This window comes from Phocoena phocoena, chromosome 21 (assembly GCF_963924675.1).
Source record: "Phocoena phocoena chromosome 21, mPhoPho1.1, whole genome shotgun sequence".
NCBI lineage: Eukaryota > Metazoa > Chordata > Mammalia > Artiodactyla > Phocoenidae > Phocoena > Phocoena phocoena.
Genome location: NC_089239.1, coordinates 3716362 through 3842925, shown reverse-complemented (window position 1 = coordinate 3842925; position 126564 = coordinate 3716362). Strand labels below are relative to the sequence as shown.

Below are 126564 nucleotides of genomic sequence, written 5' to 3'. Positions count from 1 at the left end.
CACAATGGCCGTTCATTTTTCAGAATTTCTTTTTGAATAGCTGTATTTCAATTAAGCCATACATTTCTCTCTAAATAGTTCTTTGGTTGCATCTCATGATTTTTAAAACCATTTTTATCAGGAAAAAATTTTAATGTATTCAAAATTGGAGAAAATAGTATAATGAACTCTCCTGTTCTCATTAGGCACTTTCATCAATTATCAGCTCATTGCTAATATTATGTCATTTACACCAGTGCTGGGTTATTTTGAAGCAAGTCCCATTCACACATATCCTCTCATCTATATATGTATTTTAGCATTTAACTCTAAAAGAAAGTGATCTTTTAAAAAAGAAACACAATATCATTATATTACACTTAAGGTGTAATATAACACACTTTATAACAAACCTCCGATAAGATCAAATATACAGTGTTCAAATTTCCCTGTATCATAAACATTTCTAAGTTAATTTCCTAGATTCAGGATTCAGACAAGGTCTCCATGCTGCATTTCATTCGTGTCTCTTAAATCCCTTAATTTGTGAGTTCCCACCACACTGCTGCTCTTCCCCCACCTCCTATCTTTTATTATTCTCTGCAATTTACCTGTTGAGGAAATTGAGTCATTTATCCCATAAAGTTTCTCATATTCTAGATTTTGTTGACTGCGTCCCTGTGGTGGTGTTTAGCGTGTTCCACTGTCTCTTGTATCTCCTGTAAATGGATAGATTGAGGCTGATTCCAAATCAGGTTGATTTTCTGGCAAGAATATTTTCATAGGTGGTGTGCAAAGCACATGTGTCCTGGATGTCTCTCTTATTGTGATGCTAGCAGCATTTGATGATCTTCGTTTAGATCCACTATTTCATATGGGTTGCAAATAATTTCAGCTCAAAATATTTTCTACTTTTTATTTTTCTTTGGACTATGAATTATCTCAAAGTGTATTTCTTAATTTCTACACATATGGAGATTTTCTAGTTATCTTTTTGTTACAGATTCTAGCATTATCACAAAGTAGTCAGAAGACTTACTCTGTGTGATTTCAGTCCTTTAGTATTTGTTGAAGCATGCTTTGTTGCTTGGTATACAGTCAATTTTTAAAGACAATGCGTATTCTGCTATTTTTGCATGCTGTATTTTATTTAATTAATTAACTAATTAATTTTGGCTGCGCTGTGTCTTTGTTGCTGTACACGAGCTTTCTCTAGTGGCAAGCAGGGGCTTTTTTTTTTGGGGGGGTGGGTACGTGGGCCTCTCACTGTTGTGGCCTCTCCCGTTGCGGAGCACAGGCTCCAGACGCACAGGCTCAGTGGCCATGGCCCACGGGCCCAGCTGCTCCACGGCATGTGGGATCTTCCCGGACCGGGGCACGAACCCGCGTCCCCCGCTTCGGCAGGCGGACTCTCAACCGCTGCGCCACCAGGGAAGCCCAGGGGCTACTCTTTGTTGCGGTGCACGGGCTTCTCATTGTGGTGGCTTCTCTTGTTGCGGAGCACGGGCTCTAGGCACGCAGGCTTCAGTAGCTGTGGCACGTGGGCTCAGTAGTTGTGGCTCGTGGGCTCTAGAGTACAGGCTCAGTAGTTGTGGCGCATGGGCTTAGTTGCTCCACAGCGTGTGGGATCTTCCCGGACCAGGGCTTGAACCCATGTCCCCTGCATTGGCAGGAGGATTCTTAACCACTGTGCCACCAGGGAAGCCCTGAATGCTGTATTTTATATGTGTTCATTAGGACAGTTTTGTTCCTCTTGTGCAATTATCTTATATCATGACTGATAGAACCAGCCTGCTTAGTCATTTTTTTTTTTTACTTAGAAAAGTCATTAAAATCTCCCACCCTGTGCTTTCCTATACACCAGCAATGAACAAGTGGAATTTGAAATTAAAAACACATTACCATTTACACTGGCATCCTTCCATATTAAATACTGAGGTACAAATCCAACAAGATTATGTATAAGATCTATATGAGGAAAACTACAGAACTCTGATGAAAGAAATCAAAGAAGAACTAAATAAATGAAGAGATATTCTAGTTTATGGATAGGAAGACTCAACACTGTCAACATGGCAGTTCTTCCCAACTCGATGTATAGATTCAATCCAATCAAAATGAAAATCTCAACGAGCTATTTTGGGGATATCAACAAATTGATCCTAAAGTGTATATGGAGAGGCAAAAAACCCCACAATAGCCAACTCAATATTAATGAACAAAGTCAGGGGACTGACACTCCCTGACTTCAAGATTTACTATAAAACTACAATAATCAAGACAGCATGGCATTGCCCCCTCCCACAAAGAAAGACAAAGGGAGAGAAATAGATCAATGGAACAGAATAGGGAGCCCAGAAATAGTCTCACATATACAGTCAACTGATCTTCGACAAAGAAGCAAAAGCAATATAATGAAGAAAAGATAATCCTTTCAACAGACGATGCTGGAACAACTGGACATCCACACGCAAGAAAAAAAAAATCTAGACACAGATTTTACACTCTTCGCAAAACTCAAAACTTAACTCAAAATGGATTATAAACCTAAATGTAAGACACAAAACAATAAAACTCCCAAAAGATAACTAAGGAGACAACCTAGATGATCTTGGGTATAGCTATGATTTTTCAGAGACAGCACCAAAGGCATGATCCTTGAAAGACATAATTAATGAACAGGACCTCATTAAAATTTAAAACTTCTGCTCTGTGAAAGACAATGCCAAGAGGAAAAGAAAACAAGTCAGACTGGAAGAAAATAGTTGGAAAAGATATATTCACAAAGGACTGTTATCCAAAATATACAAAGAACTCTTAAAACTCAACAATAAGAAAATGAAAAACACAATTAAATAATGAGCAAAAGATCTGAACAGATACCTCACCAAAGAAGACATACAGATGGCAAGTAAGCATAAGAACAGATGTTCAATGTGGCATTAGGGAACTGCAAAGTAATACAACAGTGAGACACTATCAGAATGGCCAAAATCTAAGACACTGATAACACCAAAAGCTGGTGCAGATGTAGAGCAACAGGAACGCTCATTCACTGCTGGTGGGAATGCAAAATGGTACAACCCCACTTTGGAAGACAGTTTGGCGGTTTCTTAGAAAACTAAACATTCTCCTAATACACGATGCAGCAATCACACTCCTTGGGATTTACCCAGATGAGTTTAAAATTTATGTCCACACAAAAATACCTGCACGTGGATGTTTATAGCAGACTTATTCATAACTGCCAAAACTTGGAAACAACATAGATAAACTGTGGCATGTCTAGACAATAGGATATTATTCAATGATAAAAAGAAATGAATTTTCAAGACATGAAAAGACATTGAAGAAACTTGAATGCATATTACTAGGTGAAAGGAGCCCATATGAAAAGGCTCCACAGGTATCATTCCAACTACATGACATTCTGGAAAAGGCAAAACTAGGGAGACAGTAAAAAAACAGTGATTGGCAGGGTTTAGGGGAGAGAGAAGGATGAATACATGGAACACAGAGGGTTTTCAAGGCAGTGAAGCTATTCTGTATGATACTACAATGGTGGATACATGATATAAATTTGTCAAAACCCATAGAAGGTACAATGCCAGGAGTGAACCCTAATGTAAACTATGAACTGCCAGTGATTATGATGTGTCTATGTAGGTTCATCAGTTGTAACAAATGTACCACTGTGGTAGAGGATTCTTTAGTGGGGGAGGTGTGCGTGCGTGGGCACAGGGTGTATATGGGAACCTTCTGTACATTCGGCTCAATTTGCTGTGAATCTAAAACTGCTCTAATAAATAAAGTTTATTAATTCAGAAAGAAATCCCTATGACTGTAGATTTTTAAAATTTCTTTTCATAGTTTTGACATTTTTGCTTTATATATTTTAGAATCATATCAATAAGTGTATATGTATATAGAATTCTTAAAAACTTTACTATTATTAATTCTCTCTTAGTAATCCCTTTTGCTTTAAATCCTATTTTATCTCATATTAATATAGCTTTAGGAGCTTTCTTACTACTATAGTAATTTCCTGACATATCTTTTTCTACTTTTTTATTTAAAAATTTTTGGTATCTTTATGTTTTTGCTGTTTCTCTTATAAAGAGCACATAATAGGATTTTTAGGTTTTTCTCCTAAAAATCTTTGTCTTTTAGATGGAATATTTAGTCCATTTAGAAAATAATTAAGTAATGAACATATTGGGGTTTAAGTCTTTTTATTTTGGGTTTTCCGCTATTAAGCAAGTTACCACCTGTCTGTGTTTTTTCTCTCCCTTGCTCCCTTCTATGGGATTTATTATTATATTTTATCATCCCATTTCCCCTTATACTATTTTGGAAGTTACACACTCTGTTTCTATTCTCTTAGTGGTTCCCCTGGAAATTAAAATATGCACTTTTAATTTACCAATAGCTAAAATTAATCAAGACAATGTAAGAACATTAAAACACTTTCACTCCATTTATCATCTAACTCATGTGAAATCGTCATTTTGTATTTTAATTATATACATATATGTGTGTATAATCATTTAGATTTACCCACGTATTTTCCCAAATATTGGTTTAACATTAGAAAAGCAATCAACATTTTGGCCACATTGACAGATTATAGGAGAAAAAATTGAACCATTTCTCGATAGATGCAGAAAAAGCATTTGATAATATTCAACATACATTTATGATAAAAACTCTTAAGAAACTAGGGACTGAATGAATCTTCTTTCATCTGATTAAGGGTATGCCTGCTCTTACCACTTCTATTCAACATTGTGCTGAAGGTCGAACACAGTGCTGTAAGGCCTGAAAAAGGGAAAAGGTATAAAAATTGTAAATAAGAAATAAAACTCTCATTTTTAGAGATGATATGACATATAGGTAAATAGTCCAAGAATCTGTAGATTAATTATTAGAGTTACTAAGTGACTTTTGAAAGGTTATTGGATACAAGGGCAAAATACAAAAATCACTGAAATTTCTGTATACCAAAAATAAACAGAAAATAAAAAATTTTTAAGATATTTTAATAGTTTCAAAAATATTAAATATCCAAGAATAAAATAACAAAGCACAGAATCTCTATGCAAAAAAATCAATAAAATTTTCAGTAGAAATTAAAGAAGTCAAACAAATGCATCATGTTAAATGAATGGGAGAGTCAATACTGTTGTCAATTTTTGTCAAATTGATTTTAAGGATCAATGCAATCACAATAAAATGTCATTAGGACTTTTAAAGGAATCTGATAAGTTAATTCTAAAAATATACGGGCAGGAATTCCCTAGCAGTCCAGTGGCTAGGACTCCATGCTTCCACTGCACGGGTCACAGGTTTGATCCCTGGCTGGGGAACTAAAGTCCTACAAGTTATGCTGCATGGCCAAAAAAAAAAATTAAAAATTAAAAAAAATATATGGGGGCAGACAAAAGGCCTAGATGGGTCAATCATTACTGAAGAAGAAAAACAACTCAGGAAGACTTGCTTTACTTAATATCAAGACTTATCATAAGGCTACAATAATTAGGCCAGGAAGGATATACAGATCAGTGGAACAGAATAAATAGTCCATACATAGATCTATGTATATGTGGACACTTGATTTAGAGAAGTGGTGAAAGATAGAGTGATGTTAAAACTGTATATCGACATGGGAAGAAAATGAAACTGGTCCCCTACCTTATGCTTTGAACAATAATCAATTCCAGATATATTAAAAAATTAACTATGTAAGCAAAACAATGAAGCTTTTGGAAATTACAGAGAATACTGTTATAACTTCAGGGTAGGAAAAGATTTCTTAACACAAGCAGAAAAAGCACTACCCATAAAGGAAGAACTCTGTTCATCAAAAGACACAGTTAAGAAAGTGGAAGGGCAATGAGACTAGAAATCAACTACAAGAAAAAACTGCAAAAAACACAAACATGTGGAGGCAAAACAAAATGCTACTAAACAGCCAAATGGATCACTGAAGAAATCACAGAGGGAATTTAAAAAATACCCGGAGACAAATGAAAACGAAAACACGAAAATCCAAAATCTATGGCAAGCAGCAAAAGCAATTTTAAGAGGGAAGTTTACAGCAATACAAGCTTATCTCAGGAAACAAGAAAAATCTCAAATAAACAACCTAACCCTACACCTAAAGCAACTAGAGAAAGAAGGACAAACAAAACCCAAAGTTAGTAGAAGGAAAGAAATCATAAAGGTAAGGGCAGAAATAAATGAAACAGAGACAAAAAAAGGAAAGAAAGAAAGAAAAGATCAGTGAAACTAAAAGCTCATTCTTTGAAAAGATAAAGCAAATTGATAAACATTTAGCCAGACTCATCAAGAAAAAATGGGAGAGGATCCAAATCAATAAAATCAGAAACGGAAAAAAAAGTTACAACCAACACCACAGAAATACAAAGGATCATAGGAGACTACTATGAGCAATTATACGCCAATAAAATGGACAACCTAGGAGAAATGGACAACTTCTTAGAAATGTACAATATCCCAAGACTGAACCAGGAAGGAAAAGAAAATACAAAAAGACTAATTACCAGTAACGAAATTGAATCAATAATTTTAAAATTCCGAATAAACAAAAACCAGGACCAGATGGTGAATTCTATCAAACATTTAGAGAAGAGTTAAAGCCTATCCTTCTCAAACTAGTCCAAAAAATTGCAGAGAAAGGAACACTTCAGAACTCATTCTATGAGGCCAGCATCACCCTGATACCAAAACTAGACAAAGATATGATTAAAAAAAAGAAAAGTACAGGCCAATATCACTGATGAACACAGATGCAAAAATCCTCAAGATAATACTAGCAAACCAAATCCAACCATACCGTTAAAAGGATCATACATCATGATTAAGATTTATCCCAGGGATGCAAGGATTTTTCAATATCCACAATTCAATCAATTTGATACACTACATTAACAAATTGAAGAATAAAAACCATATATGATCATCTCAATAACTGCAGTAAAAGTTTTTGATAAAATTCATGATAAAAACTCTCCAGAAAGTGGGCAGAGAGGGAACATACCTCAACATAATAAAGGCCATATATATGACAAATCCACAGCTAACATCACACTCAACAGTGAAAAGCTGAAAGCATTCCCTCTAAGATCAGGAAAAAGACAAGGATACCCACTCACCTCTTTTATTCAACACAGTGCTGGAAGTCCTAGCCAAAACAGTCAGACAAGAAAAAGAAATAAAAGAATCCAAATTGGAAAAGTAGTAAAATTGTCACTGTTTGCAGATGACATGATACTATCTATACACAGAAAATCCTAAAGACACCACCAGACAACTACTAGAGCTCATCAATGAATTCGGTAAAGTTGCAGGATACAAAATCAATATACAGAAATCTGTTGCATTTCTATACACTAACAACAAACTATCAGAAAGATAAATTAAGGGAAAAAATCCCATTTACAATTGCATCAAAAAGAATAAAATACCAGGACTTCCTTGGTGGTCCAGTGATTAAGAATCCGCCTTCCAATGCAGGGGATGTGGGTTCGATCCCTGGTCAGGGAGCTAAGATCCCACGTGCCACGGGGCAAATAAGCCCATGCACAACTAGAGAGCCCACGCACTGCAATGAAAGAGCTCACATGCTGTAACTAAGACCCAAAGCAGCCAAAAATTAAATAAATATTTTTTTTAAAAAAAGAAATACCTGGGAGCCCCCAAAGAAATAATTAAGATGGGCTGTAGTGGCTGGTTGGGACATGTTTTGTTTTCCTTTGTAATTTTAATAGAATTTCTTCCTCAGCCTCTACAGTTGGTCTCACTATATTCCATATTATTCAGTTTTCAGATTCATGACTTTCTTTCCATCAAGAACCCTTTGGGGACGTCAAGTTAGGGGTCCTAGTCAATTCTAGTTCTTTTCCCTGAACAGGAGCTAGACAAACTTTTAAAAAATTGTGTAATTATTCCATTTTGCAAGAGGTCCTTGCCTCCAGCAAAGCCTTTGCCACTGTCTCCTATTCAACATATAACTGTCCTCACTTTCTCTTGAAAACTATGATCAAATTCAGTCATTTTGAATGATTTTCTAACACTCTTTTAAAAAGAAAATGAAATCAACCGATTTTACTCAATGTAATACATCAATTAAACAATTAGAGCTGTTTGTACATGGGGCAGAGCCTCAGTCCTAGCAAAGAGGTTTTGTGTATGAATATTTTTCTTTACTTTGTTCACAAGAGACTTTGAACTTAGGATAAGAGTTGAAGGGTTTTAAATGACATTTTCAAAAACAGAAGATTCTGAGGCTCAAAAAGCTCTTTAAGGCCAATGTAAATAACTTGAAAGGTGATCTGAATGGCTGGTCTCCCAGCATTAACCGGATGTCAGCTTCTCAATGCATATTCATAGACATCCCGGTGAGTCCAGGCACTGTAGCTCTCTAATGCAGGCAAAGGTGATTAGTTTACCTCAGTTCACCTGCTTGCCTTTGCTTTCTCCTCTTTGTGTGTGCATAAACTAAAAACGGTTAAAAATGAACACATCACCCCAGAGAACGCTTAACTTTTTTTTGAATGTTGCTTAAATGTGGCTTTCAGAAATGTCTGTTAGTATAGAGTTAAATGTTAGAATATTTTTTCTTGCTAACAAGAATGTATCTCTCACCTTCAAAAAGAGTATTCACAATAGTCACAGGAAAACAATTCCTTATGACTATGTCTGTCTACTGTTTCAAAAGAACTCAAAAAACCAAAGTCCATCAGACTCCATGGCTGTCCTTATTTCAGGCAAAAATTACACCTGCCACCTTTTTGAGGTTTATGTAATCTGTATACCAATATTTAGGCTCCTTATTAATACAGCAAGGAATTGCAGTTAAGCCCAATTTGTAAAGCTGTCATTCTGGAGAGAAAATCCATGGGTCTGTGCTGCATTATATAACCACACCAACTTAGATTAACAAACCCAACCTGCCCCTTAACAGAAATATATAAACAAACGAGTTGGGTTTTGTTGTGGGGATTTTCAGCTTTTAATTGGATGGACCATGCTCAAGAATTCCAGACATTTGACAACACAAATAAATGTCACTCTTCATGGTTTTGAGTTCATTTATAGAATATGTCACTTGAGTTTTTAGATTTAAGTTACATTAGGAATATGGAGCTCCCTCCTGCCCACCATTTGTCATAACTCTGCTTAATTTGTTCAGTCAACAAGGTCATTTTTTCTCTTTTCACTATGCTTTTCCATCATCATCACTGACCCTTTATCTTGTACATTACGAAAAGACGAGAGGAAGGGCGAAAACCATACACCGCTGAGGGTGTCCCAGGGAGAACCTAACGCAGTAATTCTCACCTAAAGAGCTAGAACTGTCAACCTGACACTCGGTGTTCAGGGAATACACACGGTTCTCACCACACTACAGAAGAAGTTGGCACCACCTGAGATGCTCAGAGAGGCCGTATAGGAAACTGATCCCTGGAACCCTAGTAACTGAAGGCATGGCAGTCGATTCGAAAACCGGTAGACCAAGGCTCTCAGCAGTACACACGTTAGTCAAATGTGTTGCCGTTTCCCCCAACACGTACCTTCTGAGAGTGAAAAGGCCGGATGGTAGACGGTAAAGGAGAGCATTGGCTACACATGAGATTCCTCAAGTTCCAGTTTACATGTAATACATAGTGGGGGTCGTTAGCACTTCAATGTAAAGGAGAGCATTGGCTACACATGAGATTCCTCAAGTTCCAGTTTACATGTAATACATAGTGGGGGTCGTTAGCACTTCAATGTAAAGGAGAGCATTGGCTACACATGAGATTCCTCAAGTTCCAGTTTACATGTAATACATAGTGAGGGTCGTTAGCACTTCAATGAAATCTATAGTATATTCTTTGGTCACATCACCTCCTTGTAGAAAAATCACAATTGTTGTTATGCTGAACTCACTTAAAGCAGGTAGTTTGCAGTAGCAAAGGCAGTATGCCTTTGGGACAATTCACTAGTAACTGCGTAGAGCAGTGGCCGTCTTGGGCTCAAACTGTGACTATGAAGCAAGAAATCAAGGGAGACAAGCCATTTATTTTCCGGAGATGACATGACTCTATGGCCTAAAACTTCAATGGCACGAAGTTTAGAACAAACGCCTGCTACGGACAGTGTTCACATCACTTCCTAAATTCCTAACTCAGCGGCAAGGAACAGCAGATCAAGTCAGGAGGGCATGAAAACCTGTGTCTGCCTCACCCCTGTACCCCAGAAAGCTGTTAGCTTCCCAAAGCTAAATCTAATTCTGGAATCTGCCTTATATGCAAAGTTGTTAATGATGAGAGGCGAGCACATTAACTCAGAACACATCAGAAAAGATCATCAGTATTTAGGGCCCAGATTTCTGGCAAATCTTCCTAGATTACATAATCAAGTCAACTGAAATGAGAAAAAACACTTTGTTCCAAGTGGGAGCTACTTGTTACTGCAACTGTATTTCCTTTTTTGGTTGGAGGAATTACAATCTCTTTAGAAGGTTTTCAAATGGGTTTCCCTAAAAAATCCAAAGTGAGGTTATACCATTTTCTTTGGAAAAGGGAAAACCATCTATATTCTTGGCACTGAAACACATTATGAGTGAAAACTGAAATTTCAAAGATCATAAACTTATACTTGCTACATAAAGAAGAACATGAAAAGGCTTATATTTCTAAGTCTCTGTGTGTAGAAAAAGAATCAGAGAATCTGAAACACTTGGAAGGGAGAAAAATTCCACATGCAAGACAGACATCCAAAATGGCTCAACATAATTTATTTTTTTTTATGTTAAAATGTACAGAGTTCTTTTGAAAGTACTTGCTAGAAAGGGGAAAAAAAAGTGATATTACATACAGGAGAGGAAGGAGACCAGCTGGCCCAGGAGCGCGTGACATGGAGAAGTACAAAGGCATCTAGGCACCCCTTCCCCTTAGCTTACGAGTCACCATGAACAAAGTACAAAGAGGTTACAAAACAGGAAAAGCAAATATAAACAGACAGGAATAGACTTAGCTTCATTTGTACATGCGGCTTTTAGAGGCATCTGGAGCTCTATTCACACACTCTAGAGATCTCTTTAAAGAGAATTTTTATCTTTCTTAAAATAGTTTTTAATATTCTACAACAAAGATAAAAAATTTTAAAGATGGAATGAAATGAAAAAGCTCTTATTTTAAAAGGCATCAAAGTCACTAACAGTGAGTTTTTAAATTTCTTTTTTTAGAAGATTACCCAAGTTATCTTGCTAAAAATACATTTTTTTAAACAGAAGTGAAAAAATGACAGGTACCAATATTACTGTGTTGGATAATTTCTTTTATAATATAGAAAAGAACATTTTCTCTACAATAGTTCTAAAGTCACAAAAAGGCTTGTGGAAAAGGGAGCTGCCTGATTGAAATTTTTTTTTTTTTTTAAAGAAACAAACCCAAACACAACCGCAAACCAACAGAAACTGAATTCACGGCCCTCATTTCAACAGCTTCTCCTTCTGCCTTGACCCACCCTCCTCCCAATACACCTCCCTCCCTCCCGACCCACCCCGTCCCCACCCCAACCAGGAAGCAATGACAGCGCCGAAGAGTAGGCAGAGGGCAGCACAGTGCACGTTCTACACAGAGGACTGGGAACTGGAACAGTATATACAGAGAAACTGGGTCCTACACAGCCTTGCACATGCTCAGAATCGATAGCGGTAAGATGTGGAATTCTGCCTTTTTCTACCTAACACGTTTAATTGAGAAAGTCAATTAAAGTGTATAAAAAAACCCAACAAACCTGTGCATTTGAAAAAATTTAATGCCTAATTTGTACTTCAAAAATTTATCTATATAAAATGTACAAATAAAGGAGAGAATTTAATGCTTACAGATATTTCTTTAAGCGGTACTTCCCCCTTTTGGATATTTGCCTGCACATACCAAGTGGTATAATAGTCTCCATCTTCTAATGATGGAGTGTATATATGTATATGTACATATACATATACATATATATATATATTTTTTTTTTTTACCTATCCCTGGAGCAAGTAACAAGAAGAGAATGGGCGAACTGGCTGCACAAGAGAAAAGAGAATGAAGCTGGGAGCAACACAGGAGCCTGCTGAAACCCTGCTGTCCAGATTTGCCCTACTATGCTGGTGGTTGGTTTAATCCCTCTTCTCTTCAGCCACTCACAGGAGAGGGGCTGGCGCACTCTGATTCACAGGGGAGGAACTCAGGATCTCAAAAGACAAAGGAAAACTAGAGGTATGTATCACTGAAGTAGCTATAAAACTCACACCACGATCTCCCTCACGACACACATTCTGCGTCATCTCTTCCAACACAAAGTAAACAGTGTCAAAGGTTAGTCAGGTATTTCTCAAATCATTGACATGTACAGCCATCCACCAACCCTTTACGTGAGAATGTAAGAGGCTAATCACTGGGGACTGCTGTTTGAGTTTAATCAGAGTCAAAGGCTCAAGAATCAAGACCCTTGGCATCTCAAAGTACATACTAAAAACAAGAGGCTGCGTGGAATATGTGCGTATGGCTGATTCACCAGGTGGTAAAAAACAAGAGGTTATGCCTCTTTTTGATTGTTAATTGACCATCTATTCCTCCAAGGCTGGATTAGGACTGCAAACAGCTTTCCTCTGAGATTCCGCTGTTAACTGAGACTTACAGTATTTTTGTGTCTCTGAGTGCTGAGTGGGAGTAGTTTAAAAAAAAATTATATTACACTTGATTTAAGAAAAACAAACATCTCAATGAAGTTCACTTATAGAAACATTCTTGGGGAAAGGTTTCAAGAGGTGTGTGTGTGTATGTGTGTGTGTCTGTAGGGAGTGGAGGGGATTTTAAGAGGAGAAGCATTTTCCTGCCTCACTTTATTAATAATAATAATAATATTAACAATAATAATAAGTTTAAGGAGCTTGGGTTGTTCTCCATGTCCCCGTCCGAGTCTCCCATAAGTGCCTCCTGCTGGAATGAAGTAGGGAATGAAAGGCTGGGTGTGGAGGAAAGGGTCTGGCTAACCCTCGAGATGTATATATAACATTTAAAAATGACAACATTGGGAGCTGCAAACACTGAGGGGAAACATACATCTTAAAATAAAATAGATAATTCACTCTTACACAAAGTCTGTCCATGTGGTGTGTAAAGAAAGTAAGGCTCTTTTTAATTATGAAAAGATTTTTGTGCATGTTTCCCCATCCCCAAATCCATTTTTAGATGAGTTCTGTTGTAAAATGTTCAAGATTGTGAAGAAAACCAAAACCCAGAACAAAATGAACCCCCCAAAAAAGACCAGGTTTTCTAAAAAATAAAATAAACCAAAGAAAAATTCCTCTAAATCTACAGCAATATTTTAACTGGAAAAAAGGTCCATTTTTCTCTGGTTTGTCAGTATAAAAGGTTCCTTTATTTATATAGATTTAAGTTTGTAACTGCAAGTCCGTCTTGCTCATCTTCTCATGTAAGGTCCGTTGAGTGACTGCTTGGGCACGCCAGCAGCGTTCATGTAGCTGTGATGGGAGGGGCCCGTGTACATCATGTTTCCATGAGGGTTTGGCTGCATAGGCTGCTGGGTATAGGCCTGGCTCCCCATCATCCCCATCTGCATCTGCATAGGATACTGTGCTGTCTGGTTCATGTAGGCAGGGTTACTATGGTAACTGCTGTTCATCATGGGCTGCGTCATCCGATAGCTGTTCATGGCGTTCAAGGTGTTCATATTCATGGAATTGACATTATAGGCGGGGGTTGGCATCAAATTAACCCCCATGTTCATGCCACGCTGAACAGCCAACGCACGAGGGCCAGCCTGCATGGCGACCGCAGGTGGGCTGCGGCCATACAGCTGCTGCTGGTGAGCTGCCGCGGAGGGCAGGGGCGCGGACTTGGAGCGGATGGAGATGTGCCCCTTGACTGGCATCTGCCCTTGCAGCCTCTGAGTGTGGGGAATGCCAATGTTGGTGGCAGACATGTTGCACTGCAGCAGAGGGGACGTGAGGTTCATGGTAGTAGAGGCCAAGTTCGGGGGCGGCGTCATGGTGGCTTGTGCTTGAGGGGTCCCAGCCAAGGGGTGCGACGGAGCCAGCTGAGGCAGTCCCGTGTTGGACAGAGAAACACTGGCTGCATAGGAAGTCACAGCAGGAGAATGGCTATAAGGCATGGCGTGAGGGTCCATAATGGTGTTGGTCAGCTGCTGCAACTTGGCTAGACTGAAGGTGGCTGACGGCTGGGAGTAGCTGCCGGCCCCGAAGTCCCCAGGGATCCTCTCGTAGATGCTGATGTTCCCCGTGCTTCCAGATTCTGGGATCTCCATGATCATGGGCGCTGGGGTGAAACTGCTGTTCATGCTGCACTGGGACAGCGAGGGCTGCTGCTGCTGCGGGGGCGGGGCCGGGGGCTGGGGCTGCGGGGGCGGTGGCGGTGGCTGCGGGGCCGGCGGCGGCGGGGGCGGCGGGGCCGGCGGCGGGGCGGGCGGCGCTTGCGGGGGCGGCTGAGGCGGCGGTGGCTGCTGGGTGCTGGGTGGCCGCTCCACTGCGCAGCTCTGAGGGGACTTGATGCTGCAGGTGGCGGCGGCGGGCGGGACGCTGCTCTGTGGCATCAGGCTGCAGCTGCCGCCCACGCCGGCCATCTGCTGGGTGACCACGCAGCTGTTCTGGGTGAGGCTGCTGGAGGACGACAGGCCGCCGTAGGAGCAGCTGCTCTGGGAGGAGCTGTTCCCGCAGATGCTGCCGCCCATAGTGGAGTCGTAACTGCTGGGGTTCTCATAATTCTCCGTGGTGCTCTCGATGCTGCCCAGGTCGCTGAAGCCGCTGTCCACCACCTGCTGGGAGTGGTCCGACACGGAAGGCACATCCATCATGGGGCTGGTCTCCATGTTCTGCATAGACGGCGCGGACAGGGATCCTTGCTCCGGGCTGATCTGGGTGTAGCCCCCTTCGAGGGCAGGCACGCTGGGACTGCCGACCGAGCGCACCGACTGGCTGGGGTGGGACTGGACAGAAGACAGCGGGCTGTTGTGCTCCGAGGCGTGGCAGTCCTCCACCAGGGGCAGCTGCGGGTCCTCGTCGGCCTGGGTGTAGCTCTGCAGGGTCTGACAGGCCGCCAGGGTTTCCTCGCAGTCCTGGTAGGCGCCCTCATGCTCGCTGCTCTCCTCCTGAGTCAAAGACTGCACGGCCTGCACGGTTTCCAGATCCAGGTCACTGTGAGGGATCTCCGCCTCCTCTTTCAGCTGCAGCAGCTCTTCTTTAGAGTGGGAGTCCTCCTCGTGGTCGTCCTCAGAGCCTGGCATGTGCTCCGAGACCACGGATGCTTCGTGGGAAGTCTGCTCCTCTTCGGAATCCGGCTCTGTCTCCTCCTTGTCTTTTGCGTGCTCCCGACTGCTGTGCACATCAGGATCTAAAAAAGACTCCTGGCCACCATGCTCCTCCTTGACGTTGCCCCCAGCTGGCTGCTCCTCCGGCCCCTTCTTCTCTGTGGACTCCAGGTGGCCGTCGTCCTCATCATCCGCGTCGCGGTCTTCGCTCTGCTGGGTCTCCGCAGCGGCGTCCTCCTCCTCCTCCTCCTCCTCCTCCTCACGTGCACGCTGAGCCAGGTCCTGCGGCCCCTCCTCCGACGGCTGCTGCCCCACAGGGGCGCGGGGCTCCTCCTCCTCCTCGCCCACCTCGGGCCCCTTGGTTCCGGTCTCGGGGCTGCAACTGTCCGCCGGAGAGGCTGCCCTGACGTCACTGCTGGTGGTGTCCTCCTCCTCCTCTCCTTCCTCCCCCTCCTCCGCTTCCAGGGGCAGCTCCTCCCCTTCCTTCCTTTCCTCCCTTAAAGGCAAGTCTTCTCGTGGTCCAACAGCTTCCTGGTTCTCTTGAACTTGGGGTTCACGTCCAGGCTCAGGAAGAGGGACAACAGGCTCAACAACGCATTCTCGAGTAGAAACGGCTGCCAGCTCCCGATTCAGCTTAAGTCCCGGCTTGCGACCAGGTCTTTTCTTCCAGTGGACTGGTTTGCGGCTCTTGCCCTTGGGCCATCCCTTCTTCTTTTTCATGGGCGTGGACGTATCTGGCTCAAGTGGAGAATCCTTCACATCACATTTTCTCAAGAGAGATACTGGCTTTAGGATAGGAGTGTCTGCACAGGAGGGATAAAAAATAAAAACAGATTATAGGGTCTTGTATTTTTTAGTGCCTCTTTCTGAGACCACACGTACAACAGAAATGATTTTAATAATCATCCTGAACTCCTATCTTCACTTTCAGGTTAAGGATCTAAAGGAGACACCCATTCCATGATATCCTCTAAAGTCACACAGTGAACCGGCAGAACAACGAGAGAGGATCCTGGCCCACCCACTAGGTTCAAGTTTATCATCACCAACTGCATGGCTTTGGAGAGGGACTCTTAATATTCAGTTTCACCATCTTTAAAATGGAAATAAGCTTTATAAGGATGCAAATACTAAATAGTTCCTACAGCTACTTTAGACAAGCTGTCTTTATTGTGTAAATTACACATCCGCTCATTTCTCCTTCTTTCCCCCCACCCCTGTTTGCAATTTATATTATTGCTCTGGTTTTCTTAGTTTCTACAAAATCACTACTTCAGGTAATATCAAGCCAATTACTCCAGGCCATGTTTGAGCAACCCTACACCAACAGTTCCCAGCCAATGTTGTGTTTGTATAGGAAGAGCTGCAAGGCATGTAGTCCTGGACAAATACTGACCTGAAGCAAAAGTTAATGTACCAATGACAATGGTTTATTAGAAATAAATTTGATTATTAGCATTATTTTCTCCCCATTGATTTCTTCTATTTCTAAAAACTATAAATATGCACAGCATAAAATTTACCATTTTAACATTTTTAGGTGTACAGTTTGGTGTGGTATTAAGTACATCCACATTTCCCATTAATTTTTAAAGAGAAGACCAGCAAATCCTATTTTTTAATAGGATTGAGGGGGAGGGGCACTGGTGGGACTGAAAAGGTAGTTAGCAGTAACAACCTGAAAATAAACAAAGGAAATGTCTACATTAGAGAAAAATTTGTCCAACAGGAACTTATAGGATACTATTTTAATCTATGATGATCCAAGATAGAATTTTACTAAAGTGCCACAATGTTTTACAAAATAAATTTTTAGCTTCCTAGTTATACATCTCAAAATATAACATAATAAAATTCTGGAAAATCATGCACGATAAAGCAAAAAACTTAGTCATTACTATATTAAAAGTATTTATTATACAAAACTATGAGACTGAAGAAAATGCAAGTTGTCTACTAGATTTGAAATTGAGTGAATTTATTTTTAAAAGGAGAATAAAAGCCCAACTGGTTAGTACATAAAAGCTATAGGTATATGTACCAAGCATGGACAACAAGATTCCTACAAATTCACCCAGCAAAGCAAAGCAGCGCAATCTGACCCCAGCAAGGCAAGCCCTCCAGACGGAAGCAGCACGACACATGGGCAGAAACTTTAGGCTAGACGTGAACAGCTAGTTTGGGACCCAAGTCATATATAGCCCATTTTTTTTCATCTCTAAAAAGGAAATGACAACAAGTCTAATCAGTGGATTTTTAGCTATGCCATAAAATTTAACTTATTTTGAGGTACTGTTACCATTTTTATCAGAAATTTAACTACTTGTTGAGTAAGACATATTAGAGATATGATTCAGGAACAGATTTGAATCAAGTCCAATTTACATGAACCTGACCTTATTTGAGAACCACTTCTAAGCACTTAGTCATTTAACAATATTTACTAAGTGCCTATTTTAAGCACTCAGCATACACAATTAGCAAAACAGGCCAGGTCTATAGACTGCACATTCCATTAAAGGGTTATTAATTAAATATCTTCCTGATGCTAAGTCTAATATACCCATTGACTAAAGATTCAGATAATGGCCGAGAAAGGAGCAGGCAAAAGAACAATTTCCTAACAGCAAGATACTTTCTGCAGAAGCAAAAATAGGTCTTGAGTTGAAGGGGGAACTACGAAAAAGCACTTTTATAAGAGGACAGAAAACTAAGTGAGAAAATGAGGATGAGTACACTTGATACAACTCTTCAGAGGCTGCCAGTCATTCTGCACGTGCCCAGTGGGTCGTGTCTGCCTTTCAGCCCTCTCTGTTGGAGGTTTGCCACTATCACTGCTGTATCTTTCACAACAAGAAAACCACAGTAAGCAACAGCTCTGCGAAGCATACCATCAGCATCATCTGAATCTTCGTATTCGTCTCTGTCTTTAGACTTCCTCTTAGAAGCGGGTCGACACCTGAGAACGTCCTGTGAGGACAAGTGACGGAAGTACCCTTGAGAGAAGAGCTCGTTCTCATCCTCTTCCTCTTCCTCCTGGTCAATCTCAAACGTGGGTTCTAATCTTGGCATCGGCCTCTCGGAGTCAGAGTCTTCAAAAGGCTCGTCTAAGACCTCCGTGGTCTCAGAAATGGTTTCTGTGACCACACTGCTATTGTGGTGTTTGCGCTTTCGGACTCGCCTTCTTCGGTGAAGAATTGGTTTCTATTTAAAAGAGAAAGGAGCATTTTATTTACAGTAATGAATGCTATCATTTCCATTAGTAACATGATTAATAGTTTTTAAACCTGCTAGAATTAGCACATACAAAATGAACAGGCCGTTTGCCAAAAGACATTTTGAATATTATTTCAAAATACTATAGTAAAAGATAAAAAATACTATAGTAAGATACTATACATACATAAAGTGTCACAGATACAAAGTATCACTGAATACAACTTTGTAAAAGAATCGACAGGCATGCCTAGAGAGTAGATATTAACATTCCCTTACTAACAGTTCAGTTAAATTTAGCACCCTAGGGAAGCTGACTATTTCAGAAATGACACAGTGACTAGTCCCTTAACTTCTCTTTTCCTCAAAAGAAAAAAAGAAATAAAACACTCTTCGTCTCACAACTCCACTGTGCAGGTCAGCAGAACCATCAGGAAGGCTGTACACCATTTTCATAGGCTATCCACAAAGAGTTACAGTGGAGCCTGGGAATGGGTTCAGGTCTCCTTGGCGTCCATGAGCATTCAGAAGTAAAATAACTCTGTTACTGGGACCTGGTACATTAGGCACAATTTTGTACTAGGGTTGATCTAACACCTTGAATCACATGAAAGATATCACAAAATAATACTGTATCACCAAAACTGATCTAATTCAATCCCCTCATTCTAGAGAGGCCAGAGAATTTACAGAATTTGCTTTAAGGTCATATCCAGTCAGCAGAGAAATGGCTGTAAAACAGTTTCTGACTCCTAGTCAAGTGAATCTCTTCAAAAACTTCAAAAGTATCCTGTACACGATCTCACTGCCTGTTATAATATTCTCTTTTTACACAGGCAAATAGCACAATTTTATTTTATAAAAAGGCAATATAAGCCTAGGATGGCAAAGATATATTCTTCATGGTCACGTAATGAACAGCAGGTTAATCATTTTTTCTTCACTTCAAATTTACTAGTTTTCTAGTTGAGAACACAATTTTCAAACTAGGTTAAACATGGACTTGCTCTGCGGAGAAATAGCTGATCCTAGGACTGGGGCATGAAATACACAAGATGAACCTGGAACATTTTGTAGAACCAGAATGTAACGAAGTGCTGAAAACAAAACAAACCAAAAACACTTCACAATGTTGAGGGTATGTATGTTGAAGAGACACAGGAGCAAAACTGAAAGAGCTCCTCATGGCCAAGGCTGGAACAATTTGAGCAACAAATTAGTAAGATGGTAGAACTGGATTATAACTTGACGTATAAAGTAAATATCTATGAGTCCATACTGATATAAATAAATGCTTGAATCAAGAAATAGATGGGGAAAAATGGATAAATCCCCCAAACAGAATTCCAAATAATTAACACGATATTCTGCTCTTAGAGAGTAGAGCATAACTCCCTGTATCTTAAGTGTGGGCTGTAGGCAGTAACTTCCTTCCAAAGAATACAGTATGGAAAAGAGTTTGAAAAAAGGAGTAACTTTACAGTAGAGAAACCTGACAAACCTGATACCTGGAGCCAGGCGACCGGGGTTCATGTGAACGTGAACAGTGAGAAGTCACACTGACAGCAAATACCCTTGTATTTGGTAATCGGTACGGACTGACGGCAGATACCCTTATATGATGTGATGAGAATGGCACTTTACCTCTGGGGCCTTCTTCCCCAAAACCCATCACCCCATTTTACTATCATAAGGGGCATTCTACAAAATCTAGCCAGTACTCCTCAAACCTGGCAAGGCCTTCAAAAACAAGTAGTCTGAGAAACTGCCAACAACAAGAAGGGGGCCTAAAGAGACATGACGACTAAACGTAAGGTGGTGTGCTGGGGCAGGAGAGGACATTAGGGAAAACAGAGGAAAGCTGAATGAAGTATGGACTCTAGCTAAAAATGCATCAGTACTGGTTCACTGTGACAAATGTACCATACCAAGGTAAAAGGTTAATAATAGGGGAAACTGGGGAATATAGGAACTCTTTGTACTTTCTTTGCAATAAATCTGTAAATCTAAAACTCTTCTAAAATGGAAAGCTCATTCTTTAATAAATAGCCCTATCTTCTTTTTTTTTTTTAAGGTTCTGCTAAGGAAAAGAATGATTTTATTGTTCTGGATGAAAGCTGTCACCTCACTAGCACAGAATGGCTCATCCAGAGCTGACACACTTCAGTCTGGCTGGTCTGCAGCAATGTTTAAAGTTCACCCCATAGCCTGGGAGATTTCTGGTATACAGATTAACAGAAGTCATTGTCATCATCACACAGCGTTTACTAACGATCTGGCTATCATTCAACCTTTGCAAGATGATGAAATATAGTTTAGAAAATACTTTTAAAACAAAGTTAAGTCAAACCACTGGAGGGTTGGAGAGGAGAGTGAGAAGGGAGGACAGAGGACAGGAGAGACAGTACCACCAGGGGTGAGAAGAATGGCTTCACTCCGAGCATCGCAATGCAGGGCACCGTTACGCCCACTTTCCATCGAATTGTGTAGTGGTTTCCTCTCCTTTTCTAATAGAAACATTTCTAATCTGTACGTTTTGTCTGTTTGTGTTTGGCCACACTACGTGGCATGCGGGATCTTAGTTCCCCAACCACGGATCAAACCCGTGCCCCCTGCAGTGGAAGCGCAGTGTCTTAACCACTGGACCACCAGGGAAGTCCCTGTATGTTTTTTTTAAATCCCTGAAAAGTCCTACTTTGAAATCAAACTAGCAAGCTGAAAACAGTCTGTCAGCCCTTAAATAAGTTTATTTATGACTTCTAAGTGAACTCCCACGAACCAAAGAAGTCATGTGCACATTTCAAATGCTCACTGGGAACATCACATGCTGCAACATACTGAGGCTTGAAGCTGAAAGGCTAACACACTATGGGTTAACTCCAGCACAGCACAGAGACGGACCCCACCTTCCGCTTCAGCGTGGGCTTGGTGAGGACCGGGGGCGAGCTGGACCGCGGGCTCTCGGGCTCCCCCTCCTCCTCGCTGCTCTCGCTGCAGCCCCGCAGGAGGGCCCTGTCCCCATCGCTGTAGCGACCTTCACTGTAGCGACGGGGCAGCCTGTTGTGGCTTTCTGGCAGCCCACACTTCAGAGGCTCGGGGCTTTTCTTGAGCGGTCCTCGCCAGAGCTCGAGCCCCTCACTCGGTCTTCTTTTGGGACCATCTGGCTTCGCGTCCTGGCTCGGCTGCTCCTGCGAGGCTGCCGACTGCTCCTGGCCTTCCGTGTACTCTTCTTGGCAGGTTTCTGATTTTTCCTCACAGTCTCCATACTGCTCCGGAGGAGCTGATGTCTCTTCCAAAAGCAGTTTTGAATCCTCATCACCAAAGCGCTCCTGGGCTTTTCTGTTCTTCCTCCTCCAGCGGCCTCTCCGAGATGGCTGATTATTGGCAGGAAGACTGTCACGGGGAAGGACCTGTTTGTTCAAACGCGTAGAACTGGCTGGTGCTGTAACTTCTGGTTTCTTTTCACTTTCTACTGAAGAATAAGAATCTTGTTCTTTGTTCTCACGAGATGCAGACTTCCCCACCTGATGTTAGAAAATAAAACCATGCTGGTTAATTTTCAGTCTTATTTGGTTATATCTCCTATTCTGACCTTTTAAAAACTGAGATAAAAAAAGAAAACAGAGCTTTAAAGAGAAAGTTATTATTTAATGGCTAACAAATATCTCTTATGTGTTAGGGACTGTTTTAAATACTATATGGGTATAATTCACACCAATTACATGAAGTATTATTATTATTATATCCCCATTTTACAAATGACGTTAACTGAGGCACAAAAGAATGTAAGTAACTTGCCCCAGGTCATGGAATGGCAAATGAAGAAGCTGGGATATAAACCCAGACAGTCTGACCCAAGAGTCAGCGCTCTTAACTGCTATACAATACCATATTCAATAAACAAAGTGAATATTATTATTCTTATAATCTGGTAAATGTTAAATGAGATAGTTTATGAAATTTCTCAGAAACAAATTTATAAACAGAGGAGACGGACTCTGGGGCATGGGCAAGAGAAAGAGGATGCTCAAAAAATTAAAGAAAATTTCTGTAATTATTTTGACTTATTTTATTCTGAATATTTTATTTTATTTTGAAAATTACACTAAACAGGGGTATGAAACTTTATGTTTATCAAAGGAGGACACAGATTTTTAAAGGATGAAAAGCACTGCTTTAAAAAAAAGAACAGGGGCTTCCCTGGTGGCGCAGTGGTTGAGAGTCCGCCTGCCGATGCAGGGGACACGGGTTCGTGCCCCGGTCTGGGAAGATCTCACATGCCGCGGAGCGGCTGGGCCCGTGAGCCACGGCCGCTGAGCCTGCGCGTCTGGAGCCTGTGCTCTGCAACGGGAGGGGCCACAACAGTGAGAGGCCCGCGTACCGCGATAAAAAAATTAAATTAAATTAAAAATAAATAAATAAATAAGAAAAGAACAGAGACAAGTACACATCACATAAAGAAAAATACTGAAAATGATGTAATGGAGTACAGTCCCTCATTAACCCTTTAATGGCTAGAGACACTGAACTATTTGGTGCTCCATTAGAAAACATGCATCTGTTTACTTCCTTAATGTTTTAAGGAAAATGTATCTTCATTTTATTTTAAACAATGGTCAGATTTAGATTCAATTCAGATTCCTCAATTCCTATACAGCTTCAAATTTAGCTGCTTATTGGCACTGTGATAAGAAATATTTACTCATAAGTAACATAACAAATTTGAAGGTTTCCTAATGATACAAGGCTTAAAAATATAGAAAGAAGTAAACAAAACACAGTCTTCCTGAAATTTCTATCACTGAAATAAACTCAGAAATTCTAATGTGAATTTATGGTGTTGGTTTAAGATATCATTATAGGTACATCACAAACACTCATGAAAACCAAAACATGCTCTTGTATCATCAACAACAGGGACCATTCGTGCCCTTACACTCGTCTCTAATTCTCCTTCCTGGCTCTGAGGCTCTTCCTGTTCTCCCTCCTCCTCCTCCTCCTCCTCCTCTTCCTCCTCCTCCTCTTCCTCCTCCTCTTCCTCCTCCTCCGAGACGACTGAATTGGAGACTATGACAGGAGTCCAGCGCAAACACTCTGGATCTACATCCACAGGCCGCAGATTCAGCTGAAGCTTTGCCATGTGATCTTGGATCAGTTTTTCCCGGCGGATAATCACAAATCTGAAACCAGAGAAAAGTTTATAGCAATCAACGACGTACAAGGAGTACCAAACAATGAATATGGAGCTACACCCTCAGAAAGCCCTGGAGATAAAAATGCTTCACAAAAAGCCTCCCTGGGAAGACACCACCACTGAGATGGCTCAGAATATGAACTGGACAAACACTTCACACTCAACTAGAGTGAGGGATGAGGTTGTTTCAGCCACTTCCCATTCTCACATTTCCCACCTCTGAAACTTCTGCTACTCTCCTGTACTCTTTTACTCTCCATCTTTCTAGCCCAAATGCCTCCTTTCTTTGTGACCTTTTCTCAACCACACTAGAAAAGGGTAAGCTGTCTTTCCTTTGACTTGTATTTCTTTTGTCCCATTTGTATGGAAATTAATCAAGGGTGTATTTTATTTGACACTATTTCTACAGTTGTTACCTCTTGTATTGTGAAGGAGCTCCCAATAAATAAAATAAAAGATTCAGTAGCTTAGGTACAAAAGTTAGAAGAAGGAAGACCAGAAAAAAAGTTGTAAAAAAAAATATGGTCAATAGTATAAAATACAGAAAGGAAAATGATGTCTCAGTATCACCAAGTACACCATTTGTATTAGTTTATGTCCTTTAATTGACAATTTGGCTGTCCGATCCAAAACCTTCTACCTAATTATCTTTCAAAGGTTATACAAAGGGATGTGATACTCACTGGTCACTCCGGAAGTCCAGCATTCGCAGGTGGTGGAGTGTGGAAGTAATGTCTTGAGGGCAGATTCCAGTCAACTTACTTAACTTCTTAATGCTGATTTGCTTGTCATTTTGGTGATAAAGGCACTCCAATATTACACTTTTCCAATAAGCCATGTAGGAAAGACGACCTAGATCGGATAACGGTTTCTCTGGAGACCCTGCTTGGCCTTCACGCTTTGATAACAAATAACCTAAAGAAACCCCCAAATCACAAATATGTCAGAGAGCCTAAAAGAGGGCAGTTTACAAAAATAACAAGCCCCTCTTCCACAATCAATCCAAGTATCATATGCTATAATTTCAAAGGTAAATTCCTTCAAGAAAAAGAACAAAATTACAAAATCACTTGAAAACAAATTTGCAGGAAGATTACATAATTTGTACACACCGAACATGAAGTTAGCATTACTTTGTCTATAGTTAATATAAATCACAGTTAGAATATTCAAACTGTTAAAAATCAGGACTTCACATTCATAGGCAAGAATGCTTTTTATTCAATGTACAAGGAGGGGAAACCACCCTTGCATGTTTTATTTAGACCACTAGATGGCAACAGATCTACCCGAACTGCACAGTACAAAAGAACGCCTTTAGTTTTTACATAACCCTATCTATGAAGATTGCAGTTCTTCTGTGAATGATTTAGATGACGATTTCTCACTTCAACCAAAGCTCTCCTCACAATTACCTATCACCCTAATTTCTGGTGAACAAGAATGTCAGTGTGCGAGCGTCCACTGTGCGTGGTGGTATTACTTTGTCCTCTTGTCCAGTGCGTGAGTCTCAAGAACAGGAAAAGAAAGGCATAAATTCTAAGGGAAATCAGTCTAAGAATGGTAATGTGGGAAAATACATTACATTAAAATAATGTTTGATAATAAAAAATACTGTAATCATACAATTATTTGTATATCTCAAAAAAATGACTAATAAAATATTTTCCCCTAACTTTGCTACTTAATGGCATACATGTCCAATCATGAGTCCTATTTCAAAACAGTATACTGATATTAAAGGAAATAATCTGAGTTTTACCCTCTACTATTAGTCGGAAAAAAAACCACCAAGAAAATGTAAAAAATAACCAATGGCACATATTTCCAATAAAATATAGTCAGGAACACAGTCTAAGGCCAAGTAGAATAAGCTTCATTGGTCTGCATGAGAATTAATACTAGTGATGTAATCATCTGATATTTAGAAGAATTTCCTGTATCAAAATCCTTAGTTTAACCATTACTTCTTTAAATATTATTTAAATATTATTATTTATTTAAATATTATTCCTTTAAATATTATTTTTAGCCCAATTATCTGAGAGAAAATATGCCCTCGAATACCACTATTTTATAATCAGTATAAAATTTACCTCCAACATACATTTACTTTCTAAGCAAGATTATCAATGTATAAAACAAAATGCAGGGCTTCCCTGGTGGCGCAGTGGTTAAGAATCCGCCTGCCAATGCAGGGGACACAGGTTTGAGCCCTGGTCCGGGAAGATCCCACATGCCACAGAGCAACTAAGCCCATGTGCCACAACTACTGAGCCTGCGCTCTAGAGCCCGTGAGCCACAACTACTGAAGCCCACACGCCTAGAGCCCATGCTCCGCAACAAGAGAAGCCACCGCAATGAGAAGCCCGCGCACCGCAACAAAGAGTAGCCCCCGCTCACTGCAACTAGGAGAAAGCCTGCGTGCAGCATCGAAGACCCAACACAGCCAAAAATAAATAAATAAATTTATAAAAACAACAACAACAAATTGCAAGTTCCACAATAACCTTTTTTAAGAACTGTTAGCTTTCAATTTTAACTCCAATTTTTTACTGTATCATTTACTTCTAAAATTTTTAAAGGTGCATATTTTTAACCACGAGGTAGATAGAACCTGTAACTAAAAAAACGATGCACACACACATTTTCTCAGATAACTGGGTAATCAAAAGAGGGCAGGTGCTGCACTTCTTTATTAGTACTAATTTAAGTAGTTTTACAGTGTTTTTAATATTGTTGTGAGAATTAACTGCATAAAACAGAAGTTCTGTTGTAAATTAATAGCTGCAAATTAAAACTATTTGCTATAGATCACACAGAAGCTCATATCCAATATTAGCTATTTTGGAAATATTCACATGCAACCAAAAGAAAAAACATGTTCATGGCCTTAGGCTTTAAAGTTCCACTCAGCAGGGCTTCCCTGGTGGCACAGTGGTTGAGAATCTGCCTGCTAATGCAGGGGACACGGGTTCGAGTCCTGGTCTGGGGAGATCCCACATGCCGCGGAGCAACTAGGCCCGTGAGCCACAACTACTGAGCCTGCGCGTCTGGAGCCTGTGCTCCACAACAAGAGAGGCCACGACAGTGAGAGGCCCGCGCACCGCGATGAAGAGTGACCCCCACTTGCCACAACTAGGGAAAGCCCTTGCACAGAAACGAAGACCCAACACAGCCAAAAATAAATTAATTAATTAAAGTACCCTTAATTTTAAAGAATAAAAAAAAGTTCCACTCAGCAGTATGACAAAAGATACAAGCAACCAATAAATCATCTGCAAATCTTTAAAAATACACACACACATACATACACACACACACACTCCACAGGAAGAGACAATGAGCAATTATGTTACTATAATCCTTACTGAAATCGATGAGAAACCTGCCATAGCCCTTGCGTTGGTACTGGGGAAGAATCATTATACAGGAAACGTTGTACTTCTGTTGGCAGTGCTTTTCCTGGGGGAGAAAACAAAAGCTAAGTTTTTGGCTGGTAAGACTAAACACTGATGTTAATTTTTAAGAAACAAATACTAATAGTCAAAACCACAGCCCTGGTCCTTTGGGAATAGCAATGCACATCAAGAAAAAAACACCCCTCTGGGAGGAGAAAGGACATGGTTAAGTCACTGCCATTACCCACAAAGCAACCATACCAGGAGAATAAAAATATAAATTGAAATGACACCACCCAACACCATGTGCAACTCAAAAACAGTATGTCAATGCCTGAGGTGAGCAGAGGAATCCGAGTCCCAACGGATCTGCAAAGCTACAAATGGTGTCAGTGTGGCACCCTAGAAGTGGGACGATTCATCACCAAAGTTTCCTTTATTTCCCTTTTTGGTGCTACATAGGGTGGGAATAAATACACTTTTATAAATCAAGCAATATATTTAAAATTATATTTAACTACTGAAATAGCCTAATAACAGAACTAGGACTTTTCACTTAACTATCTTTATACACTTAGATTTTACCATGGGCTTGCTTAAATGAAAGTACATCTTTTACATTGTTTGACTACAAAAGAAACTATTTTTTCTCCCCAAGAGAATGAAAAATTGAAGGAGAGAAAATACCCTTTAATAAAAGTGGCTTCCTAAAAATTCTTACTTCTATGCCTAAAATGCAAATTAGGAAGAGATTTAAAATGAGAAAGAACTCAGAGAGGTAATGACTCTGTTTATTTCATGAGTTCTATCTATCATCACCATGGGAGTAGAAATCATAGTAAAGCTTTCCCTCTGGGTAAGCAGCAGTTTATGTTCCCAGCAGAGTACAGTCTGTCGAACATTACTAGGCACCTGCTGGTAACAGGTAAGTTTCTCAATGTTCCTTCTGTTTCCCTTTCCAGAAAGCTAGATGGCACCCAGAGGTGCTGCATCCTGTAGTGTCTCCTAGTGAGAACCAGCAAAGATTGTTTCAGATTTCCATATGAATTCAAAAAAAATTTAAGCTGATATACTTACTTTAGAAAAATAGCCAACAAGGTGGCAGCCCTTGACATCATTCTGGGTTAGTACATAAAAAAGAAATGGCTCCACATCATAATAGAGTGTTTTGTGGTCAAGAAACAATTTTGCCAAGAGACACAGGTTCTGACAATAAATGGTACTCACATTCCCATCAACCTAGAGGAAAAAAATAGACAAAATGGTCAGCAGGGTGTCTCTTTAGTTCTAGAATAACACACATCAGAAACAAGCACCTGTGAGTACCCACAGTCCAGCCGAAGAGGAGCTGGCAGCTATCAGAACAAAATGGACCTGGAAGCGGTCCCTTGAAACGGCAGAGTACAGTGCCTGCTATTTTAAAACAACTAAATAAATAAAACACTGCACTTCAACAAAGCATGAAAAGTCTAGACAAGGAGGTGATGGCCAGTTTTAAAAACAGCACTTTTTGCTTTTATAACAAGATTGACTACAGGAATCCTTCAGATGGCAAGCTGATCTGATGTATTTTTTAAAGTATTTAATTCAACAAAAGATCTAAATGCAACCTCTTCTAAAATACACATAAGTAAAGCAAGGTAAAACTATAGTTTAATCTGTGCCAGCAGCTAAAAGCAATGTAATCTGACTGCCATGATGAGATTTCCCCCAAATAAAGCTACTCAAGGGATTATTATCTATTGTCAGAAGCACCAAGCAGGTTCCCTAGGCAGCAACCTGGCAAGTGAGGTTATTTCTTGGACTCCGGTTGGCAAAGATCAGGAGGACTAGGCTACATGCTCCCAATACCCCTGTAATTCTTGGCACTGCTGGAGCCAGCTCTTTTATGGAAATGCCAACAATTGTCTACATCAGACCCAAAGACATTGACATTTCAAGACTGCAATTTCTTTAGCAATTTAAGTAATTTATTGTACACCACACCCTTTCCCTCCCCACGAGGTCAAGAGCTCCTCTATTCCTCACCTAAAATAAAGGCTTTGGGAAGATGAAGGAAGTGAGGGATGGAATAGTTCCTGACAATTTGAAATTCTATCATCATAGTAATTAACAGAACTGAGCACATGGCAGGTACTCAATTAATACTTGGCAATTAAACCACAGAACTGAGATCAAGAAATTAAAAACCACTACTAACAACACAGAATCACAGATGTAGCGTAAGTCATACAACCATATTATATTATATATATATTAAGGAAATATATTAAGATTTATTCAATATACAGGATTACACATACCTCTACACAATATTCCTTTAAATAGAGCAGTAGAAATTTTTTCATTTAAGTGTCATATTTCATAGATTCTAAGACACAATCTTATCACATCTAAACATAAGTAAAATCCGTTGGCATTTAATAATCAAATGGAGTTTGATCATAATTAGCAGTGCCTTTACCTTCTCAGTGGTACATAAAATAAGATATAGTACAACTGATGTCTTTGATTCAATGAAATACAGAATAGTTTATTCAGAGATCAAGCTTGTGAACTGGGTACCACTTAGATTGGCCTAATTCTGCTTCTCCCTCATACAGCTGAATTACTGACTCAACAGTGAATGAACAACAGTAAAATAACATTTCCAAAAAAAAATCAAGTCGTGCAATTAAAGTACAGGTGGCACTGTATTTGAAATGGGTAGGAAGACAACTACTAAACATCTTCTACTTTACCTCAAAGACAGAAATGTTATTCTTTCTATAAATCTCATTAGCAGGAGGATGGAACCAACCACATTTCTTCATGTGCTGCTGTAGAATAGTTCTACTTTTCATATATTTTAGACAGAATTCACAGAGATACAACTTAGGCAGCCTGTAAAAAATAATTACACAAATAAGAGGGCTTTATATTTTATAAGACTTTAAACTTTCATCACTATTCTTTTTTGATTCTCATTACTACCCAGGTAAAAAGGTAAAGAATGTATCATTATCCCCATTAACCAAATGAAAAGAAGGAAAAACAAAAACTAAAGACAGAACTAAGTTGAATAACAGGATCCAACTAATTAACGGCAAGAAGGCAGGGGTGAGAATCAATTCACCCAATTCAGTGCTCTTCCTATCAGACTAATACTTTGCAGTCTTTTTAAGTTACCCACGGGACAGATATGAAAATCTCACCTTCTCTACTCCTTGATAATCTCCAGTAAGTAAAAAGTAAAGTCTACCTTGAGAACACACCAATAAGTGAAGATTTTGTTATGCTATATATTCTTTCTTCCTTTATTTGATCATTCAGTCATTAATTTCAGAAAATGAACATTTATTGAATACTATCAGGCCCTGTGCTAGGTACACTAGGTACAGAGTGCTGAGTAGGATGGACATATAGTAGGTATTATAAAAGCAGATTTTGTATATCTTTTTAAGTATAAAATTATAGTATGTTTTTTTCAAGTTAGGACATACTACACTACCTCCTTCCTTCCACCCCTGAAATTCTAGCTTCCTCTCTAGTTAAATATCACATTAAATCCTGCAACTCAAAAGTCTATTTTTCAAGGTGAAATAAAATTTCAATTTATTCATTCTCATATTCTGTTATAGTCATATCATTTATATTTATTCAACAGTCTTGCTATTTTAGCCGTAGTTTAACAGGATTTCTTCCTTATAATGTCCCTTTTATGAGGAGCTAGGCAACAAAGTGATGAGATCAGTTCATAAAGTAACAGAAGGAACATAACCTAAACTAAAACCCAGTGGCTTTTATATGTATTTTAGTCTGAATTGAGAAGACCCCCAATGGCTCTCTATTATAAAATATACACCCCATGTATCCTCAGCACAGAAGCTTCCCTGCATCCTGAACTGTGTCCAAAACTGGCAAGCACGCCTTGGTAAGCTAAGATCTGATCCTACAATGAAAACTGCATATGTGAAAATACTGGATGATATGACAAAAGATATAATCCAAATAAAATACGGTATCTTCCCTCATATAAATAAGTACTGAGGCTGAAGGAAAATTTTTAAAAACCTCATTAATTTAGTTGCCATCAGTTTAGATAGCTATGCTTTAAAAAGATTAATCTGGAATTAAAGAAAAAGTAGATTAATGTACAAAAATGTTTACTTTGTTAACGTGTTAAGACCATAACTATTTTTTCAAGTTCTACTTTAGAAGCAGCTTTTGAAGCATATTTATCTGAAAACATCTAACATTCAACTAAAGCCTTTCCCAGGTGTATTATGGAACACTAGTTCTGTATACATTTAAGTGTTTCATGCTCAAGTAAAGTGGGAAAAGGCATGTGATTAATTTTTTCTTCTCCCTTGGGGATTCACAAAGTGTATTAATTCCTTCTCTACAATCCCACATCTTATTTTTAAAACTGCCATTCAGCACACTAAAAGCTTCCATGGAACTGCTGTGGTATATAATATTTCTAAATGTCTACAATATGTAACACAAAAATAATGTCTAATATTAGTCAAACTCAAAACAACCCGAAATTATATCACTAGTACAAAAATAAGCCATTCCAAAATAAAGTACTGAGTGAAACAAATAATGACTGACATTACAAATATAAGCAGCAGGCGCCCAGAGCACAGGAAAGGAAGGCTTCCTAGGCCACTCTGCTTATTTCCTTCGCACGTTGCCTCAAGCTACTCAGAGAAGGAACGACAGCAGGATAAATAGCTTTTTCCTTCTTTACCACCAGAACTAAAAAAAACTCAAAATGAAATGGCCCCAGTTGTATACTTCATCATCTAATGTGGGCACTAATGGTATTAACTGAGTCTCAAAGATGACCCACAACTGCCAGCCTGTCTTCCTGAATATCTTGGATTTTGAACGATTTCTTCTTCAAAGGAAGGTGGAAGAATGAGGTTCTCCCTATAAATGTACTTAATGGCATCCTCCTCCCTGCAACTACTCTACTACTTACCTATTCTTTACCTGTTCTAAATTCTCAATGGGCTATATCTAGAAAAGAGAAAAACTCTTTGAAAAGATACATGAACCTCAATGTTCATAGCAGCACTATTTACAATAGCCCAGACATGCAAGCAACCCAAGCACACATCAACAGAAGATGTGATACATATACACCCATATACATAAATGGAATATTACTCAGCCATGAAGAAGAACGAACTACTGTCATCTGCAGCAACATACATGGACCTAGAGAATATCATACTAAGTGAAGTCAGACAGGGAAAGACAAACACTTTATGGTATCACTTATATGTGGAGTCCAAAAACAAATACAAATGAATCTACATACAAAACAGAAACAGATTCACAAACACAGAAAACAAACTTATGGTTATCGAAGGGGAAAGGGAGGGCGGAAGGGATAAATTAGGAGTATGGGATTAACAGATATAAACTATGCATAAAATAGATAAGCAACAAGAATCTGTGTAGCACAGGGAACTATATTCATTATCTTGTAATAATCTATTGATATAATGGAAAATAATATATATCAAATTATTTATAATATATATAAATATATATAACAGAATCACTTTGCTGTACACCTGAAACTAATACAATATTGTAAACCAACTATACTTTAATAAAATAAATAAATAAATTCTCAACGACCAATTTTAACTTGTTACAACATGAAGACAGAGAAGAATCCTTGAGTATAGGTTCAGTGTGACAGCTAAATATTACAAATAAATATTTCCTACAAATGTGAATCTAAAAAACCTAAACAAAATTCTGAGCTTTTTGAAATAAGAAAGAAAGAGACAGAGAGATGGAGGGAGGGAAGGAAGAGAAGAGAGGAGGAGGGGGAAGGGAAGGGGGGAGAGGAGGGAGGAGAAGGGAAGAGAGAAAGAACCAGTGACTTTTCCAGGTTACAATAATGACAAATGCCAACTTCAAGCTGTTTACTTGGAATAGCAAGATGTATGGCATTTTATTGATTATTTTTTTAAAAACTTCATTGGGCCTTATTATGTGAAAACTAATAAAACAGAAGCAAGCATAATATGATCTAGTTTATTCTAAATCAGTTCCTGCTGAAAACATTTTTAAAGCCTCCTATTTATTTTTCTTTCTTTTTTTTTATTGAAGTATGGCTGATGAACAATAAGTCCCAGGTGTACAACATAGTGATTCACAATTTTTGAGTTATACTCCATTTATAGTTATTATTAAAATATTGGCTATGTTCCCTGTGCTGTAAAATATGCCATTTTAGCTTATTTATTTTATACATAGTAGTTTGCACCTCTTCATCTGCACCACTACCTTGCCCCTCCCCCTTCCCTCTCCCCACTGGTAACCACTAGTTTGTTCCCTGTGTCTGTGTGTCTATTTCTTTTTTGTTACATCCACTAGTTTATTTTTTAGATTCCACACATAAGTGATATCATATAGTATTTTTCTTTGTCTGACTTATTTACTAACCATAATACCCTCCAAGTCCATCCATGTTGCCGCAAATGGCATTATTTCGTTCCTTTTTATGGCTGAGTGGTATTCCTTTGTCATATGTACATATATACAGATACACACCACATACACAGATAAAGAAGATGTTATATATACATAATATCTTCTTTATCCATTCATTTGTTGATGGACACTTAGGTTGCTTCTATGTCTTCGCTATTGTAAACAATGCTGCTATGAACATTGAGGTGCATATATCTTTTCGCTTTAATGTTTTTGTTTTCTTTGGACATATACCCAGAAGTGGAATTGTTGGATCATATGGTAGTTCTATTTTTAGTTTTTTGAGGAACCTCCATACTGTTCTGCACAGTAACTGCATCAATTTAAATTCCCACCAAGTGTACAATGGTTCTCTATTCTCCACATCCTCGCCAACATGTTATTTGTAGATTTTTTTTGATGACAGCCATTCTGACAGGCGTGAGGTAATATCTCATTGTGGTTTTAATTTGCATCTCTCTAATGATCAACAATGTTGAGCATCTTTTCACATGCCTGTTGGCCATCTGCATGTCTTCTTTGGAAAAATATCTATTCAGGTCTTCTGCCCATTTTTTAATCAGCTGGTTTTGGGGGTTTTTTTTGTTTGTTTGATGTTGAGTTGTATGAGCTGTTTATATATTTTGGATATTAACCTCTTATTGGTCATATCATTTGCAAGTATTTTCTCCCATTCAGTAGTAGGTTGTCTTTTCATTTTGTCAGTGGTTTCCTTTGCTGGGCAAAAGCTTTTAAGTTTAATTAGGTTCCATTTGTTTATTTTTGCTTTTGCTTCCTTTGCTTTAGGAGACAGATCCCCCCAAAAAACTGCTGCGATTTATGTCAAAGAGTGTTCCACCTATATTTTCTTCTAGAAGTTTTATGGTTACAGGTCTTATCTTTAGGTCTTTAAACCATTTTGAGTTTACTTTTGTACCTGGTTTAAGAAAATTGTCTAATTTCATTCTGTTGCATGTAGCTGTCCAGTCATCCCACCATCATTTACTGAAGAGACTATCTTTTCCCCATTGTACATTCTTGCTTTCTTTGTCACAGATTAATTGACCATAAGTGTGTGCATTTACTCCTGGGCTTTCTATCCTGTTCCACTGATCTGTGTGTCTGTTTCTGTGCCAGTACCATACTGTTTTGATTACTGTGGCTTTGTAGTATAGTCTGAAGTCAGGGAGCATGATGCCTCCAGCTCTGTTTTACTTTCTCAAGATTGTTTCAGCTATTCAGGATCTTTTGTGTTTCTACACAAAGTTTAAAATTTTTGTTCCAGTTCTATGAAAAATGCCATTAGTAATTTGATAGGGACTGCACTGAATCGGTAGATTGCCTTGCATAATATGGTCATTTTTAACAATAATAATTCTTCTAATCCATGAACACAGTATATATCTTTCCATTTGTTTGTGTCATCTTCAATTTCTTTCATCAATGTCTTAATAGTTTTCTGAGTACATGTCTTTTACCTCCTTAGGTAGGTTTATTCCTAGGTATTTTATTCTTTTTGATGCGACGGTAAATGGGATTGTTTCCTTAATTTCTCTTTCTGATAGTTCACTGTTAGTGTACAGAAACACAACAAATTTTGTATCCTGCAACTTTACCAAATTCATTGATGAGCTCTAGAAGTTTTTTGTGGCATCTTTAGGATTTTCTATGTATAGTATCATGTTATCTGCAAACAGTGACAGTTTTAATTCTTCTTTCCAATCGAGATTCCTTTTATTTCTTTTGCTTGTCTGACTGCTGCAGCTTGGACTTCCAACACTATGTTGAATAAAAGTGGTGAGTGGGCACCCCTGTCTTGTTCCTGATCTGAGAGGAAATGCTTTTGGCTTTCCATAACTGAGTATGAAATTAGCTGTGGGCTTATCATATATGGCCTTTATTATGTTGAGGTATGTTCCTTCTATGCCCACTTTCTGGAGAGTTTTTATCATAAATGGATGTTGAATTTTGTCAAAAGCTTTTTATGCATCTACTGAGATGATTATATCGTTTTTCTTCTTCAATTTGCTAATGTGGTATATATCACACCGACTGATTTGCAGATACTGAAAAATCTCTGAATCCCTGGGATAAATCTCACTTGATTACTGCTTACAATTGTTTATGATCATTTTAATGTATTGTTGTATTTGGTTTGCTAGTATTTTGTTGAGGATTTTTGTATCTATGTTCATCAGTGATATTGGCCTGTAATTTTCTTTTCTTGTGGTTATTTTTATCTGGTTTTGGTATCAGGGTGATGCTGGCCTCATAGAATGAGTTCAGAAGCATTCTTTCCTCTGCAGTTTTTTGGAATCGTTTGAGACGGACAGGTGTTAACTCTTCACTAAATGTTTGGTAGAATTCATCTATGAAGCCATCTGGTCTTAGGGTTTTGTTTATTGGGAGTTGTTTTATTACTGATTCAATTTCATTACTGGGAATTGGTCTGTTCATATCTTCTATTTCTTCCTGCTTCAGCCTTGGGAGATTCTAAATTTCTAGGAATTTTTCCATTTTTTCTAGGTTGTCCATTTGACTGGCGTACAGTTGTTTGTCATACTCTCTTATGATCCTTTGTATTTTAAAAGCCTCTTACTTCATTAAAACCAAGCCTACTGGGATGACACTGTTAGTCTAAAGGGAATCATCCAATAAAACTCAAGGAAAAAACAAAATATTTCTTCTTGTAATAGTACAAATGGCTGCAGTTCTCTCATTGAAAAGATATTATCATATAGGAAAAACATTAGATCACATGAAATGAAATGCAGTTACTGAGATTATGAATACTCCCTGCCCTAAAGAATACTGCTGGGTGCTCCTTTCTGTCATCTTCTTCCTGAGAGCACCTCGGCCTTGACTATCAAGTTGGTGTATGGTCACTGTGATTAGCTGCATCATGGGGTATAGCCCCCCTACTTGACATTCAATTTTAAAGTCACCCAGTATATGGACACCAGTCTATGAAGTCAGGACTGGGCTGCAGCTTATTGTTTCCCTTACTTCTAGGATGATGCAAATATTCTTCCTAGAAGTTCCTACAATACCTTCTTGGCTTTTGAACATTGCCCAAGATAGTAGCAGTTTGTGTGACTTTTATAACAGGTCAACTTGTAGTAAAATTTTAATACAATAAAAATTATATCAAATACTACTTGAGTCAAAGACTATGGTACAAGCCATCTAAGATCAATCTAGATATCAATGCTACATGGAGTAGTGAAGCAGAGAGGTTAAAGGTTATGGCTATATGGTAAGAGAAAAGTGGGATTAAATCCTGGTTCTGCCACTTATAAACTGTATGGTCTTGAATATGTTTGCTGGGGGCCCTAGGCTGTAAAACAAAGAAAGCAATATCCACCTCACAGAATTATTCCAGAGGTGTTTAGTCCAGTAGCAAGCTCAGTGAATGGTAACTATAGCTGCTATTATTTATAATTAATACTATGAATATTTTTATTCTCCTTTCATCCATTTTATGTCATCATTTAATGGGCATTCAAGGACTTCAAGGATGCTGTTCTTTAGTAACTGGGGCTGTACATAATCTACGCATCAAATCAAGTCAGGAACAGGATCAAAAGGTAGAGCAAGCTTCCTAAGCTACTCAATAATGTGGGAATCTGCCTTCTTAGGATCTTAATATGATCTTGCAGCAAAGAGGTCATTAAGAAGCTAGGCTCTAAGCATCTCAGGAGTAGAGGCTATCCCATGATCACAGTTCCTCTTGCCTCTAGCCCATCAATGTCATGTTTTTAAAGGCAGAGCAGGGCCCTCTATGGACCTGTCTTCCATGTGTGTGCATAACATGGCCCTGTTGGAGAAACCTAGGGTTAAAACTCTGGTTTCTATTTTTCAACATCTGAGACTTAATCATACTGCTCCAAATGAAGCAGCACTATTGCTTCATCGTTGTTGTTTCATTTTGCTTTGTTTTTTTTTTTTAAGTCATGGATGCAATATTACTTAACATACACTACACACACAAATATCTGAATATTATGGGAGACAATGCATAATCCCACTTCCCAAAAGATTTTTCCTCCTGTGATCGTTTTTGGTTTTGCTCCAATTGTCCTATTTTGCATGCTTTAGGATTTGGAATTTTTTAAAAAGTGTTTAAAACCTTTAACAACAAGAAAATAATTTGAAGTAATTTAGCAGAGAATAATAGTCATTAACAAAGTAAAAATACAGGTTTATTATTTGGAAAACATAAGATCTCTAAACATTTTAGCCAACTCAAGTTTAAAAGAACTCAGAAGTGAAACAAACCTAAACTCATTTTAAATAGATTATGTGGTTTCCTAACAATGTACTTAAAATTATGAATAGATAGAAAAAGATCACAATTATCGATACTAAAGAGCTTATTAAATTACAGAATATTTTCTGATGCAAAATTCAGGGAACCCTCCACAATGGTGGATAAGAAAATGAATAGAAAATGTCTAAAATTCTACTTAAGAAAGTTGATGAATTTTACAGTTCTTACCCTATCGCTGCTTTCTATTACAATTCCTATTATACTTTTTTGGTTATTTATTTTTCTGCTGGCAATGTTTGTTCATTCTTTCACTGATAACTAATTCCCTCAAAGCTGGTTAAGAAGTCACGTTCCAGTGACAACCTCATCAGAACAAAAAGCACATTTTTGATGAGGCTTAATATCTTAAAGTCAACAGCCTCATGGTTAGGTCCATTCTCATCTTCTATCTCCATTCCTTAGTAAATGGAGCTCCTCTCCTCCCCCTGAGGGGAAGAGAGACGGTGCCTGTGGTTCTAATCTCTGCACTACAATCCCTGGAACAGGTGACACATGTGTTGGACAAGCTTTCTTTTCTAAGTGAAGCACTCTTGTGATTTGGACAGCTCACTTAAAAACGGCAATAATTTATTTTAAATTACTATTAACTGGGCTTTCCTGGTGGCGCAGTGGTTGAGAGTCCGCCTGCCGATGCAGGGGACACGGGTTCGTGCCCCGGTCCGGGAAGATCCCACATCCCGTGGAGCGGCTGGGCCCGTGAGCCGTGGCCGTTGAGCCTGCGCGTCCGGAGCCTGTGCTCCGCAACGGGAGAGGCCACAACAGTGAGAGGTCCACATACCACAAAAAAAAAAAAAAACAAAAAAAAAAAACAAAAAAAAAAACCTATTACTTTAAATAATAATTTATTTATTAAAATAATTTATTTAAAAAAATAATTTATTTTAATGAAGGAATTAATTCCTCAACTTCGCTGTTCTTGATCATACAATATCCTGGCTACCCAGAACTCCTGAGGAGGAAATTGTACTGAATACCTGTGTTCTGTAGGTAGTTGAGGAATTTCCTTCCCTCTTTTAACATATATACATAAAATAATATATAAATATAATTTAATCTTTTTAACAAACTCAGATTGTTGTTCTTCCATGAAATAAACAGAATGCTGCCTTAAAGATCTACCACAGAGTTTGGGGCTAACTGACTCTACAATAAATGGGTCTCAGTTTGCTGTGTTTCATAGGCTTTATGTTAGTTTCCTAGAGTTTTGCTTTCTCTCTCTCTCTCTCTCTTTTTCTTTTGGTCACTGAGATCTAGGTCTGTAAGAACATTCTCATTCTTATTTTTCTATTTCTGTTAGACTTGGAAACCAGACAAGCAAGTTATTAAGTTACATGGAAAGTTTAAAAAAATACTGAGTTCTAGTTTTTTAACAAATTATACTGGCCTATTCCCAGCTTCTTAGAAATAACCCCTATTAAAGCACCGTGTATACTATAAAGCACTAAATAAATCACTGTCAGTATAATTATTTTGGCTAACATTTTAGACAAACCATGTTACTAGATAGGTAAGAAGTTATATAATAAGTACTCTGAATACGTGTTTAACCCACAGAGCACCGTAATTTATTATTTCTCATAACACTCTGCTAAATGGGAAACTGAGGCATATGTAGCTTATGGATTAAAGAAAGAATTAATATGACTGCTGTACTTCAAATGGTAGGCCAGTATTTAATTTTTTGACCAAATCTTACTTTAACTCTTTCAATTTCAATCCTAAAAGAAAAAAGTAATAATAACTGACATTACTGGGCACTCACCATTTTGAAGTGATTTACATATTTCAACTTATTTAATGTTGACAATAAACCTCATGAAGAACTACTGTTATCTCTATTTTACGGATGAGGAAACTAAGGTAACAAGTAGCTGGGTAACTCCTAAGGTTACGTAGCTTATAAATGTCAGAGTTGAGTCATGAAACAAATCTGGCATGCTGCCTGACCCCAAAAAGCTGGTGACTGACCAGTTTTTATATCTAGAAACCCAAGCCATTTATATGTAATATTTGTCCAATTACTCCTGGGAAAACAAATTATTTACTAAGTTCGTTAAATTATAAAAATTTAAATAAAAGGCTACTCAGTGAAACTTTATTTATAGTTAAAAATAAGAATCTCCCTTTAAAAATATTCTTAGTGTGAAGTATGAAGGCAAATTTCTCATAAACAAAAAATGCTCCCCTTTCATTCTGACCATGTGTCAGGTTTCCAATCTTAAGTAACAGCTTTTGGACAGGTTACAGCAAAGAAAATCTAAAGCCAACTGAGATTAAGTAGCTGCCAAAGTATGCTGCTATTATGGACATTTAAAACCAACCAGTTTTTTCAAATGTAAAAACATGAACTGCACTACAGTGTCTCCAAGATCCCTTCTAGTGCTGAAGTTCTATGAATCTAAGAACAGAAAGTAAATGGTCTCTTGAAACATACCTTGAGTATTCTTGAGGATATGGAGAAGAGTACCAGGTGTGGATTTCATACTTCCCAAACTCAATAACAGAGGGACAGCGGACTTGTGGATCAGGGGGACCGGTCACTCCAACTTTCTGTGCAGTGAGAAAATACATTAATTACATAAGTTAGTTAAATTAAATACACTGAGAAAGATAACAAAACCAACAAAACAAAAAAAACCCATCTGAATCTAAGTGTCACCTTCTCAGGATTCCACAGGAAAAGTTAAAAAGCCAGGAACAAGCTAGTAAGTTTTGAAATAAGGTGTATTATCCTTTAAATAGAGCATCCAAATGAAGAATAAAAATGCTAATAAATCTCTTAGAACCAAATGCAGTTGGTGACATTGCAGTTTCCACATTTAATAATTCTGTGAATATCCTCAACTAAACTCACTCCTTAATCACTTAGTTGTTAAAGAGACCCTGCCAGCACTTGGGGATATAAAGTCAGGGGTGGGGAGGAGTGCTTGCTGCCCACTGGCCGAGATCACATGTGTAGTGTCCCAAGTGACAGCAACGGCAACCACCTACTCAACATGTGAGCACGTACAGAAAGGAATCATCCTCCGGTTTGTGAAAACAGATATTAAGGAATATGACAAAACAAGTAAGAGTCTTCATTTTACACTGCCCCTAAAACTCCCTTCTTAGTGGCTTTTCATAGGTTTAACCAAAGAAAGTAATACTCTGTTAAACACACACTTTTATCCCTTTTTATCTATCTTCTGTATATAATTAAAATAATTTCTATACCCCCATCCCTGCAATAACCTGAACTACACTACCTTAAAAAAAGAATAACTTGTAAAGCGTTGAGGACTTCCACAGCAGCAGCTCAAATATAAGCCACTGCTATTGACTACAAGGATCAGGTTTTAAAACCTTAAATTCAAGGGGAATCTGATCTGCCCTGCATCCACTACAGCAAGATTCATACAGGTATACATGTATATAGGCATACCTCGGAGATACTGTGGATTCCGCTCCAGACCACAGCAACGAAGTGAGTATCACAAGTCACACGAATTTTTTGGTCTCCCAGTGCATATAAAAGCTATTTACACTATACTCTAGTCTATTAAGTTTGCAATAGCATTATGTCTAAAAAAAACAACGGACATACCTTAATTAAAAAATACTTTACTGCTAAAAAATGCTAACCATTATCTGAGCCTTCAGCAAGTCACCATAACAGATCATGAGAATAAATATAATAATAATGAAAAAGTCTGAAATATTGCAAAAATTACCAAAACGTGACAGAGGCACAAAATGAACAAATGCTGCTGGAAAAGTGGTGCTGATACACTTGCTCAACTCAGAGCTGCCACAGCCTTCAATCTGTAAAAACCTAACTATCTATGAAGCACAATAAAGTGAAGTGCAATAAAACAAGGTTGCCCCTGTGTGTTATGCACATAACACATTATATATATGCATGTATATTTATTACGGATAGTCTATTAAATGACTTTTTTTTAAAAAAAGGAGGTAGAATTTAGCCTAATCAAACACGAGTATTAATAACTCTTCAAACGAGCAACCAAAATTATCCTTCAACTTTATGCTTTAAAAATCACAGAGATTACTAAAGTCCCTTGTTGGAGCTCGTGACACACACACACACACACACATACACACACACACACACCCCTCCTAACAAAACTAAAAAAAAATTCAGAGGTTTTTATTCACTTTTCATATAAATTCATTTAAGGAAGAAGCCTTTTCACCACAACTCATTTGAGAACTCTCTGGTCTTTCTAACCATTCCCTTTTATAAAAGGCCAAGGGACTTATCTCAGGTTTCATGCTGGAACACAGCCAGGTGAAACCTCACCTCTTCCTCAGACACCTCAAAACAAAAGACAAACATCTATTAGTTGGATAAACTGTGTTATGACACCAAGGAGTACTGAGGCTCTTCCAAAGGCAAAAATCAAAAAGAAAAACACAAGACAGGGTTAAAGTAAGATTTTTTTCATTTCTGAAAACCAAAACAGAACTCTGCAAAAGGTTTTAAACACACTGTTCTTTAAACTACATTCCAGAATCATGTATTCTAATTCATAAAGTAGTATCTTTTAGCCTATCTTCACAGCTCAAAACAACAAGAATAGTAGTATAGAAAATATCATAATAACCAATATCAGAAACCAAATCTAACTTCCTGAGCCAAGGATCAAGCAGGAAGCACGAAAGGTGAGACCATGCACCTGCTCCGGCACCGCCTGTTGTGTGAGAGCTTTCCCATCCGCTGCCCAGCGCTCCTCCAGGTGGACGCCGAACGCAAAAGTGGATACCCAGCCCCAGTACAACTGTCTGCACATCGCCGTCACTAGGAGAGTCTATGTAAAACCAGACTCAGAGCAGAATTCCTCTGCCTTTGCAGCTCTCGCCTTCCCCCACTGTGCGAGATGCGCACAGCCACAGGGCTCCACGACCTCCAGCTCCCTTGGGAAAGAAGCCTCTGAGCCAGTGTGTTTCCCTTTATCAAGGTCTGGAAATTAACAAAGGCTCTGTGCAGTGAGGAAGTAACAGCTGCATCTATACCACTCATTAACCTAGTCCTTGCCAAATTCAAATTGTCAAATCTGAATTACAAGGTTATCTTTACTAAATCATTTTATTTTTAAATTTCAGTCAAAATGTCATTAAACATGCAGCTTTCAAAGTAGCAGATATCTAATACAATCAAGGGCACAACATTTTTTTAAACTTTTAACTCAGGTTCTGCCACTCTGTGCCCTCCTTCTCATTTGAATACGCCAAAATCTTTAAAACATAACATATATTCTGGGCCAGAATGGATTTTTTAATCTAAGAAAGTAAGGGGGGCACTAAATGCACTAGTAATTGGGCTAAATCAAAAGGTAACTTTAAATATACCTATTCTAGATAATGAAACTTTTATTACCAGCAATTTGAGAAAAGACTGTTACTCTTCTGCAAAAACTCCACTTCTGTCAAATGACTAATTTATATTTTCCAATATAGAGACCACTCTTGCACACAGAGACCCCCAAGTCTAGATATGGTACAGAATGAAAATTACAACTGATGTAAATACAGCCCTGTTCCCTCCCTCTGCCGGACCTTCCTTTTCCATTCCCTGTGGGAAATGACATTTTGGTGTGGGAGTGGAGGGTAGGACTGTACCCTTAGTATCAGTATGAGAATCTGAAATGTGGGGAGAGGACATGTCTTTCTGGTATTTGAACATTTTCCCATAAAAGCTATGATAAAAAATAATTCTGTTCCTTAGGGATTAAAAGCTACCTGATGAAGGAGATGCATAAGAATGAGTCCACATGCTGCGAAGTGGAGAGAGCATGACCTTAAGGAGTAAGGAGACTCAGCATGTGTGGGGCACCTACTGTGCAGTCTCTGCACCTCGCACTGGCATCTCATTTATTCCCCACAATCCATTCCTCAAAGTAGGAAACAACATGCCTGCTTTACAGATGGGGGGAGGGGAGAGAAGCCAAGGATCAGAGAAGTTAAGAGGTGAAGAACTCCAGGACGGGAATATCAAGAGTGAAGCACAAAGAAAGAAAAGAACCAACCGGGTACAAGGTGAGATAGAAAGTATGGGTAGCCCTCAACTAATTAATTTCTGAATTCCAAAAGTCTGTGTGTAAGTTTCTTTGAACTGGAACTTAGTTTTCCAAAGAAATGAAGCTACTACATGTCCACAGTCTCTTATCCAAAACCCTTGGAATAGAATGTACTTTGGAATACTGAATTTTTCTCTTGTTAGAGAAGTACTACAGTACCTATATGTATCTTAAATCAACAGCCTCAGTAGGATTTGGGACAATGCTCCATAATCAGATACATTAATATTTCTTTAGCAAAGCATATGAATAGTCACATTAAATGGGATAAGTAAAGAATACATATAGTCTAAACTCAGTTCAGATCATGTTTTGCCAACAATTGAATTAGGGTAACTAAGATCTTACTATAAAATGAGTTATAATTTTTTTTCACTCTAAAGAAGATATACATACAGATGGCCAATATGTACATGAAAAGATGTTCAACATCACTAATCATCAGGGAAATGCAAATGTAAACCACAATGAGATACCACTTCACACCCATTAGGATTGCTACTATAAAAAACAAAACAAAACGCCAGAAAATAACAAGTGTTGGCGAGCATCTGGAGAAACTGGAACCCTTGAGCATTGCTGGTGGGAATGTAAAATGGTACAGCCACTGCGGAAAAAAACAGTATGGCAGTTCCTCAAAAAATTAAACACAGAATTATCATATGAACCAGCAACTGCACTTCTGGGAATACAGCCAAAAGAATTGAAAGCCAGGACTCAAACAATTATTTGTACACCATGTTCATAGCAGCCTTATTCATAAGTCGAAAAGGCAGAAGCAACCCAAGTGTCCATTGACGGATAAAGGGATAAAAAAGATGTGGTACAAACACACAATGGAATACTATTTAGACTTTAAAAAGGAAGAAAATTCTGACACATATTACAACATGGATGAACCCTGAAGACATTATGCTAAGTAAAATAAGGCCGACACAAAAGGACAAATATTTTACAACTGCACTCATGTAAGATCTACCTAGAGTAGTTAAATTCATAGACAGAAAGTAGAATGGTGGTTGTCACGGGCTGGGGGAGGGAGAAATGGGGACTTAGACTTTCTTTTTCTTCTTATCCAGCTTAGATTCCAAGGTCTTTTACTGTACCTCATCTTTACATACATCCTTAACTTCCTTGCTTTTCTCCTGATTCACCAAAATCCCAACTCTGGTTAAATTCAATATTCCAACACAATCCAAGTTATTACCCTCATATCTGAACACTATTAGAGAAAAACACAGAACCATGCTCACTAGTCTTAATTTATAATTCATACCCACTAACCTCAATGCGCACTTGATGCTTCCCCACTCCATTCACTGTCCTACTCTTCTAGATTATTTCATTACTTTCTCCTGTCTCTCAAGCCTCCAATACCTTGTACCCCATCTACACATTCAAGCAATGCCTTTGCTTTCTAAGAAGCAATCAAAAGAGAGCTTCCACAGCTTTCCACGGCACATCTGTATGTCTACCCTTGTGGCCATACACCCTGCCCTTCCTTAAGGCTATGGATGAATGCTCTAGGCTCCTACCTAAGGCCAACGCCCCAAATGATGTGAACGACATACTAAGCGCTTTGCAAATATCAATTCATTTAATCCTTTCAAGAAACCTATTAAGTAACTTGGTTGACCAAGGTCACTCAGCAGAGACAGGATTTGAACCCGTGCAGGCTATCTCTAATACCTAGGCTCTTAACCACTATCTTAATAAATACTCAATAAAATTTTGCTAAATCATCAAATGAATGAACTCAAAATACATCTAAACAGCCTTTAATATGTGACTCATAATTAATGGGTAAATGCCTTCAGACACTAAAACAGCCCTCTGCTCCCATCCCTAATTTCAGCAGTACCAAGGAGTCCACTCCAGCAACAAAAAAGCAGTCATGGGGCTTCCCTGGTGGCGCAGTGCTTGAGAGTCCGCCTGCCGATGCAGGGGACACGGGTTCGTGCCCAGGTCCAGAAAGATCCCACATGCCGCGGAGTGGCTGGGCCCGTGAGCCATGGCCGCTGAGCCTGCACGTCCGGAGCCTGTGCTCCGCAACGGGAGAGGCCACAACAGTGAGAGGCCCACGTACCGCAAAAAAAAAAAAAGCAGTCATGGAGATACCTTAAAACCCCAGCATGCTAAAACTAACATCCTCTTACTAGCTTTCAAAGTCCTCTAAAATCCAGCCCTATATCAGTAATTCAATATATTTTTTACCATTACCCAACAATGTTCCATGCAGTTTTACCTCTCAGACTAAACTACAGGCGGTCCTTGCTTTGCATGCTACCATGTTAACTGAAACTTACGCATATCAAAACTGAGATCCAATCTCAGTCACTACAGAGTACATGAAGCACGAACACAATTCTGATATTCATGTGTCCCCATCAGCACAGCGCCATGCAAAGCAAGGACTGCCCGTGTTATAACACCTTCACAGGCAGCTATTGTGTTTCTACATCATCGCCACAGTATGACCTGCACATAGTAGGCCCTCAAATATCTGCTGACCTGATGGACCAATAATCACAATGTCTCTTGTATTAATATAATATATACACTGTATTCCTCAAAGCTGAAGTTAATGTTGTTTACTCTACCTGGTAAGTCCTCATCCTCTTCATTTACCTAAATCCTGCTTCTTCTGTGACCATCTCAGATCATACCAACTCTTACTAATCCTAGAATATACTGTGAACATATGGAACAGTCCATATCATTTAATACAGCAACAAATTACATCAACTGGTACTCTGGGCCACTGTTTGCTGTTTATCTTACCTTTCCCTACTTGCATTCAGTACAGGCTTTATGATTTTGATGCCTCTGTAACGTCTTTTACAAGGTAATGCAGGATGTTACTGTGATCAGGGGCACAAAAATGGAAGTCACACAGGCTCCAGCTCTAATCCACCTCTACCATTACTAGTTACGTAACTTCAGGAAAGTTACTCAACTAAAAGTCTCGGTTTCCTTGTGTAAAATGGAGTGGGTTTCAAGAAGCATGCCCTTTGGGCACTCAAAGAAATCCAGAAATTTGCCATGAAGGAGATGGGAACTCCAGATGTGCGCGTTGACAACAGGCTCAACAAAGCTGCTGGGCCAAAGGAATAAGGAATGTCACATACCGTATCCGTGTGCAGTTGTCCAGAAAACGTAACGAAGATGAACAGTCGCCAAACAATCTCTATACATTGGTTACCTATGTACCTGTCACCACTTTCAAAAATCTCAGACAGTTAATGTGGATGAGAACTAACTGCTTAAAGTTATAGAACCGCCTTTGCATCTTGACTTTCCTATTCTAGTTGTAGCTAACAGGCTCATATATCTTAAAGCAGTTCCCAACTACAAGATCATCTGGCAAGTGTTTCCTAAACACTGTACCTGGGCCCCTTCTCCTCAGTCCCTGGAGTTTCTGAATATTTGAACAGAGCCTAGGCAGGTTAAGGTGGTTTTGCAGTACATCCTGGCTTGAGAATGACTGTTTAGGTAGTTGCGACATTAGGCATATAATGTTAATGCTTTTACATGCATGTTTTGTTAATTCTAAGATAAACATTTTTCTAGGAAAAAAATTAATTACTTAATTAAATTAAATAGGGATAACAATCCTTACCTCATAGGGTGAAGAGAGTTGTTGAACCTAGTTTATTCCATTTCTAATTAACTGTTCAATTCTTTATGCAAAGAAGAAAATTATTTTAGTGGCCCAGACAGATTTCAAAAATGCTGTTAACTTTCTAGAACCACAAAAAAAAAACAATCAAATCCTTCAAAATTAGAAAGCACTAAAATTACTATAGAAATATAATGTGCTATTTGGTGATATTCTATGTAAATATCATTCTATATATTTCGAGGAGGCTGTTATGCTCTTCAATGTAATGAATTGAATACAAATGCTTCTTTCTGGTAATGCATCTTTTAAGAAAAACCATTTCTTCCAAGCTCACAAGATCACTGTTGAAATATAATTCCAAACAAAAGCCTATACTACTAATTTCTTACACTTCTGTTTTTCTTTTTAGAGGTGGCTCTTTTTTATGAAGTGTTCGCTGACTAGCTAGTAATGATGGAACATAGTACCAGGCAAACTATATCCTTCTCCTGAAATTAAAACAAAAACAAAACAAAACAAAACAAAACCAATTAATAGATGACTTTTTTTTGGGGGGGTGGCACTTGCTAAACATTTCAATAATGCTCAACTTAATTAGATAATGTATCACAAAATTTAATTGTTCAAGATCATCACTATGAGCCATCACTACTGGATTTGCTTTTGTGAGTACGTTTCCTACTAAATGGCAAAAGCTCTATGAAAATAAAAACAGTGTCTCATTCATAGCCCCTGCACCTAGCATAGTTTCTAGAACAAAGCAGGTACTTAATAAATGATGGGGTTTTGCTTGGATGTATTCCTATATTAACTCCTTTATCATTTATTTATCTCTTACGAAGACTGCATAAGACCCTGTAATAAAATCTTCCCGCAAAATTTGTGGAACAAAGGTTGAAGCGGTTTCTACTAAAGAATGTCTAGGCTCTCAAAAATGACTTTGTAGGTTATGTTTCTGAATGCTTCTATTATTTAAAAACATCATCTAATCTAATCAATAGTGACTCTCCCCACTGGCTTCAACCCACTTCCTCTGTTACATTAGGTCCGAGAGCCTGGGAGCTGTCCTCGACAACCTCCTGCTCCTTTACACTGCACACTGAATCTACCACCAAGTTCTGCTGACTCTGTCTCTGAAATGCATGCTAAATCCATCCACTTCTCTCCCATTTCCACTGCCACCTCTCTAGTCTAAGTCACCATCTTCTTCCATCTGGATCACTGAAAAAGCCTCTAAATTGGTTTCCCAGCTTTGACTCTTGCCTAATTCCAATCCATTCCTCATAGAGTGGACCAAAAAAAAAAAAAAAAATTAATGCAAATCTGATCTATTTCCTTTCTAAAATCATTCAATGATTAAAGAAGATGTGGTGGATATATACAATGGAATACTACTCAGCCATAAAGAAGAATGAAATAATGCCATTTGTAGCAACATGGATGGACCTAGAGATTATCATACTAAGTGAAGTAAGTCAGAGAAAGACGAATATCATATGACATCGCTTATATGCAGAATCTAAAAAGTATGATACAAATGAAACTTATTTAAAAAACAGAAATAGACTCACAAACATAGAAAACAAACTAATGGCTACCAAAGGGGAAAGGGACAGGGAGGGATAAATTAGGAGTTCGGGATAACAGATACACACTACTATATACAAAAGAGATAAACAACAAGGACCTACTGTATAGCATAGGGAACTATATTCAATATCTTATAATAAACAATAATGGAAAAGAATTTTCTAAAAAAAGCATTCAATGGTTTCCCACTACAGTTACAATAAAAACCCCAATCCTAACTTATGTCGTCAGCTTATCTCTTCAGCTTTATCTTTTGTGACTTTTATTCACTGTACTCTAGTTATACTGGCCGCCTTTCAGTTTCTCAAATTTACCAAGATCCTTTATGCCTCAAGACGTTTACACAGGCAGCCCCTATGTCTGGAACATTCTTCTTAGTAGTTTTGTGCCTTGCTGACTTTTCCACTCAACCTTTAGGTCCCTGTGTAAATTATCACTGCCCTAAAAGAGGAATCCCAGACACCTGGACCAGGAAGTGTCTACTATAACCTCTCATTGCATTCTTATTTCCTTCCTGTTACTTATCAGTTTGTAATAACAGATTCATTTGTATGATTGTTTACTATCTGTCTCACTCATGAGGCAAAGTTTCATGAAGGCAGAAGCTATGACTTTTTGTTCAGCCTATAGCTCTAGTTCCATGCCGGGCACATGAATTCCAAATGAATGAACCTCATGCAGAAATACCACCATCATCAGAATTTCAGTGCACTGCCAATGAAAATAAGCACAGATTAGAATTCAAATATCTAGTTATTTCTTTGGTGCCAGATACGTACATGGACAATCACAAGTTTAATAAAATGCTGGAAGAAACACACAATTAGCCAGATTATTGTCAATACAAATTTATATTGTCTCCACTGGGTCTCAGCAAGGCTCAGCACCCCTTTTAACTCTCTCTATAGTCATCTTTCTCTTCACATTCCTATTATTCCAACTCCTGGCCCATTTCTCCCAGCAGAAAATTTCATTTAAACATCCATTCATTAAACAAATATTTACTGAGCCTTTACTATATTCCAGGTACTTGGTATAAAGCAGTGACCAAAAAGAAAGTGCCTGTTCTCAAGGCACTTACATTCTAGAAATAAATATTTACATTCAGGAAGTGATAAGTACTATATAGGACAAGCAAGCAGGTAGGGGGACACAGAGTGATACAGTGGGGATAAATGTATGCTATTTCAGTTTGGGATTTAGGAAGGGCCTCTCTGATGGGTGACAGGAGCAGAGACCTAAACAGAATGAGCCAACTAGACGTCTGGGCCAGAGGAAGGGCAACCCAGACAGGGAGCAGTAAGTGCAAAGGCTCCAAGGCAGAAGGGTGCCTGGTGTGTCTGAGGAAGAGGAGGAGGCCTGTGGCTGGAGCAGAGCAAACAAGGGCAAGAGTGGGAGGACAACATGGAAGAGGGGGGCAGGCACAAGGTCATGGTGGGCCTTTTTAAACATTCTAAGCAAGACTGAAAGACACTGGAGGGCTTCTGAGCAGAGGAGTGGTATGTTTCAAAACATTTACTGCGGGCCCTGTATAAAGAATACAGACTAAGGACGGGGGTGAGGAACAGGAGTGGAAGCAAGTAGCTGGGTCTGGAGACATTACAACAGCCCAAGCAGGTGCCAGCAGCTTAGGCTAAGACAGAGGTGGAAGGGAAAAGGAGGAGTCATATTCTGGATATATTGTGAAGGCAGACCAACAGGATTTGCTGATGAACTGAATATGTACAGAGCATGAGACAGAAAAAAAAATCAAGGACCTCTTTGGGCCTGAGCAAGTAAAAGAACAGAACTACTACTGACTCGTGTTCTCCAATAAAAGGAACTAGGCATTCTTAGAGAAATGGCTGAATCTACAACCAGAACAACAAGAGCCTAGGATATACTGCTGTGGCCAAAAGTAAATATGAATATGGACTGTACAAATATCGAATCATTTTGTTGTACACCTGAAACTAATACAATGTTATATGTCAATTATACCTCAATTTTAAACATCACCATATGAATAGAATAAATTGGAGAAAGTAACACACACAAAAAAACCAAAGTTAAGGGTGAGGTAGAGATTAAAATCACAATAAATGTTCTCAATCTGTGTGGGGGTAAAAAATGACAGAGACACGTCAGAATGACACAGGGGCCGGCTTGAGGTTCCCCCTGCCCAAATCTGGAACAATCTGAGCATCAAAATAAATATCAATAGCAACAAATGATTAAGATAATTCATAAAATAAGAATCTACAAGTCATAGATAGACAGATAGACATATGGATGGAGGGATGGATGGATGGATAGATAGACTGATAGAGAGGAAGAAGGAAAAGCTCTTCCTTACAGCAGTACGCCAATTAATAAACATAAAATAAATGATGAAATTAGAAAATCATCTAAATCCATCTAAAGCAACCTGCAAAGTCTAGCAGGTAAAATTTGATAAGAAACAGGATATTTACAGAAAGTGTATTCCCACAAGATACATATTAATAATTACAGAGGGCAAATGATTTCACAGAGAAGAAACAAGGCACGATACCACTGTAACCAAGTGATCAAGTTAACATCACTTGTAACAGGACGAACACCTACTACGTGCCTCCTGGTATGACACACTGACGAGGACACGTCACCTCTGTAAGACATTCAACAAAATAAATGACCTGCACACGTTAAAAATGTCGAGGGGGTTGGGCTTCCCTGGTGGCGCAGTGGTTGAGAGTCCGCCTGCCGATGCAGGGGACACGGGTTCGTGCCCCGGTCTGGGAAGATCCCGCATGCCGCGGAGCGGCTGGGCCCGTGAGCCATGGCCGCTGAGCCTGTGCGTCTGGAGCCTGTGCTCCACAAGGGGAGAGGCCCCAACAGTGAGAGGCCCGCGTACCGCAAAAAAAAAAAAAAAAAATGTCGAGGGCGTGAAAGATAAAGACTGAGAACCTGTTTCAGGTTAAAGGAGACTAAGGAGACACAACAAGTAAACGAAACACATGATCCTAGACTGGACAGTGGACCAGGACATGGCTTATTTTTCCTTTTGCTATAAAGAACATTAGTGGTACAGCTGGTGAAATTTGATTAAAATCTCCAGATTAGGTAACATGCTTCATTGGTGTTAAATTCCTGATGCGATGACTGTACTGTGGTCAAGTATAAGAACGTCCTTGTTTTTAGGAAATACACACAAATAAGCAGGAAGAAAAGGCATTAGCATATGTCTGCAACTTATTCAGGGAAAAAAAAAAGGTTCTTAAAAAGTGAAGCACTCCTTTGAATTCCCACTGAACATCATGTAACTTTCTACTACAGTACCTATAACACTTTTTTTTTTTTTTTTTTTACTTCTTGTCCGGAAAAGAATATGCCTTCAGAGGTTAAGCAACTTGCCTGAAGTAGAAGTTAGTAAATGACAGACCAAGGCTTGACCTCAGATCTACCTGACTCAAAGCCATACCTGGTTAAATCATAAGATGGTGAAATGCCGAGTAAATGTTTGCTGAATATTTATACTGTTGTCTTTATTTTTCAAAAATACTCAACATAAACAGTCTATTCACTAATGGGTCTCTTAATCCAAAGAGTTTCACCTATGCAACAGGAATCCCCAGCATCAGCCTCATAAATTCTTAATTTCAAGAAAAGAGACAGAACTCAACTTGGCTTACACAGTGAGTTGGTGGCAAAGAAGGGAAAGACAAAAGAAAAATAAACACAATCCAAAGGAGCCTTTATGATCTACCCCTGCACTCTTCCAGTCTGTTCTTCTGCCATTATCTACACCCTATGTTCTTCACATTTCCCCCCATTTTCAAATCTTCACACTTCTGTTCCTTCTAATTATACGGGACCCCATTCCTTGTCATCCCGATAAACTCCTATACATTCTTAAGACCACCTCAAGTAGTATTTCCCCTCAATGAATCCTCCTCTGACCTCCCCAGAGAGAAAGAAGTACATACTTGCCTCCCATACTCCCCAAATTCCATGTATTCTATAATTAAACTTTCACATTAAGGAAATTATCTATTTACAAGTCTCTCCTGGCTAGAGAAGGAATCCTGTCATTTACCTTGGCTTCTCTAGCATCTGGCACATAAGTAGGTTCTGTGTCTGTACATTTGTATCTTGCTACGTGTTAACAAAGGATTAAGGCAGAAGCATTTAATAAATATTTCCTGAATTAATGAATATGTGTTTTATCACTTGAGAGAGGCTTGGTTTTTGTTTGTTGGTAAAATCCTAAACTCTTCTTCATACATAAGACAGAAAATATTGATAAATAAACCAAGCTCATATGATACTGTTAGTCAAAGCAATGTGTTTATCTGCAAAACCAAAGCAGTTATCATGGGTTTGAAAAGAACACCAGCAAACTATGCACACGCACAAACCACATCTATTTGCAGATCAGATGGATAAATTGCTATTACTGCTTTACCCACAATATAATTAATCCTCTGTTTCTCATCCATGAACAAACTGTTTGTCCCATCTGAATATTCAACTTTACCTGCAGTGCTTGTTCTTGGATATCACGAAATAATTCCATATCTTTCTCTGTCATGACTTCCTGGCTCCCAAAAAGCCGTTCCTCACTTTCTTGTTTGCCGTCCCAGCCATCCTGATTGTCTGCACATTAAGAAAGGGCTCACGTTATTAATGCTACCTTCAGTTTAGTACATGAACTAGAACAAATTTCAAAAGTCTTAATATTATTTATATAAAAGAGAAGAGGATAACATTAAACTGACTCCCAGAAAGATACTAGTCAATAAACAATATGTACATATTATATCTTGCCTTATAATGAAAACCCTGAATTGACTTAAAGCTGCTTAAAAATACTAGCTAAATAACTAAACTTAAACTTCATTAAAAGAGATTATATTTCAGTACATACATACATACATATAAAAGTAGAACAGGGAAAAGGTCTAAGAAGTATGAAGTCTATTTTGAAATAACATGAATATAAAACTTTTAATATGAGTTTAACATGTCAACATGCAAATACTGCTTCTTCATTCTTTGGCAGTATGGATGAAGTTTATGTTATAGCAAGACATAATTTTTATCACTTCAGAGCAAAACAAGGAAATTTTGCTCCTTTTAAAATTCTCAATGATTCCGCAATCTTCATAAGGCCAATACATTCTTATCTCAACAAAAAGATGTATTTCAAATAGCTACTTTAACTGATGCCAAGTTACCAACTCCCCTCACATTCTGGGTACCCTTTTAAAGCACAAACTCCAAAGCCTGAGTATCACAGATGGTAATCCTCTGGGTAAGTATGACAAATTATAATAAGCATACACGAAATGATGCACCTTCCTCAAATGGGTAAAGAAATGAGTGAAAGGAGCATTGAGGGATTAAGTAGATCACTATCCTTTGCATTTGAAGATGATACTGATGTGGTCTCACTTCCTCTCTGTATGAGTATGGCTGAAAAAACCCCATTAGTGACAGACAGTTCTCTTTTAAAAATCAATTGCACATACAGTTACTCATTTAGTGTAAGAAGAAGAAGGACAAGGACTCACTCTTGACAATATTCCTAAACTGAAAAATACATATATAATCTGAAGATATTCTGTGCCTTTAATGCCCCCTAGTGCATGACACAGACGGATGCAGGCACAGATCTAGCACAGTATTCCGTAGCATTGTATCAGATGGTGCAGATTGCTTCTTAAACTCTACAATTCATAAAGAAAATGACAGAGCCAATTAAAGCAAAAGCTCATACCAATGCCTAAAGCTCAATACTGGTTCTCCATACACTTTATACATTTGCTCTAATAATTTCTAACACTTTCCAGTAGATTCTTCTAATAATCCACCACCAGTGAAATGGTTAATTCAAAAATGTCTTTTATCACGATCTGCTTTAAGAGATTCCTTCCTAAATCCAACCTAAATGGCTTGCATATTTTCTTAGATAAATGTACTCAGAGTGGAGCTTATCTACAGTCTACATGGCTGATAAAGATATGAAAAGTACTTAAATGCTTAAACTGTAGTTAGTTGATTGCCACTCAGGTGAAAAGCCAATCAATACAGCATAAAAGGGGGGACCTGACAAGGATGAGGATTTTTCTCTCCTGCAGTGGACCAATCAATCATTGATATAAGCAGGAATGATGAAGAAGTGAATACAATCACCAATGGGACACTGTGGGGAAGGAAATAAAAGTTAAGGAAGTCCTTGCAGCACATGAGACACTACAGATTCGGCCCTGTGATCCAAGAGCCCTTTCTAACTTTCTTCACAGGTTAGGCTCTCGCAACTCAACAGCGATAAGACCAGCTCTAATTATCTGGACAGCTCATCAAAATGTTCTCCTCTGACTTGAATTATCTGCTATACTTTTAAGTCTTCTCCACAGATGTTTTCTACTTTGAAAACTAGGGACCTGAGCCTGACACATAAGCAAATGGTGTGAAGCTGTGGTTCTCTTTCTCTCTTTTTAAGTATAATCCATGAAAAATTACAACTGTATTTGCCAAGATATGAAGTAGAAAAATCAATGACCTCATCATATTTGCATATAATTTGGTCTTTCACTTATGCTCATACCATCAGCATTTTATTGGGTTGACCCAAAACTTCATTCAGGCTTGGAAAAACCCAAACGAACTTCTGGGCCAACCCAATATTTACCTATACTCTGCAATTTCCTTCCAGGAATAAAGTAAGCATCTTGATGTTCATCACATCATTTATTTTGTAATTTATGAAATATTACATAAAGTTATCCTTGAGTCAAGGTTATAACACCAAATTTCTGTAGGCAGATTCTTTGTGGTTCCACCCAAAAAGCATCTTCTTTTGTCTAAAACTCCTACTTGCCCATTCTCCAACTTCATCTCTAGCCTCTAAGTTCCTGCCACAGTTATCACCTGAGTATCACTTATATACATATCTTTAGCACATTCTTATAGTCCAAGACCAATTTTTAATAATCAAATATGAATCTACTCCAGATAACTATTGTTATTCCAAATAACACACTTCGGAACACTTTTTGTCTCTAAGTGAACAGCTTTTACCTGTGGGCCAATCTGAAGTGCTTGATTTTCTGTTGCCCTTTTTCCTGACTCTATATTGCTCAGAGTAGTCCACCACCTCCCCTCGAGGTTTCCGCCCATCAGGGGAAGGGGTAAAGAATTTGGTAAGGCCATCGATGAGCCCTTTGGTTTTCTTATTGAACTTCAAGGGGACGCTGCCGTCTCTGCAGAAGTCCAAGCCATCTATTTGCTCTAGATATCCGTCTTCTGATGACGATGCTGAATGGCTGGAGAGAGTGATTTTACGTTTCCGACCCCTTCCAGGGCCTGTTCGAACTTTGCTGAAGGGACCTTTTGACCTAAAGAATCAAACAGGGAAAAGGGAAACTATTAAAAAGAAATCTTTATATGGTTTCTATTTAATATATAACACACAGTAAATAACCTAAAACTATATTTTAAAAATCTCTATTGTTAAGAATATTCCATAAACTGTAAATATTATATGACTAAAAAGTAATGTTATTAGAAACATGTATTTCTGGGAAGCCTTTTCATTTTATAGAGAAAAGAATCCTAGGCCAGGAGTCAGAGGGCATATCTGAGTCATAATTCTGCCACTTACTAGCTGCACATCTTGGACAAATCACATTCTCTTTAAACAACAGTGTCTTCATCTATACAATGAGAGTTGTACCAGAGAAAAACTAAGACCTTTCCAGGTATGAAGTCCAAGGATCTCTGCACCAACTCAAGAGTTATACTCTTACCTCTAAACATAAGGATGGGTTACTCTCTGCAAGTCAGGAATCAAAAGATCTTTTTACAGGAAAGTTAAAGCTTGATTTAAGATTTAAAATATGAACTACAATACTGGTTCTATGTATTTCAAGCTGCTAACGCCCACTCATTTCAGCTATACCACCTTCGTCTTAAGTGTACAAAGGGTGGGTAAATTTTGTGAGAGGCTGACAGGCCTAAAGATAGTTTACATATCATCAAAGGTGAATTACTATAAAGATACTCCAAAGAAAAGAGAAAATTAGCTACTTAATCTTGCCCCACCTCCTCCAAACCTAGCCCAGTTTTCTAGTCCACAAGAGATAATTATATCCCTGATTTCTGCTAACAGATGAAAATTCACATTATTTTACTTCAGGACACAGAAATGGGACTTAGCTATGACCTCAATAGGAGAAGCTATCCAGCAATCTGTACATATAACAGAAATAAACTACTGAGATTACATCAAGAGAAGAATCTGTGAGATGCTTCAATAACGTAATTTTTTCTTCCTTGTTTTTTAGGTAAAAGAAGCAATCTAAGGTAACGGTTTAGAGCCAGACCTTGGGGCCAGCCTACTGGGGTTTTAATCTCAGTTGAACACTTACTATAAACTATGCAAGTTAATCGTTCTAGACTGCAGTTTCCTCCTTTGAAAAAGGAGAGTACCAGCAGTACCTACTTCACTGGGCTGGTGGGAGAATTAAATGATTTAACACATGTCAAGCACTTAGAACAGTGAGTGCCTTGGTACTTTATTAAGGGCTCAGTAAGAGCCATTATTATTACATAAAAGTGGCAGCTGTGACAACTGCGTGTCTTTTCGCAGAGCAAACAAGTGAACCCTGTGCTACAGAGAAGACCCTACGCTCTTCTCCCCTCACCTTGCCACAAGTACAACTTACACCGTGTTTTGTTTCTTTAACCTGTTTTTTGGACGTCCTATTGGATTAGCATAGCGCCGTTTTATCTGTGCCGCCTTCTTCTGTAGAAGTTTTCGTCCTTTTTTCCTAGGTCGACATATCTGACATATCCACATGCCTATAAAGAAAGAAAATTCCACATAAAAGCATAATGGACATAAATACAATGAAAGAGTTCAGATACTCTAAGCCGGGAGTTCTTAACCTCTTTCAGGTCAAGGACTCTCATTTGAAAATCTGATAAAAGCCCCCCAGAAAAATAAACATGAAAACATACACACACAAAATTCTACAAACAACTGGAAGAGACTCACAAATATCCTGAAGGCCACACATGGCTGAAGTCCACTGATCCTCACTTTATACCCAGAACCCACATATGGGCTTCTAATTACTGTTCTGCAAGAAAAGAAGCCAGGTTCCCATAGAGGAATGGCTGAGTCCAGGACTGGAGCTGGGAAAATACAAGATAACCTGGAACAGCTTGTGGTGCCAGGAAATAAAGAAGAGCTCAACAGATGATGAAGGCATGTGAAAAGGACCCAGAAGCCAACATGAAGGAACTCCCAACAGCCAGATCTGGGTCAATCCAGAAAAAAAGGAATAATCACAGCAATGGACTATAAGCCATAGAATAAAATAAATATCCATGAGTCCATAATGATTTGAATAGCTGAATAAATAAATAAGTGGGAGAAAGGGATCACTCTTACTTTTTTTGGGGGGGTGGGTTTTGTTGTTTTTACATGTCCATTTATTAAACAAGAACTCCTTCATGACAATTTAATACAGTATTTATTAACAATTACTGTTGAGAAAATTATTTCCCCCTACATACAAAAGTACAGATTTGAACACTATGAAAACAATCAGGACAAGTACCATGAAAAATTGGTTCTTCAAAAGAAATAAAGGGGGAAAACTAAGGGCAGCACGAGGCTTTGTCTGCTGTCAGGGACAAACCAACAGGAGCAAAGGCTTTGGGGTCCCCAAGCCACTCCAAATGGATAGAGTCAAACCTGGGAGCCCGTGGGAGCCAGGTGGTGCCCACCCCAGGGCATCCATATCGGCTTCAGAAGCCAGGATGGGAGCTCTGACAGCAAAAACCAAAGTCTGACAAACAGGCATCACCTCTCAGATCATCCCACAGCTGGGGATCACTCTTTCTTATAGCAGAACTGCAGTTAGTAAATGTAGAAGAAATGATGGAAATAGAAAACTCATCACTATGTAGACAAACACCACAGTAAAAAGTGGTGCATGCACGAATCAATGACTGATGCTAAAGGAGATACAAAGCAGAAAAGGAGTAACTTTAAGGTGTCTGTCAAGTTTCTCCACTATAATCATGTGATCCAAGTTAACACCACTAGTAGTAAGACACACCAGTATAATATACCCCTGTTATGATACACTAAGAGGGCACAAGATCACTTCTCTAGTATTCTTGTCAAACTGCATAGCCTCAATCTAATCACGATAAAGCAAGAGACAAACCCAAAACGAAGGACTTTCTACAAAATACTTGGAGAGTATTCTTCAAAAGTGTCAAGGTCAGGAAAGACAAAATCTGAGGAACTGACTGGAAGAGAGTAAGGAAATATGACAACTAAATGTAATGTGACATCCTGGATTGGATTCTCAGGACCAGAAATTCAAATAAGGTCTGTAGATTAATCACATCAGATCAATGTTAGTTTCCTGGTTTCAATAACTGTAAGATGTTAACATTAGGGGAAGCTAGGTAAAGGATACAATGAGAACTCTCTATACTATTTGTACTACGTTTCTGTAAATCTAAAATTATTTCAAAATAAAATGTTGCCTGCTTTAAGCTTCCATAAAACTTTTGTAGGCATTAAATACACAGGAATGAAGTCCTAAGAAAATCTTTACTATCTTGAAGGATTCTCAGAAGGCCTTTTGTCCACATTTCAAGTAAATGGAAGAGGTAGGAAATGGGGGATACTTATTCTTCCAATACATATAAATGTAGGCTCTTCAAAAGGTGACAATCAATAGTGGCACAGAGGGACTCAAGTAAAATCCTAAAGTGGAATAACTTGGCTGTAACTAAGGTTGAGTCCCTTTCCATCAACAGGAAAAAGTTCTTCAGACACATCAAGTATCCCATAAGCATTTTACTTAAGAAACCTATAAATCACAAAATCCGAGTTGAAAATGGAATTTATGGTAAGACAAAGCAGGGAAGACTAATGATTTTTTTTTTTTAAGAAACTATAAGCATACGATAAGATGGAAATCCAACCAACAGGCAACTGTATCCCAACTAAATACCTTTCAAGGAACAGGAGTCAAAAGAATAGAATAACATTATTAAGCTGTATTCTTCTGATTTGGGCACCTGTTTGTTTGCAAAATGTTATAAAATTTTTAAGGTTTTCGATAAATCAGAGGCCCTAATAGCTTTAGGCCCCTCAAAAGTGATGAGCTGTGATATAATCAACATGACCTAATACAATTTCACTTCTTCCTTTCAAGAAATAGGTATTTCAAACTATTACATAAGGAGGCAAGTATTTTGCCCTCTAGCTATAGAGCTGGCAAAAAATTATAAATGAACACCTTCACCCTCCATGGATACTTAAATAATGAAAACAGAGGAAACTAATAATAAATCCACACCACATAAGAATGTTAGGATGCCTAAACAGAAAGACTATCCCCACCTTTAAGGTGACTGCTCGCTCTCTTCCTACTTATACAACACCAAATAGAAAGATGCAAACTATTCTCTCATCTTAACAAAGCAGATTAAAAAGCGCTTTCACTAACCTGCCCTTTTATATTGCCAGACTGATTTCAGAAAGTATGTCTTACCTTTTGGCATCCGGGTGAGTGGCGGATCACAACACTCCATGTGAAAACCTCGGTCACAGGAATCACAAAAGAGCATGTTATCCTAAAGGAGAGAAAGAGCAGTTCGGTTCAACCTTGTGAAACATGTCAGGATCATGACTTCATGAAACCTAGGAAGTTCCTTTCCGTAAAGAAGATGAGTTACCATAATAATGAAAGTTCCCTTAATTTGTATTAGTTGAGTAAACGGACAGCCTGAGTTAGCAAAAAGTTTTGCTTCATCCATCTTTAATAAAGAACTAAAGTTTCATTATTTTTAAGTTTATCCAGTAGCCAGATACAAGCTAACTTTAGTCTGTTTTAATAAAAGAAGAGAAATGGATGACTGTAATTAATATAACTGACCATCCCTTAATGAATAACTCCATATTACTCAAACAAATTTCACGAGTATTTCTTTAAAGTAGCTAGTCTCTCTGCAAACATACAATTAAGGTGCTTTAGAAACTACCTAGATATCATCCAAGTGTCAATGAGCAACTATTCTAAACTAATGATGGAGCTACTGAAGGAGCTACTGTTCTAAATTCTGCTGGACCAAGTGACTGAAAATAACCAACCAAACTTAGAGGAAAATGCCAGTTGTACATTCTACTTCTAAATGAAATATTCACATTGGAAGACGAAGATACTCACTGCATTTTTGCCTTGATCTCGACAGGAGCTGCACGTTTTACACTCGATGCACTGCCACCGTAAGGCCTTCACTCTAACCGTTAGCTCAGGGGAAAACTTTAAACAGGATGGATGACCTAATAAGGGGAAAGTTCGCAAACAAAACAACGAAGAATCATTTTGTAACTGTATTAAAGGAATGAGGTAGAAAAAGGCAATTTTCTTAAACCAAAACATCAAGGAAAACAAGAAGCCCCTGGAAGCTTGCCACACACACCTCATTGGGACTGGGCACTCAATTCAGTTTTATGCGTGCTAAATACATCACCCTCCCCAATTTGAAAATAAAAAACTTGACAAACTCCAAACTTTTATTAAGCCTGCATTAATTAAAGCACTATGTGTGTACACATGCTCCCATGCATATGAATACAAAACATACCTGGGCCGTTTCTGGAAGAGCAACACAAAAACTGTTTATAACTGTAACATCCTAGGATATAGAGCTATGAATATTTTGCAGGAAAAGGATTTTACATTTTACTTTATACCCTTCTGTGCTCTCATTTTAAAAACAATAACATGAGTTACTTTTATAACTAAAAAATGTATTTTTTAAATGCCATCATTTAAAAGTGAGTTATGGGGCTTCCCTGGTAGCACAGTGGTTGGGAGTCCGCCTGCCGATGCAGGGGACGCAGGTTCGTGCCCCGGTCCGGGAAGACCCCACATGCCGCGGAGCAGCTGGGCCCGTGAGCCATGGCCACTGAGTCTGCGCGTCCAGAGCCTGTGCTCCGCAACGAGCGAGACCACAACAGTGGGAGGCCCACGTACCGCAAAAAATAAATAAATAAATAAATAAATGTGAGTTATGCGCTCATGATTTAAGGCACTCAAGCTAAAATTAAAACCTAAGCAATATTTCTATTGTGATCAAAATTAATAGTAACAGAAAAAATGTTTCCTCTCCCGAAAATTAATATCAGTTTGATTCTCAAAAACTTAGGGTAGCCAATTTGCTCTTAACTCTGTAAAGATTTATCCCTTTCCTCTAAAAATTCATTATGTTTATTTTTCTTCAGTGAGAGAAAGGGTTGGTTAAATTATCTTCTCTCCTCTCTCTTCTATCCCTAAATAATTTTCTCTTTTAAGAGATAAGAAATTTATCATCAAAACATCACTAACATCCAAGGAAAAGAGAAGAGGCGTAAAAACCTCACCCATAATCTCATCATCCTAGAATAGCAATTTTGTGTCCTACTCTTCCCTTTGTAAACTAACTAAAGCCCTTGCATGGTTTTAATTATAGAATATATATGGCTTTGATTTGCTTTTCTTCATTATTTTATTCAAGCAAACTTTATATTTACATTCCTTAAACTGATTATATTCCACTGACTTGACACACTATAACCTACCTGACCATTTCCCTGTTGCAAATATTTAGACAATTACCCGTAACAGTTATTAGATCACTAAAGTGAATTATTTCATGATGATAAGATTCTTTCCTTCTTTTAAGTTAATTCCTGAGAATAAATTCCTGAAAGAGGAGTTGGTGAGATGAAATAAACATTGTTATAGCTTGAGAGGTAGACTTGCTCTGCCAAAACATGCTTCAAATCCTATGATATAATACCCAGTGCCACCAGCAAAGCACAAATACTTCACCACAATTTTATCAGCTCCAGTTTGGGCTCTCTTATCTTTCGAGCTCTATAAAAGCTATAAAGTAACACTTCGCTGCTGCTTTGGTGTGCGCTCCTATTATTATTTGGGTAGAACGTTTTTCACATGCTCAACTCTTAAATTTCTCTGGTGTGAACTGCCTATTCATAGGCTCTGCCCCCAGACGTCACGTTTAGAAATGTAAGCACGCGCTCTATACTTTAGAGCTTTTGGCCCCTTGCCATATTTAATCCAATTATTTTTCTCAAACAGTTCTTGCTTTTAAAAATTTGGGGTATTTTAGTTCTCAATTTGAAAAATACCAAATTTCGTATACTTGACCATGTCCATACTTTCTTCCTTGATTATTCTGATAGCCAAGCTCCAAGCAGCCCTCCTGGCAACACCACCAGTTCACGCCCTTGTGTAGTTCTCTCCCACACCAAACAGGATACTGCTGAGATGACAGCATGACTTCTAAGGTAAGTATAAGAGATGCTGCCAATTCCACCTTGCTCTTTCTCTCAGATACCTGCTTGGGGGAATCAGGCGCCACCTGTGGACACTCATGCAGCCCTATGGGAAGGTCCACAGGGCAAAGAGCTGAGGCTTCCTGTCAACAGGCAGCATTAACTTGCCAGCCAGGTAAATGAGTCACCATGAAAGCCTTCAGATGACACAAGCACAGGACCTGCAATCTTAATTGCAACCTCATGAAAGATCCCAAATCAAAACCACCCAGATAAGCCACTCCCTAATTCCTGACCCAAAGAAACAACATGAAATAAACACTATTTGTTGTTGCTTTTAGCTAAGTTTTGTAGTAATTTATTTCTATAGCAATGGTAACTAATAGTTATTTATCTTACTAGATTTTCAAAGTACGCTCTTCCCTATCTTACAGAAACTCCAAGACCACCTCAAATATAATGCTTCTTGGAAGGCAGGGCTACAATACAACCCTCTCCCTGCTCCCATTTCATTCCTACCTCACCTAAAGCAGATTCATTTTTATCTGTTTTATGTATTTGAGTTCTCATGAGATTTCTGAAGGGTTCCATTACTAAAATAGTTTGGAAATCACTGTATTGTATGACATATCACTATATTTTTGTCTAACCTTTTATGATTTTATGGTTTGTATTAACTGTGAAACCACCCAGAATTCATTTTGGTTTGTCGTATTATGCTGGATATGGTCACCACTACTCAAGATCTCTTCCCACCTCCTTCTAATGCCTTCTATACATAAAAACCGAAAAGCTGAAGACTATACTTCCCAGACTCTCTTGCAGTTAGGCTCTAGATACGAATTAAATTCTACCAATGGGATGTGTTTGAGTGATTTCTGAAAGGCAGTAATGAAGCAAAGACCATCTTCTTCCTGATACTGTTTTCTAATGAAAAGTTATGAAAACGCCAGTGTCTACTCTCCACCTTCATAGCTATCCAGAAGCAGTTGTGACGATGGCCGAATTCAGTATTTCAGCACCAGCTACAGAACTCAACGGTTCTGCAGTACTTCCCACTTCCACCTCCTTCCAGATGGAGGCAGATGCAGTGGCTCCCTGGTGGGCCAGTTCTGCAACGTCCCAGGAATCAGTCCTTGAGGCCCAGTCCAGAGCTTGCCTCTTCAGCCCTTCCAACGATCTCACAAAAACCTGATTCTAGTATTAAATTCCTCTCCCCTTGAAGTATGTAGTGTGTTTTCTGCTTTCCGGACTAAATCCTATTTGTCACTGGTATAAAACACTGACTATTAAGCCAATGATTAAAGATACTGCAAAGCCTCTTAAGTTCTTAAAATGCAGACCAAGACTATCTCTGGAATTGACAAATTAGGAGACTCTTTGCAAAACCTTTTTTAGAGCCCAGAGTTTCACACAGCTCACTAAATCGCAGTGTCAACGCTCTATTTCCCAATGTGACATATGTTAAGTTTCTATCAAGAAAAACAAATCTGTTATCATCCTGGTTCTATTCATGAAGCCTGAGGCATAAATCAAGAAAGGTAAGTAGTGATTATTAAAGAAACCAGCAATAACTTCTAACTGATTGCTGTGATTTGAACAGATGTTTGATAGTGAAATATAAAGACCAACAGAAAAAAATAAGTCTATGGAAAGCTTTTTATAAAAACAACAATAACAGCTGAGGCCTGATTTAACTTAACTGAATAAAACATTTCAACTATACATTTAAATCCCTCCCTCATCTAGAAGCTCATCTCAGGTACCTAAAACCAGAATCAAATTAAAATGTTCCTTTCTTAAGGACCAAGGGTACAAACTCCAGTCAAACATCCTCTCGCCTGAGGGCACCTGTCACAAGGACACAAGGGCTACATACCACTGTTGCCGCAGTCTGCACAGGAGATTAGTTCCTCTGGCTTCTTTTCTCGGTTTTGGTCTTTTGTACCAAGACAGAAACTACAGATGGGGATTGGTTCAGCAACTGGCTGTAAAGAAAAACACAATTCACTCAGGTACTGGGCTTTTTTTTTAGTATAAATATAAAGACATTACAATTATAGTTGTAAATTCCTTCGAGAGTTACATATAACTTTAGGACAAATGTATCCCCCTCCTGAATTTCCAACAAAGTAGGTGAGTTTTTACCAAGCTGCTCTGGCTGGGCCTTTACAAACAGTCCCCATAGTGACAAGTTTGGTCCAAAAAATCATATCCCAATCATGTTGGTCACTTAGAAACTAAATGATACAGTGTGGATTAGGCAAAGCAAATCCATTACCTAAGACTGAAAACTTCAACTGAATTAAGCACAAGAAATCATAGTATCAGCCCTTAAAAGGCATGTGATGTAGGAGAAAAATAAGATGTTTAATAAGCATAATGAAAGGTAACAGTAAGTTACAGTAAGCTCTGTACAAATGGGAAAGATAAATTGCGACTGTGGTTTAGAGGAGAAGGGTTGAACGAGGAAGATAACACATATGAAGTGCCAGTACTTAATACATGTGTGCTATGGTATCTTAAGAAGCTTGTCCAAGGACAACAGATAGTAATTGTTAAAAGCAGGTTTAAACCCAGGTCTCTAGGTTCCTCCACAGCACTGGATGGAGAGAAAGGCAATACAGGTAGTGTAAACAAGGTGAACTTCGGTTTGCAGTCTGCCAAAGCTAGTGCTTAAAGGATATGGCTTCCGTGATGAGTGGAGGGAGGAAGACTAGACCAGTTCTTTAAGATTGCCACTGAATGTCTCATAAAGAAGTTGGACTTTATCCTGAAGAAAAGACGAACAGGTTACTGAACCAAAAGATGATCAACTGTATTTTACAAAAATAATTCCAGTAGCAATAACAAAGACCAACTGGGGAAAACCTAAAGATAGGTAGAACAATTGTGATTGCAATAGTCTGGTGAAGACAAGAAGCTGAACCAAAGCTAAGGGAAAGGAATAGGAAAACATAGCTATGGACTCAGAAACCAGCTAGTTGTGGAAGTGATAGAATAAGAATTAAACATGACTAACTTAACTGAAAAGATGGGGATGCCATCAACTGTGAAAGGTGAGTCATTTTAAAGAAGAAAACCAGGAGGAAAGCAAAGGGATGATGAATCTGATTTCAGGTGTGTTTAGTTGGAGGTACTCTCATTCACCTCTCAACTACATATGCTAAGCATTGTGCAGGACAGTGATACAAACCCCTCAAGATGCTTTTAGTCTACAGGGGAGAACAGATGTTTGCAGGTACTATGATAGGGAAACAAAGGAAGAAGTGACCAAGTAGGGAAAAGTGGTATCAGGGAAAGGCTTCACAGAGGTATCTGACAGGCAGGCATACCTGAAGGGGATGTTCAAAGAAAATATAGAATCATACAGAACTGGATTTGGGAGATGGGAGGAATGAGCTTAGTTTGGGACTTAATAAGGTTAAAATGCCTAAGAAACATCAAAGGGGCAATGCCCATGGATCTGGAGTTCAAGAGAAAAGGTGGTCTGGAAATAAAAATCTGGAAGTCACAGACAGTCAGCCCTCCATATCCGCAGGTTCCACAACCTTGAATTCAACCAACCGTGGATCCTAATCAGTTGAATCTGGAACCCCGGACCCTGTAGATACCTTGAGGGCTGACTGCACGTACAAAATGGCAGTAAGGCCATCAGAGTTGATGAGTTCTCCCATGGAGAATAGGTGGAAAGAAGAAAGCCAAGGTCAAAACATCAAAATTTAAGGGACTGGCAGAGGAAAAAGCCTGAAAAGGAAATAGACTAGTCAGAGAGTTGGATGGTACATCAACGTAAAAATGTCCAACACAAGCAAACTAACAGTACTGCTCAGCCAAGAGATGAAATTGAGAGATGAACAGCAGGAAGCTGTCTTAACAACTGTGCCTGTGGTAAAGACAACCACATCCTTTCTTTATAAAGAAATATGAAAAGGAACCAGGGACTAAAGTCGGGATAGACTTCATCCAGGAGTAGAAACTTGAAGTAACCTCTAAAGAAGGTAGAAGCAAGGTCATGAGGCTTAAGCTTTATGCTGTAGTCTCTAAGTACCACAAGAAGATTTTAACAGAGGAATGATATGAGTAAGATTTGAAGTTTAGAAAAGTCACTCTGTACGTGGTTGGAAATGGATGGGAAGGGATATGATCTATGATCCAGGCCCTGAGTACCAAGGGCCTGCATTAAGGCACTGATGAAAGCACTGGAGAAGAGACAAAAGAGGTATTTAAAGGTATAACTGGCAGGAACTGCTGGCTAACTGATTTGGGGTAGGAAACACAGTAAGAAGGACGCAAGACTAGAAAGACACCATTAAAGAAGTGAAGAGGCAAAGCCACAGAATGGAAGATATTAACTCACATTTAACCAACAAATGTTCATATCCAGTACTGTATATACAAAGAACTCTTACATGTCAATAAGGAAAAGACAGACAGAAGACTTCAACAGGTACTTTACAACAGAAAATACATATGTAATATACAAGTGGCCAATAAACATAAGAAAAGATGCTCAACCTCACTAGCCATCAAGGAAGCAGATCTTCAAGGATGGCTAAAATTATGAAGACTGGCAATAATAAGTATTGGTAAGAAAATGGAACAAAAGAAACTCTCTTACCCTGCTGATAGGAATATAAATTGACAAAACCACTCTGAAAACTACTAAAAATAAACACAGCATACCATATGATCCTGCACTTCCACTCCTGGCTATATACCCAAACGAAGTACATACACACAATATATAATAAAATATATACACAAAATGAGCAGAGCAGCACTATTCATAACACCAAAATCTACTCAAATAAAAACTACTCAAATAACTATCAACGAATGGTTACACAAATAAATTATGCTATATCCTACTACAGTAGAACATTAAACAGTAATGAAAACAAATTACAGTCAACAACATATCGCAAACAACAGCAAATGAAAGAATAGATCCAGAAGAATACATAATATATCATTTTATTTATATAAAGTTCAAAAACAGTTCTATATTATTGTAAGTCAGGATAGTGATTATACCTTTAGGGAGAAAGAAAGAGGTAATGAATTGGAGAGGGACTTCTGAGGTATAAATAATGTTACTTTTCTTGACCTGGATGATGGTTTCATGGATCTTAATTAGGAATTAAGGCATACACTTACAATCTGTGTACTTTTCTGAATTTATATTTTAATTAGAAAGTTAAATTTAATTATGAACATCTATTGAGGAGGACTGTGGTACCTCTGGAATATTCTGAAAGAAATACCGATGGTGATTTAGACAGTGAAGTTTGGGACTTAGAAAAGAGGCTAGAGATAGATTCAAAAGACATGAGTGTGCAGGTGATAACTGACAATGCCCAGTGAGAGGGTGGAGGTAAGTGGAGTAGGTGGAAGGGGTAGACAGTAAAGGGAGGGGAGTGGAGAAGTGAGACAAAGTCGGGATAGAAGAGCAGCAACATTTAGAAGCATCAGAGGAAAAGCAGGCCAGAAAGGACCAAGACAAAACAGAACCAAGAGAAGTGATGACACAAGAATTTCAAGAAGCAGAGAGCAATCAAAAATCAATGTTGGGAAGATAAAGTAACTACTGGATTCTACAACTGAGAAATAGCTGGAGACCTCACTAAGACAGCCCTTCTCAGTGACAGGATAAGAACTGAAGTCACAGGAACCAACAAGCTGCCATGCAGGGACAGAGAGTAGACAGGAGACAGCTAAAAGGAAATGACAAAGGGTTTTGATGTGTTCTAGTTATTTCAAATGAGAAAGACTAAACCTATTTAAATGTGCAAGAGAAGACACACATGGTCCAAGAGATTCAAGAAACAAGAAATAACAGGAACATATTATGTAGTAAGGATTAGGCTACACTGTTCAATATGGCAGGCACTACAACATGTGGCTATTTAAATTTAAAATAAAACTAATTTAATCCCTCAGTCATACCAGCTACGTTTAAATTGCCCAAGAGTCACATGTGGCTACTGACTACAGTTTTGGACAGCAAAAATATAGAACTATTTCATCATTACACAAAGTTCTATTGGAAAACACTGGCTTAGAAAAGAGGATGGATTTGTAAGCACAGGTAAAGGGACTGGCCTTCGCAGACAGAATGGTGTAGATGCATACTGCTTGTAGGTGGGATGGTGGGAACAGGGAAAAGTCGAGGATGTTCACTTTCAATAGCCTCATTATTTCTGGAAAATAGGAAATAAAATCACCTGCTACAAGTGGGACAGCGACTGGCTGGACAGACCATGAGAAAGTGATAACTGACAGAGAAAACTGAGAGGTGAGACTGGCTGGGTTTAAGAACAGAGATAATAGCAACAACAGAAAAACCTCTATCAAAATGGAAATGGACACACATTCCTCAGGCAAGACAGAATCAGCAAAGTATGTATTAACATAGAATAAATTTGAAATACAGAAGAGAAAAGCTGATGAAATCCCTGCAAAGTGGCCTCTATATTTTTACTAAAATAGAAGGCTATGTTTTTGCTTAGAGATGTAGATAGGTATGGGTTTGGGCATTCACAGAGCAGAAAAGTCTGAAAATCTGTGTGGAAAGTGACAGGGAATCACTTCGTGATGGAAAATAAAACTGTCAATCAGCCCTAACCACAAAGCTAAGATAGGAGAGAATCAATGTGTAGTATTTCCAATCAAGAAGGTTGTACAACTTTCCTTAACACCTCTGAAGCCTTGGACTCACAAAATCAGAGAACTGTAGATAGACAAGATAAGCTAAAGGGTGGGAATTCCCCAGAATGCAAATGCAAATATTTCTACAATAGTGGGCCACAAAGTTAAGGCTGGACATCATAAGCAGAACACGGCCTGACAAACTGAAAGCCTGAGTTAAGGACCAACAGGAATCCTGATCAAATGGAAATAAAGGTCCAGTAGAAAGTAAAAGAAACAGAAAAGTAGAAAAACTAAAGATTCTGGTTTAGCAGAGGAGTGTTAGAGTTTCTGATTTCCTACGTATGAAGTTCTTGCTAATAAAGAAAACCCCAGATGGCAAACGTGCATGAATTCTTTAACATTTAGTAAACACTATTCTAGACAATTGAGGATACAATGGTGAGAAAGACAAAGCTCCCACTTTCAAAGAGTTTTACATTCCAGTTGAAAGCAGAAGAAAGTAAAACTGAAGACAATAAAAGAAGTCAAAAAGCTGGGAAAGCATGATCTTAGAAGAATCATATACATGTGTTCAACTAAGTGAAAATGATGACTGTGCCCAAGATAGGAAAGTTTTGCAAAAACTTTTTTAAGTTTTAGAGAAAAGAATATTGGTAAATGACAGCTCTCCCCACCAGCCGCCCGCACGCACACACAATCAGAGCTCATGGTGGGAAGAACTTCATGTCAGAACTTGTTCCATAAGAGAACAACAATCATCTGAGAAGTGGTAAAGATCAAGGACTGTGTATCAACTCGTCTTCTTGGGTCTCTCCCTACCCACCCTCTTTTTAAAATATGGATAAGAGTATGGAAAAGTAGCTCCACTAGGAAGATATGGACACAGTCCAATGTAAGGATCTGCTACTGGCAGACTAGTGGTTCCACTTTCACATAAAGTGCAGTGTATCACTTCAGCAGTCTGGCTAAAAAAGAAACAAAGCTGGGTTCAGATAAAGAATCCTGTATAACCTGCAATCGTGGAGCTGGAGAAACCTATGTTACAATAAGAAGCTACAGGGCAGAGCAAGAACAGTATCATAACTCAAATTTAGTTAGCATAATTAACAGATATTAAGTTAATCTGCTGCTACTTCTGAGGGATAGATTAGATCATACTTAAGAAAGCAAACATGCAAGGATGAAGAAAAGAGGAAGTCTGAAAAACAAATTGCTCTTCTTCAGTATAGGAAATATAGTCTTAAAAAAGTAAAACTATGCAGTAATCTGTGTCTTCAAGCATATATCTTTGTCATCTAGAACCAGACAATAAAGTTCTTAATGGCAGAAATGTTATTTAAAATCATACCTAAGAAATCTTTACCAAAACTATCCCCATATGTTCCTGTATGTTCCCTGTAATATTTCTGCCGTTAATATTTTTAATATATGATCACTGCTCCATATTACTAGATTTTGTCTACCTCAAACAAAATAACTGAGTTCATTCAAGTCTTTCATTAAAGTTGGGGGAAAGGGGTGGGCAGTGATTTAGACATACTGGCTGCATGGTTAACTTGGAGCTGTGCAGGCAGTGTAACTCAGTTATTCTGGTACTTATCAAACAACAACAGTCTTAGACCTTGCCTACTCCCTACACAAAACAATTTGATTATTATCAGCAATAAAAAGTTTAAACAGTATTGGTATTTACAGTGTGAAAATAAGACAGGCTGGAAAGCAATTTGTTAAGTCAATTAAAGACATTGGTCCAAACAGACTCAAATTTTATACAGACACTTTTCAGTAACACATGGCAGTACAGCCATAATTTCCTTGAACTAAACACTGTACAATGAATATGTTTATTCTTTGACATCATAGGACCAAGCATAAAAATAATAAATATTTCAGCTACCAAAACAAAATTGAATCCATAAAGAAATACTATTACCAACAGTGATCGTGATATTTTAACTAACTGATAATTTCAGGGGTTTAAAAAAATTATTTTCAGGGCATTTTTTAAGTGCAGTTTGGGAAAGAGTAACAGTACTTTGAGGATGAGTCATTTTAGCTGATGAACTAGAAGCAAAAAAGTGGTTTAAATAAATCATCTAGGTTACAAAATAAATCTGAGGTTTTCTGTGTTGATCAAATAGAACTGCTCACCAGTTAACTGTGTGATTTGTTTTAGCATATGCCTAACCATATCGTGAAGTGCGTAAAAACTTACAACTCCAGATCATTCTCATTCCCGAAATATCACTGAGCATGAAAATCAATGAGAAAAGCTAACACTACATTGTGTTCACTGTAAGATTTGAACCTGAAATGTACTGGGGTAGTGATATTCATAACATTTTCCAAGTAAAACTCTACCAGCTGATTTCAATTATCCTGTATCACAAAGATAAAATAAGAACCATTGATAATCCATGAGTAAAGTCTTTTAAAATATGTATAGAGATACACAATATGCAATATAATCACTTGTTCCCAGAACTGTCCAAACGTAGTCCTTATATCTGACTGTTCTCATATCTATATAAAGTAAACCTACTCCTACAGCTAACAAAAGAAGAAGAAAAGTTGTAGCAAATGACTTTACACACCATTGAACACAGAAGCCAGAGTGAGCCTGTTAGAAGGTAAATCAGAGCAGTCGCTTGGTGCCCCAAACTCTCCATCCAGCCCAAGCACTTCCAGCTTAAAGGCCCCATGAGATCTGTACCCCCGCACACAAGCCTACAGTGGCCTCTCTGACCTAGTCTCTTATTGCTCTCTCCCTCTCACTTTCTACTCCAGCCCCCTTGCTTGCTCTTTCTTTACAAGTCAACTGTTCCAGGCCTTTGCATTTGCTTTCCTTCTATCTGGAATGCTCTTCCCTAGATCCTTCCGATCTCTACACAAAAGTCACCTTCTCAGTAAGGCTTTCTGTGGCCACTCCAACACTTCAAAGCAACTCACCAGCTACAATAATTCATAAACCCCTGCCATGCTTTATTTTTTCTTCTTAACCCTCTTCACTAATTAAAATATTGTGTGTATGTGTATCTTATCATTTGTCGCCCACTAAATGTAAACTCCATGAAGGCTCTGACTTCTGTTTGTTGAGGACTGTATTCCTAGTACTAAGAACAGTGCCTAGCATGTAATATGCATTTGAGAAGTGTTCAATACATTAATCGAAGTACCTTGAAAAACTGGTAATAATAAGAAAAACAGTATCTCAGAAAGAACTATGAGTTGGTTATGAGCCTGATAAAGCTATGCACAGCTCAATAATAATCTTAATAATATAAAAATGCTCTACTGTTTCAAAGTAATCTCACCAAGTGATTTCATGGCCTCAATAACTAAGTAAGATTTCGCTCACAGCAACCTACTGTCATTCAACTTCTCAAAAGTAGGGGGAGATTTGTGGCAGGAGGCACTTAAATTGTACCCTGTGTCATGGGTTGCCCTAGGCTGCCTTAAGCACCACGTTGAGATCTCCACAATAATCACTGGATGGCAGCACTGAGCCAAATACGGTAGATGCTCCCATTAGTAGACAGATGGTTGAGTAGCATTCTGACTTGAGTTTTTGGAAATAACTTTGATTAAAAAAAGAACAGCAAAAATTTTGCCCAATGATCTCTATTACATGCGGCTACGCCATGAAAGAAAATAAATTTTGGACACAATCATTTAGACAATCTTAAATATAATGACATTTTCTAAATGCTGAGCTACATCATCTGAGATATTCCCATCTTTATTAAAGTCCAATTTTAATTTTTCCCAGACTTGACGTTAATTTTTTAATCCACTATATACCTGTCACTGTCTTCATCTTCTAATATCTTCTGATGACCTCAAATCCACCTTTATGTTGTCTCTGTTCTTAAACACTGACATAAAGGATAATCAAGAATCTGTTTTGTTGCAATTATTTCTTTCAAGACTGACCTGAATGATAAATTCTGGAATTGTGACCACCAGAATTTTCAAGGAAAAAAACCCTGCACTTAGACTTATGATTTCAGAAACCTCTAAGAGATCCTGTCACAGACTATCAGGCAATAAAGATTTGTGACTTCTTAAAAGCTACAAATTCTCGTTTTATGACCACTAGAAATGATTGAGACAAGTTAGCAGAGCCAATGTTAAGAGTATGAAAGAAGTACGTAATTCATATAAGACTCCCTATAATACTCAAACATGCACTAAGCAATAATAATGGTCATATCGTTCTTAGACTTAAATACGAAATATCTATAAAGCACTATAAAAACATTATATAAAAAACTTTAAAAAAACTTTTTCAACTATAATTGTTGCAACTCATTTTTTAAAAAATCAAGTGGCAAACCACAAAAAGGAAAAATATTGTATGATTCTACTTATATGGGGATTCTACTTATATGGAGTGGTTAAATTCATACAGAAAGTAGAATAGAAGTTACCAGAAGCTGGGAAGAAGGGGAGAATGGGGAGTCACTGTTTAATGAGTACATACAGATGATGAAAAAGTTCTGGAAATGGATAGTGGTGATGGCTTTAAAACACTGTGAAGGGAATTCCCTGGTGGCGCAGTGGTTAAGAATCCGCCTGCCAATTCAGGGGACACGGGTTCACGCCCTGGTCCGGGAAGATCCCGCATGCCACAGAGCAACTAAGCCCGTGTGCCACAACTACTGAGCCTGCACTCTAGAGCCCGTGAACCACAACTACTGAGCCCACATGCCCCAACTACTGAAGCCCACGTGCCTAGAGCCCGTGCTCCACAACAAGAGAAGCCACCACAATGAGAAGCCCACGCCGCAACAAAGAGCAGCCTCCGCTCGCTGCAACTAAAGAAAGCCCGTGAGCAGCAACAAAGACCTAACGCAGCCATAAATAAATATTTTTTAAAATAAAACACTGTTAATATACTCAATGCCACTGAATTGTACACTAAAAAATGTTTAAAATAAATTTTATGTAAATTTTACAATAAAAAAATTAAGTGCTATGATTTTTCATATTCTCACAAGTCAGATGATTGAAGTAATAAGGTCAAAATTGATAAAGGTGAGAAGCAACTACTATAATTTGTCCTTATCTTGAAAACCTGTATCTTTTAACTGTTCCTGTGGAACCCCTTATTATGTTAACTTTGAGTGCAGTAATTAAGACTTAGAAATATAGTTTTAACTCTCCCCAAAATGAAAACGTCTTTAATTACTAATAACAAATTATGGTTATTAAATTTAACCATTAGGCATTTTTATTCTCACTGTACCTACACCGAAGTTGGTTACCTTTTAATCCAATTACATAAAAATAGCTCACCCTTATGCCTTAACAATTTTCTTGTAAAACAAGTCTAAGAATAAGTCTATCAATCAAGCACCAGTCTCAAGCTGAAACCTCTTTCTGACCACTGTGTGATCCAGCCAGTTTCTGAACCACCATAAGCTCCTCTCAAATCTACCCACTGAACTTCTCTTCCTTACATTTAACTTTTCCTAAAACCACAGCCCTCACCTACCTCTTTGAATTTTTCTAGTGGTTCAGATCTATTTGTTTACCCTGTTTCTTCTACTGCAATTATAATCAAGTAAAATAAATTTAACTGCAAATTAACTTTCTTCAATGGATATTTATTTCACACAACTTGAAATTTAAATAACTTTCAGCAGAGATATCATTTATTAGTTGATAATATCTACTGCTGAAGTACTGTTATGTATAATAAACCTTAAAAAATGGCTCTATTATATATAATAAGTACCCAAAGGATAAAGAGGAGGTAAGTCTTAGCTTAGAAAAGACGAAAACTGAACTGTTCTTAGGTATGGTATAGTGAAGGAAACCAAAATGTTGTTCAGTGACAGAGCACATGGAAAGCAAATACTGCTACCTTTTCAAAATACTATCCAAAGCATAAGAAGTCTGGTAAATACTACTGTTTGGTAAGCACTGTAATGTAACATAAAAATTTGAGAAGACAAAAAAAGAATCAGGACTCACATTTTTAAAGCACTTATAAATGTCAGTAAATACAAAAAATCCACACAAAATAATTAGAAACCAATTAAATTGGTTTCACTTTTCACATTAACCACTTACACACACACACACACACACACACACACACACACAAATTTTCAAAAGCAAGCCTTTTGAGAGGATGTTTGCACGATTCGTTTTTTCCAATATTAGAAGAGAAGCAAACTGCCCATAACAGTTCACTTTAGGAAATGAATGCGTTGTTGGAAGGCATTTATACACTGTTGAAAAAGCTGGACATTCTAACATACACTGTCCCTCTTCCAGTCAGGCAAGTCCTCCTCTCGGTTTCACCCAGTTCTTCATTCCTTCACTACCAACGGCCTTGGATGAACTCATGCTCCTTCCAAATCCTTTCCAACAGCTTAGAATCCAATCTGCCTTCATGTTTTCCAGAAAGACAACCCTAGGTAAGCAGAAATCACCCTAGACCTCTTAATTCATCTCGTTAAGTGCCTGTACACAGTATGTACTAAGCACTTGCTGAAATTAAAATACAACAAAATCATGCTTAGCTCCAAATAGGTTTATTAGCTACTTCCTCAAAGCCTTTCCTCCAAGAATCGATAACCTTCAGGGGAGACATAACTTGGGTAGGATTTAATCTCTTTAAATTCTTCAGCACCTCATAGGCTATTAAGTACTCTGTGGCTGCTTATTAAACATTCTTTTAGGATAATCTTTTCCTCAACAGCATACAGTCATAAAAGATATATAATAATAAAACAACATGAATGGCCTGGAAAAGAGTCCATTTTCTACTATTTACAGTCTACAATAAGGTAACCTTGCATAATTTTAATCAGTTCCAACATAACCCATTAGCCATTACAAAGCTTTAATAGGGGTACTAAATTGAGTTCTTTTATTATTACGAGTTCATTCAATAACTTCTACACTTAGATATCATAACAAGATCACTGGTGAAAGAAAATACATTACTGATATAATGAGATCAGTAACGATCAATTTCAATTTACACTTTTACTATGTATACAGATTACTGTACATTTAGATGAGAAAGCAATCATCTGTCAAGATAGTATAACAATTTTCTATTTCTTAATCAGAGGTGACATCAAAAATGATAATATGCTTATTTGCTGGATTTAAATTCTGTGCTAAGAAACAGTAAAGAGTTAGTTGTCTTTCTTTCACATATTCATCAGTTATTTGAAAGCTCCACTTTCAGTTTGTCAGATATAACACTATGTATCAATTTCCTCATTCATCCAAATATGATACTGCCAAGTTATTACTGCCTCTCCTTTCCTTTGTGGGCCTTTCCTTCCTATTTCAGTTTCTTTTCTATACCTATGGCTCTCCCCTAATTCACAGTCATATCACCATATACAATCTTCTACACGGACTGACTCTCTCTACTCTGTTTCTGCACACTACTACCAGATTAATCCCCCTAAAATACTTTTTTTTTCATCCAGTTACTTGCCTGGCTCAAAACTTACACAACACATACCAACTCCTGCTGGCTGGTATTCCATTCCCTCCACCATACACCAAACTACCTTCCTCACACTATCTTCCTCTACTTCCAATTACTCACTTGTCTTCAAAGATCATACTTAATGCTCTTTCTCCAGGTTACTTTACCCCGTCCCTCAAAGTCCTTTGTATCCCTGCCTCTAAGAATCAACTCAGTACAGCTTAAGGACAGACTGGGCTCCTACTACGGCATCACTTTGGCCAAGTTACTTAACATTTTGGTGTAAAACGGTACAACAAGTAACTTTCAAGTTATCACGAAGATAAAATGAGATAAAGTTATTGGGTGTGTAACTCAAACATAAGAAGCACCTAAAAACTCTGACTTCTTATATTCCTTTTCAAAACTGTTATCTATCTTTCAAAGTTTACCTTTGTTAAATGACCACCACTTTTTAAGTCAGGGCAAATGTTTGTTTTGTTACACCCCCAAAAAGGCATGGTGATAAAAATTTTCCATGGACTTATTAATTTTCTATATATGTTATTTATTTGCAAGACTGCATTAAGTTTTTAAGTCTTTCTGCACACACACATTTACCACTTAAAAAAAAACTTTAGTGGTACCTGAGTATAACAGTATTAGCAAAAGAATATTTTCTATGCTAAAAATATACAAAAGTGATGGTTTACACGAAGCAAGATGTTCAACAAGACTTTTGTGTTCCCTTACATTTTTAAGAGACTGCAATTATAGGCATTTATTCTGGCCAAACTAAGGTCTAAAACAAGTAGCACTTAAACAAATTGGCAAAAAGCATCATTTCCTCAAGTCCTTACCAAAAATAATAACTGACACATATCTGACAGAACAGGTAGTGCTCTGCTACCACCAGAATCACGGTGTTTGGAATTGGAAGGGATCTTCAAAAAACATTATATACTAATTTTACCAAAGATAAAAAACATTGTCAAAGGCTATACATGACTAGTAAAGTAATTAAGTTATTCAGTCAGGTAGATAGTCTGAATCTATTCATTAGAGTATTAACTCTAGTCAACAGCTTCAACTAAGTCACTCAAGTAAACAACCTAAAGATAAAATAATTTTTTAAAAGAAAGACCTTGCAGATGGGAAAGGTTGAGTTTCCATTATTGGTAAACAGTGATACCATTCACTAATAATATGGTGTGGCAGGATTTAAACTTACATACTTAAAACTAAAGCTGACCAGTCATCCTCTCCTGCCTTCTTCAAAGAGAAGCATTATTCGCAGCAATAAGAAATCAATCTTTGGGAATTCCCTGGCAGTCCAGTGGTTAAGACACAGCGCTTTCACTGACGTGGGCCTGCGTTCAATCCCTGGTCAGGGAACTAAGATCCCGCAAACCACCTGGTGCGGCCAAAAATAACTAAGTTAAAAAAAAAAAAAAGGAATCAATCTTTTACCCCTTTTTCCTACTCTGAGGGAATGATTAAGGAGGGGGTAAGGAAAACAAAAATGTAAAAGCCACAGCAGGTTCCTAATTGTAACTAAAAGGCTAAAGAGCCCTTCTGTTTCAGCACAGCACATTAGGGTCTTGGTAAACGAGGAAGGCAAACTGTCTGCCTAAAAAACCAAGAGAGGGTATTGAGAGAGGGTCAAGAAATGTGGAGGGGGCTTCCCTGGTGACGCAGTGGTTGAGAGTCCGCCTGCCGATGCAGGGGACACGGGTTCGTGCCCCGGTCCGGGAGGATCCCACATGCCACGGAGCGGCTGGGCCCGTGAGCCATGGCCACTGAGCCTGCGCATCCGGAGCCTGTGCTCCGCAAGGGGAGAGGCCACAGCAGTGAGAGGCCTGCGTACCGCAAAAAAAAAAAAAAAAAAAAAAAGAAATGTGGAAGAAGGCTGGAATGTGGATAAAGAGGTGGCCGGTAAAAGGACTTTGAAGAACTGTGTAACACTCAGTTCTAAGACTGTTTCCACGCTACAATAAAAATGTTGAAACTTGTACTCCACCTGAAAAACAGAAGTGAGCAATTTTTCAGTAATTAAAAAAAAAAAAATGAGGGAACTTCAGTTTGGTTCTTCACAGAGCAGGGCAGAGGTAAGAGAGCCCACTCAAGGAGCCCAGTCAGAAGCTTGTCCCTGGGTATCTGAGTAAACCTGCCCCACAGGAGGAAGGAGGCTGTTAGGAGACCAGCCTCAGCACGGAGGCTGCAGTGGGAAATGCTCTCCTACATACAAAGCACCCTGGGGTTCTAGGACTTCCAGAAGTAAACAAGAATACTTATTATATATTTGTCAGCTTCCTCGTTTTTAGTTTTAATAGAAAACTTTATTGTTTACCCTAATAATAAAATCATTATATTCTCATTTTAAAAATTAGATAAGAAAGAGAGAAGAGACAGTTAAATTCTCCCTAGTCTTTCTCTTCCTCCCCTACAATACCTACCATTTACTGAGCAACCAAAACACTGTCATATATACTTTATAGGTATTAACACTTTTACACCTAACAACCACCCTATGGGGTAGGTACTATTATCACCATTTTCCAGATGAGAAAACAGATCCCTAGAAAGATTAACGTATCCTCGGTCATAAAACATATCTGGCTCATATAATATCAGAGCCAGATATTATACAAACCCCAGGCATACTGGCTTCAGGGCCCACACTCTTCAACCTGGCACTGTGCTGCCTCCTTTCATGTACAGTGTTCTCAGCTTTCCCTATATATACAGGTTTTTTTTAAACAAAAGACATAAATAGGCTCATATTACATATGACGTACAATCTGCTTTTTGTTAAATTTATTTCCACAATAAATCTAAATCAACATCATCTTTCTAATGCCTATATAACATTCATTACATGTTTTAAGATAATTTAACCAATCCCATATACATGAACATCTAATGCTTCTAATATTTTATTATATCTAATACTGTAATCAAATATCCTTGTACATACATCTTTGCTCACCTTTGGGATTACTTCCTTAGGATATATATATATATATATATATATATATATTTTTTTTTTTTTTTAGGATATATTTCTTGAACTGGAATTGCTGGGTCAAAGGGGTGTACATTTCTAAGATTTTTGACACATGCTGCCAACTGAATTTGAGAGAGGCTGACTCCCACCAGTAGTACCTGTGCCAGCTAGAAAGCTGTTGTCTCTCAATTCCAATCTCGCCCTTAGGCTGCTTTGTGATGCTGCGCTCAGAATGCACACTTCGTTTCTCCTTGCTCAGCTGCCTTCCCATTAAGCTCCACCAGTCAGGGTGCTAGAGGGAGACCAGAAGGTAAAGACAAAAGAGTGGACTTGCTCCTTCTGGTCTGTCTCCTGTTCCTGCCAATGCCATCCTAGCATTGGTCCTTTCCCAGCAGCAACAGTCATCTGCCGTCTTCAGCTTCTTCCAGCTCTCTCAGAATCAGCCTCATCAGCAGCAGGACAATGTATCCTCTATCCTCTTGGGAGGTCTGCACCCCAACTCTGTCGGGCACCTCTCCAAGCTTTTATTTTTTATAAATTTATTTTATTTATTTATTTTTGGCTGTGTTGGGTCTTCATTGCTCTGTGCAGGCTTTCTCTAGTTGGGGCGAGCGGGGGCTACTCTTTGTTGTGGTGTGCAGGCTTCTCACTGTGGTGGCTGCTTTTGTTGCAGGGGTCTAGGCAAGCGAGCTTCAGGAGCTGTGGCTCACGGGGTCTAGAGCGCAGGCTCAGTAGTTGTGGTGCACAGGCTTAGCTGCTCCGAGGCATGGGGGATCTTCCCGGACCAGGGCTCGAACCCGTGTCCCCTGCATTGGCAGGCAGATTCTTAACCACTGCACCAGCAGGGAAGCCCTCTCCAAGCTTTTAAAAGCAACCAAGCAGTGGGCCCTCCTCATAGGTCTGAACTCCAGCTCCATGGGGCCCCTCCTCCATGCTTCTAGGTTCTAATAATCCAAATCTCTTCCTTTTGTTGTCCCAGCCCTAGGAGTGGTAGCTGCTTATGGAAGTTATCATCTTCAGTGTTCCCACTGTGCTTTTCAGTTCTCCAACATCTGCTTTATCAATGCCCTATCCTGCATTCTCTCAGGGTTTCTGTTTTTCTGACTACATCTTGACTGGTATGTTATCTCATACCTTTTTTTTTTAGTTTTTATTTTATACTGGAGTATAGTTGACTAACAATGATGTGTTAGTTACAGGTGTACAGCAAAGTGTGTTATCTCATACCTTAATAACTTGGCATATCTATCTTCAGGCCAGTGTTCTGGACTGAACTGTATCCCTCCAGGATTCATATGTTAAACTCTAACCCTCAATGGGACACCTGTATCTGGAGATAGGATTCTTAAGGAGGTAAAGTTAAGTGAGGTTACAAGACTGGGTCCCTAATTATAGAGGTCTGGTGTGTTTTAAGAGCAGGAAGAGACACCAGGGCGGTGTGCCCAGAGGAAAGGCCATGTGAGACACAGCAAGAAGGTGGCCATCTGCAAGCCAGGGAGAGAGGCCTCAGGAGAAACCAACCCTGCTGGCACCTTGATCTCAGACTTCAGCCTCCAGAACTGTGAGAAAAGAAATTTCTATTTTTTAAGCCACCCAGTCTATGGTATTCTTCAATGGAAGCCTTAGCTGACTTAGACAGCCAGCTAGTAAAATCACCTCACACAATTCTCATCTTCAACGTTACCTCTACATACTATTGTCCGTACCATCTATTATTTATAAGGACACCAAATTCGATGCTGGAGAAACAAGGTGTAACAAAACTAGTTCCCTGCTTCTGGGTCTCACAATCTAGTTGTAAAACCAGAACATACACATTAAAAATACATTACAATACAGGGTAACACATGATAAGGAACTAATACAATGAAAATACTATGGTTAAAGGCACCCAAATGAACCTATTTAAAATAATGCTTTTCTAAAATGATAAAAAGTAGGACCTCATCTTATTTTTAAAGGACTATATAAATCTTTAATTAATAGCTAAAACCATTTTCTTTAGACATGGATTTAAAGTCTCACCGAACTATGGAAAAGAACAAAAAGCTAATTTTTTCTCTAAAATCACTGACACATTTTACACAATCTAGATACTCAATTTCATTAGTAGTCTTGAAAATAAGAACCCCAAACTTCCAGATCTCATATTATCTTCTTTAATTCAACACAGTAAGTAAATAAAATCACTTGTCCTAGATGTGTCTATCTGCAATGAAGATCAACAGTTAAAAATGAGTACATCTCTGAACTGTCTTCGAAGTCATTTGAGACGATATGCCTCTTCCTGAAGAATAGCTTTGTTTTTTGTTTTTTTTTCTTTTTGCAGTACACAGGCCTCTCACTGTTGTGGCCTCTCCTGTTGCGGAGCACAGGCTCCGGACGCGCAGGCTCAGCGGCCATGGCTCATGGGCCCAGCCGCTCCGCGGCATGTGGGATCTTCCCGGACCGGGGCACGAACCCGTGTCCCCTGCATCGGCAGGTGGACTCTCAACCACTGCGCCACCAGGGAAGCCCTGAAGAACAGATTTTTTAAAGTGATATAATAATTTCAGGTAGTTACCAGGACCTTACTTCTCTACACCACCCTAAGGTTGTCCAGAACACATGAGCACATGCCCAAGTGGATATTACATCAAATTAAAATGTCTCTTTCAACCATAATTCAAGAGGAGTCATGTACCACAATGTTCACTGCAGCTCTGTTTACAATAGCCAGGACATGAAAGCAACCTAAGTGTCCATCGAAAGATGAATGGATAAAGATGTGGCACATATATACAATGGAATATTACTCAGCCATAAAAAAGAAACGAAATTAAGTTATTTGTAGTGAGGTGGATGGACCTAGAGTCTGTCATACAGAGTGAAGTTAGTCAGAAAGAGAAAAACAAATACCATATGCTAACACATATATATGGAATCTTAAAAAAAAAAAAGGTTCTGAAGAACCTAGGGGCAGGACAGGAATAAAGACACAGATGTAGAGAATGGACTTGAGGACACAGGGAGGGGGAAGGGTAAGCTGGGACAAAGTGAGCGAGTGGCATGGACATATATACACTACCAAATGTAAAACAGATAGCTAGTGGGAAGCAGCTGCATAGCACAGGGAGATCAGCTCAGTGCTTTGCGACCACCTAGAGGGGTGGGATAGGGCGGATGGGAGGGAGACACAAGAGGGAGGAGATATGGGGATATATGTATGTTTAGCTGATTCACTTTGTTACAAAGCAGAAACTGACACACAATTGTAAAGCAATTATACTCCAATGAAGATGTTAAAAAAATAAAATGTCTCTTTCAGACACTAATATATTTCATGTTCAATATTACCTCCGTAACAGTATAAATAAAGCCTTAAGTGTTTAACAAGTTTGAAGCCTGAGGACAGTAGCTTGTCAAAAGAAAAGGCAGTGTCCTGAGGGTGGAGAACACAGTGACGTAATGCTCCACAAGGAAAGCCCTGGGCTCACAGACTGCACACACAATAAGAGATCGAGGAAGCAAGCCTGAGCAGCCAGCTTGGCTTCATGCTGCACATTTCTGGCAGACAGTCAATTCCTTCTGCTGTTTTCCTAGCCAGCACATTTATCTCTGTAATGTCACCAGATCTAGGGAGGGAGTGAGGTTGAGAGGAGGAGGAAGACCAAAAAAACTGTTTCACAGGCTGCCAGCCCCTCCACACGTGCTGTCACTCTACAAAGGATGTGTAGAAAGCCAGTGTGCTGCCGCTGCACAGATCCAAACGCTGCAAGCAAACACACCGTGCACACACACACGCGCGCACTCCACCCAAGAGCAACTGCAGAGGACAGAGCTGCCAGTGGAAAGAAGAAAGCCTATACTTAAAGTCTTGATTCACAAGCAATGACTCCCTTCTGAAATTGATGTCTGTTCTTGGAAGAAGGAAGGAGGAGGGGAGGTATTCTGACCCTGTGGGGAAACAACGCAGTCCGCAAAAAAGCCTCAGCTGGTCTGGTCCATGCCCACTACAAGCATATGCTACCACAGAAATAAACCAGTAATACTTCTGAGAAGCAAAAGTATCCTGTCTAATAACAATTACCTTATAAATACCTAATGTACACTTTGCCAATGACTACAGAGAATAAAAATGAATTTCAAGGAACAGTTCATATACCCTAGAAAGTCTTGTCAATATGTAGGGAAGTATGCTGTTCTTAGTATTCCTGTGTGTGTGTGTGTGTGTGTGTGTGTGTGTGTGTGCCGGCATGCATGTGTGTGTACACAATAATAATATTGAAACTGGAACTGGAATATGAAAGTAGAGATCAGAATTCATAGCTCATAGAAACTCAACACTATTAGTTTCAATAAATGGATACTGCAACCCCATGACACATTACATGAGTCACTATTACCAAACGCATTACATGAAAATAAAAACCCTGAGTATTTATTTAACCTGAGAAACCAATCTATTTCAGTCTAAAACCAAAAATGCCTTTTCAAGATCAAATGCTGTATCTCCAAAAATAGAATACAATCTGCCCCTAAGAATGTGTCATAAGAAACAAACAGGAAATATCGTGTGTTGAAATCAGTAGTTATAAATAACTTTGTTGTACACTGACATAGTTTACACACAAAATAGATTCAACCAACAGTTGTGCTTAGGACTTGCTTCAGTTTAAACTTTAAAATCAGCTAATTAAGGAGACAGCTTGCCAGGAAGCTATCCAAGTTCTCTAGTCCTAGTTCTCCAGTAATGGGCAACTTAGCCTGTCACGTTCTTCATTTGTAAAATGAAAATATTTGACACGATTATCTCTAAAGCCTCTTTCAGTTCTTAATTTCTAAAATTACAGGTTAAATACAAAATAGGGTTTCCTACTTTCAAGGGCTCATAATCTAGTTAAGGGTAATCGTATTGGGTAATCATACATGAATTAGCAAATAATGTAAGACAGTGAGTGAGTGGTCCAGAGGAGTGACACAAGTGTGAGACCATTCAGCGAGGCACTGAGCTGAGAGTCCTGACGTTAAGTAAGGGTTTTAGAGGCTGAAGGAAAGCTGAGGCTGAGATAACTTCAAAATAGAGCAAAGAGTTCTGCTGGGACCAGGAGGTTCATCGGGATTTGAACTGTTAACTTCATAACCCCAATCAATTAATTCAAATTCCAGGTAGCCATTATCTCATTACCTCTATCGATAAGGAAAAAGATATTAAGTGTTAAGGCTTAAAAGATATTAAACATTAACAACATAAAACACATTTGCAAATTTTGTATTACTTAGCCCAAAATACCCTCAGCCTAGTATGACTGATTTATACAGAGCCAGAGAGACTAAAAAAAGATTAGGGCGAGTGTGAACATGACAAGCTTGATCCACAGATAGTAAATCACAAAGCTCATCTCATTAGGATAAATAATTCAAAGCTCACATGCTTAATAAACAAAAGCAAACCCTGTCCTCCCATGATACTTTCTTTAATACTGTTCTTAAATGAACTTTCTATGAAGATGAAAATGTTCTAGATCTGTGCTGTCCAATACGGTAACCACTAGCTACGTGTGGGCTAGTAGGTACCTGAAATGTGGCTACATTAATTTTTTTAACTTCTTTTTTTTTATTTTGCAGTACGTGGGCCTCTCACTGTTGTGGCCTCTCCCGTTGTGGAGCACTGGCTCCGGACACGCAGGCTCAGCGGCGAGGGCTCACGGGCCCAGCCGCTCCGCGGCATGTGGGATCTTCCCGGACCGGGGCACGAACCCGTGTCCCCTGCATCGGCAGGCGGACTCTCAACCACTGTGCCACCAGGGAAGCCCCTTAACTTTAATTAATTTAAATTAAAATAGCTACATGTGGCTAATGGCATCTGTATGGGTACCATTCTAGAAAATCCATATAGAGGGAAATCACATTTTAAAACTGATAAAGTTTTAAAGTTGATGCATAAGACAATTATAAAAAGTGAATACAGCAATGTCTACACAGCAATATTTTACCCTGAAAAACAGTTTTTGACAAACTCACCAGTGTATGACTACATGCACAGCACCCTGTGCAAGGCCACTTTTTAATACCAAGTGCTTCACATCATGTGTCATCCCTCACCTTTAATATAATGCTCCGAGGGTTTAGCTTAGTCGGTTGATGAAAATATAGCTAGCTACCTATACTGCTTCTCTTTCATCCCCCATAAAATGGAGCTAACAGTAACTAGCTCTGTCTGACTTGATTAAATGAAATAAAATGGAAACCATTAAGTACTCTGAATTAAAACATAAAAAGGCATTGCCACTACTTTATACAGGAATAAAATTTTAAATATTATTCTTAATGTTGTTATCTCAAGAAACTTCACAGTGACTGTGATTCTCACTAAAAAAACATATACAGTACTATTTATTCTATCTAGGTACATATAACTTAACAAGGGAGTTTTTTTTAAAAAAGCTATAAGAAAAGGCATAACAAGTGTCTTCATTGAAAAACTTACATATGAGATGGTCCTAAGTCAACTGTGTGTGTGTATGTATTTTACGTTCCTCACAAAACTTTTAATGCTTTTTTCTGTTTTCCCACAAAACATTCGATATTAGCATCCTTTGTCAAAAGCACAAAAATCTTATTAAAGAAAAAGCACACCTTTACCTAATTTAAGAAAATAAACCCAATTCTTGAGTGATAAGTTTACCTTTATAGAATCCATCATGCTACATACTGTAAAAGCTATTAATCTCAATTACCATGCTCCTATTAACAATCCCCAGATTGGAATCTAAAAAGCGAAGACAAAATTCTATGGTATGTACTTGGCTATAAAATTCTGCCCTCCCTCTAATTTAAGAGTTCAAGTTTGCTTCATATAAATAAGACTTAAAAACTACTCTTAAAGCCCATCTTTCCAACCTACTCTCAAATGTGCACTACAACAATCAATAGCACAAACTGGCAAGAGGCTGTGAAGGGAAAATCTTTCAAACACTAGTGCAAAAGACACGCAGTAATCTTCTACTGACAGTGGGCCAGACGCAGTCAGACAACCCATGTATCCTCTGAGTATTTCAGCAAAGCACAATACTAGTTTCCTATGGGAAACAAAAAGAGAATTTGGTTCAGATTCTAGGATTTCAACCTTATCCATAAGGCAATTACATCTACTAAATGGGACAGAACCCTTGGCTCGCTGTTTACATTCAGTCCTCAAAAAGATTCAAGAAAGCCCAGAGCTCCGCCTGGGTTCCTCTAACACACTTTAGGCAAGGTGTTTTCCCATTCAAAGCTCTCAGGCTCAGAGCACCCTATCCTGCAACAACTGATTATCACCTCCCCATCACTGGGATTTGTGAGACAGTCCAGGTTTACACCTGTTTTCCCAGCACTCCCTTTCAGCTCAGAAACCACCTCATTTGAATGACAAACTGTATAATCACCTTAACCCTCACTAATTCAACAGTCATTCCCAGACAGGTTATAAACTTTGTGCTCTAGTGCATGTCCAAACATTCTTGACCAGATCCTTCTCTGTCTTGAACTTCCCAGCACTGGTTAAGAGAGCAGCAAATAAATGGACAGTCAAAAGGAAAGTGACAGGAAGGGACAATACAAGCAGCTGAACAGAAGCCTCCTAGGGTAAGCACAATGGAGCAACATGAAGGTGAATGTCATTACTGATGCTTTAAAACATCTGGTTGGCCCATAACTTGGCCACACCACACTAGGTACTAGAAAAAGAGCGTTAATCAGACTCTATTGGCTATTGTTTTAAATCAAGATTTTAAACTTAGTTTGGACCAATGCCTGCAGATAACTCTTAGAGATTATTTCTATTCAAATAATTATACTAGTAAATACAATGACTAATACCAGAATTAATCACTATTATTTTTCTTTAAAAAACTAGAAGAAATGTGGCATCTCATCACAGGTTAACTTGGAGCCTACTGCGGTGGCTACTGTGTTTCTATCCACCAACCCCCACCCTAAATGGGCACTAAACCCAGGTTGGGCCAACTGTAAAAAAGCATTCTGATTCATTCATTCAAAAACCTTTACATCCTACCATATGCCCCTCACTACACTAGAATTGGCGATACAAAGGTAAACAAGATAGTCCCGAAATTCAAGCAATTTAGAGTCTAGTGGTAAAAAGACAAAATCCAAGCAAAGAGATGGATCATACGACTCTCAGCTGTTGTAAGTAGTACTATGAAGCAAATAAATAAGGAGTTTGGAAAGAGATGGGAATGAAGAAGGAGCTATACTCCTTAGGAAGAGAACCTCTGAGGTGGTGACACTTAAGCAGAGGTCTAATGGTAGAGAAGAAGCTATACCCCTAGAGGGGTAAGTCACTGCATGCAGAAGGAACAAACAACATGTGCAAAGGTCTCAAGAAGAGAAAGAGCTTGGCACATGGGAGAAACTGGGGAAACAGCAGTGTGGTTACAGAGCAGCAAGCGAGGGTGATGGTCTGGATATGGAAGAAGAGGGCTATTCCTTACAGGAAATCGAGTAGGACTCCTTATTCTCTGGCTTTGACAAGGGGTGGATTTACTAATAGAAAGAAAACTATGGGGGGAAAAACAGAGAGAAGAAAACAAGAGTTTATTTCATTCCCATTAAATTTGAGTTAAGATGTTCAAGTAGGTCAGAGTGACTGCTTTTTACTGATCTGCATGTGCCTTCATGCTGAAAACCCCAGGGGTTTTCTGAACAAAGTCTGCAAAGAAGATCTTTTTTTCCCTCTAGGGTCACTAAGGTGGAAGGATTTGAGTCCTAAGAGAAGTGCGACCAGTGAGAGAAAACCTGTCTGAGATAGGGGACAATGTAACCAATTCAAAGAGAGAAGCAGAGTAGGGAAGAGAGAATTTGCAATGATCTAGTCCTTGGACCAGCGGTCCCTAAAGCCAGCTCCATCTCTACCTTTCCTTGCAGTTTGTTCATATGCACTAATAAATCACTCTCCTTACAACCCCAGACCTGACTAACACACCCACCACATGCTGATTTAGCTTCATTTCTTTTACATAGTTAATCTATTAGGAGTTTTTGAAAAGGACTCAAGTCTAATTTATTTAGCTTTAGAAACTCAAAAAGGAAAGTTTGTAGCAAGGAAATGTAAGAAACATCAAGGATTACAAAAGCACCAACAGCTTCCTAATTTCCTGGGACTCAGGACTAACTTGGGGAGAACAGAGTTGTTAAAAAACGAACAAACTCGGGCTTCCCTGGTGGCGCAGTGGTCGACAGTCCGCCTGCCGATGCAGGGGACACGGGTTCCTGCCCCGGCCTGGGAAGATCCCACATGCCGCGGAGGGGCTAGGCCCGTGAGCCATGGCCGCTGAGCCTGTGCGTCCGGAGCCTGTGCTCTGCAACGGGAGAGGCCACAACAGTGAGAGGCCCGCGTACCGCAAAAAAAAAAAAAAAAACCACGAACAAACTCAACTGAGAAAATAACCCAATTTTTAAAATGGTAAAATATACGAACACTTCACCAAAGAAGATGTAAATAAATAAATAAGCACATGAAAAGATGCTCAACATGCCTAAACACTATGGAAATGCAAATTAAATCACAATGATAAACCTATTAGAATATGGTTTTTAAATGACAATACCAAGTGCTAGTGAGAATGCAGAGCAAATGAAACTCAAACATTGCTGGTATAAATGTGAAACAGGAACTCCCCTGGAGGCGCAGTGGTTAAGAATCCGCCTGCCAGTGCCGGGAACACGGGTTCGATCCCTGGTCCAGGAAGATCCCACATGCCGCAGAGCAACTGAGCCCGTGCGCTGCAACTACTGAAGCTTGCGTGCCGAGCCCGTGCTCCACAACAACAGAAGCCACCGCGGTGAGAAGCCCGCACACCGCAACGAAGCGTAGCCCCTGCTCGTAGCAACCAGACAAAGCCCGTGCACAGCAACCAAGATCCAATGCAGACCAAAAAAAACAAAACATTGCGAAACAGTAGAGCCACTGTGGAAACAGCCTGGCAGTGTGTTATACAGTTAAACACACCTTTACCACTCAACCCCGCAGTCCCCCTCCTAGGTGTTTACCTAAGTGAAATGAAAACCTACTACAGTAAGCTGGATGACTGTCCCGGAAGATATCAGGTCTTAAACCTAGGAACCTGTAAATGTTCATTTATTTGGAAAAGGATCTCTGCAGATGTGATTAAATTAAGGATCTTGATATTGGAAATTATCCCAGATTACCATGTGAGCCATCATATTTATCCTTATAAGAGAGGGACAGAGGAAGACTGGACACACAGAGGGCGGACGCTGATGTCAAGATGGAGGCAGAGCCTGAAGCGATGCGGCCACAAGCCCAGGAATGTCAGGAGCACCAGGAGCTGGAACAGCCTGTAAACTGAGTGTGTACCTGCCAACACCTTGATTTTGGCCTTGAAATACCATTTCAGACTCTGGCCTCCAGGACTGTGCAGGAATAAACTTCCATGGTCTTTAAGGCACCCAGTCTGGCAATGTGTTACAGTAGCCACAGGAAACCAAGCCATCTATGTCCACACAAAAACCTGAATATGAACGTTTATAGCAGCCTTATTCATAACTGATAAAAACTGAAACCAACCTAAATAACCCTCAATAAAGGAAAAGATAAACTATGGTACATCCATACAATGGAATGCTACTCAGCAATAAAAAGGAACAAAATACTGACATACACAACAACACGGATGAGTCTCAAATGCATTACGATAAATGAAAGAAACCAGACTCAAAAGGCTATGATTTCATTTATATGATAGTCTGGAAAATGCAAAACTATAAGGAGAATAGCAGCTCAGTAGCATGCCTGGTCAGAGGGTAGCAGGGTTTGACTGCAAAAGGGTAGCACAGAGAAAGTTTTTTGGAGAAGATGATGGAATTTTTCTGTATCTTAATTGTGGTGGTGGCTAGACAACCCTACGCACTTGTCAAAACTTGTAAAAACTATACACCAAAAAGAATACACTACTGTACATAAAGGGAGGGAGGGAGGGAAGAAGGAAGGAAGGAGTTACAAGAACTCTGCCATTTACTACTTTAAAAGAAAGTTCACAGGCACACATGTAAAATCACTTTTTTATTCAATAAACATTTAAACACCAAATATGTGATTCCCTGCTCCTATCTTAACCAAGGTTGCTTGTCCTTTTATGACTTTCTTTCAAAACTGTACTTGATATTAATTTACTGACCCTATTTCATCTAGACAGAGAGTATAGTAGGAGAGGAGATAGGCGAACAACGTGATGGCCTTCTAATCTCATAATATACCCCTCACAGACTAGGTAAACTAATCCATGCATAAATGACATTCTGAGCATTTTACAGCCTCCCAGCATTTCTATCACCACACACTAGAAATAAGCCTGGCCTGTAAAACCACAGTCCTGAATTCCCACAGGTGCTCTATTTCTTGCTCTCCCTTCCCTCATTCTTTTCCTTCAGCTCTCCCCAAAATCCCTTCTGCCTAAACTTTTTAGAAAAGTAATCTTCAATCAGCAATTCAACTTCAAAAAGTCTGTTTGTAAATCAGTGTTTACAACTTGGAACAAAATGTCCCATTTTTTAACAGTGTTCTAAAAGTTGATTAAGCCCCGCAAAACTCATGAAATACAGTATTACTGAAATAGTTAGATCTCTAACTACTTTTCAATACACAAAGAAGGTGTGAATTAAAGCTCTAGATGACAGAAACACCTTCCCTCCTTGGCCCTATCCCGTAAAAAATGTGTGGGGGGAGGGAGAGGGTATGACTTCTAGGCACCAGAAATCTGTTAACTACAACGTGACAAAATATAATAGCTATAATCTGTTGAGCACTTTTAACTATATACTAGTATCTTATAACATTATTTCATTTAATTATTACAGAACGCCTACAGTATCAATTTCTCAGTTTTACAGATGATAAAAATTAGGCTTAGAAGAAGACAGTTTGCCTAAGATATCACAGAAGCGGGAATACCACTCCTTACTGATACGAAAGAAGGTACATAAAAAATAATGGGCTAGAGACTGTGTTACCCCAAAAAGTTAACGAAGCTTTCTAGGTCTCGACACAACATTTAAAACAAGTGAGATGGAGTACATGTCCCAATCCTAAAGTTCTATTATTTATGAAGACCACCATAGAGAAGTATCTTTCTACCCTGGAAGCAACCAAGAATGTGCCTACCGGTAAGTCAAAGGTTGGCAAACTGTTTCTGTAGAAGATCAGAAAGTAAGTGTATTTAGGTTTTGCAGGCCATGCAAAGTCTGTGTCATCTATAGTCTCTCTTTTTAAAATAACCCTTAAAAATATAAAATTGGCAGAAGGGCCATATAAAAATAGGTCTTGGACAGGATTTGGCCCACAGGCTGAGTCTAGTTTGCTGACCCCTGCTCTATATCAATTGTTTTGAGGCTATTTTGAATTAGGAAAGAGAAGAATCATGGACGAGGGGAGGAACATTTGCGTAGACTTCCTTATGGGCATTCTTATTTAGAAGTAGGACATTCAGGTCACTGCCTATCTAGATGTATCACTAAGCACAGTCTTGTTTTTTTCCCCCTTCCATCACCATCCAACATCCCTTTTTTTAAATGGCTATCTTTCCACTATACATAGGTAGCTATTTGATCTGAAAAGAAACAAAATCATCTTGAAGAGTACTTAGTGGTGCTGAACTTCCTCCTTTGCTTCCAAATTTATCACCCAATAACCTATTTCTTACTAAAAAGCAGTAAATACATGCAGTGATAAGCATGCTATAAATACCACTGGTAAAGAATAAGTCTAGGGATTAACATCACCTAGACTGATTCATTTCAGAAAAACTTACTGAACACCCACTATGTGCCAGACACTAAGGAAAAAGCAGGAATCAAAAAGAAAGCTCTCTTGGAGATTACATTCTAATTCTAGTAGGAGGAGACAAACAAAAATAAAATACCGAGTATGTCAAATGACAGTAAGTACTATATACAAAAACAACACAAAAATGGCACTAATGAATCCCCAGTGTGGTGGAGAGACTGCAATTTTCTATAGGGCAGTCAGGGAAGAAGGTGAGGTACACAAGCCACACAAATATTTATTTTGGAGACCACTCCCCCCTCTCCGCACTGCCACTCCCAGAGATCTTTGCATACATCACTTTATCCACAAGGCCTCTCTTAGCACAGTCTATTTTTTCCCATTGCATGTGTCTTACGACAAACTGTATCCTTTACTTTTTATATTTGCTATTATTTTTACTGTCCACACACACACACACACACACACACATACACACCAATGTGAGCTACATAAGATGATAAGATTTCAGGTTTTGCTCACAGATAAATCCCAAGAGTTGAGCGCAGTACCTGGTACATAGCAGGTACACAACAGATACCGACGGGGCGGAGAGAGTTCCAAGTAGAGGGATCAGCAAATGCAAAATGTGCTTAGGCAGGGATGTACCTGGGGACAAAAAGCAAGTCCATGTGGCTGGTGGACAGCAGGGGAGGAGAATAGCAGGAAGTAAAACCAGGAAGTGTGTGTTGCATGGAAGGAAGGGGTTTGGGAGGATTTCATAGTATCTAGAGCAGAAGTCAGAACACTTAAAACCCACAGGGCAAATCTAACTTACCACCTGTTTCTGCAAATAAAGTTTTATTGGAACTCAGCCATGTCCATCTGTTTTCATACTGCTATGTTTGCTTTTCCATTACAATCAGAGAAACTTTACACACTTTTCACACTTACTCTGAGCAAGACAGTAAACTATTAAATGGTTTTAAGCAAAGTAGTCACAAAATCTGATTTACTTTCAAAAAAAAGTCCTCTGGCCACGCAGATGTAGGGGAACAAGGACAAAAGCAAGGAGATAATTAGGAAGCAACAGCAATGGTCTAGTCAAAAAGTTTGACCCAGGGACTTCCCTGGCAGTCCAGTGGTTAGGATTTCGCCTTCCAATGCGGGGGTGTGTGTGCAGGTTTGATCCCTGGTCGGGGAGCTGAGATCGCACATGCCTCACTGCCAAAAGACCAAAGCATAAAACGTAAGCAGTACTGTAACAAAATTCAATATAGACTTTAAAAATGGTCCACGTCAAAAAAAATCTTAAAAAAAAAAAAGTTTGACCCAGATAGTAGCAGAGGAGGAAGTGGGAAGTGGATGGATCCTGCTGTGTACTCTAGAGCAGTGGTCCCCAACCTTTTGGCACCAGGGACCAGTTTCATGGAAGACAATTTTTCCATGGACCGCGGGGTGGCGGGGGCGGGGAGGATGGGGACCCCTGCTCTAGAGCAGGGCTTGGCAGACTCTTTCTGTAAAGGGCCAGGAAGTAAATATTTTAGCCTCTGCAGGGCATATTAGCTGCAATTACTCAACTCTGCTGTAAAGTGTGAAAGAAGCCACGAACAAGTGTAGCTGTGCTCTAATAAAACTCTTATAAAGACGTGAAATTTGAATTACATATACTTTACACATGTATGAAATACTACTTTTCCTTGGACCTTTTCAACCATTTTAAAATGTTTTTTAAAACATTCTTAAAAAAAAAAAAAAAAACATTCTTAGCTCACAGGCTGTACAAAAAAAGATGGGGGCCAGATCTGGCTGGGACCGTAAATCACCAACCCCTGCTGAGGGCAGAGCCAGAAGGGTTTGCTACTGGACTGCAGGTGATATGTGAGAAAAAGCTGCCAGACACACTACCAGTCTCTCTGCTATAGTTAGTACTCCTACCGCACTGCCCCATACACAATACAAAGCAAGCGCACTTCTGTAAGAACTTTTTAATTCCTGTAATCAGCTACTATAGGCCGTTCACAGTCACTGTACCCATGGTATAGCTATCCAGGGCCAAATCCCATAGAAAAATCAACTGAAGGCAAATATACCAGCAAAAACAGCCACATTTTTGGCTTAAGATTTAGGGGCTGTGCTCTTTCTTAAAACACACACACAGAGAAGTCTCAAGCTACCAGGGTCTGCTTTTTATTAATATATAAAATTAAGTCAACAAATAGCCCTTCAATCCACAGCATGATCAGTTTCTGTTTCTGTTTTTATGTTGGGGTGGGGCAGAAATCACAGCAATAAGACAAGGATAGGTAGGAAGACAAAAGAGAAGCAAAGTAAGAAAAAAGAAAAGGATAAAGTGAGGCAGGGAGGACAGCAGATTAGCATGCATATATATTGGGTTGGCCAAAAAGTTCATTCGGTTAATGAATCCGTTTTTCAATAAAGTTCTTGGTAAAAATGAAAAATGTCTTATTTTTACTTAAAACCAAACGAACTTTTTGGCCAACCCTACACACACAAAGAAATTCAGAGATGTGTTACTCAATTAGAATGAGCAACTTCACGTACAAAGGAGACAGAAACTGAAGCAGAATAACAAACTTTGGTACATGCAATGATTAACTTTAGCTACAGGTTCAGGATTACATTAGGTTAGGTTAGATTATAGGTTCAGGTCTCTCTTTTTTTTTTTTTTTAACAAATGTGTTTTTTAATTTTTTTTTTTAATTAATTAATTTATTTATGGCTGTGTTGGGTCTTCGTTTCTGTGTGAGGGCTTTCTCTAGTTGTGGCAAGCGGGGTCCACTCTTCATCGCCGTGCGTGGGCCTCTCACTATCGTTGCCTCTCTTCTCTGTGGAGCACAGGCTCCAGACGCACAGGCTCAGTAATTGTGGCTCACGGGCCCAGTTGCTCCGCGGCATGCGGGATCTTCCCAGACCAGGGCTCGAACCCGTGTCCCCCGCATTCGCAGGCAGATTTTCAACCACTGCGCCACCAGGGAAGCCCGGTTCAGGTCTCTTTAATTAGCTGAGGAAACACTGTTCATAATTCTTCAACTACTCCTCCTCCTTAGGCCTCAAGAGACTCTTTCAAATGGCTGAACCACTGCATGAGGGGAGACACTAAGGCAATGAGAATAGAGTAAGCTAGAAAATGTCAAGTCACAGTTAGAGATGCTCCACCAATGCCATCCACAAAGACATACCAAAACCTCCTGATATATCACTGACATCAAAACCCACAAATCATCTGTCCACTGAGGTCAGGGCCATGCCTGTGTCCCTTCTGTACTGAAGAGAATCCTGGCTCAAGCTGACAGGCCTGTGTTACAGTAAGCAGGACTACAATCTACAGCCAGATCCCTTCAGCCCCTGTGAGCTGGGGGAAAGCAGAGCTGGGAAGCAAGGAGGGCAGATGAATCAGGAGGTAACTACACAAACAACTTTCCAGATACCACAGTCACATTTAATGGCCATCTCAGGTGATGAACAATGTCAAGACACACAGGAGGCACTTGATAACTGAACACAAAGCCCTTCTTGCCTTAAATGAGGACACAAATTACTGTGGCGCGTAAAACAATATTTGCCCATGAGCAACATACAGATGAACACTTTACCTTCAAGGCGCTTACAGATTAGTAAATCTAAAAAGCCTGCAATGCGAGTTCACAATTTCCTGTAAGTTTTCTAGACACATTTCAATTCCTGGAATATGTATTATCCTTACATATTACAATTATCCTTACAATTACAGAGAAACAGGTAATTAAAAAGCCCGAGCCAAACAGTTATGTTCAAGGGTATTTTTCTTCGTTTGAAAGTTTTTCTTTAAAAAAAGAAAAAAAAGGCATTGATTTAATCACAATTTTGTTTTAAACATCTTTTTGTCCCTTCCAATGCCATGAAAAATTGAGCTGAACGTCAGTTTACTCCTGCTCCAATAATCCAAACAGCCAACAAGTCTGATGTTCATGTAAGAACTAAAAGACAGCAAAGAAGTTTGCTCATGGACATACACAGATGCCCTAGCCACAGGTTTTTCCAACCAAAAAAGGCTGGCTCCTTTTTCCCCCTTTAAGTAACTCCCCTAGATTTTTTACTGCAAAAGCAGGCAAGAGCAAAGACTCCAGCTGCCATTAACAATCAAAAGGCCAGGTTCTGAAAGAATATTAGAGCCCCAGAAAAAGCATGACAGCCGTGGTTCCTAAACAGGTCTCAAGGGCAGTTAAGAGGTGGGAAAGGGGGGAGTTGTCTCCCCTTATCCAAATAGGTTTAGTTAAGCAAAGTGAAAAAGATGTAGGGGTGGAGATTCCACAATGCTTTTAATATGCTTATGTGAACTATGAATATGCACTGTTCCTAAACTTACTGTTGACCGGGATTCTTCTGTTCTCCTAACACGAATTCAGGAACTGGTATACCAAGGAAGTAATTTGGGAAACACAACTCTCTTCTGCTTATTGTTTTAAAATTAGTATTAAAAGTGAGCAATAAAAATTAACATCAAGGCTCATCAGTCGAAGATTAACTAAACCTTTTCCTTATAACAAATATACACACACTGTGTGTGTATATTAACAATCCTTTTTAACAATCCTTTTCAAAACAGCAGATTTACATATGCATATCCCTGAATTGAAAATACCAGCATGAGCATACAAACACTTTTAACATCTCTAAAAATATACAACAACAGATTGAGAGATTAACGGTTACAAAACATAAAGAGAACTGCAATATGAAAATAACTAATCTACTATTTTAAAAAGGAGGGATATTGGTGAAATATGAGGTATACAAATAGACAGCTCTACTACAAAGGTCATTTAAGGTCAAAACTTTATGCTTATTTGGCGGAAGAAAACATTTACAAGCCTTCACATTTTTAAAGATAATAAATACAATGATTTAATGAGCAAACACAGTTGTTTAAAATATATTTTGTATGCTACTAAACTATGCAAATGACTTTGGATCTCTGAGGGGTACAAAAAATATTGGCATTTTACATACTTCTATACTTCCATTTCCCCAGTTTTTTCCAAACTCTTATTAAATTTTTAATGTAAACTTATTGAAAGTACTCTTATTTAGACATATTTTTATCATTATTAATCTTGTGCAATCAAGAAGGAAAACTGTAAGCAAAGTTAATTAAGTATCCTTAAACCTTTTTCTGAATTCAGAGTTCATCTCTTTTGGAACACTTTTCTATTCAGAGTTGTCAGTGCTCATTTTTTGTTGGTGGTTTTTTGTTTGTTTAGAGTATCACTCTTTGAACCATGCAGGTGTCAGTGATACAGTAATTCTTAAAGACTATTTCACTGTGGTCTCCAGAATTTTCTTCCAAGCTACTGACCCATTCTCCAAGTTCGGATGCTGACACTTTCTTAATCTTACCAGAAGGTGTCCACAGAAGTTTTCTGACAAACCAGGACTCGTATTCCTTCTTCATATGACCCTAAAATGGTCTGTGGGTCCCCAAATATTCATTAGTCTCTATTCAACAGTTTAAAACACTGCTTTACTAAAAAGATAACATCAACACTGTTTGGATACTTGATAGCAGAGACTATTTATTATTTACATGTGTGTGCACGCACGTGTGTGTGTGTGTGCGCGCGTAATAATAAAAGATAGCCTGTTATAAAAGGAAGTTGTCAGCCTTATCATTGACTCATCTGAGAGCAGGTTATCTACTTATCTATTATCTGACACATAGTAAGCACTCCACAAATTCAAAGGTTTACTGAATGAACCCCCAACACTCTTTAGTCATCTTGATAGCGCTGAGGTAGTATAAGTTTCATTTCACAGGCATTTCATTCACTGTTCAATAAAAATTTCAAACTATGAGCCAGGCCCCTTGACAGACACTGAAAAATAAAGAATAAAGAGCAACTCTGCCTTTAATTCCAGTAGCAGAGGCAGCTAAATAGACTATCATAATACAGGGAGAAAAATCAGCATGCCTAATGTACCATGAGAATATGTCTGCTATGGTCATACAGGAAGAAAGTCATCTCACCAAATCAGTAATGGTAGTGGGTAGGTCAAGGAGGCTTATTAGCTCGAGAATGTGGTGCCTACAGGGAACTGTAATACGTTGAAAGACAGTCAGTTAAAAGAGTGTGGCAACAGATGAAGCTGCATAAAGGCTCGGGAGCCTGAATTTTATCCAGACATTAACAGAAATCCAACAGGTTTGAGGATTCTAAACAAGGAGAAGACAAGATATTTTAGAGAGAATAATCAGACAGTATAGATATGAGCTCCAAAAGTCTAGACTGGAGTCTGCTAGATAATATAAGCCCATGAGGGCAGGGATTTTTATCCATTCGGTTCGCTGCTCGATCCACAGCATTTATTGTCAGGTATCATTTACTGAATGAGTGAAGGAAAGCCAGCGGAAAGACAACTGCAATAAACCAAGATAGAAAAGAACTGAGTTAAAGCAACAGGAGACAGATATAGGAGCATGACTAAACAGCAATTATCTTATATATACGTATAATTTTTTCTGGCTTGTCAGTATTCAATATCTCCTTTCCCTTCTACTAATGCAATTCAAAAAGACTCACAATATTATAAGTTCTTAGGTCTGCAAAAAAATCCAAGTTAAAAGAGCTACAAAAATGTCATTTAAAAATTGTTCCTAGTGGCAACATTAAACAAGTCAAGATTATTTTATAGTCAAGACTATAGTTACTCTTCATCTCTGTTGAAGTCAGAAAATTATTTGAGTCAACATTTACCAAGGTTCCAAAATAAGCAAAGAAAGCTATTAGGTGCTTAAAATGAAACAAGATGAATTTAGCTTAGAGATAAAGAAAATCCTAACCAAGAGCCAGTAACATGCCTTCATCAACATTCGAGTGTCCTTCTCTACCTATTTACAAAGACAACATAGAGACGCTTAGGGGAAGTCGTTTAATCTCTTCTCATCTGTAAAAATATGGATTTGAATTGAAAGAATTCCTAAGACTTTTAGTTCCACAATTAAATGATAATTTCTTACCTACTTACCTCTCTATTAAGAGGCCTTACATTTGTTCGCGTGTTATTTTGAACATGCTCCTCTTTTACTTTTTTACCTCCAAGAATATTTTAACATTCTTATATGACAGAAACATTTTTTCTTAATTTTCCTCAGGCAGGTCAGAAGGGAGGGGAAGCAACATCTACTGAGGGCCTACTATTTACCAGTACTATCAAATAGTGTTTCTTATCATCTCCAAAAACTGTATTCACTATCATGATCCCATTAAGAAATTGAGGGGCAAAGAGGTTAAATTCTTTGCCCAAGATAACACAACTAGTTAAGTGGTGAAACCAGAAAGCAAACTCCAGAGCCCAAATTCTATTCACCACCCTAAATGATAACTTATTTGAGTGCCCAAGAATGTCATCCTCTTCTGGTCCAGGAATTACATGTTTTTCAATACTGGCCAGAAAAAGTAACTTATGGAAACGTTTCATTATATAGCTGTACTGAAATTCTCTAACCCCTCTAACCTGTCACAGCTTCTTTCCCCATATAAGAAAAGGAGGAAATAAGTGTTTCTGCTTCTCTTTAAGAACACTAACTATAATTCTTTACCCTTCCTTTCCCGATGATACACATGACAAATGACAATCACGTGCATGATATATTCTCAGGGGTATCTATAGGTATATGAACAACTCATGTTCCAAGATAGCATATTTGAATGCAAACAAATCAGTAATGTTATTATAGAGGTAACCACCTCAATTTTTAAAATAAATCATTACTTTATTTTCAACACATCTTACAACTGAGTGTAATATACTGCTGTTCTAGAGCAGGGTGGGCAAACTATGGCCTTCAGACCAAATGACACGTGTTCATTTACGTATTGCCCACAGCTACTCTGCTAAGAGCTGAGTAGTTAGGTCAGAGGCTATAGAGCCTACAAAGCCTAAAATATGTACTATCTGGCCCTTTACAAAAAAAAGTTTGCCATCATCTGTTTTAGACTGACACTTTGATCAGAGTTCCACTTTATGCCTATTGGGAACTTAGATGTCAATATACCAGACAACCTAGCTTCACTATCTTCTTAAACCTGTTTTAAAAGTAGTTTTGTACTTAGATTTTCAGAGCTCCCTGGACTTATCACAATTTCATATACTTGGTTGTTATTATTTCCTTGGCTTTCCCTAGACTGAGAGTAGAGTATCTATCCAGCATCCCCATTATAATCCCAGTTCTAGCACAGTGCCTGTGACATAGACGTTCAGTGGAAGTCTAAATGAATACCTGAAAATAACCGTATGATTTAAGACACAATCAGTCAAGAGTAAAGGGGCTTCCCTGGTGGCGCAGTGGTTTAGAATCCACCTGCCAATGCAGGGGACACAGGTTCGAGCCCTGGTCCGGGAAGATCCCACATGCTGCAGAGCAACTAGGCCCATGTGCCACACCATTGAGCCTGTGCTCTAGAGCCCGCGAGCAACTACTGAGCCTGCGTGCCCCAGCTACTGAAGCCCACATGCCTAGAGCCTGTGCTCCACAACAAGAGAAGCCACCGCAATGAGAAGCCCGCACACCGCAATGAGGAGGAGCCCCCGCTCACCGCAACTAGAGAAAGCCTGCGTGCAGCAACGAAGACCCAACACTGCCAACAATAAATTAATTTTTTTTAAAAAAGAGTAAAGGAGAGATTCAGTCCTACAGAAACTTGCTGCTCAAAGTGTGTTCTGTGCAGCAGCGGAACTGTTGGGAGCTTGTTAGAAATGTAAAATCTCAGGCTTCAGCAAAGATGTAAAACTGCATTTTAACAAGATTCCCAGATGAAAATGAGAAGCAGTGCTATAAAAATAAAACATGGTGCTTAATTAAATTAAAGTCCTTAGTTTGACTTCTGATATGGGCCAGGTTGCTTTGCATGGGGAGAAACAACAGCTCTAAGGCTTCATCATTAATCTTGAAATTCAAGATACAAAATACAGACTTATATTAACAACTTTAACAAAGGGGGTACTCTGCGGGGAGGGGGGTGGTGAGGGTTGTTGGTGTTTTGGTTGTTGTTTTTACTCGGGGAAGAGAGAGCTACTATTACTTAAAAAACAGGACCAAATGAGGGATTGTCAAATATTTTGCCTATTCCAAAAGAACATGACCAGAGAACACCCATCCTAACTTAAATGGATTACAGATATGTGAAAAATGCTTTTTAAGCTACTTATATGTCTGCTTCTATGTCCTGTTAAAATTGAAATGTGTTCATGAAAACTTCAGTCTTTAAAGTATGATGGCAAGATTTTGTGGTTTAATAAATTGATTTGTTTGGTTTGGTGTTTGGTGTTTTACCGGAGAAAGGAGAGGAAAATCAGCACTATATCCTGCTGTTTATTTTTGAAAGTGAAGGCAAAAAAAAAAAAAAAAAAAAATCCCTAGAGCCATGACCTGCTCAGGCTTAAAACAATCCTTAGCAGGCAGCTGCTGCATGCATTGGGTGGTTACTTCTCTTCTACAGAAAAGGAACTGAAGCTCATGGAGGGCAAAGTAATTTAAAGATCAAACAACAAGTAACTGATGAGGTCAAGATAATGTACTCTTAAATATAAGCCCTAAACTAATCAGAAATAATGTTGTAATAATTCAGGAATACTTTAAACCACTGCACCAATTTACCAGAGTTTCAGTTTATCTCAACTCTGAATTCACAGTGCTTTTTTCTTTTGACACTCCACTAGCCTCTACATTCTGGCAGTATACTATAACTATACAACCTTGGGCATATCACTAGACCTCTATGAGCCTTTGTTTCTTCTATAAAACAGCCAGTCTTCCTTCAAATGTTGTTATGACCTAACTGTAACATCAAGCATATAATATTTATTCAAAATTACATAAGTTTTCAAATACAAGCACTTAAAAAGATTGACAAAGAAGGTCATACTAAATCATCTGCTCCTTGCCATCAGTAGAAAAGTGACAGGCTAAGATTTCTACTTGGGGGTGTTGTGGGAGCTGACTCTACGTGACAGAAACCTATCAGTATAAGCTGCTGCTCACAAGGGAGGTCCAGCAAAAAGACCTAGATACTTCTTAAAGCAACAGCAGCAGTTAAAAAAAATTTACGATGACCCCAAAAATTGTACATTTTCAAGTAATCAGGCTTAAGACAGTCTAACAGTAGAAATACAGATCAGAGGTTGTCTCTGGTCACTAGGTTGGAAGAGCTAACTCCAATGAAAGCAAAAGAATAGAGTCAAAAATGGATAATGATTATTCATTTATCAGACTGCCAAAGATCAAAAGGTTTGATAAACTGTGTTGCCAAGGGTGTAGGGAAACAACTATTCTGATACACTGTGGGTGAATCTCTATGGAGAGAAATTTAGAAATATCAAAATTACCAAGACACACTCTTTGCCCAATTATTCCACTTCTAGGAATTTGTAAGTAAAATAATGCACAAAGGAGGTTATTGAGTGCTATCTGTAGTCACAAAAAATTGGAAACAAATGTCCATCAGCAAGGGACTGGTTATATAAATTATGGCACACCCACATAAAGGAATACCACCAAACTTTACGTATTGATGTGGAACACACTTAAGATATGTCCTTAAGTAGAGAGGGGAAAAAAGGAGGGTGCACAACAGTATGTTAAGATATGCTACCAACTGTGAGAAAAAAATGTATATATAAAGTGATTGCTTACATACACACAGAATCTCCTTGGAAGGTAAAAAAGAAACGAAAGCCACTGACCGCTGCCCAGGAAGGGAACCGGTCGGCTAGGGAACCAGAGTCAGAAGAACACTTCTCGTGGGATACTCTTCCGTACGTTTGAAATGTTATGTACCCGTGAATGTATTACCTATTGGGAAAACACCATTGTTTACACTTTTAAAAATACTACAGGGGTAACAGAGAACAAATATTACCCCAAAGGAAGTGGCAAATGGTACTTTTCAGCTGAGGTGTCAAGCATTTGCAGAAAAAGTCTGAACTCTCTCTCCTTTCAATCTATATTATTTTGAGAGGATAAATGGTTCAGCTTCTAAGTTTACTAGGAGACTTAATATTTTAAAAAAATTTTTTAATCAACCTAATTTCTATCATTCCCCTTTCCAGTTTAAACCTGACAGTTTCCATTCAACAAACATTTTCTGAGCATATTACAATCTGTCAAGACCTGGATACAGGATTAATAACATGTATGACTTGATAAGTGGTTTAACAGATGTATGTAATAAATGCTGAAGAAGTACCCACTTTTTTTAATGCTTGTCATTTTCATGAACAAGAGGCAGCCTAATGTGGCTGAAAGAGTACTGGGCTTGAAAGGGACCTGGTTCTAGTTCTATTTATTCCCTTAACTAACCATACAATTCTGCATAAGCAAAACCTGGCCACCATAGCACTTGGACTGCCTACCTTACTACAAGTACTATGTCAAAAATAATATGTATGAAAGCAAAATTCTTTTTAATCTGTGCAACACTTCAGAGTATGTTATTACCACTCATACAAAGTTTGGGGGGAAAAGACTATTTCCCTTTCTCCTTCTCTAGCTTTCTTGGCTGAAGTTGAGTTCTCCGCGTAGCTGAAGTTATCAGAAACAAAATTGTGTATTTTTAACTTTCTTCACAGTTAGTAGATGATGGAGCCAACCCACCTGTAGAACATTCAGAGAGAGTAAAAGGTGAGTTTCTACTAAAACGTACATAGATAAAGTGGGTATTCAACAGCTATGAAAAAGGGAGCTTACATAGCACATTAACCAAGGCCTTGATGCGCTTACAATGGAGGGTAAATGAGAGCAACAAGAAGCCAAGGATGGCAGCAAAAAGGGCCAACACAGAGCGGGGCTACAGAAGTGACCAGTGGTGACTGTCATCCTGGCTGCCCTTCAGCCCTCCTCATGATATGCTTTGTCAATGCCCTAAATTTGAAGTTGCCTGCTTAAAATCTTGGCCTATTCTTATGCAGTGAAAGGAATGCTGTTTACCTCTGCTACCACCGATGTGTTAACTTACTCTGAAGGATAATTCTTCAGATAAATTCTTCCTTCTACCATAAAAAGGCAAAAAAAAAAAAACAGGAAGGAAGAAAGAAAAAAGATAAATGTATCCTGCTGGCTTGAAGGTTACCCTATCATACCTTTAATCATCAGCTCAAAGAAAGCATTATATCAAATACAAAAGCTGCTTATAAAATACAGAAACATAAAATGCTAACTAAAGTTTACTAGGGAGAGTAGCGACTTCAAAACCAAAACCTAAAAGTTAAACATGTGACTTTTTTATTCATATTCAATTAAACATTTATTATGGGCCCACAATGTTTTGCTTCTAGGTCTTTGTACATGCTGTTCCTTCTGCAGGAACCGCTCTCTTTCCCACCCCACCCATCTGCTTCCCCATTTTCTAACCTCTCACATGTGACTTCCTCTGAGAAGGCTTCCCTAACTTTCCCCACCCCCTCTTCTGGGTTTCCACAGCACTCTGTTTCAGCCCATCAGAGCACTTATCACTGTGTGTGTTAATTACAGGACTGTATCTTCTTCACTCAGGACCTAATCACTGTGCTGGCACCTGGAAGATGTTCCATAAATACCTGCAAAGCACCAGACACTGCGTTATTAGATAGACAGGGTATAAAGATGAAAAACCAGATCCTACGTTCACTATCAATACAGTGTAAAATGGGCTATGAAGGAGGGGTGTTCAGGATATCAGGAGCTTGAAGAGAGCTCTCTAAGTCAGCCTGGAAGCAGGATGGGTGACAAGGAAGAAATAAAGGATATGCCTAGGCTAAGTCTTCAAGGTTAAATAAGAGCTTACTGGTAAAGAAGAGAGAAAGGATTCCAGATGGGACGAAAACAAAGGAGCAAGAGAAAACAAGGTAGACCTGAGGAACTCCAAGTAGTTTGGAATGTGCAAACCTCAGCACGCATCAGAATCAATGGGCGGCTTATTAACATACAAATTGCTGGACCCCACCCCCAGTTTGTGATTCAGTAGCCATGGAATATGGCCCAAAAATACACACTTCAAACAAGTTTTCCAGTGACATTACTGCTACTTCTGGTCCTAGGACCACACTTTGAGAATCACTGGTATAGTGAAACACAGAGGGCTCATGAAGCAGTAGCAGTAGACAATTTGGAGCAACATGGGAGGTAAAGTAGGGGGTTAAAAATCATATATATGATGCCACAGAATTTGGCACTGAAGGATCTTAAGCAGAGTTTATTTTAGAAAGATGGTAATACGTAACATTTACAGAGCACTAGACTTATGTGTAGCTCAATGCAATAGCTGCTAGTCATATGTGGCTATTTCACTTAAGTTACAATTAAATAAAATTTTAATTTAAGTTCTACAGTCAACCAGCCATACTTCATGAGCTCAAGAGCCACATATGGCTAGTGGCTACTGCTTTGAGTACAGGTATAAAACATTCCACCATCGTACAAAGCTCTATTAGACAACACTGATGTACATTACATTAACCCGTTAAATCTTCACTACTTCATTATGAGAGAGGTACTGTATTATCCCCATTCTATAAAAAGAAATGTGGCAAAGAAAGATTAAGCAAATTACCCAAGGTCATAAGGCAAGTAGTACCAACATGGGATGCAAACCTGGATGGTCTGGTTCTTGAGTCTGTGTTCTTAACTGCTTCTTGATAAGATCATTCTTGGCAATAATTTGAACCAGAAGGAGATGATACTGGAGGAAGGAAAACCAGTGAGGAAGCTACTACACTTAAGTCAGGAGAGAAACAATGAGGACCTGCACCAAGAGAGTAGCAGCTAGAATGGAGAAAGGGCTCATTAATAGAGATGTTAAAGCAGTAGAAAAGACTGGGGATGGACCAGAACTGAATCCAAAAGAGGTGCAAGCGAGGCATAGAAGATGGCACCAAAGTTCCTGTTTTAGGAATCAGAGTCAATGGCAATGCCTCTCACCACAGTAAAAAATCAAAAGAGCAAGCTGAAGGAGGGTGATAAACTCCTTCTGGGTCATCATGAATTTGAAGTGACTGAGATAAGACACTACACTACACAGTGAGATATATAAGTCCAGAGCTCAAAAGAGAGATTTGGTTTAAGATATGAATTTAGAGTCATCAGTATAGAGAAGGTACGTCTGGAGATAACTCAGGAAGGTTAACACAATAAGTAGACAAAGAACCGAACCTTAGGGAATCCAACATGTAAGCTACAGGCAAAAGATAAAAAGTCAGTAAACTGAAAATGAATCATCAGAAAGATGGGAGGAGTGGGGGAAGACCTAGGAAAGAATTACCCCAGAGGTCAAGGGAAGAGAGAAGAGTAAACACATGCTAAGTGCTGCTGAGAGGTCAGGTAAGATAAAGACTGAAAACTGTCCACAAGAGCTGTTTCAGACGGTGTTAGGGCCAAAGGCCAGATTGCAACAGATCTGGAACAACTGTAGACTTTTTTCCAAGAAGTTTCAAAACGAAGGGAAGGAGACAGGGTATAGATGGAGAGAAGAATCTGGAGCAGTGTTGCTTCTATTCTGACTTGATAGGAGAGACTTCTCCATGCTAAGGGGCAAAGAGCGAAAAGACTGGAACACTTGATGGAAAGAAAAGGAAAGAAAAGGATCCTGCACATAAACAGAGATATTACCTCTAGACACTTCTTTCACGTCCTCTGAAGGGGTAGTAAAGGGGGTAAAAGTAAGTACAAATGTATTTAGGGTAGTGTGGGAAGGGTAAAGCTGGAGGAGCTCATATGGTCAGAGAGATTCTCTTCTCTCTATGAAGCAGAATACAGGAGTATCTGCTGAAAATGAGAGAGGCAAAAGGGTTGGAGGGAATATTGAACTGCTGCAGAGAAAACAGACTACAGACACAAACGTACATCCCCAAGCAGAAGACAGAGCTGAGATTTGAGGCCACAAACTTGCAAGTGGCACCCTACCAGTGGGTTTGTGCCATTTTCTTCAAAATGGTCGAGTCTCACAGAGGAGCAGGGAGAGGATGGTTGGCTTAATTTCAAGGTTGGGGTTTGCCAATTAGATGCAGGAGTAAAGTGAGTAACTGCAATGATAAACCGTAAGGCCACGCAATTAGAAGAAAAGCATTCATGGGGGGATAGGAGGGGCATCAGAATCACACAGGGAACCTTCTTTGAACTACATTCCCTATGGGAAACCTTGATGAGATAAAAGAGCAGGTGCAGCAAGAGTGAAAAGAGAAAAGTGGAAAATTAAGGCAGTTATGGTCACGGAGTAGAACAAAATTCAGGTTTCCAGAGGTACCCTGTCCTGGGTTCAAAGTGCGTTCATGAGAGTAGGTGTGAAATGTGCTGTTTCCTGTATCTGAATTTCAACCCCTAGGCAATTCTGTCCCCTGACTCCCTCAGCCAGTTCCCACCACAGGACATGTTGGTTCGAAGCACTAGAGCAGGGGTTCTCAACCCTAGTTGCGTATCAGATGCACATGGAGACTTCAACAAACAAACAAATAAACAAACTGAAATCTGGGCCCCACTGTTGGAGTCTAATTGGCTTGGTGGTTATTTTTTAAGGCTCCTCAGGTAATTCTAAAGTGGATTTAGTGTCGAGAACCACTGCTTTAGAAAGAACAGGACTTTAGCTTTATGTTAGAGAATTAAAGGAAAACAGACTGGCATGAGAAGAAATGAAATAACTAAAGCAGGAAAACGGTGAAAGAGGATCTAAACCCTACGTCAGATATTTAAAGGTGTCCTGAATAGAAAAGTTAGAAAACTATTAAAACACAGCATCATACTCAGCACACACCCAAAAATGTAATAATGTTTCCAAGAGTTCTGTTATAGGTTCTAGAAAACTCAGGAGTTAAATGCTTCGCTGTAGCCAATGACTAAGAAAAAAGACAAGCCTGCGCTGTACTAAGCAGAAAGAACTGAAAACCAACACTGAGCAACAGCTCTCTAGGTCAACTACAGTTCACAACTCCCTGGAGGAAAAGGCAGCCTACAGTAGAAGCAGGATAATAATCTCACGTACATGGACTCTACGTCTTCTGCACAAAAGGTAAAGGAATCAGCTGTCTTCTTTCACATATACAAAGGTTTTAAGTTTTTTAGTCTGCCTGATTGTCTTTCTACAGCAGTCACTTTCTCCTTAACAAGTTTTACCAATAATCTTAAAACCACCTACTGCAAATCTAAATGCTACACTCCTATAATCTCTATGCTTAATTTAACCCTAAACCAAATAGTGCCATACTACTCTACCCAATTATTTTATAACTGTCCCCAATCTTAACCTTTATTTGCCACTTCCTAGTCTATTTGCTAAGTTTTACAACAAAGTAAAAGTTAAAAGTAATGCAGAGATGAACGGTTAGTCATAAAGACCAAAAAAGACAAACATGACCTGTTGTCTGTTGCCTTCCCTGTAAGGTTTGTTTACTGGTATTAACAAACTCACCCAGAACCAAGATACTATGTATACATAACAATGAGTGATGAACTGTACACTCCTAGGCCACCCATATTTAATGCCTTTAATGAGAATTACTTCATTAATTAATAGAAAGGCTTGTACCTTTCTATCTCCGTCTTAAATATTTTAAGTTCAAACCAATTACCCAAATCACGTGGACATCATGAGTTGTAGACTTTCTGAAAATTAGACTTAACTGGAAGTGGACATTTTTTTCAAAACTCAAGGAGTACTTTATCTCCCAGCATTAGGGTAGTTTAACATGTTCTCCTATTATTTAGCTAAAACAGAAGAAAACTTTCTAATTCCTCTAGTTTGGGTCATAAGAAAGCAGTCTTTTCCAAAAACAAAACAAAACAAAAAACTGTTTCGACTTTTTGGAGTCTTCAAACACCGAAACAAGCAGATTTACATATTTGTGGTTTACAAAAACCACCAAAATTCTCTACACCAGGGTTCATCCTATGGTTTCCATTAAGGAAGAGATTTCTAACAATGTTATTTTATACTCGTTGCTCTCTAAAACTGTAAGACAGTACTACAGCCTAATGAAAAAAGCACAGAACCGAGAAGGGCCCGACCACTTCTCCCGGACGCAATTAACTTGCTGTGGGGCATTAATAAGCAAGACACTCAAATCTCTCTGACCCTCAGTTTCTCTATTTGTGAAATAAGATTAGAATCATTTTTGTCCAAGATTGCTACTGGCTACAAGTCCTACAAAATGGAGATGATTCTACCCTTTATTTTTTCTAAGAATGTATCTATGCTTTGTAAGAATAATCCAAAATAAAAATTACATACCTTAATAAAAATGTATACTTTAATATGAAATATTAACATAAAACATATAAAATATAAATAAATATATAAAATATACTATAATCAAAAAATATACCTTACTCAACACTACAGCCAGACTTATTTTTTCTTAGCAGGTCTTTTTCTTTAATTGCTAGCAGTTAAAAACTATTTTGACCCAGAATGGCATTCTGCAAATCTAAATGCTACACTCCTATAATCTCTATGCTTAATTTCGACCCTAAACCAAATAGGGCCATACTACGAACTGTTTCTTCACCTGTTCCTTAATAAAGTTGAAAGTAATTCTTTTGACTTGAATTTACAGAGTTATGTACAGTGCTGATGAAAGCCATCTGTTGGGAACTTTGACTTTCCTGTCAAAAGGAGAAAACCAGAAGAAACAGCCTAGATTTTCCTGGGAACCAGCTGCAGCTGAATGAGTCCTAATCCTACTCCAGCTGGGAAAAGCAGAAGGGTGAAGTGGCTACTGGCTTAATTCATCTGCTGCAGATTCTTTATGAACTGACTCCACCCCTGAGTAGCCAACTGGTAAACAACTTTACCAGACTGAGGCTCTTAATTAATCCCTATATGTAACATTTACTTGGTTCTTTAAAAAATTTCAAATCAGAGCATGAAAAGTATTCAATATTATAATTTTAAAAAACATTTCCCAGTTCACTAGAAACAACATTTTTAACTCTAGTTTAACCAGCAAACTTGGCACCCAGATTCAGTCCTCTCACATATCTAAGAAACACGTCAGTGTAAATATACTTTATCCAGTATTCTAAATAGAAAGGGAAGAAATATCTGTGAAGGAGATTCTTACAACCTCAAGAAACCTGGAATGATACAATATTTCTTTCCCCAGATTCATCGCACAGTTCCTGTTATCTATTTGCTTTCATAGTATTAACAGTTAAGTACAATGTAAAAAAGTGCTGGCCTATGTGTCCGAATGAACTGAATAAAAAACAGGCAGCAGAATAAGAAAATAATGTATTTTGCATATATTTATTTTCCATTTGGCATTTTATAAGAAGCCATAATAAAAACTTGTATTATTAAATAGCTATTATATAACTATATCATGCCTATAAAACTTAACCATGTAAAGTTCTTTTGAGACTTCAATAAGAAAGTACTCAGAACAGTGCCCAACACACTGTTAGGCCTTAACAAATGTTAGCTATTAATAGGTTTCTACAAGCAACTGCTTACATTCCCTTGGCCTCCTGATACAGGATAAAGAAAGAGGAAGCAATTTGTAGTACTATCTGATGTCTTCGTTAATTTCTTCCCTTTATTTCATCAATTTACAAGAAGTTAGCCCAAGAAAGAGTAAAGTGTTAGCAACTGTAACTCTAAGAAAAATGTTTAGGTTGTGTGCACTGGCTGGGTACAGAAGTTTGATCAGCAATGGCTAAATCAAAGGTTGCTTTAGTAGCTCAAGTTTTCTTTCAGGGTGTGTCATGGACTGAAAACTACCAAAGCACACATAGCTCAAAGGCTAACTAGAAGACCAAAAAAGTATCTGTACAGGGACTTCCCTGGTGGTGCAGTGGTTAAGAATCCGCCTGCCAATGCAGGGAACATGGGTTCGAGCCCTGGTCCAGGAAGATCCCACATGCCGCGGAGCAACTAAGCCCATGCGCCACAACTACTGAAGCCTGCGTGCCTAGAGCCTGTGCCCTGCAACAAGAGAAGTCACCGCAATGAGAAGCCCGCACACCACAATGAAGAGTAGCCCCTGCTCGCCGCAACTAGAGCCTGCACGCAGCAATGAAAACCCAACACAGCCAAAAATAAAATTTTAAAAAATATCTGTACAATTGATTGTATTTAAATAAATATTGCATTACAAACATATCTCTGCCTGAGTTATTTTTAAATTTCTGTTTTTTTTTTTAATAGAACAAGTCTGCTGAGATGAAGTCAGTTTCTATTAACCACGTTTATATTTAATCCACCTCAATGACTTGTTAGTAACAAATTTTTATTTCTAGCCAGTTTCTCCTCAGGACCCAGGATATTTAAGAGTCACCAAAAAATGGTATAAACAATGATGTAAGAAATGTACAATTATTGTAATTATAATTAATGTAATTAATTATAATGTAAGAAAATATAACTATTGAGATCAATCAGTTGCAAACTCGGTGACATTACAAAATCTACAATATCATGTCGCTGTATCCTTGCCATTACTTGAAACATAAAGTCAACTACATGAGGTTAGGACAATTTTCACTTAAATAATCCTTCTTCACTTAAAGACTGATACAGTTGGCATTATCTTCCATTCCCTCCCCCATGATGTAAGAATTAAAACTTGCAACTTAAAAAGTTTCCCAATAATTTTACTATGAAATACACTTCCTTGCATGCTCTCATAAGGATTTTTAAATTGAGAACTTCTTCCACTTTTTACTACTATGTATCTCTTCTCAACTTTTCTGTAGCACCTTTGCTTTGCAGTTTTTTGGTGTGCCTGTGTTTTTTTTTTTTTTAAATAGACAATCATTCTGCCAAGCAGTCAACACACCCCTGAATTTAATAGCATGGACAATTACTATAAAGTATGATAGCAACAAAATATCTAAAAACAACATTACCAAGCTTACATTTATAAACAATTTTATCATATCACTGTTCTAACACATAACATGTGAAACAATTTTACAATAAAGGCCATTACCAAATAGCTAAATCAAAACTATCATTCTTAACTCTCATAACCTGAAAACATATTTCCATTCTAATCAGCATCTCTACATCAAATACCAAAGTTCCTGTCAAAGCCCCTTTTATTCTATGAATTTAAAATGCCAAGTTCCAGTAACACAAAATAATCTGGACTGCACTAAGAGTTTACTGAATTGTGATATAACTTATATTAGAAGGCTAGTATTTATCATTTGATCTTTCTGCTCCAAGTCACCTAAATAATAACATTAATAACCTAATGGGTAATAAGCTAAACAATAACATTAGTTGACAATATCTTCTCTTCCTTTCCCAAGTGGAATGCTTCAGCAAAATATAATTCTGTTCCACAATACTCCACAGACTAACAACAGTTTCCTGATGTGGCTGATTACCATAAGCGTATAGTTTTCTGTACTAGTAATATGGAACATAAGCTTTAGATATTCAAGTAAATTATTCTTTGTGTAAAATGAACCCAGAAATTTGAAATGAAGGTGAAAATTACTCCTGAAAGGGAAATGGAGACTCAGTGTCCAAAGTAATTCTTTTAATGGACCATTAGAATCTCAAATAATAATTAGCCTCACCCAAGAAACATCTCATTCTTTCTCAGAGATTCACAATACCTAATTGTTACCAAAAAATATATATATATAGTGAATGCAAAAAACTAAGTTATATTTCATAAGCTAAACAAACGTTGCAAAAAAGTTATTTCACATTTCTATGTCTTAATCCCCAAAAGGACCTAAACCCTAAATGCACTGTTCATGGTAGACGCCTAAATGCTTACTGAATAAATAATGAATAAATGAAGTAAATGAACAAATTATCTTACAATAATATCTGTATTTCAAAAAAAAGAGAAATTTGCAAGGAGGACGTTGTTATTTAAGCTAGTTACACACTATCACCCTCACCCATATCCCATAATTCAAGGGAAAGCAACATTTTGTCCCAAATGAAAGCACTCTATTACAGCCATGCAACCAATCCCAAACTACAAATCAGAAGACTTCAGTGACATCTGAAAGGAAAATGAAACACAGAAAATATCTTTAAGAAAAAAAAAAAGTCATGTAGACCAAACTGTTTTTTTAATTTATGGACCTCAGGTATACAAAACTAGATTATTCATAATCTCTGGTTTCTGATACGTTCTTAGTGCTGGTTCAAAGTCAATTTTAGAATTCATTCTATGACAGAAAGAGAAAAAAGGGACGCAGTCAGTGAAATGGGAACGGGGGGCGGGGGGCGGGGGGGTGGGACATGTCCTTTTACAATCAGAGAATGTGCCTTGAAGTTAACACCAAGAACATTTACAATTGTGTACTTGAATGCGGTGACAGGCATTATACCCAACAACTCCCAAGAGGCAGTAGGTATCGCTGTCACAAAGACTCTGGAGCCAGAATGCCCAAGTTCAAAACCTAGCTCTGTCACCTAATACCTTTGTGACTCGGACAAGTTACTGAACCTCTTTTACGCCTCAGTTTCTCCATCTGTAAAACAACAGTACCTATCTCATTGAGTTATTTGAGGATTAAACGAGTTAATATATGCCTGGCTGTAAAGTAACATCTGGCATATAGTATAAATACATCATTAAGTTAAATAAACTCACCATAAACTACAACAACCTGAAGTTAGTACAGCAAATCTCCCTTATAACATGGATAAAACTTTTAAATCACAGTATCTCCAGATTCTCCATCAAGTGAAAACACACTTAAGTTCAAGTGTCTTCACAAAAACTCTTAAAAATATTTCTGTACAGCTATCTCACCAAAAACAGCAAAACAAAAACCACTCAGTGGCTGAAAAGTTAATGTACAGTTCCTTCCAAAGGTTAATAATCACAATAAAAGTTAGAACCGTATAGAAAAAAGAAAAACGTACTCAGGCTGCTCCATAGTCCCTGAACTTCATCTCTCACCCACAGCTGAGCAGACCAGTAGGTACACATGCACTCCAGAGCACGTAAGGCCACCACAGCTCCAAGCAGAGCGCCTGGCCCACAGTAAGTGCTCAGTAACTATTTGCTGAATTAATTAATGCCCTAAAAGTGAAACTACTTCTAGCCTACACTTTCCTTTCTCCACCCCTGTCAAATATAATCTGGATAATTTTTTAAAGAACATCTAGGTTTTCATAACAGCATATCAATCAATTCCAAATGGGGAATGATTGGACAGTTTTGTTTTTTTTAAAAAAAGAGGAAAGTAGTTAAATTCAACAAAAGGAACAAACGTAATCTGTTCATAGGAGGAATAATTCCTTGCCCTAGAGTTTACTGTATTATGATTTTTAATGTGAGCTTTTCGTATCTTTGGGGAAAGTCATGCACAAAACTTAACCACTGAAAATAAGACTCCATTCAAAAATATATAACAGACCTCATCAACTCTAATTTTGTGGATACTATCATAAGTTTGTTTCCCAATCACACCAGTACAAATATACAAAAGGCTACTCAACGAAACACAATCTTTCCAAGTTTAGTTACTTTGGTTAACAATACTGTATATTAAAGTTATATAAACCAAAGAGATGTTCCTAACCAAAGCAAGCCAGCAGATCTCTACTGGATTAAACATTTTTTTAATGCAAACGTCTCAAGCTCAGCTGCAAAATAAGGATTGCTGGATGAGATGGTTCTTAAAAGTCCCTTTCAAAAGTAAAATCCTAGCGGGACCTCCCCAGACACGGGTTCGAGCCCTGGTCTGGGAAGATGCCACATGCCACGGAGCAACTAAGCCCGTGTGCCACAACTACTACTGAGCCTGCGCTCTAGAGCCCATGAGCCACAACTACTGAGCCGGTGAGCCACAACTACTAAAGCCCGCGTGCCTAGAGCCCGTGCTCCACAACAAGAGAAGCCACCATAATGAGAAGCCTGCGCACCGCAACCAAGAGTAGCCCCCACTTGCCGCAACTAGAGAAAGCCCACGTGCAGCAACGAAGAGCCAACACAGCCAAAAATAAATAAATAAAATTAAAAAAAAAAAAGTAAAATCCTAGGGTGACAGGACTCAGTTTAGTCCTACACTGTACTATATTGACTAACTTTAAAAAATATGCACTACTGACATTTTATGTATGGCTAATATTTTTAAAAATTAAAATATCTAATTCAAGCAAGGGAAATTATAATAAACACAAGCACCCAGGTGTTCTAACAAAAATTTATAATACCCAATTCACAGATATGACACTGAATTCATTCTAAACTTTAAATTATTTCCTGTTTCCACGCACTAAACCTGTAGACACCTGATAACAGTTGCTGGAATCCTTGTATTTCATTTCAGCCATGTGATCAAGAAACAGTTCTTACAGATAAGTCCTTACAGCACTGAACTGCAGAATAAAGTATTTCAGTTACTTGTCCACCTTGAATTTTCAATACTATACCCTTAATAAATGCTCCAATGATACAGAACCATGTTATGAATGGGATTGCCTATTAATCCATGACTCCATCAGAATCATTTTAAGGGTAGTAACAGTAAGATAATGCTTCTATTTCAAAGTTCACAGGGAAAACTGAACCTTAAAATAGATCTCTAACACCTGCATCCAAAAAAAAAACCTGTTCATTTTCAGTTGCTATTTAAACAAAAATCTACTGGTGGGTTACTAACTGCAATGAATTTAGATCAAATCTCAAATACTTTAAAATACATTCAATGTTAACTTTAGAATCTTAACACCCTAGAAGTAGCCTCCATGATCTTAAGCAATGACGATGATGTTACTGGTGTACAGTAAGGTGTGCAACAACTTAAAGTACAGCCACTCCCCACAGAACCACAATTCAGAACACCTGAAATAAATTCACAGCTAAGACACCAGGTCAACGTACAAAGGAGCTGCTAACAAAACTCTCCTCATCCTCAAATATCTATTTAAGGGCCAAGACTGACCGTTAAGAAGACATACTTTCAACGGTACAAAATAATGGCATAAAACACACAGCACAGTAAAGTATACCATTTGAGTAGCAAGACTCCGGACTCCCCAGAACTTTAGGAACATAGGCTACCGTATTCCTGATGCATGCAGTTACACCTGTCATAAATAATAATGTTTAGGACTTCATCATATGCAAAAAATAAAGCATGACCAAAAGTTAGAATACAAAGAGCAAAAATAAGAATTGCTAAATCTGCTTAGCCACTACTATGGTCAGGATAATCGGTCTCATTCCTGTCTAGTAATCGGCATCAAAACGGAAAAAAGAAAGAAGACAGGTTCTTAGAGTCTCCAGCATTTGGCTGCTCATCAACTTCAGCAATAAAGTATTATAAGAACTTTTATGTAACAGGTTTAAAGTTGTGTGCTACTTTTTAATTCTAATCTAGGTATGTTCTTTTAGGCAGAGCAATACTCTACACTTTGAATCTTAGGCATCAAATATGTCAAAGTATCAGAACAATTAGCATCTACTGAGTTCTCACACCTAGAATTCACCAATAAAAAACAGGAGGTGATTATTCCACAAAAGGCCCCAAACACCAATGGTAACTTCTATTCAACTTCCTAGAAATGTGGCTTTGTAGCATGCTGTATCATCAGCTCTGCGAACACTGATGCATAGGCCATTCTTACCTTATCCTTTTCATGTGGAAGGAGTGACACTGGAGGTAAAGAAGAAAGAGACTCACAACTCTCTTTCCCATCCACATTGGTTGCTTTAGTGTTGAGCCGATAAAGAGGTCCATCTTTAAGGAGTCTGCCGTGGCCAACGGCGCGTTTAATAGCCAATCGTAACTGCTGGTGAAAGCCAGAGGCAGCACCGCCTCCAAACAATGCAGACACATCCTTCTGACCTTTCAAAAAACGTTCAATGCTTTTCAAAGTTGAGCCACCGGACTCTGCCAAGCCCTCGACTGCCCGCTTGATCAGTTTATTCCAGTCTACGTTTTGTTTATTATCCACTTTTCCATGGTTTCGAGGTTTAGGAAGTGCTATTCGCCCAGGATTATCAGGATCTTTATAGGAATTGAGTCCTTTATTTGAGACTTTCAAAATTGTTCCATCTTTGACACTCAACTCCAATTGTTCTAAAACAGTTTTACGATCCAAGCCATGGGATGAAGACACTGCATTGCATATCCTTTCTTCTGAAGGACGCTGTTTTTGCTTCTTCACTTTTTTGATGGCCTCCAAAATCCACTCCGTATACAGCGGGTTGGCGAGTTTTACCATGGTGAAGGATTCTGTATATCCATAGAGTCGTTATCCCTTATCCTGATGCTGAGTAAGTTTTACACCATGGAAAACAACATTCCCGGAGGCTGGGAACCAGTTAACCATAGCATACAAGTTTTCTGGCCTGAGTCCTTCCTCCTTTCACAAAACAGAGTGCCTCCCCACTTTTACTTTAGAAACCAAAACAACCTGTTATCTGAAATATCTTCAAACTTCTCAACAAACTTCTCAATAGCACCACACATGGGTCTGTTCATAAAGTTGTAAGAACTCAAGAACATCTCAATCCCAGCAGAAAAATGTGCATCTTATGCCTGGAAAACAATTAAAACAAGGTCAGTTTCCTATCAAGGCCCGTTTTATAAATACACTGGAACTGAAACATCCTAGTCTTTAAAGCACTCAAACAGTGTTCACTGAGCACCTGTAGGAGTTTGATCATGTTTCTATCAACATTCCAAAACGATCATGTATGTAAACCACTGGAAAAACGAAGAAAAGGAAAAAAAGATTAAAAATTAGGATACAATGAGGAAACAAGACAAGATGCACTGTGAATGACCTTAGGCTACAACTAACCAGAGGGGTGCTGGCTATTCTGCCCTCCACAATCTCTGCTCACCAGTCTATGAATTGAAACTCTTCCTTGACATCTTTCTCCAAGAAGCTATTCAGCACTTCAACAAGTATCTAGATTAGCAGAAAGAATCCTGCAATGAAAATAAGAGTGAAACTTTCATCTTTCAAAATTCCAGACATTCAGACTGAATGAAAACAGTCAATAAGATGGACAGAAAACCATTGAGAAAATTTTAACTATTGCATATAGTAAAAGAAACAAATACAATTTCCACAAACCAAGTTCACATTTTAAGTATGATATTACTTTCAACATTCCAAGTGGAAACAAAATTAACATTTTGAAAATAGTCAAGTGCGAAAAGTGTTCAAAGAATTTTTTAAAATTCCAATTTCCTTCAAATTTTAGGAATCACATGCTGATAAGCTTCTCCTAGTAACATTCAATATACTGGAGGGAGTCCAACAACTGTCAAAATGTTCATAACCAATCTACAGACACAGCAACTAGAAATGAGAATGGCCCAGAATCACTGGGTTCAAATGTACACACTACGTATCAAATGTACAGCACAGGAAAAAAATGTATTGCCTGTTTGTAGTCTAAAAAGAAGACAACCGCTAAAGATTCAAGATTGCTGTCCTGAAATGAACATCAATGAATAAGACACCAACGTATACGTATACACACACACATCTATGTATGTACACACACACACATACGTTGCCTCTCCAGGATCAAAGTCAGTATTCTTTCAGACAAAAGAATCTGGCAGATACAAATCTTTTTGAAAATCACCAAAATAATGAATTCCGAATCTAATAACTTCTTTGCTTCCAAAAATAAATTTACTTTTACCTAAATGTTTTTTAGAACTCCTCGTACTCTGAGGAGCACTTACAAGATAAACATCCTAGAAAAATGGCTCCCACAGTAATCGTTCTTCCGAGTGCCTCTAAAATCAAAAGGAAAACTAAGAGATATGAAGAAAATGATAGTATTACTAACTCTGATAAGAAAGAAAAGGCTGAAGGAAACACGCAAACCTGAGGCAAGACTTCTTTTCTAAATTAGCTGACTGAAAAGCAGTCCCCCGAGGGAAGAACTCAGCTTCACCGCGGTGAGAGTCTCGAGAGGACAGAAATCATGGTATTACTCGGAGTGGGTGCATTACGGAGGCATTAACGCTACAATGAAATGAGAGGCTTCAGCCCGAGTTGCAGACGCTGGGCCCGTCCCGGCTGCTTAACCTCGCAGGTGAGAGAACGAAGGACAGTCACCCGCGGTCTCTCGGGCCGGGCTGCGCACGGGTCTTCAGATCTTCAGCAAGCGAAGCGCCTGCAGACCTGAGCTTTAACTCCAGGAAAGTACCCCGGCGGCCGGGAAGAAAGTGCAGCTCGCCTCCGGCAGTCCTTCCCCGACCTCCATCCCCCCCACCTCCCCGCGAACGCCTCTTCGCGCTCTATTTTTAAAGGGAGAGAAACTTCAGAAACTTGCAACGGCACCAGCCCGCGGCTTGCCGACGGGGAGTCGGCGGCTCCCACCGGACGGGAACGGAACCCGAGGACGAAGTTAACAATGAAATCACGTGAAAGAGTTGAGAGCCGCACATCTGCGCTCCCAGCTTCGCCGAAGCCGCGGCCGCCCGGAGGCCGGTCCCGTGCGCCGGGGCGCGGGCGGGCCTGGCGGCTCCGCGCTGACAGGCGCCCGCCGCCCCCGGCGCCGGGGCTGACAGCCCGGCGCACACGCCGCCGCACGTGCGCCCTCCACACCACAACACGGCCGCCTGTCACCCCGCGCCGCGCGGCCGCAGGGACCGAGCGCGAGCGCCGGGAGCGCGGGCGCAGGGGCCGGGCGGGCCGGGCGGCGGGCGCAGGAGCCAGGCCGGTGGGCGCGCCCCGAGGGAGAGCCGGCCGCCTGCACGGCCCGCCCGCGGCTTCGCGGCCTGGGCCACCGCCGCCGCCCCCTCCCGGCTGCCCGCTCCCCGGCTCCCCGGCCAAGCCCGGCCCGGGCCGCCGGCGGCGGCGCGCGGGCCGCGGGGCGGGGGAGCCGGGAGCCGGGCGCCGGGCGCCGGCCGGGCGCGAGGGGGCGGCCGCGGCGCCCCAGCCCGAGGCCTGGCGCAGAGCAGCGGGAGGCGGCGCAGGCCGCGGCGGGGCCTGCAGCGGCCACCGGCCCCGCGAAGCGGCGAGGCGGGTCCCGGGGCGGCTTAGCCTCGGGCTTGACGGCCGGGGGCGGCCGGGGGCGGCCCCTCGACTACTTACCGGGGGAGAAGAGCGCCGGGTAAGCGGGGCCCCGGGCCGGACCGCGGAGATGCCCCAAACTGACACGGCCGCCATCTTGGAGACAGTGAGCTCCGGCCGGGGGGAGGGGAGGCGAGGCGGTGGAACAGCCGCGGGGGGAGGGGAAGCGTCGCGAGGGAACGGCTGCCTGGGGGAGGGCGCGGGAACAGCCCGAGAGCTAGGCGAGCGGGAGGGGGAGGAAGGGGCAGCGCGGGAGGGGGACGGCCGAGGAGCGGGAAGAGCTGGGCCGAGAGCCGGGAAAGGCCGGAGGGCGGGGCGGGGCAGGAGGGAAGAGCCGGCCGGGCGGATCACGTGGGGCCGGTACAAAAGGCCAAAGCCAAAGCGGGAGGAGGACTGGAGGAGGCCGGCGGCCGGGGCGATCGCCCCTCTAGCGCGGTTGGGCCGGGCCGATAGCCGGGGCAGGAGGTGCTGTGTCCCCACTGCACAGCTGGGGAAGCAGAGGGTCGCGCCGGGGTGGGGAGGCATCGGTGCGGCGCGGAAATCCGGTAGGATCTGAACTCTGATGGCGCCTGTGTTTACCGTCACCGAGCCTCCCTCCGCACCGCGGTGCCCGCGCCCCGCTCCCACGGCGACTCCCCGGAACCGGGTCGGGAGCTGGGGCGGAGGGCGGAGAGAAGGCCGCCTCGCTTCATCATTCCCTGTCTGCGCGCATCTTCTCCCCACACATCCACCCCTTTGCGGGAAAATCAGTAGGTGCGAGGAGGAGGGGAAGGGTAGAAAGTTGGATGCCGTGTCGAGCCCTTTCACTACAATGACCTCATCCTCCCTACCCCAGGAGACTTGTTGGACCTCACCAGAGCCATCTTTGTAGGGACCAGCGAAGGCTCGGTGGTGAGATCCGCACAGGTCACACAGCTGTCTGGTGGCACACTTCTGAGTTTGGAGCCTCCATCTGTCTAATGCCGACGCCTGTCTTGTACCCGTGCCCTCCGCAGCACTGCTCTTGTCCGAATTTATGGCTGAGCTGCGGACTGGCACTTTTCATGGCCTGCCTGTCCTCTACTGGCTGCATGGATATTTCTTTGTCTGGTCTCTCTTCCAGTTTAAACTCCTGAGGCAGAGACTGAGTCATACTTTTTATTACCCTTCATTCCCTGGAAGGGCAGTAAATGACAAATGAAAAGACATACTAAATAATTGATAATCTTGTGTGGAAGCGTTTTCCTGCCACTGGACCTTTTTATCTGCTAGACTATTCTCCCCAACACCTCCTCGTTTTATCTCAGCTTTACCTTTTAAAGTGCACCTTCTCGCTTACTACCTTATCGTCTACTTCCTTTTCTGAACTTTTGTAGTTTGACCACTTGCCCTGTTTTTCGTGTGGCACCGGTTGTGTGGCCTCATCTACGTTCTATGAATGCATTCCCAGGTATATTCTCTTCTAGGATGCCTCTTTGCATCTCTAGTGGCATAGAGTTGTGCAAGCAGTACAGACTCCAAAAAATGTTGCTAGTGAATGAACATTATTTCAGTTACTAAGAGATTGAATTTCCACCCCCCAAATCAAGCCCTGCCTTGTTTATACCTCAACCTATACTTTCCTGTCTCTATAGCTTTTCTCCACTCTAATCCTTAGCCTTATTGTTCTATACCATAGACTGTCTAGACCATTCAATAATAACATAACAACTTATATTTTCAACTCAGTATCCTACCACTGACAACTGCTAACGTCAGTGTGATGTGGTGAGATTTACTGAATCACCCTTCATCACCTACTGCCAAGCCCCATCCCCAAATTAGGAGAGAAATTTGGGGATAGAAAATAATCTATTAGAATATTTTCCATCCTAGATGAATCAGACAGATGCAGTCTCAGGTAAAATAAGAGATATTTGTAATGAAAACATTTGGGGGGAAGAAGTGGGGGAAATTCTCTTTTCGAAGAGTAAAGCAATGTTTTTATTTCCCAAAGAGGACAGATAAAGTCATATTAATAGAAAGAAAATGAGTTCTTCATGTGAGACTAGTGTGTGGTCGTCAGAAGAAAAATAATACAGAGATGAGTTGTGTTTGCTTTTGGTTAATTTAGAAGGAAACTAGCCACAGGCATTCCTGTGAAAAGACCAAACTGGAGTTTAAGCACACAGTAGCAAGAATTTAAAACAATTTGCAACAACAAAGCACAGTTTAGCTTTTCAAACAGCTTCTACAGAGACTCTTTGCTTTACATTTGCATAACTTAATGGCACATTCAGGCGGTCTTCTCAAAATAAAAGATTTGCAACAAAGACATATTAAGGTCTTCATCTTTTGCATGTTAAAAAACAAAATCCACAGTACTGAGAGGACAGCTTCTCTTTGGTTCAAGCTTACTCAGAATTCAGCCATGCAGGGCTGGCAGCTAAAAGTTCTTACCCCTTCCACATTTCGCTCTAGGAATCCCTGCCCTTTCAGTAGTATCTGTTATAAACTACAGTTTATGCAGAGTCCAGCTAAGCCTAAAATTGGAAGGCTGCTCTATCCTTGTTTCAACAGGAGTTTTTAGTCCATTTACATTTAATATAATTACTGCTGTATTTAGATTTATACCTGCCATCTTATTATTCATTTCCTTTGCCCATTTACTTTATATCCCTTATTCTCTTATTTCTTGCCTTTTGAATTAATTTAAATATTTAAGTATACCATTAACCTCCTCTATCAGTTTATTAATTATACATTTCTAAAGAAGTCTTAGAGATTACAGCATTCCTGATTGACTTATTACACTCTAATATAAATGATTACTTTTACCACTTTCCCCCAAATGCTAAGAGCTTAGAGTAATATTGTGCCTCCACTTACCCCTTCCCCTTTTGTGTTTATTGTCATGGATTTTAATTGTGCATATATTTTAAACCATACAAGGTTTTATAATCATCGTACAGTCAATACTCATTATATTCGCCTACATATTTACCCTTTATGTTGCTTCTTGTTCCAATATACATTTATGTGCTTATGACTGGAATTTTTTTCCCTCTGTTTGAATATTCCTCTGTTCAGAGCAGGTCTGCTGGAGACAATTTCTCTCCATTTCTGTTTGCCTCAAAACTTCATTTTATCCTTCGTATTTTTGCTGGGTATAGCAGTCTCGTTTAGCAAGTTTTTTTCAGCACTTCGAAGATCTCTGGTTTCCATCATTCCTTTGTTACTCCTTTGGAAAGTAATGTCATTTTTCCTCTGGCTTCTTTTAGTTTTTTTTGTTTTTTGCTTAGTTTTCAGCCATTTTCCTGTGATGTGTCTAAATATGGTTTCCTTTGTACTCATCCCACTTGGGTCATGGGATGAGTGCCACTTACATAATCCCTTCAATTGGTAGCTTGATATCTTTTCTCTGTTTTAGAAAAATCTTCGTCACTATCTCTTCTTACCTCTCTTTTCCTTTTAGGATTTCATGTACACCTATGTCAGAATTTTTCATTGTTTACCATCTGTATTTCCTATTATATTTTTTGCCTCTTTGTGCGTGAGTCTGTACATTTTGTACGCACAATTTAAATCTTATCTTAAATCTATGTATTGAGTTCTTAATATTGATCATTGTATTTTTCAAGTTCTAGGATGTTCATGTGATTTTTAAAAAAATAAAATTTAATTCATTTGGAGAAATTTTCCATCTTTTTATTTTTCTCCACTTTTGCCAATACTTTCTTGAACATCAGTCCCAGCTATTTTAAATCTCTTTCTGATCATTACAATATCTAGATCTTCTGTGGGTCTATTTCTATTACATTTTCTTTCCATTGGTTTTTGGGTTTTTTGTTTGTTTGTTTGTTTGTTTGTTTTTTAAACTAGCTCTTGGCCTGCCTAGTAATTTTTAATAGACTGCCACACATTAAAACTATAGAGGGGGCTTCCCTGGTGGTGCAGTGGTTGAGAGTCCGCCTGCCGATGCAGGGGACACAGGTTCGTACCCTGGTCCAGGAAGATCCCACATGTGGCGGAGCGGCTGGGCCCGAGAGCCATGGCCGCTGAGCCTGCGCGTCCGGAGCCTGTGCTCTGCAACAGGAGAGGCCACAACAGTGAGAGGCCCGTGTACCGCAAAAACAAAACAAAACAAAACAAAAAAACTATAGAGGCTCTGGATAATATTATCCAGATAATATTATCTCCTTTGCAGAGCCCTTAGGAGGACTGAGCACCTTAATAGATCAGAGACTGAATTAACTTATTTTTTTCACTGGATCATTGGTCTGCTGTAAGTACCCCCACCATACTCAGAACCAGGAAAAGTTTTAAAACTGAAAAGGTCTGTCCCTCCTTCTGATTAGAAGAATGTCTGAACAAGGCTTTGCCTGATGTATCAAGATATAGTTTCCAACACTTCCTGTGTATCAGAATCACCTGAGTACTTTTTAATAAGTAAAGATTCCAGGATTCCAGGCCAAACCTACTGAATCTGAGTTTCTGAGAGTGAGATGAATTTGACTCTGTGTTTTAAAAAGCTCTCCAAGTAAGAACTTCTGCTCTGTCCATGATTGATTACTGGGGACTGGATTTATCCTCCCCTCTTAAATGACTAGAAAACCTGAAAAAAGCTATATGAAACAACAGTTTTTAGACATTGGACAATAGACAGTGTAGGGCAGTGATGACTGAAGCAAGAGAGGTACACAAGTGGAACCATCTAATTGCCCCAGCCTACTGCATTGAGGCAGTGTCCAGGCCTCAGCCCAGAGCCCAGCTATATGCTGAGTTGAGGATACAAAGATCACAACTGAGGGAGAACAAGGTCGCTAGCATTTGCAGGACAGAGAACCAGAAAGGGGGAGGATGCATATATATATATATATATATATATATATATATATATATATATAGAATCCCAGGTATCTGCAGGGTGTGTGGATGGGTACTAATTTGCACATGTTTGAGAACAAACTAATTGGGGAAAGAACCACCAAAAAATGACAGGTAAAACAATTCCCAGAGCTCCCATGTGGGTGGAAATAGTGCCTGTTAACAGAAGCCAGAATGGAAAGAGCTTTCAACACTGTCGGCCTTGGGTAGAGTCCTCAGGAGGGTATCATCTTAGTACTGAGGATGAATTTACCCTATATTGGGGGTTAGCAGAG

General features: G+C 39.1%; 1 protein-coding gene across 2 annotated transcripts; it reads right to left on the bottom strand.

The window, feature by feature from the left end:
• Positions 1-13467: 13467 nt before the first annotated feature.
• KAT6A (lysine acetyltransferase 6A) lies at positions 13468-118621 on the bottom strand. Of its 2 annotated transcripts, none has more exons than XM_065899767.1 (16): positions 118022-118621; positions 65461-65569; positions 61465-61580; positions 60790-60871; positions 57931-58066; positions 56285-56601; positions 53739-53857; positions 40386-40501; positions 29883-30024; positions 28219-28380; positions 27112-27205; positions 24424-24655; positions 23477-23726; positions 21453-22070; positions 18222-18534; positions 13468-16133 (listed from the first exon to the last, which is right to left on the bottom strand). In XM_065899767.1, exons 1-16 carry the CDS (start codon positions 118619-118621, stop codon positions 13468-13470), a joined length of 6072 nt encoding a protein of 2023 aa, XP_065755839.1. The 2 variants fall into 2 exon arrangements, with proteins under 2 accessions (XP_065755839.1, XP_065755840.1); XM_065899768.1 differs by having other exon boundaries at positions 23483-23726.
• Positions 118622-126564: the final 7943 nt, after the last annotated feature.

What these genes read in the sequence shown, in the direction of transcription:
- KAT6A (XM_065899767.1), bottom strand. Translation starts at nt 118,621, where the DNA reads ATGGTAAAACTCGCCAACCCGCTGTATACGGAGTGGATTTTGGAGGCC. An exon ending in TTGTTGGCTATTTTTCTAAA is followed by an intron (nt 27,206 to 28,218) that starts GTAAGTATATCA and finishes TTTCTCCCCCAG; the next exon opens with GAAAAGCACTGCCAACAGAA. An exon ending in AGATTCAGATGATGCTGATG is followed by an intron (nt 16,134 to 18,221) that starts GTATGCTTCGCA and finishes CCTCCTGTGCAG; the next exon opens with ACACTCCTATCCTAAAGCCA.